This window comes from Schistocerca nitens, chromosome 4 (genome assembly GCF_023898315.1).
Source record: "Schistocerca nitens isolate TAMUIC-IGC-003100 chromosome 4, iqSchNite1.1, whole genome shotgun sequence".
NCBI classification, from domain to species: domain Eukaryota; kingdom Metazoa; phylum Arthropoda; class Insecta; order Orthoptera; family Acrididae; genus Schistocerca; species Schistocerca nitens.
The window spans coordinates 830,818,981-830,963,159 of record NC_064617.1 but is presented as its reverse complement, the minus strand read 5'-3'; the positions used below and the strand labels follow the sequence as shown (position 1 = coordinate 830,963,159).

At 43.7% G+C, this 144,179-nt stretch overlaps 1 protein-coding gene across 1 annotated transcript; it reads right to left on the bottom strand.

The window, feature by feature from the left end:
* Positions 1 to 64,547: 64,547 nt before the first annotated feature.
* Positions 64,548 to 134,104, bottom strand: LOC126252598 (uncharacterized). Its single transcript, XM_049953500.1, has 3 exons — positions 133,975 to 134,104; positions 130,472 to 130,910; positions 64,548 to 64,701 (listed from the first exon to the last, which is right to left on the bottom strand). The coding sequence occupies exons 1-3, from the start codon at positions 134,102 to 134,104 to the stop codon at positions 64,548 to 64,550; spliced, it is 723 nt and encodes a 240-aa protein (XP_049809457.1).
* Between the last annotated feature and the right edge of the window lie 10,075 nt (positions 134,105 to 144,179).

Sequence of the window (144,179 nt, the reverse complement as noted above, 5' to 3'; positions counted from 1 at the left end):
TTTTAACTAATCTGTTGTACCCTGAAAACTTGGCTGATGCTTAATAACCGAAACCAGTAGATGACTAATGGGACAAATAAACAGCTGGTCGTTAAAATGCATTTTATACAATACTTTACGGCTGTAGAACCTCGCCCTAAGGAAACATTAAGGTTTAGTTTTACTTGGAGCTGATCATATAAAAAAAAAGTCTTGAGGAAAAATGTGAGAACAAGTGCAACGCGATACCTCACTGTTAACAAAGGAGATTTAAGCGCCCGTCACTCAAATCGCGCGTGTCAGCAGATGTCACCCGTTGACGTATAGCAGAGCACTCATTTTATCGGTCGTGCACTAATGGCTTTTAACGATGTGCCGCCAAAGCCTGCGACAACGCCTTCAATTAGTCAGGCTGATAACACGGCTATTATTTCTCACTCCCACGCATTACAATTTCTGTATTGCACAAAGGAGAAACTATTGCGAAAAAATTTCGCAAGCTTCGATTCGCCAGACAGAGTGATACAGTGTGCAAAATCCAGGACAGAACTGCTGTTTCCTCTGCTCGCGGACTACGCTTATAATATGGAAGGAGGACAACGAACTAATCATTCAGCTACTGCTTAAAATTATTAATCCAGGCAAATGTGTTTCACTCACTGGTGACAAAATAGAGTTAATTCTCCAGAATATCACAAAAATTATAAATTCTGCAGTATATACAGGTATAAAAGTATTGCCCTGTATTACCGCTATCATAATAATTATTATTTTTCTTTGTGGACATCATGAAGACAAAAATGAATTTCAGATATTTGGCTACGAACTGCTAGGTCGGTGATGCAAGTTTACTTTTCGTTATCGTTTTATTACTCCTGTGGGGCTTATAGTGCAGTTTGACACAATACAGAATATCTGACCCGTAGAAGAGGAACCTGACAAAATTAATGCAAGTGTGCTGACTTTTTCTGTAATTTTTAGTTATTGTTTGTAATTTGGAACGATGCAAAAGTATATATCCTCTATTTCAAACCTTTATATATATATTCTGACTTTAGTACTTACGTTTTATTTATCGCTACTGTGTTACCCTCAGCGTTACAAATCTTCCAATTGCCGGTACGTTGTAAATGACATAATTCTACAAGATTTAGTGTCAGCCTTTGTCAGGATGTCACCGAAATAATTTTTGTTGTGTCACACATACTACACTTTTCAAAGTGAAGCTATTCAAACACTCTAGAAATATTTTTCAATAGGCTGCATAGATCGACTAAGCGAAGTGTATGCCTTAAAGGAGTACAGTTCATTCTGGAATTACGATAAGGGCCTATTCGTTGCCCCATACGAATTACTGTAGTATTCAACTTTTCGTGTGTTCTGAATTCGCAATAGCGTGTTATGTGCAATACGGCGCAGCCCTCTTCGCAAGGTCCATGCAATTAGCCTTTCCAGCTAAATGGAAGGTAGCTTCGTCACGGAGTACCAACCTGGAGGCGAAATGTTCATCCTCAGCTACTTTCTGTACTGCGATGCAATTGTTGGACGAGCTTCAGACGGTACGGCTAGAAACGTAAGCGCCGTCGTAAAATCCACCACACAGTTTGCAGTGGTATTCGTGACTTTCGCGGACAATTGATTTCTTTGTTTAAATACGACACATTCTCTCAACTCTCCACGGCTGAATCTGGCACACTTGGTCGACCAGCACTTTTCTGTTTACAGACAGAACCAGAGTCCTTGTCGGTACCAACGCACAATGCTCTGATTACGTGGTGTTTCTTGTCCATAATTCCTTCTGAAAGGAAACTCTTTTTTTTGCTCAGTCGCTGTTTTATCCATGCACTGCACTCGAAAAGCCGGCCGCGGTGGTCTCGCGGTTCTAGGCGCGCAGTCCGGAGCCGTGCGACTGCTACGGTCGCAGGTTCGAATCCTGCCTCGGGCATGGATGTGTGTGATGTCCTTAGGTTAGTTAGGTTTAAGTAGTTCTAAGTTCTAGGGGACTGATAACCACAGCAGTTGAGTCCCATAGTGCTCAGAGCCATTTGAACCATTTTGATTTTGCACTCGTAATGCCAACTGGTGGACAGAATGCAAACTCTGTCAGCTGACGGTTCTACGAGGTCTGTTCAAAAAATTGTGGAACTTTGTCCACAAAATTTTTCTACGCCCACATGTACTTTTTGTGCATGGTCTCCTTCGAAATACTCTCTTCCACAATTTACACATCACTCCCTACGTCGTTCCCACCTCCGGAAGCAGTCTTGGTACGGCTCTTGCTGGATCGGGCGAAGCGCAGTCTGCGAATTTTCTTTTATCTCGTCTATTGCTGCAAATCTTCGTCCTTTCAGCGGGGTTTTCAACTCTGGAAATAAAGAAATGTCCGCAGGGGCCAGCAGTCGCAACACGTCCCTGTGGCACGAATTTTTTGGCCTTTGAGAACCTTTCTCAAATGGTTCAAATGACTCTGAGCACTATGGGACTTAACAGCTATGGTCATCAGTCCCCTAGAACTTAGGGCTACTTAAACCTAACTAACCTAAGGACATCACACAACACCCAGTCATCACGAGGCAGAGAAAATCCCTGACCCCGCCGGGAATCGAACCCGGGAACCCGGGCGCGGGAAGCGATAACGCTACCGCACGACCACGAGCTGCGGACGAACCTTTCTCGACCCATTGTGAAGACTGAATTTTAGTCTCAACATCAAAACCGAAGACCCACGTCTCGTCGCCAGTTATGATTCTCTTGAGGAACACCTCGTTCTCATTTGAGCGATCCAAAAACTCTTTGACAGATTGCGAGGCGAAGGTCTTTCTGGTCTTGACTCATGAGCCGTGGGAAAAACTTGGTGGGAACATGATGCATTCCAGGATACTGTGACAGTATTCTATAACGTGATCCAACTGAAATTTTACTTTCTTCTGCAATCTATTGCACATCTGTATCTTCGATTGCTGCGCACAATTTCGTTGACGTTCCTGACAGGGACGTCGTCATTAGACGTCGAAGGGCGTCCTCAACGAGGGTCATCTTTTTATTACTTTTTATTTATGTACACGTAAAGTTCCGTAGGACCAAACTGAGGACGAAATCTCCAAGATCATGGAACGTGTCAGTACATGAAATTACAACATAAAAGTAATAACAGATAAAAATAAAATGCTTATGAACCCGAAAAAAAGTCAAGTCATAAGTTTAAGTACCCGCAATCAACAATACAACATGAATCATAATTTTTCAAGGAACTCCTCGACAGAATAGGAGTGACCTATGAGGAAACTTTTCAGTTTCGATTTGAAAGCGCGTGGATTACTGCAAAGATTTTTGAATTCTAGTGGTAGCTTATTGAAAATGTATGCATCAGTATATCACACACCTTTCTGCACAAGAAACTTCCATCCGACCAACTTTAAACCGTGTGAACAATTCCTGACACCGAATACGGGTTAAGCATTCATCACGGTAGTCTTCCTGCATCACTTGTAAAGGTTTTCCCGAGTTACACGCAAAACTGAAGTCGGATGCATTGCTTCTCTAACTCTGTCACATCGAAGTTCCCAAGCTGTGCAACAAAACTTTCTACTCAATTCAGCACTGAACAATAAATAACAGACATACAACAATGAAACTTCCCGCATTTACACACTGGCACAGGCATGTGCAGGGATGCCAACCGCATTTCGCTCCAACACACCACTGGCGCGAATTACGAATGTTACGTATATTTTTGGACAGACTTCGTATTCAAGCCTCAATCATATTTGTACATGTAACACAGGCCTATTCAAAAAGAAGAAACAGATTACAAACATTTACATCTTCCAAATTACTAAAGGTAACATCATAATTGCAACGTTCCTTGACAGACAACAGTTTAAAATTTGAGCTGTCCGGGTAGACGTTCCAATCACGGCCGGATAGGCGCTGTTGCTTTCTTCTTCATGGAGAAATCTGTGACAGTACTAACCTATCTAGACATGCTTCAAAACTGGTTACTTCCTCAACCTGAAAATGATTGAGATGACTTCATCTTCATGCAAAATCGTGCCCCACTTCATTTCTCTAAGCACGGACGACGTCAGCTGAATGACACCATTCCAGGACGCTGGATTGGAAGAGGAGGATATAAAATCACTCAGATATCTTCACTTACTGTTATTTGTATTTTGCCTATACTGAGCCTTTTATACTGAGATGTTTCCCACACCACCTTATGTTGTGGCTTTATACGTATGAGTGATTGTCTGTGTGTGTGTGTTCTGTTGTAGTGAATACATACACTGTTGGTGGATCACAGGGTGATGGGTGAAACTGCTTTCACACTATACGCTTCCGTTGTTAGGGCGATCTGTTCCAGCTGCTGCAGATGCTGTATTGAAGCTGAAAGTGTTAAAGTTGCGGAGAAATATTCGTCGGGGCTCTGTTGCATAGCAATCAGATTTGCCTTCAGTTCTTAGAAACATCGGTGGCAAAAAAAAAGATCCGGGAAATCACTTCTTTTCCGAAGAAAGCATCGAATTATTTCATTAGAACTGAACGCTGCCGTCGGAATTGTTCTCGAGCTGGTATTCATTAATAGATCATACTTGAGTATACGTCGCTTGTGGAAATAACATGTACCTTTTTGAAATAAACGAAGTTTTATTGACCTTAGTGTCAATGAAATTCTTCTCGCAAATGAATTACCGATTCTCTATGATATATATATAGATGTTTATACAATTCTCTTAAATGATCTCGTAATAGTGTCGATTTTGAAAACACAATAAAGAACTCTCTCTCTCTCTCTCTCTCTCTCTCTCTCTCTCTCTCTCGTACTGTCACATTAATGTATAGCAATCATATTAGATGAAACATCATAAAGAGCAGCAGATGAACTCCATCGCCAGACCGCACATATTGTGACTTCTTTTTCCCACTTCAAAAGTTTAGGATTACTTTTATCGAGAGTAATATAGACGCAAAAACAGGCGCAGATAATGTCGGTTAGGCATTGCCTCCAACTTCATACGCATCTGAGTTTCATTTCAAACCGAAACCGCAGACGAGACTTTGTGCTGGCTGCTGCTGTTACGAGGGAAGTCCACGGCTATCCAATTGGCTCCAACTGTCGACCTATCAATGTAATGCGCCGCTATTTATGGACTGTGGTTCCCAGTATACAGCTGTCAACAGGCGGTGTAAAAGCGAATTGTACGTATTTCGGTGAATTTCTCCTCCCTTTCCGCAGCTTGCAATTGTGAAATGACGATGCGTATTTCCCGAACCTAAAAAAGCCGGCAACGATATCGTAGAAGGGGGCCAACGTGATCTGAAATATCAGCTCAAACAATCCTGGATTCCGTATCGTGAGAACTCGAAGAATCGAAATCGGCTATGCAGTGCTGGACGAACCGTGAACAATTAAAATGATAGATTGGTAACCAATTAAGAGAAGAGCGAGTTAAAACGAGATTATCTCGTTCATTTATCACCGGTAACGGAAAACTCATTAGCAGTCCTCTGGGGCCATCATAAAAGTCGAGAGATCACTCACAGTAGGCCGGCGGTGGCTGAAAAGGAAATTTGAGAGGAAATGAAGAAAAAAGACGCGATGACAGTGTAGTGATTTTTCCCGATCTACGTTTTTGGAAACAAAAAAATATATAACACTAATGGTTACATTTACATCACTGGCCTAATGACGGAAAACGTTTAAATGTATAGACTGCATATATGATATTCATCCTCGGAGTGTAATGAAGTAAAAACTGTAGGGCCTCATCAGAGACATTACAGGAGTTGAATAGCCTTTGAATAAGCGGAGAGAAGCCTGTATCTTCCTTGTAAGAACTGTTATAGTAAAGTGTGTAGTACATTGTATCTGAGACGTGTATTTCATGCACAGCGTTCCTCTCACTGAACTGGCTAAATAAGCATGTAACTGGCGACCAGTGGTCGGAAGAACACTGCAGATACGCAGCCGCAAGGAACGAAGGGAGGTTCCAGAAACAATTCTGTCACAAGTGTGCAACTCCTGGAAAATGTTTTGTATCCACGAAAGAGTTCATCAAAACTGTGTCTATTTTAACATCCGTTTTGCACCACTACTTTGGAGATGGTCTGTAAGACGCTATTTTGGCAACTATGGTAATCGCAATGTAGTATGAGAGACTTTCAAACGTATTTCAATAACACGATTCGCAGCAATCTCTCTCTCTCTCTCTCTCTCTCTCTCAGCAATCTCTCTCTCTCTCTCTCTCTCTCTCTCTCTCTCTCTCTCTCTCTCCCCCTCTCCCCTCAAAGTGATGCCGCAGTTAAATGGCGTCACTTCAATCATAACACCTAAGGTAAGTTCATTCCTGGCAGTCGAAATTACGTTTCATTGGAATACAACTGGCACACGTAAGAACTTATTGGCGTAGTGTAATCTTCAATTGAATTTCTTGCTTTTGTTATAATTTGACAAAGTAAAAAACCAACACATTCATTTTGACCGTCCTAAGTTAATAACCGAAAGCAAACTACGCTTGGAAATGAGGCACAGCAGTTCAAAGGTAGTGTGCGATCCAAATAAAATGTCTTTCAGTATCAAGAAGACACGTGTTTCAGAAACAGACGTGCTACACATACACTTTGTTTTTATTTATTTTTGTGTATCTTTCGTTCTTGTTGCTAGTTTCGCGATCGCTGCTCCATGCTCAAGCAATCATTCCTCTCAACCGCCAAGCTGTCAGGCTGGGAATCCGGCATCACCACTGGTCACAACCAAACAACGATAGCGTATTTACCGAAATCTGTTCTCCCTACGAGAGTGTCCGGTAAATTCTTGAGATCTGGCGTTTCCAAATGAAGTTTCTTAAATTGTGAACAGAGTACAGGGTCGTCATAATGCGCAGCAATATTTACCAGAACGTTGTGATAGATGTTCCTACTACTCTTCCACCAACCAGTATTCAGTAAATTACAGGTGACGGTAAGCGTAATGGACGCAGGAGGAGATCGCAAAACAGTAACCGATAGAGACAGTGACGTATCGCACGTGTGTAGAAGACGCCAAATGACTACTACACCCACATCAATGCCTACGTACATATTCCGCGGGCCGCCGTACGCCGTTTGGTGGAATGTACTTTATATCACTAATAGTCATTCCCTTCCCTGCCTCATTCGCAAATGGGGCGACAAACGACTGTTCACATGCTTCCTTTACGTGCCCTAATTTCTCTTGTCATGGTGGTCCTTACCCGCAATGATATGTTGGCGGGAGTGGGACCGTTCTGCAGTCAGCAGCAAATTCCAACTCTCTAAAATTTTCCCAGCAGTATTTCGCGAAAACAACACCACCTTTCCTCCGGGAATTCCCATTGGAGTTCACGGAATACTTCCGTAATACTCGGCTGTTGATCGAACCTAATGGTAACAAATCTAACAGCACGTTTTTAATCGCTTAGATGTCTTCCTTTAATCGGGCTTGGTGAAGACCTCAGACATTCGACCTGTACTTAAGAATTGGTCACACGAGTATCCTGTACACGGTCCCCTTAAATATGAACTATACTTTCCTAAAATTTTCCCAGTAAACCAAAGTCGACCATTCGCCTTACCTACCATTCATCACAGAAAATAAAGATTCCGTCGAGTCGTCTGTTTCCTCGTACGCCCACTCAACACTACAGCGTCATCATCGAACAGTTGCAGATTTAATTTCGTTCTATTTACATTATGAAGTGGCAGATTGCTGCTCACCAGCAGTTTCAGCATTGAAGTAGTTCCTCCGTTTGTTAGTGCAAGACAGAAAGAAATAGAGCGCGGGTGGGCAAATAGCAGGCCGCGGCACATATGCCGCGCGATAAGGGGCAAGACGGTCAAAAAATCTGCCCTGAACCGAGATTTCCTTCCTGTGCGCGACAGAAAATCTTCACTAGGACAACCACATCAATACGCACGCGCGGTGTAGATATTATTTGCGCAAACCAAGTTGACACTTGACGCGGCGGCTGATGGGGTAACCGTAAAAGGCATTTACAATTTATGCTCTCTTCAGCCATCGCGTCGAGTATCAACATGATTTACGCGTACACTAGGACGCGCAGCGGTTTTCCGGTTAATCTGGTCTATTTCCTTGTTGTCTCTGCAACAGCAAATATTTCAATGTCCAACTTTAGTGAAACCACGAACTTCCGAAAAAACGTAAAATCAAATGTGTAGCTATTATTATTTTTGCCGACTGAGAGGTCTAGACAGTGAACGGTATTCTCAAAATGTTCAAATGTGAGTGAAATCTTATGGGACTTGATTGCTAAGGTCATCAGTCCCTATGCTTACATACTAGTTAACCTAAATTATCCTAAGGACAAACACACACACACACCCATGCCCGAGGGAGGACTCGAACCTACGCCGGGACCAGCCACCCAGTCCACGACTGCTGCGCCTGACACCGCTCGGCTAATGGTATTCTCTTTCTCAGTTTCCATCGTGAATTCAATTTTAGGGAGCAATTGGTTTAGTTTTTGGTTGATGTTTTCGATATCTGCGTGGCTGCCATCTACCAGCACGAGGATATCATCTACATACCTAAAATAGTATACAATTTGGTTGAGAGTAGGCCAGTCTGAGTTAAAGAATTTCTCTTCTTGCGAATTTAGGAAAATATCGGCTAATAAGCCTGCCAGACTATTACCAATGGCTACTCCATCTGCTTGGGTATAAATTTTGTTGCTAAATTCAAAATAATTTAGTGATAATGCTATTTCCAAAAGATTTATAATTTCAAGTGTTCCAGCCAGGGATATATTCCTTTGTTAAAACAGGTTATTTTATATTCTTTGGAAAGTTTCCTGTACTGGCACATTGGTGTATAGATCAGTAACATCAAATGAAATAAATTTACCATCAGGTGGTATTTGTACGTCTTTATAGCAAACTGCTATAAAGAAACTTTTTGACAAGTGTTAGAAAATGGTACGCGTTTACATCAAAATTGGTAGCATGTTAATTGTTTTAACATGCTTGGAGTAATTAAATAAATATGTCATGAAAAACCAATGATAGTCGAAATTGTGAATGAGAAGTTGAAGGAGCTGACGACGTAAAGATCGGATGCCACCGAAAGGTGCAATAAAAACATCTGATATCGGAAATGAAGAGTCTCTAGTCCTTGAAAAAGAATCAACGGAACAACAAAAAATATCTCACTGCACAGCTTTCAGTCCGACAGTCTCCAAGGGATACAGAACGTAAAGAAATTAGCCGACTTCTATATGTTCGTTTAAAGTTTCTGAAAATCGTGCGAGAACTAAAAGATAACTGTCATCGATTATAATCAGATACTGCCTGCTTCTGAATACAATCATAAATGAACCAAATGAATTCCAAGACAAGCTGTAGCTGCCAGCCAATGCCCCTTTCAATGCCACGAGTTACCTCAACAGGACAGAACTACCATCTAGACAAACACCAGTTCAACTCACGAACGTACTTCATATCACCGCAATGAGACGGTATTTTAGTTTCGTGTCACAAAATCGTTGGACCTTGGGTTTTCAGAAATTACTTGAGCAACTAGGAAACGAAGGAAGATTAGAGGCGGTGGTCTCGCGGTTCTAGGCGCGCAGTCCGGAACCGTGCGACTGCTACGGTCGCAGGTTCGAATCCTGCCTCGGGCATGGATGTGTGTGATGTCCTTAGGTTAGTTAGGTTTAAGTAGTTCTAAGTTCTAGGGGACTGATAACCACAGCAGTTGAGTCCCACAGTGCTCAGAGCCATTTGAACCATTTGAAGATTAGAGTTTAAGTTCAGGTCGATGAGGCGGCGATTAGAGACGAAGCACGTGCTGTGATACGACAAAGATATAGTAAGAAGTCGGCCATGTCCTTTCTAAAGCAACTACCCCAAAATTCACAGCAAGTGATTTAAGTACTCTTGGGAACACGATCATTTGAACGACTGGACGGGGTTTATCCCCGCACTCTTTTCTTAAGTGCTTTCTGTACCAAAACAGCTGCGCGTGGGTTCAACAGAATTCAGCTAAATCGCACAGTACGAGCAACGACGGAGTGCTGCGGTAAAGAGGACACCTCAGTGTTTAGCGACTATCCGTGGTTTCCAGGATCAGCGGCTTCGTCCGCTGCTTATTCCTGTGGAATCTACACGACACTGTCAAGGACGCTGCGTGAAAGTAAAGAGAAAAATCTAGACGATAATCGCAGTATTCGAACTTCGACGCTATCTCGAGGAATGTGAAAAGAAACAACGTCTTATGCGTCGCAGAGGACATGTCCTTGTTGTTATCTTCAGTCCAAAGACTGGTCTGATGCAGCTTTTCAGACAGCCTATCCTGTGCAAGGCTCTGGATCTCAGCACAACTACTGCAACCCACATCCATTTGAACCTGTTTACTGTATTCGTGTCTTGGCGTCCCTCTATAATTCCCCCCTCCCCATTTCCCTCCATTACGATACTTTCAGTTCCTTGACGTCTCAAGATTGGTCTTACGAACCGATCCCTTCTCTTGGTCAGTATGTGCCATAATTTTTTTTCTCCCCAGTTTGATTCAGAATCTTCTCATTAGCTATCCAATATACCCATCTAATTTTCTATATATTTCTGTAGCTTCAAATGTCAAAAGGTTTTATTCTCTTCATGTTTGAACTGTTGATTGTCCACGTTTCACTTGCAGACAAATACCGTTAGAAAAGACTTCCTAACACTTAAATTAATATTTGATGTTAAGGAATTTATCTCCTTTTAGAAACACTTTTATTGTTAATGACAGTCTGCCAGTGATATTGTTTCTAACTTTGCCATCACCAGTTGTTTTAATGCCCAAAGAGCAAAATTCATCTGTTATTTTTACTGTCTTATTTTCTGAACTAACTCTTCCAACATCGCCTGTTTTAATTCTACTATATTCCATTACCCTCGTTTTACTTTGGTTGGTGTTAATCTTATTATCTCTTTTCAAGACTGTAACCATTTCAAACAAATGTTCTTAGAAGTCCTTTGCAATCACTGGCATTTACAATATCATCGGCAAACAAAATTCTATTTTAACTGTGTATTTATTTATTTGGATAAAATAATTTTGGGTATTGGGCCGCGTCATTGCACACTACTAAAACGACTAAATTGCCGTCGTTTCGACCGACTTGCTGCGGTTCTCTTCAGGGCGGTTCACAGCTGTATACTGGTTAATGTCTTCCTTTACATACTGTCATTTACGGGTATCTGGTGGCTACCGACGTCACATATTTGAGATGTCACTGGACAATTTGAGAAGACTGTTATGGAGGGGTAGCCGTGTGGTACCCTTTGCTTGTGCTACCATGATGGCTGATAGGAAGACAACTCTAGTAGGTGATTGGTAGAAGGTAGCGTATCGGCTGGCTGTTACTTTTACCACTCTTGTAAGTGATTGGTAGGCAAACTCCTGTTGGTGATTGGAAGGCAATAGTAAAGCGGGAGCTTGTATCCAAGGGGTAGTGTTTCCCTGCAGCGAGGCGTTTAGGCCGCACGGCAGTTCTCTCTCGGACGCTGTTTGTACTGACAAAACCGGGTAAAGTGCTGCTAGCTGGCGAACAGACGCGGTCCGTCGAGCTGGAGTCGTTGGCAGCCAGGCCGAAGGTAACTTGCAGCCATCCTCCCTGCTCATGCTCTTAAGGATTTTAATTACTTAAATAGCCTCTCATATTTTCCATTTCTGCATCCACGGCTGCCGAGCATTCACGCGAGGTTCTTGAAGACTGATAGGACAGCCACATTCGTGTGATGTTCTGCTACAGCTGACTTGCTATTCTAGTCCAATCGTACGTATTCTAGTCCAATCGTACGTATTCTAGTCCAATCGTACGTATTCTAGTCCAATCGTACGTATTCTAGTCCAATCGTACGTATTCTAGTCCAATCGTACGTATTCTAGTCCAATCGTACGTATTCTAGTCCAATCGTACGTATTCTAGTCCAATCGTACGTATTCTAGTCCAATCGTACGTATTCTAGTCCAATCGTACGTAACGTTCATGCTCCGTAACGCAGGTGCTAACGGGTCTCCCGGTTTCACCAACACCCAAAATTATTTCATCCAAAATGACACTGGCCGTGGAAGCCTACGAAATTTTAGGAGGTTTTTATTTCTTTTCTCTGGACTAATTTCCTTTCCAAATCTCCTCTAGCTTTCCTTTACTGCTTGATTAATATAATGATTAAATAACATGACTGAGGTGCTACAACTCTGTCTTACTGCCTTCTCACACAAAATAATTTTAAATAATGACAGTTTGATTTTTTTCTTTTAAAAAGAATCACTTAATGCATGTTGGGCTTTTTCTGTTTTCAGGCTTCCTTTTTTTACCGCAGTCGTAGTTATACAAGCAATTTATGTTCAGTTTCGTCTTTTACAACAGCAGTGAAACTTTTATTTAGTCCTAACCTCCTCCTACCCATAGGTGCTCGAGTTTAGATCATCGCACTTCACTGACAATGGATATAATTTCGTTTTCTACTGCGTAGAGGCAGCCAACGTCGGTGAAGTAAATTGTTCTAAAATCGGGCACCTCAGTGTGGAACAACATTAGCAACGAAGTAGGAAGCAAAAAATCTGACACTGAAGATGTTCTAAAGTTATGCGAAAAGCGTGTGTTTTCAAAAAATGGTTCAAATGGCTCTGACAAGGGAACCTCCTCATCGCAGCCCCATCAGATTTAGTTATAAGTTGGCACAGTGGATAGGCCTTGAAAAACTGATCACAGATCAATCGAGGAAACAGGAAGAAGTTGTGTGGAACTATGAAAAAAATAAGCAAAATGTACAAACTGAGTAGTCCATGTGCAAGATATGCAATATAAAGGACAGAGCGAGTTCAGGAGCGCCGTGGTCGCGTGGTTAGCGTGAGCAACTGTGGAGTGAGAGGTCCTTGGTTCAAGTCTTCCCTCGAGTGAAAAGTTTATCTTCTTTTTTTTCGCAAAGTTATGATCTGTCCGTTCGTTCATTGACGGCTCTGTTCACTGTAATAAGTTTAGTGTCTGTGTTTTGCGACCGCACCGCAAAACTTTGCTATTATTAGACGAAAGGACGTGCCTCTCCAATGGGAACCGAAAACATTTGATCGCAAGGTCATAGGTCAACCGATTCCTCCACAAGAAAACACGTCTGATATATTCTATACGACACTGGTGACGGCATGTGCGTCACATGGCAGGAATATGTTGTCGATCCACCTAACTTGTACACTTGGCGAACGGGTAAAAAGATTCTTCTACCTTGCCCAATTTAGGTTTTCTTGTGGATGTGATAATCACTCCAAAAAGACGGACAGATAGTAATTATCTGAAAATAAAAAATTAAAATTTTCGCCCGAGGGAAGACTTGATCCAAGGACCTCTCACGCCGCAGGTGCTCACGCTAACCACGGGACCATGGCGTTCCTGACCTCAGATCGTCCTAGATGTTGCCTATCATAAACATGGACTACTCAGATTGTATATTTTGCTTATTTTTATCATAGTTCCACACAACTTCTTCCTGTTTTCTCGATTGATCTGTGTTCAGTTTTTCAAGGCCTATCCACTGTGCCAACTTATAACTAAATCTCAGGGAGGTGCGATGGGGAGGTTCCCTTGTGAGCACTATGGGACTCAACTTCTGAGGTCATCAGTCCCCTAGAACTTAGAACTACTTAAACCTAACTAATCTAAGGACATCACAAACATCCATGCCCGAGGCAGGATTCGAACCTGTGACCGTAGCGGTCTCGCGGTTCCAGACTGTAGCGCCTAGAACCGCACAGCCACTACGGCCGGCTGCGTGTATTTTAAATAAGACTTGTTACAGTCACAAAATCCGGTAAATAATCTACAGGGGATAGGCAAAATGTGAACAGTGGTAGTAATGGGATGGTTGTGCTTCAGGTTCGACAACGCAGGTAAGGCACGTTTCGCGCTCGACTGTGCGTGTTCAGTACGGACTAGGCATCAGTGCAGGTTGTTTACGAGTAGTCCACACTTCGTAATTGGATTCAGAGGCCGAGGTTGACGTGCAATGAAAGACCTAAAAGAGCTACAGAGAGGAGAGAGAGTGGGTGCCCGATTAGCTAGAGCATTAGTAACCAAGACAGCCAACTTATTGCATGTTTGAAGAGCAACTGTTTCAAGAGTCATGACAGCCTACACAAAACATGGAAAGACGTTATCGTGTAAACGTAATAGTGGGCGCAAATAAAAACTAAATGACAGAGATCGTCGTACGCTAACACGAATTGTGTCAAAACAGCACAAAACTACGGCGCTAAAGTAATTTCATAGCTCAATAGCCATATTCGAGACCCCACATCCATCGACACTGTCCGGCGAGAACTCTATAAAGCGAATATTCATTGATGAGCTGCTATACCGAAACCATTAGTGACGTTAATCAACGTAAATAAGCATAAAATATGGTGTCAGGAGCATAAATCCTGGACGGCTGATCAGTGGAAACACGTCTTATAGTCCGACGAGTCAACGTTTTCGTTGTTTCCAACATCTGGAGAGTGTCAAAAGAAGCCTACAATCCTGACTGCTTTATTCCAACGGTTAAGCATGGGGGTAGAAGTGTGATGGTGTGGGCAACCACATCATGATGTTCTGCTGGTCCCATCATTACTCTCAAAGGTCGTATTACAGCCAACGATTATGTTAACATTTTAGTTGGTCAGGTGCAGCCCATGATTCAAATGTTGTTCCCAACAATGATGCGATACTTCAGGACGATAATGCACCCATACACACATCCAGGACAGTACAGTCGTGGTATAAGGAGCATGCAGCTGAACTGCAGCGTCTTCCCTGGCAAGCACAGTCTCCGGATTTGAACATTATTGAACCCTTGTGGGCGGTATTGAGGCGCGGACTCCGGAGCAGATTTCCGCCTCCCTCGTCACTACTGGAGTTAGAAGAGCTTCTGATCGGAGAGTGGTATAACATTCATTATATGCCAGTATTCCAAGAAGAATCGCAGCTGCATTACGAGTAAATGGGGCGTCCAACCCGTTATTAATAAACCATTCCCGGGTAAGTACAGGTGTTCACATTATTTTGCGTATCCCCAGTATGTTACTTATAATGTTTTAATGGTTTGTTTGCTGCCAATAGCATGATTTTGTTTGATTTCTTTGGTGGTGTTGTTGCGTTGTTGTGTTCAGACGTTTCCGTTGTTTGTGTAGCACAATATCATATGATAATCAGTGCTGGATATCTGCTCTTACTCTTTCAAGTCCCCCCCCCCCCCCCTCCGCCTCACACACACTGTTCGTTCTTGGGAGTTCAGTATTGCAGGTAACCAACGCCCGCTCTCTTCCCATCCTCAACTACAATCTGCAGAATCCACTTCACATCTCCGACACCGAGCGCAGAAACTCAGATGTTTTCAGACAAATTACAGGCTGCCGACGCGTGAAGAATAACAGTAATTAGCAGGAAAAGCCAATTAGATTGTGTCTGCGATGTTTCCGCCACCTCTCTCTCTTTCAGACACTTTCGCTGAATCTGCACGCCAGACAGTAGCGGAAAAGCGCTCCTGTTTCACGCGTTGACGCCAGGCGCAGTCTTTCGCTTGGAAGAGCAGGGCTCGGTAGCATCCTTCGATGGTCATGAATACATCTCTACGGACCTACAAGCATGGTTGCACGTTTAAAGACATTGACACACTAACATTCGCGCGTCCACCCGAATATTTATCATCAGTGCTGAAACAAATTTTCGAATTAAAGGAAAAGAAAGGAAAAAAATGAAAACGAAGGCTGAAATGGCTTCACTGGAATATAACAGAGTCATCTTTGTTTTGTTGTTTGCCTCTAGCGCGTATCAACAACAACAACTAATGTAATAGCTTAACAAAGCTAGTCTGAAACTAGGTATGAAATTCATGTACAACAACATTAAAATAAAGTACAGGATGAGCGTGAAGTCCTCCCCTGATAGCAAAATTTTATTTCTAAGGAACTGTGCTAAATGTAGCTTTGAGGTTTGTTGCAAATGGTAGCTTTATTCGCAAAGTTTTCATGGCTACAGCTGCACATACGCTCTTACATCGTCTGATTTATCTTCTCTCTCTTGGTACAGGTAACGTAATTTATCACTGCTGCTGACAATGGTTTCTGTGCTGAAGAAAGCGCAGTGCTTTTTGTGCTTCCCTAAACTACAGCGACCTATTACATTCGCAGTTCAGCGTCAATTTCGAAGTGCCTATCGCCGAGATCAGCTAGATGTGAAGAGCACCAAAGGATGACATGAAAAGCTTAGAGAGACTGGCAGTGATGGTAACAAGGCAAGAAAACTGGACCTGGAGTGGGCGACGAGACTGTCGATAACGTACGTACAGGATTTCAACGCAGTCCGCGGAAATAGAAGCGTCGCGTTTCCAGACATACAAGATACCTTAATGCATGGTAGTAAATGCTTTACACAATATTTTAACGGCTGGATTTCAGTGCACGTGAAGTGCAACTCCTGCAAGCTTCGCACCCAGATGATAGGCCCAGAACTGCTGAGTTTTCTACGAAAGATAAGATAAAGTTAGTTTTACCGATGACGCGACTTTTCACATCTCCGGGAAAAGTAAACAAGCATAATATCCGGATATGGGGGTTGGAGAACCCACGTATCATGGTACAGTAGATAACAACGGGCAATGAACGTGTGGTGTGGGGAACTGGACAACGCCATTATTGGGCCGTTCTTTATCACTGCAACAGTTTATCTGGAGATGTTGGAACTTTTCGTTGCACCTCGGTTACAGGAAATTAAGATACGAGTAATGTTTCAGCAAGATGGGGCTCTGCCATAGTGGGGCTTGTACGATCATCAGTTCTTGGATGAAACCTTTCCAAGACAGATGGATCGGTTGAGACGATCCAACATCGTGGCCATCGCATACAACTAACGTAACCCCTCTTGCCCTTTTTTTGTGGAGTTAATTTATCAAGAGATTGTTCAGCTCACCATTTCGTGATGTGCATTCTCTTACGGTGAGACGTTGGCAAAGACATGGAGATAAATTGAGTATCGCCTAGGCGTTCTACGGGCGATAAACGGAACACATGTGGAACTGAATCCATAAATAACTTTGTAAGTTAAGCTACTATTTGCAACATACCGCACAGCAGTATCTTGCGCTGTTCCTTAGAAAAAATTTTCTAATCAGTGGAAGACTTTATGCCTTCCCTGTACAACTTTATGAGGACATCAGTAAGTATATTTTTCAATACATCTCCCTAACTATACTTGTAAATCAGTGAGGATTGTGTAGGCATGCAAGATGATCATAAGTTTCCTCACTTTCAGGATAATTTTATCCTTCATTGGTTTTACATGTCTTCCACATTTTTCTTCTCCTAGTTTCCTATACTGAGGTCTCATTTGTGCAATACTTACTCCACTCTCGATTTTTTTGTCCCCCGTCTTCTGAGATGTAATCGTCTCTCCTCCATTACAGCACGCTGGCTACGTAGCGCGTTGTCACATTGAGAATCCCTGCTCCAAGACAATATCGGCGGCCAGGTTCTACTTTCTCCATCATCTAACAAGAACAGCAGGGCATCCCAGCGCCGTGAGTCAATTACTTATATTTGCTGTGTGTGACTCTGCCGTCAACTGTGTTGTAATTCGCTCCATTCTGAAGCTGTCCCCAGAAAGTTCCACGCTCGGTTACAGTCTTTCGTGGCCAGGAAAAACACGCCGATATTTCCACAGGCTGCCCCTCTTCTAGCCCACTCGAGGATAAGCCGCAAGGATGTGGTGAGGGGGGAGACGACCAAAGAGAGGAAGGTGCCCGCTACTCGGGCCGCGCTATTGTAAGCCGTAAGCCAACGCTGAACACAGGTGTTCAGCCAGCTGAACAAATCTATGCACAACAAAACACGTCCCGTAAAACCTGGCAGAGGGCCACACTCGAGCACCCAGAAAACACAATGTCCCGTCGAAAGCTTTGTAGGGTCAGACAACTGAAGTCTGCTGTTCCGAAAGCAAGGATTTTCCTCAATGCCTCTTCAACGTCGGTTCAAATAGCGTTAGCGGAAGGAATTATCTGTTCACGGAGTATAAAGCTTATATTCCTTAAGAAAGCACAGAGAAAGCTAATTTGTTCCTGGCTTAACATAGCATCCCCTGCGAAAATAGAAGTGCTCTGTTTTCACGAAGACTACAGGGGAAACTGGCTGCCGTCTGGCGTAAATAGTCGTTGCCGCGTGCTGCAACGAAATCATTTCACAAAATTAAATCTTCGGTTTACTTTTAAGCTATATGGTGGGATGGAAACAGAAGTGAGATTTGCGTATCTCTGCCAGTGTGGTAGCCGACTTCAAGAGTCTGCGGTTTCGGAGCAACAATTTATTATTGTGGAAGCAGTCTATTGCAATCAGCCACTACTGCGCATAACCCAAGCATAGTTAACATCAGAGCAGCCGTCTTTCCATAGCGCATCAGCTGCTAAATGTCATCTCATCTCAGATTATTCAACACAACCAGAGAAAGCCACAGACACGCCTTCGAACACTGGTACAGCATATAATTCGGAATGAAGGCTCATCCCTGCGTCACCAGGTGTTATTTACACGTAAAAAATCATTCTAATATTCCTGCACGTATACCTCTGCCTTGCTTCCGTCGATAGGGACAGCTGCGAATAATATTCAACAGAAGAAAGTATGTGTTTTCATAATATTCAGATATAGATCCATTATCCTATTTTCATCGCAGATGTGACGTTTTGGATCCATTTGAAAAGGTCTGAGGTTGAACGGATGTTACGTGTAGCTACACGTCCTCTTGCACTCGCGTACTACCGAATGCCTCATAACAACATGCTGGGTGCCGGAATAACAGTACAGCTGGTGACGACTTTGTGAGAGGAAACAGCCTGTTTGATATTGCTAGTGCCTGACCTTGGTGTGTACGCAATAATTACTGTACGAGAAGGTTAACGTAAGGTTAGTTGGTTGATTTGTGGGAGGGGGAAAAAACAGTGAGGTCATCAGTCCCATCGGGTTAGGGAAGTATGGGGAAGGAAGTCGGCCGTGCCCTTTCAAAGGAACCATCCCGACATTTGCCTCAAATTGGTTCAAATGGCTCTGAGCACTATGGGACTCAACTGCTGTGGTCATAAGTCCCCTAGAACTTAGAACTACTTAAACCTAACTAACCTAAGGACATCACACACATCCATGCCCGAGGCAGGATTCGAACCTGCGACCGTAGCGGTCGTGCGGTTCCAGACTGTAGCGCCTTTAACCGCTCGGCCACTCCGGCCGGAGACTTTTGCCTGAAGCGATTAAGAGAAATCACGGAAAAATTTAATCAGGATGGCCGGACGCGGGCTTGAATCGCCGTCCTCCCGAATGCGAGTCCAGTGTTCTAACCACTGCGCCACCTCGCTCGGTTTGACGTACGAACTGGATGTCCTTGAGAAAGTATGAATGCAAGATGACGCTCCCCCTCAAGCGAACTCTTACGCAAGTAGATAATAATGACAAACAAAAATTTGGATACGTTCTGTCACTACTGTAGATACCCTTATGGAGCAAAAAATGATGGATCTCTGGTGAACAAGAACGGAAAATTTCTACAGGGAGAGGTAAATAAAAGTGGGCCGGAGAACAGAGTTCCAGGGTACGAACAAACACAGCAGAGGAAAGGGTACGCAGCACTATCTTGCAGATTTTGAAAGTGACCACCATTCATCTCTTGGTATGTTTGGTCCCTACTCAACAAGTTGCTGAAGTCATATCGAAGTTCGACAGACGGAACTGCTGCAGTCTCACCCGAAATGTTCCGCTGCGTTCTTGAAGACTATGAGGGTTGCTGCGATAGTCCTTAGACATGAGGGCTCCGCACACCTAGTAATCGCACACTGACAGCTGACTGGATGACCAGCTAGGGCCACGATCAACTGGCCTTTGCTAACAACTCTGTGAAGATTCCATAAATGTGTTCCAAAGTCCGTCCGGCTGTATGGGCCCTTGCTTCATTGTATTGGAAGTAACTGTAGGTCTTTTCTTCCTCCGTTAATGTTGCCACAAATCGTATCCACTCGTTTGGGCCAGTTTTACTTGACCCATCCCGTATAAACTTGACAGATCACTCTCAGAAAGGCAAAAAGAAAAGAAAACGTGAAAAACACATGTTAAATGTGATGCAATAGAGCGGAAACCAGGAAAAGATAAGATAGAGTAAGAGTTTGTAAAAAGTACAGAGAAAAGAGCAGAACAAAATGTTTAAGAAACAAGGGCGAGAAGAAAAGAATAAGAAACAACAGTGGACAAAAGACAAAATAGGAAACGAGAATAGAAAAAAAAACAAGGAAATAAGAAAAAACGGTATGGAAAAATGACACGAAACGAATTAACCAAAGGAAAGAACAACGAAGAAAAAGTGGAAAATCAAGAATGTGGAAAAGAAACAAGCAATAAAGAAGAATCCTAGTGTACTTTAATTCATAGAAATAAAAGGTAGTTCGTAACTTCACGAGATTATTGGATGTACTGCCGGCCGTGGTGGCCGACCGGTTCTAGGCGCTTGAACCGCGCGACTGCTACGGTCGCAGGTTCGAATCCTGCCTCAGGCATGGATGTGTGTGATGTTCTTAGGTTAGTTAGGTTTAAGTAGTTCTAAGTTCTAGGGGACTGTTGACCTCACATGTTAAGTCCCATAGTGCTCAGAGCAATTTGAACCATTTTATTGGATGTACTGTTTCATGTTGTGTTGAAGATTTTGAGTAGTGAACGCACATTTCAGTCATTTGCAAACGTTGGTGAAGAACGAACAACAAAACGAAATACAGATAAAGACAGGAGGAAGAGAAAGAATGTAGCAGTTCCAGGACAAGACAGGAGCGCGGCACGATAGAGATGTTGACAGCCTCTCGCTGTACTGGTATGGTATGCGCCGCGTGGGCCGCCTTCTACTCTCTGAGCTGCGCATTTGCATGCTTACGTTATGGCACTGCGCTGTACCATTGCAGACCGTATGTGCTACCAGACAGGGCGACACGTAGCGTTCCGGGCTGCTAGCAGTGCTCTAGCTTCGACATTTTTGCTTTCACGTTCGCAAGCGCGCTTGCAAGGCACAGGGACGATACGCTGAAATACTTAACTCCGGAGCCGTGCGCTTTGCCCCAAGGATCAAACATTAACGTCCGCCCTAGCTGGAGTGTTCCTTATACTCTATTGTCCACTGATGTAACGGTGCTTGCGAATACGTCCGAAGGAACGCAGCTCCATAGTTTCGCCTGTTGAGTAGACGACATCGCCTCAGAATTATTGGGATACTTGGGAGAGTTAGCTACGACAAAATTACTTCACTTGGTGTGGAAAATATATGAGAGAGACGAAATACCCTCTTACTTCAGGAAAAATGTAAAATTCCGGTTCCAAAGAAGGCAGGTGTTGACAGGTGTGAACAGTACCGAACCATCAGTTTAACACATCATGGCTGCAAAATATTGACACGAATTATTTATAGAAGAATGTAAAAACTGGTAGAGGTTGATCTACGTAGAAATGTGGGAACACGTGAGGTAATACTGACCATACGAATTACCTGACAAGATAGGTTTAAAAAAGGCAAATCTACGTTTATAGATCATTTTCTTGTGTGTGGGCTTCACAGCTTCAATAAATTTGAGGGGACTTATGACCTAAGATGTTGAGTCCCATAGTGCTCAGAGCCATTCAATAAATTTGAAGGAGGACATTATTCCACCAGGTTGTGTTTTAAATTATTTTATTTGCACTACTAGTTTCTGCCACTGTCCATTTCCTAGTGCGTCTATAGTAACAGATGGGGATACGTTGTCCTCATTTCATCAAAACATTACGTTCCATGCATATTTTTGTACGGCATTTGTAGACTTAGAGAAAACTTTTGATTAAGAGGCGTGGACTACACTCTTTGAAATTTGAAGGCAGCAGGGATAAGGCACTCGGAGCGAAAGGTTATTTACAACTTCTACAGAAACCAGACTGAAGTTATACGAATCCAAGGGCATGAAAGAGAAACAACAGGTGAGAAGGGACTGAGCCTATCCAGTCTGTACACTGAGCAAGCTGTGAAGGAAACCAAGGAGAATTTTGGAAAGAGATTTAAAGTTAAGGAAAGAGAAAGAGAGACTCTGTGGTGTATCCTGGAGACACGGGGGCATCAATAAAAGCCAAAGAAAGGTAATGGAATGTATTCGAAGTAAATAAGGCCTTACTGGGTGAATTATATTAGAAAATGGGCCAATAAAAGTAGTGGATAAATTTTTGTTATTTTGGCAGCAAGAAAAATGGCTCAAATGGCTGAGCACTATAGCACTTAACATCTGAGGTCATCAGTCCCCTAGAACTTAGAACTACTTAAACGTAACTAACCTAAGGACATCACACACATCGATGCCCGAGGCAGGATTCGAACCTGCAACCGTAGCGGGCGCGAGGGTCAAGACTGAAGCGCCTAGAGTCGCTCGTCCACAGCGGCCGGCGGGCAGCAAGGTAACTGTTGATGGCCAAAATGGGAAAAATATGCAATGCAGACTGGCAATAGCCAGGAAAACGTTCTTAAAGAGGAGAAATTTGTTAATATTCAACATAAATTAAAATGTTTGGAAGTCGCTTCTGAAGGGATTTGTCTGGAGTGCAGCTTTGTATGGATGTGAAACGTGGACGATAGGCATTTCAGACAAGGAGGTCGTGGAAATTTTGAAATGTGGTGCTACAGAAGAACGCTGAAGATTAGATGGGTGGATTGAATAACAAATGAGGTGGTACTGAGTATAACTGGGAGAAAAAAAGAGATCTGCGGCACAACTTAGCTTATAGAAGGTATTCAAAATGTTCAAATGTGTGTGAAATCTTATGGGACTTAACTGCTAAGGTCATCAGTCCCTAAGCTTACACACTACTTAACCTAAATTATCCTAAGGACAAACACACACATCCATGCCCGAGGGAGGACTCGAACCTCCGCCGGGACCAACCGCACAGCGCCCAGACCGCTCGGCTAATCCCGCGCGGCAAAGAAGGTATTGGTAACTACTGAATATTCTGAGGCACCGCGGCATCATTAGTTTGGTAGTTCAAGGAAGTGTGTGTATGTGTGTGAGTGAGGAAGGGAGGGGGGGGGGATGGCAGAAACTGCTGTGGCCGGAGACTAAGGCTTGAGTACAGTACATAAATATGAAGAGGCTTGCACAGGCTATATTAGCATGGAGAGCTGCATCTAACCAGACTGTGGACTGAAGACAACAACAGTTTCACTCCCGCTCCAGCGTATTTGTATTGAGTAGTGCTCCTGCAGTATCACTGAGGGTACTGTCAAATCCTAGTAAGCTGTCGTAACTGCTTACACAAGTTAAACAAATAATGCACCATCGATGCTTAAATTTTTACGTTTAGAATGAATGTCATCATCAACTCACTTTTTTTCTTTCTTCACTCTTGTTAAAGTTGATGATATTAGTAGATCCAGAGAAATTTCACTGCAACCGTATCTGAAACGTGGTTTTTATCCCCTTAGTAATGTCTATTTTACAACACGTCGCTGCTTTAGACCCAGAAAACTTTTATATTAAGTGGTTATTTCACTAGGCATGGTTCTGTTGCAGATGTTATCCGATGCCTTCCTCCATTCCGAGAACATGGTAACCGACACGCGTAGCCCACTGCTTTCTACTAATTACTTCTTTGCGGTTCAGTATCTTTACTTCTCAATCAGTGGTTCCGAAGACTTCGGGTGAACTGTGTAACAGATAAGCAACCACCAGCTTTCTAGTAAAATAACATTACAAGGCATGATCAGCCTCATTGCCACTACTCTGTCTGTGTTTTATGTGAAGTCTGGTAGTTGCTAATATCGGCATACAAGGTCAAAGGAAACAAAGGACTGCTAGTATTACTGCGGAACTATTTTCGTCGCGTGTTAATGCTTTTCGATCTAACTTGAGTTTTTATGTGGTGGCACGTTTCAGCAACACAACTCTAATCAGTGGAACAGGACGAACAGTTGATTGCAATAATTGTCTAGCACTCTGCCGGGTGGCGAAGCAACAGCGGAGCTTCACGGAAAACTATACACAGAAATGTTTTGAGCAGTGGATGGAAGGAACGCCGACAAGTTACGAAGTCAAAACGAGATAAAGGAAACCGTCACTAATTGAACATACGAGGGTCGGTCAAAAAGTAATGCCTCCCATTTTTTTTCTACTTAAAGAAATTAAGTTAAGTGAAAAATTTGAATTTGGCGCCATTCCTCACACCTTCTTCTGCAATCCACTGCAGTAGTAACTTTCTGTGTCAACAGGTGGCAGCACAGCAGAAGTTTGTAAGATGGCCGACATCGATGTTCGTTTGAGACAGCGTTGTGTGATTGAATTCTTGAATGCAGAAGGTGAAACGCCCATACGCATTCATGAAAGACTGAAGAAGGTGTATGGTGTTGTGACAGTGGATGTCAGCACTGTTAGACGATGGGTTCGTCGTTGTAAGGAAGCTGAAGGGCAAACACCGTTGACTGACGAAAAGCGGAGCGGCAGGCCGGTGAGTGCAGTGACTCCACACAACATTCAGCAAGTTGATGACATCATTCGTGGTGACCGTCGGGTGACTGCAGATGAAGTGTGTCGCATTATTTCTCTTAGTAAAGGCAGTGTGATCACGATTATTAAACAATTGGGGTACTCAAAAGTTTGTGCACGGTGGGTTCCAAGAATGTTAACCGATCAGAATAAAGAGGCAAGGAAAACAATAGCCTCCCAACACTTGCAGCGCTTCCGTTTGGAGGGAGATGAGTTTCTGAAAAAAATTGTGACCGGGGACGAAACATGGGTGCATTTTTTTGAACCCGAATCAAAGAGGCAGTCAATGGAGTGGTGTCACACAAGCTCGCCGAGGAAGAAAAAATTCAAAACTGTGCGATCGGCAGGGAAAGTTATGGCAACAGTTTTCTGGGATACAGAGGGTGTGATTCTGGTTGATTTTTTGGAGCAGGGATGCACAATAAATTCTGTTCAATACGTCACAACCCTCAAAAAACTTAAAGCACGTCTTCAGCGAGTTCGCCCAACAAAATCAATGGCAGATGTTCTTCTTTTGCATGACAATGCAAGACCACACACCAGTCGTCACACCTCTGACGAGATTGTCAAAATTGGATGGGAAGTTTTGCCTCATCCCCCATACAGCCCTGACATGGCACCATCAGACTTCCATCTGTTCGGGCCACTAAAAGAAGCTCATCGTGGGATTCATTTTGAAGATGAGGAGGCCGTCAAAACATCCGTGCGTCAATGGCTTAGGAAGCAGAGCTGTGATTTTTACCGTGCTGGGATACATGCCCTTGTTCAAAGATGGACCAAAACTGTAGAGATGGGCGGAGATTACATTGAAAAATGACAAAATGATCCTCAATGTTGTGGTTTTCAACCTATGTAATTGCATTTAAATTTCCTGACAATTAAACGTAGAAAAAAAAATAGGAGGCATTACTTTTTGACTGACCCTCGTATTTACAAAGTACACAGATATTACATCACCAACCTCGTTCCTTGTGGGTCTGACTTCGTGCATAGCGTACTTCGCCGGAAAGCAACGTTACGTCTGTCTGCTCGCACACAGCCACTGAGCTTGCACATTTTGTTATAGCTTGTCACGGAGCAAGGAAACAGTTCAAGGTCGAAGAAAAGTCCTCCACTACATTGCAGGCAGCTTCCTTTTTCGTCATTTGTTGTCAAGTACTTCATAAAAACGCCTTCACTGTGATTGCAAGAAACCTTTAAATATACGGGGAACTATACCGAAATATACGGGGTGTTTCAAAAACTTCACATCGAACGTGCAGGGGTTTTGGGGAACAACTGTTGTTAGATAAAATGTTCGCCGACGCTTTTCGGGGACATTAGGCGTCGTTTAGTATTCGCCGGCCCTGGGAAGATGAAGTTTCACCGAACTAGCAGGGTCTACTAACGAGGTGTGCAGTGTACGGTCTGCCCACTCTTCTCTTTACAGGGTGCCTAAAGGATGCTGCCTTCTCGGATAGCTATACAACCATTCAAGCAAATCACATTAATAGTTTTTATTACAATAAAGAAGATTCATAATACTGAACTGTAGATTTGCAAAGAGTTGTCGCAATCGATGGGCGACGTGCAATCAGTGTCCTTCACTATATACAATGTCCGTGTAAGCATTCATACTCGCTCGTGGTCACTGCTATCGTTAATATTACTGTTCATCTAGGCCTCTCTGCTAGTTGTGGTCCGGCCGAGGTTGGCAGGAGCCGCGTTTATATTCTCTTCTTGTAGAGGCCGCTATTGGCTGACGTCGTCTCACAGCCTTTTATGCTCTTGCGTTCTTCAACTTTACGCCGGAACATGCAGCATACTACCTATCCCAGTAAACTGATAAGTGATTTTGAACAAGAAAACCTTAAGAATGAACGTCTGTTAGCAGAGATAGGTGTTTTAGAAGCGAATCAGAAACTTTAATTGGCTCGGCCTCTCCTGTTTCAAGTGGAGCAGCTGAATGTGTTACAGGCAATACACATCGCAGGGTGCTTACACCCCGCCGCATCTCGGTTAATCCGTGGATAATTTGACTAGAAATAATACTACAGCGTGTAACGGTATTATATTTAGATTTATGTGCACCACAGTGGAATTTGTTGGTGGTTGACACCGGCGTACGTGAAAATCTCTCGTTAAATATGGCTGACAAAGCGTATTTCGGTAGCACGTATTCTGCTACTGACGGAGGAGTGATTGAATCCCGCCCGCATCTCGTGGTCGTGCGGTAGCGTTCTCGCTTCCCACGCCCGGGTTCCCGGGTTCGATTCCCGGCGGGGTCAGGGATTTTCTCTGCCTCGTGATGGCTGGGTGTTGTGTGCTGTCCTTAGGTTAGTTAGGTTTAAGTAGTTCTTAGTTCTAGGGGACTTATGACCACAGCAGTTGAGTCCCATAGTGCTCAGAGCCATTTGAACCATTTTTGATTGAATCCCTGGCGGCCATCTGAAAGCGACAGCGTCATGCCAGACTACACTTGTTAACGGAAAGCGAATTCTGGTGCGGTATTGTGAAGCAGCTACGATAAAGTCCCAGGTAACCTCAGTGTATCATCTGCTGACAAAGTAGCCCAAAACGAGTGTTCATTACGAACGTACTTACTAGGAAGCTACTTGGCCAGAAAAGCCACCTCAGTTTATTTCTGTTAATTATAGCTATTACAGATCGCATGTTTTTAGGTTGGTTAGTACTTCAAAGTTCATGTGCCAAGAAGAAGCCATTAATGGTTCTTTTCTCCTGGGCAGCAGGCCAGGTGTTGAAGTATGGACGCGCGGAAGCAAAACGGGTAGTCCACTTAGTGGTGCAGTTACGGCAATGCAGGAAAGTTCTGGTCGTACAGTTTATGACGTATTTCTGGGAAGACTGTTCGACCCAAAGAAAACAACCAATGCACTGGTTTATGTACATATTAAGATACCACACATAAAAATACCTGAACTTGTGAATTTTTTTTCACTCCATTAGGCCGACTGGTACAGCAACCCTATGTAGAATGTTTGCATTAGAAACCGTCTTGGTTACAATTAATTCTTTTATTAACAATGCATTTTCCTTCACGGGGCATCTTCAGATTATCTTAAAATTCTCGTTTTACAACATAACAGAAGCTATAAAACGGCTCTGTGTTAGACTGAAGCATGCTGGTTTATCTGATTATATGCGTGCTTCAGTCTAGCACGGAGCTGTTTTATGGTTTTTATTATGTTGTAAAAGGAAAATTTTAAGATAATCTGAAGATGCCCACGAAAGTAAAACACCTTGTTAAGAAAAATAAGTTGATAACAAGACCGTTTTTAATTCAAATATTTGCACTTTACCCTACAAATCCCTTAAAAAAATCGATTCCAAAATTCGAAATTTTTAGATTTGATATTATTTTGAATGGTAGTTTTTACAGTTGAAAGTGTCATTCTTGCTTATAACATATAGATTAATTGTATATTCATGTGGAGAAGTCGTACTAACCCCTTCCTTTCACCCCCTCTCTCCCTGTGTGCTGCTTAGTTTGACGTTTGGCGCCTAATGCTTACACAGTTGTCTTAGTTCCTTGGACACTTTCTCGCTCCTTTTGTTAATATCAACAGAGCCAGTAGCAGCGACGACTGCGATATGTTACAATGTTCCAACGAATCGACATATTACTTTTACACAAAGTGAATTTTCGATGCGTATCGGAAACCAATGGGATACAGTTAATGCTAAAATGAATCAACTAAGTAATGTACCACATTTTACACAAATCAATGTTTACTAAGCAGTCGGTAAGTTTCTGTAGCTGACAAATCGGAAAAAACAGAACTGATTCGTAAATGAAGTACTCACGTTATACACATTTCGTGAAGTTGCCTTGTCGAAACGAAGCACTTGGCTCGTAAAATGTAAGAACAGTTTCAGCCGTGAATCAAGCGAAAGACATCAGAAACACACTGTATCTTCTCCGAGCTAGACCGAGAGCGTTACTTCGCAAATGTTGTCGAACTAATGTGACTTCCTTTCCCTGAAACGCGTGTGGCGCATACTTTCAACACGAACCAGTCAGGCTCCTACGCGGCGGACTGTTTCGGCTACTGCTGACAGCTGCCTACCTCAGCCAGAGGCGGTTTCCGAACGTTGTTCCTACAAAGAAAAAACTCGCGATCATTACTGATTAAACCGCCAGACAAAGAAAAAATACGGAAGAGTAATTTTCATCAGCAATTGTTTCTGCAGAAAACGTTTCTGCACGCAGCGATGCGTCGTATGTATCTAATCACACAGTCGACACTATCGCTTTTTCTTTTTTTTCCCATGTTTTATGGATCTGAAGATGGCCTCTAATGTTCGAAACGGGTCTGATAACATATCTTCTGGCAGCTGTGACTGAAATAAATGGGCAGTTCTGAACAGTGGCCTTATCTCTCGCGGACAATACGTTTCCACCTATCAAACTCCGTTCTAAAGTTAGAATTTCAGACACAGAGAGATCCCCTTTGGACGTTTCGGCCGGGTTGACACGATATGTCTTCGGTAGTAAGCTTTGCAGCTGCTGGAGCACTCGCGGCCCTGTCGTGCGGCGCGCTGCTCGGCTGTCACTGATAAGATAGAGGTCACACACACACACACACACACACACACACACACACACACACACACACACACACACACACACACACACATGCGTCGCTCCCGACACACAGCAGCATCGCTTGCCGCCGCCTGGGCACGCCCGCTTCCTTATCTTTCCATCGTCAGCGAAAATCGCAGTCTTACTGTACGTGACATCCAACACACGTTATCGACCTTTGCCCTCACAAGCGCCGCAGTCGTCCTACATTACAATGTTAACAGAACCTGTACTCGACAATGGATGGACGTCCAAAGCTACTGCTGGCTGCCAGAATGGAAAAGCAACCCCGTTTGTGTGTGACATTTATTGGTCTGTCCTTCAGTGTTTCATACTGAAATAACTCAACAAATTGTAACGAAATTTGCGTAACAAAGATCTCACGCTGGCAGGCAATTGAGATTTCCCAAAAAGAAATAAAAAACATAAATACAATTAAAATTAAAAAATACAAATTCATATCATCAGTTACTAATAGTCCTAGTGACGCTTTGGGGATCCGAGAAACAAAATATGTTCTTTTTGTTTCTAGAGATATCCTTCACTGTCCGCTTTTACACTTCGGCTCGTAACTTTGTGTTTAGAGGTATTTCTATCACACAGTATGTCATTTATCATGAAGATGAAGTCGAATGAGGTGGGGGGGGAGGGGGTGGCACGCCAAGAATATTTTCCATAGTCTCACATCACACCATTTAACTTAGCGTTTTTGTAGCTTCTTCGACTTCCTTCTCTGCATTTTTCAATTAAGTGAAAGTTGGTCGCCGGCCGCGGTGGCCGAGCGTTTCTAGGCGCTTCAGTCCGGAATCGCGCTGCTGCTACGGTCGCGGGTTCGAATCCTGCATCGGGCATGGATGTGTGTGATGTCCTTAGGTTAGTTAGGTTTAAGTAGTTCTAAGTTCTCGGGGACTGATGACCTCAGATGTTAAGTCCCATAGTGCTCAGAGTCATTTGAACCATTTTGAAAGTTGGTCAATGACTTTTCCACGTGTCAGTCTGAAATCAGTTCTGGCCATCTAATAGATAGACAGCGGTTGCTATAAAAATACGTCAGCAGTGAAATAATCTTCCTCAGGAATATAAGCTATAGAAGAAATCGTGTCAGCTCAAAGGAAGCTGAGTCACTTCCACGACTGGGCTTGCCCTGGCTAGAGAACATTAGAAGTACTGGTAAGATCATAAGCGAGAAACATTGCGCACGACAGACAGTCGAAACGGACAACGTTAAGAGAGATGAAATGCAAGTCACAGGTATAATTTGGTAGTTTCACATACCCAAAGTATTTCCAACGAAGAAAATGATAAGCGTATGGAAAACAGCTAATCTTCATGTCTCACATTTACGCGAGAAAACAACATGGCCACCTACTTAACAGTGTGTTGGTTCCTCTTTAAACGCAAAACAACAAAGGTTCTGCATGGAACGGATTTGACTAGGCCTTGATGGATTTTCAGAGGTGTATGGTCTACGCAGTCACGCAATTCCCGTAAACTACGGATCGGTGGTTCATGAGCCCCGACCTGGCACCGGATAGCGTCTCAGATGTGTTCCAAAGGATTGAGATCAGGCTAATTTGGTGGCCAAGATACCAGCGTGAGATCACTATCCTCTAATCATGCTCCATATACCACTGTTGCCCGCATCTCGTGGTCGTGCGGTAGCGTTCTCGCTTCCCACGCCCGGGTTCCCGGGTTCGATTCCCGGCGGGGTCAGGGATTTTCTCTGCCTCGTGATGGCTGGGTGTTGTGTGCTGTCCATAGGTTAGTTAGGTTTAAGTAGTTCTAAGTTCTAGGGGACTTATGACCACAGCAGTTGAGTCCCATAGTGCTCAGAGCCATTTGAACCATTTTTTATACCACTGCAGCACCATTCAGGTCTTGTGACACGGACAGTTACCTTCCGGAAGTTGCCATCGCATCGGGAAAGGCCTCAAGCATTATGGGATGAAGATGGTCCAGAAAAATGGTGCTGTAGTCCACAGATGTATAAATGAAGTACAGATCGAAGTACCAGGAAGTTTTTTCTGGAGGTATTTGCATGGAGTGTAGCCATGTACAGAAAGTGAAACACGGACGACAAACAGTTTACACAAGAAGAAAATAGAAGATTTTGAACGGTGGTGCCACTAATGAAGTTCTGAACAGAACTGGGGAGCAAAGAAAGAAGAAGGGATCGGTTGGTAAGATATCAAGGGATCACCAGTTTAGTACTGGAAGAAAGTGTGTGTGTGTGTGCGCGTGCGCAGGGGGGAGGGGAGGGGGTAAAAATCAGAGATGAAGACCAAGAGATTTGTACAGTAAGCTGGTTCAGAAGGATGTAAGCTGCAGTAGTTACTCGGACATGAAAAGGCTTGCACAGAATAGAGTAGCGTGGAGACCTGCATGAAGCTAGTCTCTGGATTAGAGACCACCACGACAACAACAGTCTACAGATGTCGTGGTGCCTTCGATTACTGCCAGTGGTCCTATAGAAGCCCTGATGAGTACCCCCTATGGCATAATACCGTCTCCTGCTTGCCCCCCCCCCCCCCCCCCCCCACATCCAGCGTCCGTGACGCGGTATACATTCCGAGCAACCATCTACATGGCTGGATGACGGCGAAACAGGAAACCACCATGGACCTAATATAAAAAGAAACCCGATTCATTCTAGCAGTCGACACATTTCAGCTGACCTACGGTCCAGTCTCAATGATCGCGTGCCCCATGTCGACTGAAATAATATGGGAGAATGTATGACTCGTCTGCCGTGGAGCCGCGAGTTCAACAATGTGCGGTGAACGGTGTGCTCCGAATCACCTGTGCCTATACCAAGACTGCACTCTGCCAACAGATCTGCCACATACGAGGGGCGTTTGAAAAGTCCGTGCAAAAATAAAAACTACTTACATATTTGGGGTAAACCTGTTTTATTTTTCGACATAGTCTCCTTTTAGACTTATACACTTCGTAGAACGCTGTTCTAATTTGTTGATCCCTTCCGAATAATAGGAATTGTCCAAGTCTGCAAAATAGCTATTAGTTGCTGCAATCACCTCCTCGTTTGAATAAAATCTTTGTCCCGCCAGCCATTTCTTCAAATTGGGGAACAAATAGTAGTCGAAGGGAGTCAAGTCTGGAGAATAGGGTGGATGTGAACAAGTTGGAATCCTATTTCCATTAATTTTGCGACCACAACTGCAGAGGTGTGTGCTGGTGCATTGTCGTGATGGAAAAGGACATTTTTGCGGTCCAATCGTCGGCGTTTATCTTGCAGGTCGGTTTTCGAACGGTCAAATAACGATGAATAATGTTCACCTGTAATAGTTTTACCCTTTTCCAGACAGTCGATGAGGATTATACCTTGCGAATCCCAAAAGACAGTCGCCATAACCTTTCCGGCCAAAGGAATGGTCTTCGCCTTTTTTGGTGCAGATTCTCCTTGGTAACCCATTGTTTAGATTGTTGTTTGGTCTCAGGAGTGTAGTAATGTATTCATGTTTCATCCACAGTGACGAAACGACGCTTAAAAGTCCTGCGGATTATTCCTGAACAGCTGAAAACCGTTCTTGCAATACTTCACGAGATTCCGTTTTTGGTCAAGCATGAGCAATCGCGGAACCCATCTTGCGGATAGCTTTCTCATGTCCAAATGTTTATGCAAAATATTATGTACCCGTTCATTCGAGATGCCCACAGCACTAGCAATCTCACGCACCTTAACTCTTCTGTCATCCATCACCATATCATGGATTTTATCAATGATTTCTGGAGGCGTAACCTCCACAGAGCGTCCAGAACGTTCAGCATCACTTGTGTCCATATGGCCACTCCGAAAAGTTTTTGAAACCACTGATAAACTGTTCTGATCGAAGGTGCAGAGTCACCGTAATGTTTATCAAGCTTCTCTTTATTCTCCTGAGGCATTTTGCCTTTCATAAAGTAATGTTTAATCACCACAGGAAATTTTTTTCGTCAATTTTTGGACAATCACTCTACTTCCTTGATTCACACGAATGCTAAACACAAAGAAATAGACCAATATGGCTGAAACGTGGTGTGCGTTGTTTCCAAAGATGCTACTAACTAAACATGACCTCGATACGCGCAGGTGGTGCCCTCTCTCGGACTTTTCAAACGTCCCTCGTACCATCGTCTATCCTGCTTTACTTAGTGTGCAAGCCTTCCACTTCCACGTTTTGTCACTTGTGATTTCATTGTCCTTCAAGCACTTTTCTTAGATGGTCTTGAAAGCAACACGACAACAGCCTATCGGCTTCGTCGCTTAGGAAAAACTCGTTCCCACGTGCAGGGGCCACACCAAACTGCCCTTCGTTTTGAATAAAACGCCAGCACCAATCGCACTTCTCTTTATATCTTAAAAACGACCGGTTTATGACTCCAATGTCATTGTCCTGTGGTATATATCTGGGTTCTCTCAGGACGCCTCATATGCAACACTGGGATCTTGGGGGCGAAACCAATCGTGGTTTTTGAAATAGAGAAATTGCAACTGACGTTGGAATTTACTATAAAACAAGACCACAGTTGTGGAACCTGCATCAACACCCTCCACCTGCCGACTAGAAATCTGTCCTTTGTGTAAGACGCTTATACCAGTGCAGTTCGCGTCCCGCATCGTCACTAGAATTAGAGATGGGTCGTTCGCGAACCAACGGGTGCAAAGGCACGGTTCAGCAATTTGAACGGAACGAGCGAGGAACGAATTCTAAGGAACGGTCTGTCATAGTTCACTTCGGTAGCGGATTTCTACTTATTGTTCCCGGGAACGGGAAACGGTCGGTCTCGTTCGCGAACGGCACGTCGGCCGGTCTCGTTCCAGCCTCGGTCCCGTTCCCGTCTGTCTCGGTCGGCCGGACTCATCCTTTTTCAAATGGTTCTGAGCACTATGGGACTTAACATCTGAGGTTAGCAGTCCCCTAGAACTTAGAACTACTTAAACCTAACGAACCTAAGGACATCACACACATCCATGCCCGAGGCAGGATTCGAACCTGCGACCGTAACTGTCGCGCGGTTCCGGACTGAAGCGCCTAGAACCGCTCGGCCACCGTGGCCGGCCGTCCTTCTTCGCGTGGCCACTCGTCGCAGTTCCACTGCCGACTGCTCATAGTTCAGTATAGAGTTGTTCGTTTCGTTCGCTGCGCATGCCCATTCTAGATCAGTTTCGAACCCTTTTTTATCTCTGAACTTCTGGTTCTTTTCGTATTCTATTCAGCGTCCATGACCGGTAATTAAAAAGTATTTTATAATTATGTACTCGTAAATTTATAAAAATTACGTGGTATGTTTTACATACATTTTTTCAGGTAAAAAAACGGCATATCAGCTTACTTCACTATTTCGATAAATAGCAGAAGAAATACTTGTAAAAAGGCAAGATTTTTTTGTTTTTACACATGCAAAGGAAGTTGACACGGCACACACGAGTGGCCATTTTCCGTCTTTTTTTGATCCAAGATAAAAGGGAATGTTCATTGTTATGGCAGGCAGACCGACTTACAACCAAATCAAGCCCGCGCTCCATAGTCGAATGTCTGGTGTCACATTTTGTAAAGAGAATATGATAATTTCTACAATATTATTTCAGTGGTACAGGGTGGCCCACGAAAAATCGGCCCCGAGTACTAGACTGCTCATTGTTTCTAAGTTGTTGTTTGCATTAGCTTTTTTGTTATTTCTTTAATGCCTAATTAATGTATGTTTATTTTGCTCGTAGCGGTCAACAAATCGTGCGTAACTGGCGAGCAGTCTGTACTCGGGGCCGGTTTTTCGTGCGCCACCTTATATTATTTCACTGCGATCAGCCACATATCGCTACAGTTGGCTAAACGAGAGGTTTTGCAGAATCACGAAAATTGCAAGTGTGTGAGAATTCTGTTGTGAATGAAAACTCTGTACTCCAGGTGGGAGCTAAGTGCCACCTCTAGGCGCTTTCCGTCTTCAGTCACCTATGCTACTAATTTATCATGAGAACCCAATAACATGAACAAATGAACGGCAAACGACTAAAAATGAACGGTTCCCAAAAAAGAGCGATTACCAGTTAACTAGTTACCAAGGATGAACGAGTGTGCCCATCTCTAGATAGAATGACTGTCCATTCGTCTCTGGTCCGCTGATACACTTTCCTTACGGCGCCCAAGTCTCCGGGAGACATTCAGTCTGGCGGTGGGCAGTGGTTATAATGTTTTGGCTCATCAGTATACATTGACTAGTATGAAAGGTGGAGCCAAGAACGCAGGAAGACATCGGCATCTGCAGGATGACCACAGTGGTAGGCGCGGAGTGTAACAAACTGCTGTTGCCAGCAACCAAGAGCGTCAAGGTCCCGCCGTCGCGCTCCGCTACAAGGACACACTTCTGCTCCGAGGCCGGCAGGATGCGTCAGCTGTAAAACGCGCTGATCCCCTGCCGCTCGCATTGTCTGCCCTCTGCGCGACGTGCTGTGGAGTCGCCAGTGCACCCGAGTCACTACACAGCGAACCCACAGCGTGGTATCTGCTCCAAAGATGTTGCAGTAGTCTTAGTAGTAGTATCAATACGAATTATTGCAACAGTCATCCAACATTGACCGACTGGATTGTCAGTAACAGAAAACCGACCTCCTCGAAAAACAGTCTGTCCTTTCAACACGTCAACCAAAACGGACGAACTGACGTTCATGTTATACTCAGTCTCCACATCCAAAATAGACTTGTAAATCGCAGGCTTCCATCGGAAGACACAATGTCATACTGACCAAACAGGAACTTCAGACATGGTTACCATGAACGTCTGATAACCGAGAAGTCGGTCAGTGTTGGATGACTGTTGCAATAATTCGTATTGATACTACTACTAAGTCTACTGCAACGTCTTTGGAGCAGATACCTCCTCGTGATGTTCTCGGTTATCGGAGGTTCATGGTAACCATGTCTCAAGTTCGTGGTGTTGGTGAAACATCGACTAATTTTTTTACTGATAAACCATTGTGTCTTAGAACGCGTAGGTCTTGTAAATTGTCTCGTGATGATAATATTTGTGTCTTTGTCCGTGGAAGAGGTGATGATGTGAAATGTAAAATAGTTGGCGATATGACTGTATATAATAGTATGTAATAAAGTGGTGGTACATCCTCTGAACTGTAGAAATAGAGCTGTATCCTTTATTTTAATAATTCACATGACAGCAAAAAAGAAACCTGTTTCTCCCCCCCCCCCCCCCCCCCCCGTCGGTGGTTCGAGTCCTCCCTCCCTCTGGCATAGGAGTATAGGAGTTAGTTAGTTTAAGTTAGATTAAGTAATGCGTAAGCTTAGAGGACCGATGACCTAAGTAGTTTGGTCCCATAAAGATCTTACCACAAAATTATTAACACCACAAGTTCCTATAGTAACGCAAAGAAACCGTAGCGAAATGCTGAAGACCTGCAGGCGCTCGTCCATTGGCGCAAGGACTGACCGTCGAACCTGAACGTAAATAAATGTAACGTATTGTGCATAAATGAACGGAAAGATTCTTAAATGTTGTTTGACTACACTACTGCCGGCAACTTACTGGCAACAGCAACTACCGTAAATTACCTAGGAGTAACCATCCGGAGCGACCTAAAGTGGAACGGCACATAAAAAAAAGTAGGAAAAACAGATGTGACTCCGTAGGCTTTCCCGGCGTAATAAGTCTTTAAAGTCTCTTCGGATTTGCTGCCGGATACTAAAATCAACTCGATTCAATATTTCTGATGAGTCCCACTGAGAAGAGTTCTCAGCGGGACTCAGCGGCATCAGCAGCGTTCTCCTGAAGTTGGCGAACAGTTGGATCGCTGAAATATTGGATGAAGTTGATTTTAGCATCCGGCAACAAATTCGAAGATGATGGTTTGGATTGTGGGGCACTCAACTGCGCGGTTATCAGCGCCCAGCGCCCGTACAAATTCCCAACCTCTTCTCAGTCCAATCTTCAACTTGCATGAATGATGATGAAATGATGAGGACAAAAACACCCAGTCATCTCGAGGCAGGTGAAAATCCCTGACCACGCCGGGAATCGAACTCGGGACCCCGTGCTCGGGAAGCGAGAACGCGAACGCGACCGCGAGACCACGATCTGCGACCAAACCCGAAGAGACTTTCAAGAAAAACAGATGCCAGACAGATTAATTGGAACAAGCTGAAGAAGAAAGAAATGGCATACAGAATACTAGTTCGAACGATTCTTGAGTACTGGTCATCAATCTCGAACCCTTACCGAGTAGCGTTAATAGAAAAGATACAGAAACTCCAACAGAGAGCGGCGCGCTTCGTCACGGGATCGTTTACTCGGTGCGAGAGCGTTATGAAGATGCTCAGGAAGTCCGGTGGTACAAGCTGTAAGGGAGGCGCCGTACATCAAGTAGCTTACTATTGATATTACCAGACTGCGCGTTCCAGTCAGCATCAGGAAAAATATATTTCTTCACTCCACATACGTTTCGCGAAATGATCAATCCGAGAAATTAGAGGCCATACGGAGCCTTATTCACAATCATTCTCCCCACGCACTATTCGTGAATTGTAAAGGAAAAAGCCGTTGGGGAGGAGATAGTAGTACCATAAATTTCGTCCGCTACACACCGTAAGGCGGCTTGCGGAGTATAGATGTAGATGTAGGTGCAGGTGGAGATGTAGATTAGGAAAAGAAAGAGCAGCAAAGCTACAGCGCTCTTTAAAAAATTGCGTCATTTGTCGGAAGTACTCTAGAAAAACAAGCACGGGGATGTGTGTCCCATCTCGCGGGAGTACGAGTTCACTTCCTTAACCATTACACAAACTTACTAGGCACCTTCTTTGCCGGATAGTATACGGAATCACTGTAACGCAATGTACGAGAAATTTAATGCTTGACCATGTTCACCGTGCATATCGAAGTGGCAGTAGCTACGTGGGACAGCCTACTTCGTTTCCCAGCACTGTAGCAAATATCAGTGGCACATCAAGACCAGAAATCTAAAATAACAGATGTGCTGTTGCCGAACACAACATTATGAACAAGCACGATGTTTTGTTTCAGCAGACACGTATTCTAGCCCGCTTTTCAGACTACTGATACTAAGTCATTAAAGAGGCTGTGGAGATGAGAATAGTTGTGAACATCTTTAACAGAGATACAGGATTCGCACTCACCAACGTGTGGAAAGCGACACTTCTCACCGCCAGACTGCATGTCCTATATCTGACATTGTGGAAGAAACAAAGACGCTGCGAGTGACGTTTCATCGTTGGCGTCAATGCAATCTTTGGTCGCAGTTGCGTCTACTACATCGGTTACATCTGTGTAGCTCCTTTATTTCTTCGACAGTCAATTGCTTTACTGACGAAGGAAAGTGAACCGAGAACATCTGTCGTTAAAGGCTTCGTAACCCCACAGCCTAACATCCGCACATCTACACGTTAACAGTTAGCAAAAGCCTTGGTTAGGTACCTCGAATAGTTTATGAAGTATTAGGGGGCGTGAGTGTCTCGTTATGTGGAATACGTAGCATATTCATCAATCGCGACGAAAATATTATCGAGATAGGGTGCACGAATAAATAATGTACTTGGTAATCAAACATTGTAGTGTGTTTTTTGTAAGCATGCAATATAAGGTAGCTCCAAGATTCCCAACGTTATTTGATTTTTAATGTTTCACAATAAGCCTCACACACAATTTTGTGTTGTTTTACAAAGATAAATATAGGAATACTTTATTGTTTATACTTTTTAACGTCCAAATAAAATCACTACGTTAATGACCAGGCATTGATATAAATGAGGTTAACTTTTTAAGTCATCCAGATTTTTAGATATAATTGTAGACCAAACTATAAATCGCGAGAAATCTACATTAACAAGTTAAACGGAGCTCTCATTTCGAATACGACAAAAGTGTTTGAATCGGTTCACTACGCTGATGTGGCAGGTATAAAGAGAAACAAATCCAGAAAACCAGGTTATTTTAGAGAAGCAACATTCCAGAGTGTTAAGCTAATTTGTATGCAAAGTTAATCAGACCTTTACTGCAATCTTAAGTCTAGTCTACTGAACAGAAGTAGTCGCTATATGACGAGTATCACGTCATAGGAAGCTTTCGCTGCTTTACAACGACTTGCCACTGTCAGCTGGGTTTGCGGCGAACTGTTTTGATGACAAAGCGACGCGAGGTGCTACATGTCAACAAGCGAGTTTCGTTTGGCTTTCACCCACCAGACAGTGGTAGCAAGAAGTCACGTTGGATGCACATCACTTATGTACGACAAGTTTCAGTATCGATAGCCATCTGTATTAACGCATTAGCTGGCAGTGTAAGAAGCGGTTGACAGCTGACGATTGACTCCTATAGCAACGGTAAAGTACTATCAAAATAGTAAGACGTACCAGGCGGCCGAGTAACACCAAATGGGGTCTCCCGACCAATGATGCCATACCATCATTCCACAAAGCAACAGCACTGACGTATAACTGTCTCCAGAATACAGCGCTAGCTGACGCCAAGTAACAGCTCTTCTGTCGGAAAAATACGATGCAGTTCACAGCTCTCACGCACAGTTTAACATGCGACTGAAACTACTAACTTGAGCGTATCAATATTCTCCTACAAAGCTGCCCGAACGCACTCCATTCTGATTTGGAAATCGAGTGCTTTCACACTTGATAGCCCCCCCGCCCCCCCCCCCCCCCCCCCGTTCTAGAACGGAAAGTGAACATACTTGATTAGTCACGACAGTTCATGATATCTAAACAATACCGTCATTAAGTGATAATATGAAAAACTTCAAGTAATTTCTATGTAGTAAGTACGTATATTTACCTAACTCTATATAAATACCGAAGAAACTATTTCTCTTCAAATTTAAGAATATGCTTTTCTTCGCTTCATTCGACGATTGTTGACAAGTGGGCTCTATAGTGGTTGCAAATACAGCGCACTTCCACATCCAGTGCCAGGTAAACTAGGAGTAACTGCACTGAAATTGCTTTGCGCCAACAAACTGGACTCTTAAGCAGCTATTAACTATAAAAAAACGTCAATCCTTCTTGCATACAGCAAACTGCCTATGTTTTTGAATACCGTCATTTCATACGAGTTCGAACCACTTGTGAAAATACTTGCTGTACGTGTGCACGTTACGTCAAAAGCTATTTTCTCTCTGTAAAAAAGTACTCTGATACATTCTAGCAATAGTTTTCCAATGAAACACGGCGTTAGATTTCATAGACTAAACACAAATATACATGCTATACTCGTACATTCCCATCCTCTAAGATCATTTCTTTCTTAAATTAGTGTGAATATTCAATCCTGAGACAACAGTTATGTCATTACGGACGAGAGAAGAAATTGACAGAGGTTTTACATAATGAATCACCCAGAAATTTTCATCCTATTTAGTTTCCAAATACGTGTCGGAACGCGATATTTTTAAAGGTATTTACTTCAGTATATTCTCCGCTGTATAATGAGTTGCGCCCATGTATCTCACCTTTCAACGTCCAAGTAGACGAAACATTAAAAACTCAAATACAGGCATGTTATCGCGCACTAAGAAAGGTGAAGCTTTTTGCGTTTTTTCAATAATATGCCGATGCTAACCGAACTCATCGAAAGTTGTAAAACACGTAATGGCCAACTTTAGATAGGCACTTTGCAGTATCAGACAGTCGGTACTGTTATTAGGTTTAGCTCGTAGTACTTGACTTGGACGTAAAATTTCAGATACTTGAAAAAATAACGAGTTTGTTTGCCTGATCTTTCTTGAAGGTATAAGGCGTCTCATTTTTCCACCAAAGGCCTTTTTCTTCATACTTCCTCCTGGGAGTTACCTGCCATGTTATTACAAGTGGTGTTTCCCTTTGCCTTTTCTTCAAACATGTGGTGTTATTTGACGAGCCAGCTGTAGCCTTGTGGAGGTGACGTGATGGGCTGCCGAACACCTGCGTGCCACGCACTTCCGGTACGTCGCCACACTCTCGTGCGGAAAAGCACTCTTTACGCACACTGAGAACGCCGTATTTTCAGACTGAAGCCTGTGGCGCTATTTCGTATACGGGCCGGAATGCTGTAGCACACGCCCCAAAGGTCACGGTGCTATTATTTTTCAGTGTGAGGAAGGAAACTGTGGAAATATTGGCGCCATTTAATTAACGTAGAGTGCAGAAGAATAACGAGAGAGCTGATACCGACTGCGCCGCAAAACAACAGAAATAGCTAAAATACATGCAGGACTGTAGCCCGAAGTGTTTTACCTCCGGTTCTGTACGAGGTGTAGCGTTTAATTAGCCTCCTCTGTGAATGTTGGTAGGGAAATGAAAGTAAAATCATAACCATACACAACAAGAGCAGCAGAAGCGCCACAAAGCTACAATCACGACGCACTACAGCTGTCTGGCGCAAAATTCCAAAAGTTTACGTCGACTTCCTGAAATTTTCGTAACGGTTGCAGGTACCTGGGTACCAGGATTTCGTGGAGTCGATTATTTTGTAATACGCTTAATACTCTTAAATTTTATTTACTTTGCTGTAGTTGCTTTCACATTTCTTTGCAAATGTAAAATACTTTTCATATGGCATCCGACAGCCCCACAAAGAAGTATTATGTTAATGTTGGCAGACAGATATTTCGCAAGAAAAACCGGAAGCTGTTTAAATGACAGCTCTTTGTCTGCTAATGCAATTCTTCTTCAGCCCCACAATCTTATAATTTGGTCCTAATAGGGTTGCAAAAACTATGTTCCGCCGGAAGACTTCCTCTCGCGTTCATCAAATCTTTCATCTTTCTTTACGGCAAAGTTTGGCTGTTGACAGACAAAGTATGAAATAAAGCACCAAAAATAACAGATGGGAGAAGTCTATTTCAGACGCTTACCATGAAATGGGAGATATTAGTGGGAGACTTCCCATTACCATCTAGGATAGTCAGCCTCATTGTATTCTTTACGTGCTATCGAACATCGTTTTAGTACGCTGGTCTATGAAAATAAATATATAGTGAAAGAAAAAAAGAAACAAACAAAAATCTTATATTAGACGACGTGCAAAACATGTGTTATACGGATAAAATGTTTACAATAGTGAGAGCGTCTTCCGACGCACAAAACATGTATTATACAAAAAAAGTTTACAATACTGAGAATGTCTTTCGAGCGAGAAAATACTAGATGCGGAAGAGAAATCTTTCTCTCTTTATACAGTACAGGACAGCTACAAGAAACGAATTAACGCAATTAACAGTAACAGTTATACTACGTCTCGAGCTTCATAAGAAATCACTTGGTACCGGTGCAGATGGAGAGAAAATTGGTGGAAGCATTATCTCTAGAAAAAGAGAGAGAGCAGTAAGAGCTACGAGCAGCATTTGATCTCTCTAAGAAAATCTGCGATTGTTTCCCTATATGCGGCTTCTTCTGTTTGTAACTGAACACAAAAGAATCAAATGAAGCAACAAATTTACCGTTACCAGTCACTGTTTAATTATCTCCACGACGCGTTTCGAAGGTTTAAACCTCGATCTCCAGGTGTATTTTCATTCGTCAGTGTGTGTGTGTGTGTGTGTGTGTGTGTGTGTGTGTGTGTGCGCGCGCGTGTGTGTGCGTGTCGATTTTTGGAGGAACTTGTGGCACTGTCTAGTTGAGAAACAAAAGGCTATTTCAGAACATAGTTTTGCGTTCTTTTTACTAAAAACTAAACATATATCTAACAGTGAAAATAGAATACCTCCAGTGGTCACAGGTTGCTTTCACTGTCTTAACACATCACATGTAAACTATGATGCTTTGTAAACAAATATGTCGCCTGGAAACTATTGGGTGCAAAGAACATATAGCGAAAGAGAAACATTATCACAAAGTACAAAGAACATGCAACGTATCAACATTTTTGTTTTAGAATAAGTTTTAAACGATTGTAGAGATCTTTGCTTGAGGTGCTGGATACATGCTTTGGAACAAATCTTGAGGTGGCATAGAAATCAGTAAAGTTTATACAGCTTAAATTTCATACTCGTTTATATAATCAGGTGACGTGTGGAAACTATTATTATGTTGCCAAAAGTGGTAAAATGATACATAAATAACCATTTTCGTTGTGGTTCAGGGATAGGGATGAAAGGCTGAAGGAAAGAAAGAGAAAGAGGAAAGATCGGCAAAATAGAAACAGTTCTGATCGAAACATACGAAAGATCTATCGCTATAAATATAATTCTACTATAAACGTAAGATAACGTTTACAGGAAATCCAATTCCAGATACACTAAGAATCGTTTCTACGCCACTAAACACGTGTATACAGTAACTATGATACTTCAAGCGCCTGCCACTGTCTGACACTAGACACTGGCATAGCCCAATTCTCTGGGAAAGCTCTTGCTTACACTACTTACAGAGAAATTAGTTTTGTAGTCTTCAGGGGCGCCATCTTGTCGGCAAGAACTCTCAACACGTTTATGGCAGCGTATAGGCCGCTGGTATGCCTATAGTGGCCTGCTGCAAGTATACATGCGCGGTGGATTTGGGAGACTGTGCTATGACAACATCTTTTGCGCGTACATCTGGCCGACACGCGCCACATGAGAAGGTCAGAGATAGTGAAGCGTGCAACAGCGCCACGCTTCGGAGAGCTGATCAAACTGAGGCCGCGTCATACGGCACTCAACGTAAGCTATAGCAAGTAATAAAAAAAAAAAATTGTGCAGTTCAGTGTATTAATAAGGAAATGAGGTATTACTGTGGCGAAATGTAGACAGAATTCTATTTATATTTTCCTGCCACCCGTTTTGCGAAGCTACCACAATACAACGAAGTTAGCTTGTTACACAATCCAAGCAGCTTACGAGCAGGCGGTCCTTCCGTTCCGACTTACCTGTAGATAACACTTCAAACACTACTTTTTCCGAAAGTGATAGGTAGCGCGTCGGAGTATTACAAATCGGATCCGGTGTACATTTGAGCTGCAAATTGAGCAGGAGGTGAACGCCTTCCTAAACTGCGGAAGCGATCCAACAGGACTAGGAAACTTTTACGCGATCATATACGATAAATATTCTATACACTTAGAAGGCCTACAGCATACAATATCAGTACTATAATCGATTTTATACCTACAAATCAATGTTTTAATCTTTGCTCTGTTGAGAACCTTTTAAGTACTTGCACTTTCCTTATATATTTCAAAAGTTCTCGTCACCCGAAATCTTTATTGGACACCTTGATGGTCTGTGGGTGTGCTCAAAGTGACGAAAAGAGCAGTTTTCGTACGTGAAGTATATATTAAGCTCTGCATCTGCCGATAGTGACGGCTTCAACGTCTCATGAATAAAATGCTCTATACAGAGCGGGGTGGCGGAGTGGTTAGGTTCAAATGGCTCTGAGCACTATGGGACTTAACATCTATGGTCATCAGTCCCCTAGAACTTAGAACTACTTAAACCTAACTAACCTAAGGACATTACACAACACGGAGTGGTTAGCATACTGGACTCGCATTCTGGAGGACGACGGTTCAAACCCACGTCCAGCCATCCTGATTTAAGTTTTCCGTGATTTCTCTAAATCGCTTCAGGCAAATGCTGGGATGGTTCCATTGAAAGGACACTACCGACTTCTTTCCCCAATTCGATGGGACCGATGACCTCGCTGTTTGGTCCCTTCTCCCAAATCACCCAACCAACCAGCCAACCAAAATGCGCTATGGATATTCATAAGTTCCAAAGAGTTCTTTAGACGTAGGCCTAATGAAATTCACATTAAGAGAAAAAAATATATACAGACGTATTCTAAGTGACGGACTGGTCTAACAAGATTGAAGCCGCAGACAGATTGGTGTACCAAATCTTGTACAGCAGAAAAGCATAGCTGAACTACGTGTTCAAGTAGAAAACACGCCGTACACAGTTCTTGCAAAGTTGTAGTTTTCCTGTAATTCCGGCAGGAATTAGACACAGATACGATTTGTAAACATCTTATAGGAGGTAGCCTGTTCGATGCAGAACTGATATATTCTGTCCTTGCTGAAATGAGTCGTCCGTTACCAGTAACTTGGAAATAATTTATTGTAGTCTTGTTACCGTGGATGGGCAGGTTAATAGTAGCTCACACTTATTGCCCGTCGGCAACGATTTTAGTGAAATAATATCAGTAAAGATCTCACAGCCTTTAATATATTGAGTACAATTAATGATAGCCTTGTAGCACAAATAAGCTGCCCTACTCATACTCCTGTACTAACATCCTCTCCCTCTAAAGCCGAATGTGCCAGGCGTTACTGTTTTTCGAAGCGCGACGTTTTTTACCACTGGGCAGCCGCACAATAATTTGGTTCTCTACTAGAAATGCTGATCTGGTTCGGCTATAATGTCATATGTATTTGAACGTACTATAATTTGTCAGTATACCGCCATGACTGAACGTGATTGCTGCGACAATTATTTGTAATACAAAATTGTTGAGGCTTTCGTGGCCACTTGTTGACAAACTGCCTATTGGCTTCTGTCTCGGGTTCTTCGGCCGACGTTCATCTAATGATTTTTCTGACGTTTCGCCAGCACGAGTGGCTGGCATTGTCAAAGCTTCACCCTCCATTGCCGGGAGGGTGAAGCTTTGACAATGCCAGCCACTCGTGCTGGCGAAACGTCAGAAAAATCATTAGATTGTAACGCCGGAAATGCATATCCTCCTATTTCCATCTATTGTACTGTAAGTTTTTTTCCTTAATTTGTTACCTGAATATATGACATTTCTGTGCCTTTATATATTGTAATTGTTTTACTATTTGTATATATATATATATATATATATATATATATATATATATATATATGTATGTATGCATTTATGTCGGTGTATAATTGGTTTGTTTCGTAAATATTATTTGTATTTTTACGCTGGGTCTTGCCTAGGGAAAACTGCTATCGAACGATTACATCGATAGGTCGTGTGAAGAATCAAAGTGTGTAGGATCTTTGGTAGTGTTAACGCTTCCGCGTGGAGCGCGGGCAGGGCAGTTGGGGTCTGGCTGGAGTAGCGAGTGGAGCAGGTGTGTGGTGTGACGCTCCCGCGAGTTGCCGCGCTTTCGGGGTTTAGCAGCATGTAATTGCGCTCGACTTGCTATGTTAGTTTCTGACATGGTGTCGCGGACGGGAAGCATTAGCTGGCGCACGTCAAGAGCCTGGTGACCGTGTCGAGAAGAAGGCCCGCCAACATCCAGCTTCTGCAACAGCGACGGCCGACAATGAGTGACTGTCGCCACCTCCTCGATCGACGGCTTCAAACCTTCAATCAACTAACAAGGAAGACCAAAAGCACGTAAAGTTTCAGAACTGTATGGCAGACCTCAGCTTTTCAAATTGTTCCATTTGCCTCGCAAAATTACAGCAACTCAGCATGAACCTTTGTTGCTCATTGTCCCAATTGCATTACCAAGCAGGGTCCCTTCCTTTTCCGAAATGAAACCGAGTGTCGTTGAAATTCAGACGCCAGCATTAAAGTACTATCATTGCATTTCATTACTTTAGTTTCCAAGTGCAGTTAAAGCATAGCTGGCTACAATAGTTAGATTACACAAGCACAAATGCGAGTTTTGTTAGCATATTTTAGCTTACCTGTGACTGCAGCTCAGCTTGGTATGTACTAAATTTTATTATTGTTAATTATTCAGAGTCATTTAATTCAAGTTCAAAGTTAAATCTCTTGTTTCTAAATTGCGTAGAGTCAAGTTACTTTTGAAATGATTGTTGAGGTAGTCCAAGACTAACCGTATTCTGCTGGATTTCGATGTGCTTCAGAAAGAAAGCTCACTATTAACTTCAGTCATTAAATTAACTTTCGATTTTCCGGTTTTATTAATTCTTTTGCTAAATTAAGTCAGAGTGTAGCGAAATTTATTACTTCTGACAAACTTTCAGTTTTCACACTACACGTGTCAACCTTCAGTTGCCACGCTTCTAGTGCTAATTATATGTGTAATAACCTTTCTTTTTCAGTTACTATAGTAATTGTCCTTAGGACTGGCGACCGTGATTCCCCCCAAATCTCAAATATCTAATTACCGTTAGTTAATTGTTGACGTAACGGCCGCACATTTACTTTCTTTATTAACTTTACCCCTTTTCAAAATTAATTTCCACCAGTTTCATTTGCATTTTTCCTTTCATTTAGATGTAACCCTTTCCTCCCTCTTTACCGACAGATTAACTTCGGTGACGATTGCTTTTCCAAAATTCCCATTAGGTACACGCGGTTTAATTTTTCACTGTCATTAAGGTCGATAAGTGAGAGGGAGGTTACACGTGGCGACCTGGTGACAGGACAATCTTCAAATTTGAGGTTGTTCTGGACACGAATTTTGCATTGTGCAAATCTCGTAACAAAGTACTGGTTACGAAATGGTCGATACGTCAGCGAGAATATTAGTCTGAGGAATCCTAATTAGATTTGAGATTTGTTATTTATATTGAAAATTATTAAAATGAGTGAAGGCAACAATTACCAAAATTTGGTAGACTTGGGTACGGAACAATCGGTCGAACAGTGGGAAACACGCACCGCGGTACCCATTGTTCAGGGGCAGGCGGCTAGCATGAAAGACGCGACCGCCGAGACGCAACAAAGAGCAGAAATGGAATTCCAAACATTAGAAAATGTTTCGGAATCGGAAGTGAAAATCAAATCGGAATCCCTTGATGACGAATACGGGGGGACAATTAAAGAGGAAGCCGCTACGGAAGTAAAACCGGTAGTTTCCGGGAATTTAACTGATTTATTGAATGTTTTGATTAACGAAATCAAGGCTCAGTCTAGCAAGATAGAAACTCAATCGGCAGAAATTAAAGCTCAGTCTGGAAAAATTGACAGGAAGCTAGACAATCAGAACAAAGCTATTAATGTTGTTAACAACAATGTTGGAGTTGTTAACACAAAAGTTGATAAAATCAAAGAAGATATTGTTGTGATTAATACCGAAATCGGTAATCTTAAACAGGAAATGATAGGCGTTCAGGCGGAAATTGCGAGCATAAATACGCGTTTTAATTCCGAAATTAGCAGAATCGAGAAAAGTGTAGGAGACGCAGTTGCTCCGATCATCGAGAATAAGGTGACGGAACAAATTCAATTAGTGAGAAAAGACGATCAACAGAAGGTGGAAACTTTAAAGGTTTTAGTATCCAAAGTAGATACCAAAGTGAGGAAGCAGGCTAATACCTGCGAAGAGAAAAAGAGGGAAGTGGAAACGCTTGCGACGACCACTTGCCAAGTGATTACGAGAGTGTCGGAATTAGAAAAGAAACTTGAAGAAAAACAGAGCTATGTGCCAATCTGTGCACATAGTTCGGAATTGTTGACGAAAGAGGAGCGGTTCGACCCCTTGAAAAAAGGCGGTATACACGCGACGGATTTCATTAAAAACTGTGAAAGAGTTTTACCCAGATCATGGACTAATGAGAGAAAAATTAATGCGGTTATTGATGTGTTGGCTGGTGATGCCAAGCGCTGGGGCTTAAACCTCAACATTACGAACCTGACCTTTGACGAGTTTAAAAATTTGTTTCTGGCTGAATACTGGTCAGAGCAAAAACAGCAAAGTGTCTGGCGCGAATTTGTCGTATCGAGGCCTTTCGATGCGAATTCGCGCGGCTCGATGAAGGAGTTTTGTGAGGGCTGGATCCGCAAGTTGGAATATTTGCGTGATCGCCGCACGGAATCCGAAATAGTCTGGGAACTCTACAAGAAGCTTCCAGATGATACAAAACGCTACGTAGGAAGCAATTACAGGACAATCAATCATTTCCTGGAAAGAGTTGAGGACGAGGACAATTGGCGCAATAATCGCGATACTGGTAGAGGCCGTGGTAACAACAACGGGTACCACAGCAACCACAACAATCATAACTATGGGAATAATGCATACCGCAATCTTGGCAGCAATAACAATAGTGGTTCGGGCCGTAATGACAATCGATATACACTGCAAATAATAACAGGAATGACGGAAACCAGTATCATACTAGCGTGATACGGGCTTCGCAGAATAGTAACAACGCCAGAGTGTGTGATCAGCCGCCTCAGCAGCATCCGGGGAGCGTATCTGCTGGGACGAGACAGGGAAACCATTAGCCGCGCCGGTGAGGGGCCGACCGGGCGTGGAGAAATTTTGGCGGCCCAATAACAGTAGAAAACCCAGGTGTCGTCGTTATGAAAATTCCGTGTGGAATAATCAACGGCGGGAGAGTGTGCCAGTGTTAGGAGAAAGGAGTGCGCCCACAGGTAGTAAATCAGCTGTATACACAGCAGTAGGAAGTACATTCACTGTCAGTGAGAACAATTTAAGTAGTGTTCCGGAAATCGATTATAAAGTGGCAGCTGTAATACCCACAGCGGAACTGGAGATTGAGTTTAAGAATGATTCGCAAGTGTTGAGAGAAGATCAGATGTCGGATAAAACGTCCGTCATCGAGCGAGGGGATGCAGAGAGGGATGAGGTCTGGTTAAGGCAGTTCGGTCGCTTATACGACGAACTAAGAGATTATAGGGGTCTGTATGGGAGAAGCGTTTATGGGGAGCGCGGGCAGGATTTGCCGCGTCTCGTCCCGCAGGTAGATAGTGTTTGTGAAGTGATAGAAAGTTCTGGCCCTAACCGGCAGACTTTACCAGAAATAGTTGATGTTAATGGGGAGCACGACCAAGATTCGTCGTGTTTCGTCCCGCAGGAGTTGGATGTTGAAGCAGTAACGGAAAGTTCTGGCCCTGACCGGCAGACTTTACCGAAAGTTATAGTGTTAGAAGTGACCGACCCATCCGACGCAAAACTCCAGTTTAAACATTGCGAAAGTATTGAGGAGAAAGATTACGAGAATTTTAGTGATAGCCGGACACGATTGGTAGAAAAGCACGTAGATTACAGCGTGTATGAGGTTAGAGCTGACGTTATACGGTCGGACGGTAGCAATGTGGGTTGCGCGGATCCAGAGGAAGTAATTTCAGATGCTACTGGGCACATTTCTCCAGGTAGATTGGCAGATAAGATCAATCTGACCAAAGAGGAATCAACGAAGGTGACAATTAGTGAATTGATAGCAAAGCAACACTCACTAGTTGACGAGTTACATGATAAGGTTTCGGTATTGGAGGCGAAGCTACAGACTAAGCCTCAGGACAAACGTATTGAAATTAAAACTGTATGTGAACAGAGGATGAAAAAGCCGCCAGATAAACCGGATTTAGGATCAAAGCCGGATGGTTTATTCTGGAATGACCTGGATATAGACGAGGATTTACTGTGGGAAAATAAAGAAACAGTCGAGGACAAGTGTAGACAGATAGTAGTGTCTGTTAATATGCACGACCTACAACTAAACGTGTTGATTGACACCGGTGCAGAATTGAGTGCTGTATCTGGGAAAATATTTGAGTTACTGAAAGACAGACCTGGCATCGTAGTTATGCCAGTAGCAGGAGTGAAAATTATCGGTGTTACTGGGAAGGCCAGTAAACCGGTCACAAAACAGATTTTTATCCACTTCGAGATATGTGGGGCACGATTTGAACAAGAGTTTGTCGTCGTGCCAGACTTAACTACGGAAGTAATTATTGGGTTAGATTGGCTATTGAAGTACCGTGCAGTGATTAATTGCGAAAGCAAAACTTTGACATGTACGTCACAAGATAAAACAATAGTAGTTAGTTTTGACGAGACAGGAGACGGTGTGCATAGGCAATACCAGCCTATACACATTGTTAACTGGCCGGATGGTATTGATGTAGGTATTAATTTGAACTACTGTAATGTGAGGAAATCCTGTTGGATGACAGAAGTAAAAGTTTAGTGGAAGAGATAATCAAATTCCCTCCACGGATTGACATTAGTATTGGTGTGAAAAAAGATCGTTTGCGAGAAGTAATGAAGCTGAAAGCTGATGCTCGCATACGTCGTCATGACGCTAAAGCGCGTTTTGCTAAGTTTGCAATCGGAGACTTAGTTCTTGTAAAAGATCACGAGAAATCGAGCGAGATAGACAATGAAATCTCTAAATTTAAGTTTGTGTATAATGGACCATATAAAGTCATTGGTATACCTCACACAAATGCTTATTGCTTAGAGTATCCAAGCTCTGGAAAACGATTAGGTATACGGAATATTGTAGACTTGAAATTGTACCAACCTAGAATTGATTAATACCACAGAATGGGTAATTTGTACAGTATGTAATATAGAGTGTAAGATTTAAGGATGTGCCATGTTGCGATGCTTTTGCCTGACCTAGAGGTCATTAAAGAACTTGTAATTAACAAGTAATTAATTTTTGATTAGACGTTTTAACCAATTGAAAAATCCAAGCTGCTAGTTTAAGTTTTCAGCTGAGTCACAGTAGATTAAGGAATGTAAATATGCTTTTGTAACTAGCTGTCAGATTTCATGAATGTGTGTTTTACTAGTCATTGCCGATGTACTTAGACGCTGTTTTAAGTTTCAGGCTAGTACATGCGTGTGATGATGGACAGTGTTGAGTCATCCACTGTGATAGTATTAAGGGACTCCTTGAGATTACTCGGGAGTGAGTTTTCCTAAAGAATTCAGTGAAACGGACGTTCTGGAAATGCCGCTACACAGGCGAGTGAGATCAAGCGTGCCGCACAGGCGGGCGCAACAATACTGGCAAGGTGGAGCCGCTGTCGGCTCTCGGGTCGCTGTCGGCTCTTGTGCCGCTGTCGGCATTCTTTGTATTTGCAAGTACGGAAGGCGGAGTTATTTTTCTTCCCAGACAGCTGATATGAAAGAATTCTGTTGTCAACATTTATGTTTTTGTCGATCTGCTGTATATTATTTTCTTGTTTAGCGTCAAGTGCACACTCATGACGAGAATATTAATTATGAAAAGTTTATATAAAATACGTATTCTATGTAATTAATTATTAATTTGCGTATTTTGATATACCTGTTTTCTATGACCATGTAATCTAATTAATTTTGCAAATGGTATTCCATTTCTTATGTTGTTGTTGTGGTCTTCAGTCCTGAGACTGGTTTGATGCAGCTCTCCATGCTACTCTATCCTGTGCAAGCTTCTTCATCTCCCAGTACCTACTGCAACCTACATCCTTCTGAATCTGCTTAGTGTATTGATCTCTTGGTCTCCCTCTACGATTTTTACCCTCCACGCTGCCCTCCAATGCTAAATTTGTGATCCCTTGATGCCTCAAAACATGTCCTACCAACCGATCCCTTCTTCTAGTCAAGTTGTGCCACAAACTTCTCTTCTCCCCAATCCTATTCAATACCTCCTCATTAGTTACGTGATCTACCCACCTTATCTTCAGCATTCTTCTGTAGCACCACATTTCGAAAGCTTCTATTCTCTTCTTGTCAAAACTGGTTATCGTCCATGTTTCACTTCCATACATGGCTACACTCCATACAAATACTTTCAGAAACGACTTCCTGACACTTAAATCTATACTCGATGTTAACAAATTTCTCTTCTTCAGAAACGATTTCCTTGCCATTGCCAGTCTACATTTTATATCCTCTCTACTTCGACCATCATCAGTTATTTTACTCCCTAAATAGCAAAACTCCTTTACTACTTTAAGTGTCTCATTTCCTAATCTAATCCCCTCAGCATCACCCGATTTACTCTGACTACATTCCATTATCCTCGTTTTGCTTTTGTTGATGTTCATCTTATATCCTACTTTCAAGACACTGTCCATTCCGTTCAACTGCTCTTCCAAGTCCTTTGCTGTCTCTGACAGAATTACAACGTCATCGGCGAACCTCAAAGTTTTTACTTCTTCTCCATGAATTTTAATACCTACTCCGAATTTTTCTTTTGTTTCCTTTAGTGCTTGCTCAATATACAGATTGAATAACATCGGGGAGAGGCTACAACCCTGTCTCACTCCTTTCCCAACCACTGCTTCCCTTTCATGCCCCTCGACTCTCATAACTGCCATCTGGTTTCTGTACAAATTGTAAATAGCCTTTCGCTCCCTGTATTTTACCCCTGCCACCTTCAGAATTTGAAAGAGAGTATTCCAGTTAACGTTGTCAAAAGCTTTCTCTAAGTCTACAAATGCTAGAAACGTAGGTTTGCCTTTTCTTAATCTTTCATCTAAGATAAGTCGTAAGGTTAGTATTGCCTCACGTGTTCCAACATTTCTACGGAATCCAAACTGATCTTCCCCGAGGTCCGCTTCTACCAGTTTTTCCATTCGTCTGTAAAGAATTCGCGTTAGTATTTTGCAGCTGTGACTTATTAAACTGATAGTTCGGTAATTTTCACATCTGTCAACACCTGCTTTCTTTGGGATTGGAATTATTATATTCTTCTTGAAGTCTGTGGGTATTTCGCCTGTCTCATACATCTTGCTCACCAGATGGTAGAGTTTTGTCATGACTGGCTCTCCCAAGGCCATCAGTAGTTCTAATGGAATGTTGTCTACTCCCGGGGCCTTGTTTCGACTCAGGTCTTTCAGTGCTCTGTCAAACTCTTCACGCAGTATCTTATCTCCCATTTCATCTTCATCTACATCCTCTTCCATTTCCATAATACTGTCCTTAAGTACATCGCCCTTGTATAAACCCTCTATATACTCCTTCCACCTTTCTGCCTTCCCTTCTTTGCTTAGAACTGGGTTGCCATCTGAGCTCTTGATATTCATACAAATGGTTCTCTTATCTCCAAAGGTCTCTTTAATTTTCCTGTAGGCAGTATCTATCTTACCCCTAGTGAGACAAGCCTCTACATCCTTACATTTGTCCTCTAGCCATGCCTGCTTAGCCATTTTGCACTTCCTGTCGATCTCATTTTTGAGACGTTTGTATTCCCTTTTGCCTGCTTCATTTACTGCATTTTTATATTTTCTCCTTTCATCAATTAAATTCAATATTTCTTCTGTTACCCAAGGATTTCTATTAGCCCTCGTCTTTTTACCTACTTGATCCTCTGCTGCCTTCACTACTTCATCCCTCAGAGCTACCCATTCTTCTTCTACTGTATTTCTTTCCCCCATTCCTGTCAATTGTTCCCTTATGCTCTCCCTGAAACTCTCTACAACCTCTGGTTCTTTCAGTTTATCCAGGTCCCATCTCCTTAAATTCCCAACTTTTTGCAGCTTCTTCAGTTTCAATCTGCAGTTCATAACCAATAGATTGTGGTCAGAATCCACATCTGCCCCTGGAAATGTCTTACAATTTAAAACCTGGTTCCTAAATCTCTGTCTTACCATTATATAATCTATCTGATACCTTCTAGTATCTCCAGGATTCTTCCATGTATACAATCTTCTTTCATGATTCTTGAACCAAGTGTTAGCTGTGATTAAGTTATGCTCTGTGCAAAACTCTACCAGGCAGCTTCCTCTTTCATTTCTTAGCCCCAATCCATATTCACCTACTATGTTTCCTTCTCTCCCTTTTCCTACTGACGAATTCCAGTCACCCATGACTATTAAATTTTCGTCTCCCTTCACTACCTGAATAATTTCTTTTATCTCGTCATACATTTCATCAATTTCTTCATCATCTGCAGAGCTAGTTGGCATATAAACTTGTACTACTGTAGTAGGCATGGGCTTTGTGTCTATCTTGGCCACAATAATGCGTTCACTATGCTGTTTGTAGTAGCTAACCCGCACTCCTATTTTTTTATTCATTATTAAACCCACTCCTGCATTACCCCTATTTGATTTTGTATTTATAACCCTGTAATCACCTGACCAAAAGTGTTGTTCCTCCTGCCACCGAACTTCACTAATTCCCACTATATCTAACTTTAACCTATCCATTTCCCTTTTCAAATTTTCTAACCTACCTGCCCGATTAAGGGATCTGACATTCCACGCTCCGATCCGTAGAATGCCAGTTTTCTTTCTCCTGATAACGACGTCCTCTTGAGTAGTCCCCGCCCGGAGATCCGAATGGGGGACTATTTTACCTCCGGAATATTTTACCCAAGAGGACGCCATCATCATTTAATCATACAGTAAAGCTGCATGTCCTCGGGAAAAATTACGGCTGTAGTTTCCCCTTGCTTTCAGCCGTTCGCAGTACCAGCACAGCAAGGCCGTTTTGGTTAATGTTACAAGGCCAGATCAGTCAATCATCCAGACTGTTGCCCCTGCAACTACTGAAAAGTATTACGAATTTTAATGATTTTGGAATAGCTGAACCATTTTCTATGCTTTCTATGAATTTTAATATGTCGTCAACCTGTTTTATTTTGTGCAAGATGACAGAGTGGAATAAGATTAGGACTGTCTCCACTCAATTTTTATGGTCTAAAAAATTGATTTATGCTTAATTAGACGAATGCTAAATTTTGATGATGTTTTGAGCATATGCATTTCCGCTGTTTATTTTTTGGGACATTTTCTGAGTCTGTTTAGGTTACACGAACATCCTCAGACAATGTGGGGCACGTGTAACGCCGGAAATGCATATCCTCCTATTTCCATCTATTGTACTGTAAGTTTTTTTCCTTAATTTGTTACCTGAATATATGACATTTCTGTGCCTTTATATATTGTAATTGTTTTACTATTTGTATATATATATATATATATATATATATATATATGTATATGTATGCATTTATGTCGGTGTATAATTGGTTTGTTTCGTAAATATTATTTGTATTTTTACGCTGGGTCTTGCCTAGGGAAAACTGCTATCGAACGATTACATCGATAGGTCGTGTGAAGAATCAAAGTGTGTAGGATCTTTGGTAGTGTTAACTCTGCCGCGTGGAGCGCGGGCAGGGCAGTTGGGGTCTGGCTGGAGTAGCGAGTGGAGCAGGTGTGTGGTGTGACGCTCCCGCGAGTTGCCGCGCTTTCGGGGTTTAGCAGCATGTAATTGCGCTCGACTTGCTATGTTAGTTTCTGACATGGTGTCGCGGACGGGAAGCATTAGCTGGCGCACGTCAAGAGCCTGGTGACCGTGTCGAGAAGAAGGCCCGCCAACATCCAGCTTCTGCAACAGCGACGGCCGACAATGAGTGACTGTCGCCACCTCCTCGATCGACGGCTTCAAACCTTCAATCAACTAACAAGGAAGACCAAAAGCACGTAAAGTTTCAGAACTGTATGGCAGACCTCAGCTTTTCAAATTGTTCCATTTGCCTCGCAAAATTACAGCAACTCAGCATGAACCTTTGTTGCTCATTGTCCCAATTGCATTACCAAGCAGGGTCCCTTCCTTTTCCGAAATGAAACCGAGTGTCGTTGAAATTCAGACGCCAGCATTAAAGTACTATCATTGCATTTCATTACTTTAGTTTCCAAGTGCAGTTAAAGCATAGCTGGCTACAATAGTTAGATTACACAAGCACAAATTAAGAGTGCGAGTTTTGTTAGCATATTTTAGCTTACCTGTGACTGCAGCTCAGCTTGGTACGTACTAAATTTTATTATTGTTAATTATTCAGAGTCATTTAATTCAAGTTCAAAGTTAAATCTCTTGTTTCTAAATTGCGTAGAGTCAAGTTGCTTTTGAAATGATTGTTGAGGTAGTCCAAGACTAACCGTATTCTGCTGGATTTCGATGTGCTTCAGAAAGAAAGCTCACTATTAACTTCAGTCATTAAATTAACTTTCGATTTTCCGGTTTTATTAATTCTTTTGCTAAATTCAGTCAGAGTGTAGCGAAATTTATTACTTCTGACAAACTTTCAGTTTTCACACTACACGTGTCAACCTTCAGTTGCCACGCTTCTAGTGCTAATTATATGTGTAATAACCTTTCTTTTTCAGTTACTATAGTAATTGTCCTTAGGACTGGCGACCGTGATTCCCCCCAAATCTCAAATATCTAATTACCGTTAGTTAATTGTTGACGTAACGGCCGCACATTTACTTTCTTTATTAACTTTACCCCTTTTCAAAATTAATTTCCACCAGTTTCATTTGCATTTTTCCTTTCATTTAGATGTAACCCTTTCCTCCCTCTTTACCGACAGATTAACTTCGGTGACGATTGCTTTCCCAAATTTCCCATTAGGTACACGCGGTTTAATTTTTCACTGTCATTAAGGTCGATAAGTGAGGGGGAGGTTACAAGATGAACGTCGGCCGAAGAACCCGAGACAGAAGCCAATAGGCAGTTTGTCAATTATTTGTAATTTGGGTATTTTACGCATATTTGAAAAAAGAAAGGTTTCACTGCGATTATTTGCCAAGTTTCGCGTTAAACACTCGTCGCGAAAAACCATTTTGACATGGAACGAGACAGCACACACAAAGATAACAGAATTTTGGTTTAAAAAAATGGATACGAGAGATTCGCTGAAGAAGTACGAGGGACTCTGACAAAACAAAATGTGTGCGTGCTACCAGTAAGTTTTTTCAATATATAATATTTTTTACTTAGTTCTTAAATAGTTCTTTCGTTCCTGTTGCAAGATTATTTAAATGATGCCTTTCGAACAACACACATTTCTCTGTGAAAAGGTTTAAGATTTTCATCCAAGAGAAATTTTTGTAGTTTTTTTTAATGTATCCAAATTATTTAAACCAAGCCGTAATAGGAAGTGTATATATACACAGATGGTAGTGTAAAGATTCATAGACACTTGAAGGGCAGCTGGTTATGAGAACACTTTGGTGACTGATGGCCGTCCTTTGTGACTAGATAGTTACTCAAGACTATAACACGGTACGCAATGACAGGCTAAGAAATCTTGAGGAAGATTCATGTTTCAGTGTCCGTGGAGAGTGGCCATTGTTAATGAAGATAGCAGAAGTTCCAGAATAATATTTTTCTTGAAAAGTTTTTACACGCCTTAAGCCAATAGCAAACTGACGCAAATGATCACATAGCAAATATTTGTGTGTGAGCGAGCGCGTGCGTTTTACGATGGTACGTATTCTTCTTTAGCTGAATATACTACCACTCCCTGCAATTCCTCTTAAAGTACAGGGCGAGCCTAAAGTATTTCCCTGTATAAAAAAAATTATCTCTAAGGAACAGCTATGCGGTTAGTTGCAAACGTTAGCTTAACTCGTATAGACTTTGCGGATACATTTCTGCATGTGCTCAGCTACCTCAGTTACAGGAATTTCAAGTAGAGGTAGCTCTTTAACATAATGGTGCACCGTCAGCATTGGGGTCAATTATTTGCCAGTTCTTGGGTGAAATCTTTCGTGTCAGGTGGATCGGTAGAGACGATCCACTTACACAATTAGCATACATCGGTGACAGGACAACTGACTGGTTTTAACAGTCGACTGTTTTCTCATTCAGTTTTTTTTAACTAGTTTCTGTGGCCGCGTCAGCTGTATCAGTGTTTTTCACTTAATGAAAGTCAACCGACTAACAAGTGTTTGACTGTTTAGTCAGTTATATGAATGTTGTCACCCAGTCAACGAGCTTGATTTCATTCACATACTGCCTGGTCTTTTCGGTTATACGTGAACTATGACTATGGTTGCCAATTTTTGTTTAAAGACAAGTACCGTATCTTATTCAAGGACAGGTGAATAAAAAATGTATGTTTCTGAAAACGACGTATTTTCAAAGTTTATGTAGTTATTTACTTACCAAATACCAACTTTTCGTACGTTTGGAATTAAATACGGGTTTTTGATTGGTTATAAAAGGTAAAGAACTGGTTCTGCACTATAAAATTATGTTCAAATAAATGAACAGTTTTTATTTAATGTATGCCTGTTCGCTTCTGGCTGGGGCCCTTCGCCTGACGTTTTTTGATGATTTTTCTGACGTTTCGAAAGCATGAGTGACTGGTACTGACAAAGCTTTGTCCCACACAACGGGTGGCGGATTGAGGGTGAATCTTTGACAGTGCCAGCCACTCTTACTTACAACAGAAAAATCGTCAAAAAATTCGAGACAACCCCGTCTGCCGGAAAAATCATGATGACAGTCTTCTGGGATTGTGATGGCGTCAATCTCGTGATGTCAAGAGGGTCAACCATCAATTGAGAGGCATATCTGAAGACTCTGAACAAACTCAAGAATCGTTTCCGACGTGTTCGATCGGACAAGCGTCCATCAGAAATCTTGCTCCAACACGATAATGCACGCCCACACACAAGTCTGAGAACCCCGAAACACATCGCCAAATTGGGTTGGATGTCATTGCCTCATCCAGCCTACAGCCCCGACCTGCCTCATCCAGCCTACAGCCCCGACCTGGCACCCTCGGACTTCTATCTCTTTGGGCAGGTTAAAGATTCTCTACGGGGAACGCACTTTGAAGATGACGAGAGAGTCAGTCACGCAGTGAAAACATGGCTGCGCCTGCAGGACAAGAACTTTTACCAGCAAGGAATACATGCTCTACCAAAACGTTGGCGTACGGCCATAGAACGTAATGGAGACTATGTAGAAAAATAGGACATGGACAAGACGGCCATAGAACGAGATGGAGACTACGAAGAAAAACAAGGCATGGACAAGACATGTTGATGTATATTGTAACCAAATTCTGACTCTTAATAATAAATATCTTCTGAGAAAAAAAGTGGGACATTACTTATTGAACAACCGCCGTATAATGCAACCGATACGTAAAATTACAACAGAATGAGTTGATTGTTTTCCAGCAACAGACTGAATCAATTGTTTCTCATCACAGACATAGCCCTTCTTGGCATCGTTTGTGGCGTTACGTTAAGGATAAAGTGTTCGTTTCACCAGTTCTTGATGTGCGAATTCGTGTGCTACGAATACGAAATGATGTAGAGGCGGTGACGTAAGACATGTTGGCAAAGACGTGGAGAAAAAACTTAATGAGCTAAGCTACCATTTGCATAAAAGCGCATAGTTATATCTAGCACAATTCGTTAGAAATAAATTTCTGTATTCAGGGGAAGACTATGTCCGTCCTGTGCGGCCTGTAAGGTAAGCCATGTGAAGAGCCTCGGAATAAATGGATGGAACGAATAAATATTAGACTGCTTGTATTGTTGTTCCGGAGTCGTCCACCATTTCATTAGTGTACGGACAATCAAGGAGGAGGTCCCAGTCGAGGACAGGTGACGAACGGTTCTGTCGATACCCTCTTGTCAACAAGGATGCGATCGAGCATCGATTAGTGATCACATTTTCCGCGGAACTTCCGCCGAGCCGAGCGAGGGGGACGTCAGAAATCGGGCGCGGGAATAAAATCCCGCCGGCTTGGGGAAGGTGATGGATATCGACCACTAGCGACTCTCGACGGCGCTCGTCGGCTGTCACGTCACGTCAGCACCTAATAGCGGCAGACGCGCGTCGCCGCACTCGGCCTTTCTAGACGTCAGTCAAACTTCATCTCGCGTAACGGAGCAGCCCCTCCCGCCATTAGGTAGGTGTCTCCTCACCAGAATATCGTAAGTAGACAGAAATTACAGGAACTAGTTGACTGCAGCGTAGTGTTCAGTTCTTTGCCGACAAACGAGGTGCATAGTGGCTGTGAAGAGAAATGTGGGAGCATGCAGTGCAGAATGAAACTTATTGCCTGAGCAGGAGTTGAATCTGGATTTCCTACTTTTCACGTGCAGTCGCCTGAGTCATTGAGATGTCTGACCACGCCTCCGGACCTGCCGTGTGCTCAAATTACGTAAATAAGGCTATGTAATAGAAGTGAGATAAATTCCTATTACGAAGCCCCTTCTCTCCCCCTCCCCCCAACCATTCCGCCCTACTATTTATTCTCACTTGCCCCGTGGAAGAACCTCATGTTGCAGTTTTCCTAAAGCTTCTGGTGGCCTGAATAGATAATGTATAGGCTCGTGAAAAGCAGGATAGTTTGGCTTTAGAAGAGGTGTGGGTACAGGAGAAACAATACTCCGCTTACGATTCATTCTTGAGGAAAGACTAAAGAAGGCTAATGACACATATAATGTCTTCTTCTGTTGAAAAATATCGGCAGTCAGATGCACAAAAGAAATACTATTTCTTTGTCGATTTCAGGCACCTAGTTCCCTTCGTCTGAATATTGGAATTATAGCATATCAGCCAGCGTCAAAAGTAAGCATGTGTAGGCAGCATAGTACTGTTGTTATCTGGATCATGGTTCATGTGCAAATACGGCGTATTTTTGACGCTCGATAATAATGCTATAATTCTTGTCTTCTGAAGAAGTGCCTACCTAGGTGCCTGAAACCGGTAAAAAAAAAAAAATTCTTTTGTGCAACTGGTTGCTGACTTTTTCAACAAATATACTTACAGTTTTTGAAGAAAGATAAAGTACTAACTATATAATGCCTACGCCAAGTTAGAAAAAGCACTCGAAAGGGTAAACTCGCGACAGCTTTTTTGAAACTCTGACAGACAGTGGCAAAGAGTATGAGGATTGAAGAGTAGTCTAGAGGCTATACATGGAACAGGTGGCTGTCATAAGATGTGGATAACAAAGAAAAAGCTACTATTAAGCAGGGTGCACGACGGGTGTGCTCACTATCTGCTGTCGTGCCCAATGGATACATTTAGAGTACAATAAATGAAGTCAGAGGAAACCCAGGAGCTACGGCAAGAATTAAAGTCCACAGTAATACACTAGAAAAGCTATGGTTTGCTGATGATATCGCAGCGTAAGTCAAGATGCGGAACAGTTACAAGCGATGCTGACCCAAGTGGAAACCACCCTCAGCTCTTCCTATGACATGAAAATCAATAAAGCTAAAACAAAAATCTAAGAGATGAGCAAACAAAACACCGTTGCTCAATGCTCACTTAACAATAAGCAACTGGAGACAGACGAATCCCTCACCTGCCTAGGGAGTAAAATTAGATAAGATGTAAGATCAAAGAAGGATACTGAAAACCGAATCTACCATGCAAAGGTTGCTTTTTAACAAGAAAAAAAAAAACCGTTTCACATGGAGCTGCATAGACAAACATTTCAGGAAAGACCTCAGGAAGACTTTTGTCTGGTGTGTGCTGCTGTGCGGAGGTTTAAACATGGACGATCGGAGAAGCAGAAAACCACATAATAGTCTTCGAGATGTGATGCTACCGCAGAGTGATATAGACTGCCTGGATGGACAAGGTTTCGAATTAAAAGGTGCTCCACAAAGTGGAGGAAGTGAAGCCATTTCTTAATTAGGAGCTTGTCTCCCAACACAGAAGGGACACGGGTCGGCCATCTGCTGAGACGTGACGTGCCATTAAAAGTCCCACAAAGGACAATAGACGTGAAGAGCGTGAGAGGCGGGCCGAGACTGGAATACATCAACCAGATCATGGATAGTACCAGCTGCGTCACCTACACTGCATTCAAGACGAAGACAGAAATGCATGACAAGCTGTTGCCAACCAACTTGATCGTTGAAGACCTAAGAAGAAGAAGAAGACGTTCATGTCTTTGCATCTTCATTAATTTCAATAGAACTAACACCATTTCATTTCAACCAGTTCAGTTGAGAAATGTGACTATTACTCATCATTTTTACAGTCCGTTTTTCGCTATTACAAAAGCGTTCAATAAAACAACAATTTCTTGTAAATACCCACTGGAAAATATGCCTATATGTCACTGAGAATTTATCATGAATAAGAGAGAATGCAATGATAGCTCCAGGGATAGCTGGTGAAATTGTAAGCGATGTTTTTCAGGAAATCATTAAGTCGTTCTCTGCAAAAGGGCTCTCATTTAACTTTGACAAAACACAGTACTTACAGTTCCACACAGTAAATGGAATGACACCATTAATAAATAGAGACTTCGATCAGAAATCGGTAGCTAAGGCAGAATATTCAAAATTTCTGGGGGTATGCATTGATGAGGGGTTGAACTGGAAAAAAACATACTGAGGTTCTGCTGAAACGTTTGAGTTCAGCTACTTATGCTATTAGGGTCATTACAAATTTTGGCGATATACATCTCAGTAAATTAGCCTACCACGCCTATTTTCATTCTCTGCTTTCGTATGGCATCATATTCTGGGGTAACTCATCATTGAGTAAAAGTGTGTTCATTGCACAAAAGCGTGTAATAAGAATAATTGGAGGGGCTCATCCAAGATCATCCTGCAGACACTTATTTAAAGAGCTAGAAATCTTCACTGTAGCCTCGCAATATATATATTCACTCATGAAATTTGTTATTAACAATCCGAACGAATTCAAAAGTAATAGCAGTATACATGGCTACAACACTAGGAGAAAGGATGATCTTCACTACTCAAGGTTAAATCTAACTTTGGCTCAGAAGGGGGTAAATTATGCTGCCACAAGTCTTTGGTCACTAACCTAACAGCATCAAAAGCCTGACAGATAGCCATATAGCATTTAAAAGAAAATTAAAAGAATTTCTTAATGGCAACTCCTTCTACTCATTACATGAATTTTTGGATATAGTAAGTGTGTAATTTCACCAGCCCCCACAAAAAAAATTAAAAATATTAAGTGTCATGTAATATTTTGTGTAATGTAATATCTTGTATAGACTCCTTTTATTAACCTGACACGCTTCACATCATTACGAAGTGTCGTTTTCATGATCTACGGAACAAGTACTAATCTAATCTAAAACCTTGTTCCACGGTTGACATTTATCCATCTCCGATAACTGGTCTTTTCACATCTGACTGTCATAGTAATACCACCTGCGTGACTTCTTACTGACACAGTGCTTTTGACAACACAAACATAATTTCAATCCCTCCATCGCAGACAGTGATCATGAAAGCAATTTCATCAGTCCGTAAGTGTCCCAATCGGCACATGTCACTACGAGCATGCGGCGAATGTGAAACTAGTCACCTCCAAGAGAGAGTTTAAAGTCACTAAAACGTCACATATACATCATATTTCTATAAGCAGTAATGTACTATAGGTCGGTGTTCCATGGGTCCACATACTGACTGCATTTATGAAATAGTTTCTTTGCCAGTAGAGACACCCGATTTCCACGTGGATGGAAGTGGGGACAAACGCTTTTAGAAATAAATGTAGAACTTAAATGACAATTTTTGAGAGCAGTCAGAGGGGATAAATTCTGACAGAATTTGTCTCTTATGAGGTAGATAAAACGAGCTTAGTACTTTTACACCTCACGTGTTACTGCTTATCTGTTTTGAAAGACAGATTTAAGCTTTGTTATCACCATTGACCTCGTGTTTCTGAACACTACTTTTCCACGAGTAAATACAGCCTGCATTACATCCGCTGATCCTTCTATCAACCTTTCGCTTCTTCTTTTTGCACTGGATCATTCACGCTCACTTTTACAGTGCGATCCAAGGAACGACGCCCTTTGACATGCCAGCATAGCAGTGTACGAAGGCTATTAACACGCGGAGGGACACTGAAGCGACACGGTGTACGGACATAGCTAGTAATTTGGCGAGAAACTGCCGCTACAGAAAGCGTGGCCGGCGTTGTCAGGCGGCACATCCGCTCCAGACATGCGCCACCTGTGTTTGTTGACGGAACCCAGTCACGTGACAAGTGCCCGCTACAAGTACATGTGATAGCCAGTAACGGCTTTTTACCTGTAGGACGATGGCGACGGGCTGCCAGATGGAGGCGAGATGCGGACGAATCGCTCAGCTGGATGGCTGTGCAGCGGCGGCAGTGGGACAGTGGAGTGCGCCACGGGTCGCGACTGACAGCGCGCTGCTCGCAGAGACTGTCGACGCGTCCTGCCCGCACAACGGCCTCACGCGCACTGACTCCCGCTCGCCTCGCCGGCTATTGGCGCCTCCGTCGATGCGGCGGCGCGACGCATGCGCACTAGGTCCGTTGTCCAGCGTGCCCGCACTCCAGCCGGCCCAGCGCGGCAATCAAGTGCCGATTGGAGAATCCGCAAGGACAACGACCTGGAAACGCTTCACAGCCGCCGCAACGTGCCAAGCTGACGATTCGCATTGTCGATTTCTGTCATAAACGTCACGCACCGTACATACTACTGATTACCTTATATTAACCAAAGTATCGCCTGGTTATTTCTCGTAAGCCAAAATATTATATTAAGAAATAGACTAAGCAGCCTAGTTTTTTATGTATTTGCCCGCATCTCGTGGTCGTGCGGTAGCGTTCTCGCTTCCCACGCCCGGGTTCCCGGGTTCGATTCCCGGCGGGGTCAGGGATTTTCTCTGCCTCGTGATGGCTGGGTGTTGTGTGCTGTCCTTAGGTTAGTTAGGTTTAAGTAGTTCTAAGTTCTAGGGGACTTATGACCACAGAAGTTGAGTCCCATAGTGCTCAGAGCCATTTGAACCATTTTTTTATGTATTTTTTTATGCATTCGCCCGTCTTCAGTTGGCGTAATACGTTTTTAATCTCCAGTTAGCACATCGTTAAAAACGTCGACTGCAATTTGGATCCTGCAGCTACCCAGTGCAAAATTATTTCTTTTTGACTGCCGGACTTCGCGAGTTATATATTTACGATATATTACGTGTTTGATGTTGTTACTTTCTATTCTGCTTGTTGTTGCTCCATTTTTTCGCATTTTAAATACCTACTGGCCATTAAAATTGCTACACCAAGAAGAAATGCAGATGATAAACGGGTATTCGTTGGACTAACATGTGATTACATTTTCACGCAATTTGGGTGCATAGATCCTGGGAAATCAGTACCCAGAACAACCACCTCTGGCCGTAATAACGGCCTTGATGCGCCTGGGCATTGACTCAAACAGAGCTTGGATGGGGTGAACAGGTACAGCTGCCCATGCAGCTTTAACACGATACCACAGTTCATCAGGAGTAGTGACTGGCGAATTGTGACGAGCCAGTTGCTCGGCCACCATTGACCAGACGTTTTCAGTTGGTGAGATATCTGGAGAATGTACTGGCCAGGGCAGCAGTCGAACATTTTCTGTATCCAGAAAGGCCCGTACAGGATCTGCAACAGGCGGTCTTGCATTATCCTGCTCAAATGTAGGGTTTCGCAGGGATCGAATGAAGGGTAGAGCCCCACGGGTCTTAACATATCTAAAATGTAACTTCCACTGTTCAAAGTGCCGTCAATGCGAACAGGAGGTGACCGAGACGTGTAACCAATGGCACCCCATACCATCACGCCGGGTGATACGCCAGTATGGCGACGACGAATACACGCTTCCAATGCGCGTTCACCGCGATGTCGCCAAACACGGATGTGACCATCATGATGCTGTAAACAAAACCTGGATTCACCCGAAAAAATAACGTATTGCCATTCGTGCACCAAGTTTCGTCGTTGAGTACACCATCGCAGGCGCTCCTGTCTGTGATGCAGCGTCAAGGGTAACCGCAGCCACGGTCTCAGAGCTGATAGTCCATGCTGCTGCAAACGTCGTCGAACTGTTCGTGCACGTGGTTGTTGTCTTGCAAACGTCCCCGTCTGTTGACTCAGGGATCGAGAGGTGGCTGCACGATCCGTTACAGCCATGCGGATAAGATGCCTGTCATCTCGACTGCTAGTGATACGAGGCCGTTGGGATCCAGCACGGCGTTCCGTATTACCCTCCTGAGTCCACCGATTCCATATTCTGCTAACAGTCATTGGATCTCGACCAACGCGAGCAGCAATGTCGCGATAGGCTACTATCCGATCTTTATGAAAGTCGGAAACGTGATGGTACGCATTTCTCCTCCTTACACGAGGCACCACAACAACGTTTCACCAGGCAACGCCGGTCAACTGCTGTTTGTGTATGAGAAATCGGTTGGAAACTTTCCTCATGTCAGCACGTTGTAGGTGTCGCTACCAGCGCCAACCTTGTGCGAATGCTCTGAAAAGCTAATCGTTTGCATATCATAGCATCTTCTTCCTGTGGGTTAAATTTCGCTTCTGCAGTAGGTCATCTTCGTGTTGTAGCAATTTTAATGGCCAGTAATGTAGTTAAACACATCTACGTTTTATATTGCAAAAAAACAACGTACTACCCGCCATGTTGCCGACTGGCGTGTTTGTTTAATTCGGAAAATTTTGTCTGTGGTCAAAGTTACACTTACAGATTCTGAAGTCAGTACTGAAGTCAGTTCAGTGTACACAATAAATAATTTTAATTTCAGCATGTGCATAACTAAAAAATTAAAATTACTCATCATGAATGTACAATGCTCTACGTGTGATTATTTGGAAGTTCACCAGTGACTGGTTATATATTGCTCATCACAAAAATATAGATGTTTTAATATAAATTGCGGGGTTTGTCATACCACATCTAGCGCGTCCCCAGTTGGCGTATGGGGGAATGCCCGGCAGATATGCAGGGTAGATGGGAAATAAAATACGATCCGTGGATCAAATTGACAACAAAAATATGTGCCGCGTCTGACTTGGAGCAAGCGGAAGTATCATCAGTGTTTGTTCAACAGGAGAGAAGCGGCTGTAAGCATGCTCCAGGAAGTCACAATCACTGGTTCTACATCGCTAGCTAAAGCTAGAAAATTGATGGAAGCAAACGTGACTAGGACAAGTAAAGACAGAATTAACCCAGGCGGACGATCCACCTACATCAACGTGGCAACCAAGCATTTGGATCCTGAGGAGCTTGGACTTACACGAGATAGCAAGTCGGAGACCTCTGGTAAACTGCCGCGAAAGCACTCTCCTACACTGGCACTTTCAACATGCAGACACTCATTCGAGCAGGAAAACTACACAATCTCACAACAGAACTCTCGAAGCAGAAAATCAAAATTCTCGCCCTGCAGGAAACACGCTAAACAGATTCAGAAGCGATAGACTACAATAATTACAGAATCTTGAAAAATGGTACAAAACAAGAAAATTGACAAAGAAGCAATACTATTTGGCATGGCCTTCGTTGTAGACAAAAAGGCTACGAATTCAGTGGAAGATGTGAAACCCATCACAAACCGACTTATAACGTTAAGAATGACACACACAAACAAAAACAATAAAAGAAGAGTCCGAAGTAACAAAGGTTCTGGGAAAAACTTCAAACAGAGATGGTCAAAACTCCAAAAGATGATGTGAAAATTCTACTTGGTGATTTTCATGCCCAAAGTAGCAGGAAACGCATGTATAAGAGCGCAGGGGGAGACTATCCTGCTTACAAGTTCACCAGTAAGAATGGGGACACGACTCGTTGAGTTATGACAACAAAATAATCTAAACATTACGTCGATCTCATTTCGGAAAAAAACTAAAACAAACCACACAGAGATTTAGGAGAACTTCAAACAGGTCCATGTGTATGACTACCAAAAATAAATTCACGATGTCCAAGTACGCAGATCAATATGTAACCGCAATCGAAATTCAATTCACATCCAAAAGAAAATTCAACAGAAAAGTAGGTGACCCCCAGAATTTGATCTACACAAAATCAAAGACTAAAATATCAGAAAAATGGGAAGTACAACCTGCAGATGACTGGAAGTAATTTCAGACTAAAATCAGCTAAACAGCGAGAGATCTGATCCCCCTTCACAAACATGGAAACACTCTTGGTAGTATCACGATTGTGAAAACGTACTAGAAGAAAGAAAAAAGGCATTTCAAAATTTTGATTGCAACGCATCAGAAGCAACAAAGAAGAAATTACTCTAAGTTCTCAAACAAACATTCAAGATTACAACACAAAATAAACGAAACTATGTCAGTGATCAACTGGAATCAATTGAAGACAACTTCAAATATTACAACACACACGACTTCTACAAGACCTCTGCGAACCAAATCAAACAGTACTCATAATCAATTATTTAAAATGACAGTCACGACCTCATTTTTTTTTTTGCCGCCAACCGGTTTCAACCCGCGATGGGGTCATCTTCAGGGCAATTTACACCATTTGGTCGCTCTCTGGAGTCGTCACCCTGCCTGTGTATGGTAGATACACTATTGGTCATTAAAGTTGCTACACCACGAAGATAACGTGCTACAGACGCGAAATTTAACCGACAGGAAGAAGATGCTGTGGTATCCAAATGATTAGTGAAAGGTGGCTACACTGAGCCACAGCGCCAGAGATCGCTAGAGAGCATTGTTCCGCCGCCTCCACGGAAAGTGATTATTGGGATGTCGTAGTAGTCAGTGCTTGTCGAGGACTCGTAGTAGTCAGTTCGTGTTGAGATGTGCTAGTAGGGTGTGCTTTCTGAGATGTGATACTGAAAAATTCTTGTTGAGATGTTGTAATAGCGAGTCGGTGTGGAGATATATTGTAATAATTTGAGTGCTTGTCATCAATATATGAAGGTAACGAAACTTGATTTATTTTTCATTATTTCCATGTTTTAAATAATGCGTCATTACAGGTTCAGTCAACAAAGCATCTGGCTTGTGTTCTTGGATTAGAGTGTAATTGTGGTTCTCTTGAGTAATTATGGTATTTTTATTTCCTTTAATTAATTCAGTATAAATGTTATTTAAAAATTCTTGTGTTGTTGAAGAAGAACCGTGCCAGATGCGTACGTTGAGTCACACTCCCACACACAGAACAGTTATACTTGTGCTTTGGTTTCGTAGGTTTTATAGTTGCTGGGGACTTAATTAATTAATTAATTGTGTTAATGAAAATTTCCATTTCATTCTTTGTTGTTGTTCTAAGCAGTCAGATTGCGTAATAATAACAGTCAGGGCCAACCGTTACGAGACTTCGTAATCGGACAGACAGCTACTAAACCGAAAAACTAAAAATATTTGCATTACATATAATTAAGCCCCCATGCACGTGGCGACCACTGCTTCGGATCGTCCCTTGGAATCTTCTGATTGTAAAAATAGTAGACAGTAGTATTGTTGTAGTAATTTGTAGTTTAGTAATTGAAGTCTATATTGCATGTGTAGATTTGGTAATTGGCATTCTTCTAATGGTATTTTTCAAAATTTTTGTTGTTGTCTTGTCTATGGGTTTGACAATTTAGTGCAATTATTTCAATTGTTCGATTAATCGTGTTTGAGGGAAACATTTCGTGTGAATGGTATTGTTGGAGATAAAGTGTCATTGTGTGTAATTTCATATAGTGACGAGTTTTGTATATTTTGTAAATGATTACGCGATCAATGAAAAAGGCAAAAATGATGGATAGTCAGAATGACGAAATTGTTGACATGGCGAACTCGCCAACACAAGAGAACAGTATGTTGAATAATGAAGTGGAAAACAATGTAATAAGTCGGGAAAATAGTCCGGAACCATTTCAAAATTTTTCTCAATCAGAAAATTCACAGAATCCGAGATTAACGACAGAAGATTCTGGAATAGTATCGAATTCAGATAGCTTTACAGCTATGATGAAGGAAACTGGTTTCGCGGGAAATGTTAGGAGCGAAAGGAATTTCGAACAAGTTAATATGGAGCAGTTGATGAGTGTAATATTAAATTTTCGATCTGAATTTAAAACTGAGATGGGAACAATGGGAACACGGTTAGACTCACAGGGATCACAAATAGGAACAATTAAAACTGAGATAGGAACAATTAGAACTGAGATGGGAACAATGGAAACACGGTTAGATTCACGAATAGGGACTTGTTTCAAAAACATGAAAGATGAATTAAAGAAAGAAATGAGAGAAGAAGTACAACCGATTTTGAATGCTCACAATAATAGATTAATTGCAGTAGAGATTAGACAAAGGGAACAGGATAGAGAACAGGAAGAAAGAGATCGCGTGATAGTACAAAAATTTTCAGAATTAAATTTACAACGTGCACACGATAAGGAAGAAATATTTGAGAGAATCGAGGAATCCGTACCAAATGACAGAATAAATAATCTAACACAACAATATGAACAGTTAACTACCAAATGTGTCAACACTGAAACCCGAGTCGCGACACTTACGGAAGACGTAAATAAACAGAAAGAAAAAATAGGTGACTTATCGGAAAGAGTTGAGGAGATTTCAGATAAATTGACAAGTCTTAGTTTAAATGGGGATAGAGATTCAGATGATACAGCTCCATTACCATTTGCAGAAACCGAAGAGTACCAGAACATAAATAAGCATGTTGAAAATCAGGGAAAATTTAATGAACGCGTTAAAAGGGAAGTTGAGGCATTACGAAAGCAAGTCAAACAAATTGAAGGCGAAATCGTAGGAAAAGACAGCAGAAGAAATTTAGAGTCACAGATAGCAGAGGGGTTTGAAGAAAGTAATTTATTTCATTTACGGGACACAACAAGAGAGCGCCAGGCGCGCGAACTTGACAATAATCGACATTCAAACTGGGACAGACGCGGTGGGTCTTTGTCGCCACGAGGCGAAAACTTTGACTATAAACACTTTTTGACTGTTCGGAAATTTAAGATCTTCCGCAATTCTAAGAATGACATACATCCATGTGCATGGTTAGATCAATTTACGTACGCACTTCCACCAAATTTGCCTCTAAATCACAAACTGAAATTTATGTGCAGCTATTAAAGCCCTCAGGGGATTCACTACACTAAGTGAATATGTGTCGTAGCGCTCACAGGGCCCCGAGCTGTAGTGGTGCTATTTCCCTTTTAGTTTTCTGCACCGCTGCCTACTCTTTCACTATTCTTTGCATCTATAAAAACAACTCTTCTACTATCAATCTATCTAGACAATAAGTAAAGAATAACCGGATTTGACTATTTTACCCAAAAGTGACTTTGGAAATTACCGTTTGGACTTACTATATTTTCTGCAGCATTCATTCGTAGTTTAAACAAAATTTTTACTGTTTATCTTCGTGACAATATTACTTCATATGTTGACGATATTCTTATTGCTAAACGTTCCTGGAGTGAGCATAACAAAATTTTGGATTCATTATTACGTATCTTTGCAAGAGTTGGCATTACAGTGAACTTAAAAAAATCTGAATTTGGTCGTTCTCAGGTGAAATTTCTCGGTCACATTATTTCTACAGAAGGTATTCTTCCTGATCCAGAGAAACTAGACGCTATTCGTAATTATGCTGTTCCTACCACAAAACGTGATATTCGTAGTTTCCTTGGTGTCTGTAATTTTCTTAGACGCTTTGTTAGATTGGATGATTTGGCCACACCTCATTTACACATTTCAGTTATGCGCACTTTGGTCCCAGAAAATGCTTTTATAAATTACGAGAAAATTGCTACTTCATTAATATGGAAAAACGTATTCGATCTGTTCTTGCCAAATGCAAATTATGTCAACAGGCTAAGCCGCCAACTGTTTCTCACAGAGCACCGTTGTTTCCTATCATTCCAGCGAAATTAAAGGAGATGGCTGCAGTCGATTTGTTCGGTCCAGTGGTTCGTTCTACTAATGGTTTTGCGTACATTTTCGTAGCAGTGGAGTTGACATCAAAATATGTGTGTTTTACACCTTTACGCAAAGCAACAGCTCGTTCAGTATCTAATGCTTTCATCAAACATTTTCTTAAGGAAGTTGGTCATGTTGATAAGGTTATATCAGATAATGGATCACAGTTTCGCTCTAAAATTTGGCTTCGTACTCTACGGCGTCGTAAGATTAAACCAATTTTCATTTCACTTTTTCACCCTCAGTCTAACGCTTCAGAGAGATGGATGAAGGAAATCAATAAATTGTGTCGTCTTTATTGTCATCAGAATCACAGAACGTGGGATCAGTATCTTCATCTTTTTCAAAACATTCTGAATGAACTTCCTAATGATTCAACTTCTTTACCGCCTATACTGATATTAAAAAATAAAGCACCGATAAATCGCATTTCTGAAATCGTTTCTTTTCCGCCTTCACGGAAACTGCGGCATTCTGAAGTTGTCAACCTGGCTCTACAAAATATTGCATCTGCGGCTGCTAGAAGAGAGAAATCAGCTAAACGTCCTGGTCGTTTAAAAATCTTGTCAGTTGGTCAAAAGGTGTTAATTAAGTCCCACCGTTTGTCTCATAAAGGAAAAGGCTTGTGTCGCAAATTTTTTCTGCTTTATAACGGTCCATATAGAGTTCGCAAAATTATTCATGATAACACTGTTGAAGTAGAAACTCTTAAAACTCGGCGCTCTAAGGGAATACATCACATATCTAACGTAAAAATTTTTGTGGAATGACATACTTGTGAGAAACTAATAGCTATACGTAAACATAGAGAGAGTACAAGGATACCGCGCTGTCTTTGTCGGCGGCACATACTCAAAGCAACAGTCAGTCTGCGCGCCGCACAAGGCAGTCGTTGACCGCAAACAATCACTTCCTACGTCACGCGCCTACAGCTGATCGAGCGCTCAGTGCGAATGCACTGACAGACGTAAATAAATACACAGTTTAATTTCTCCGAATAAATTCTGTATAAAGCTATGGTGACTTCATAAATTATGTTATTAACGTTCAGTATTTTTCAGGATACGGTTGTATAAAATATTTAAGACCTTCAGGTAAATTCTGTGCGTGTCCGACGTTAAGACGACTTGCTTTGGAGAAAATTTTCAGGAAGAATGTCATTCCGAAAAAGAAGTAATAAATTAAAAATGGTAACTATTAATTGAGTTTATTTTTCAGGTAACATAATTCCACTTAGGTACGTACTTTAGACATAATTTGCTGCTTGCGATTACGTGATTCATACTTTGTGCTAATTTCATGTTCTATGAATTTACTTGTGAAGCGACGTGCTTGCGCACATTAACTGATTTTGACAATGATTGACTAATGAACAGGGTTGTTATTTGTATATATTATGCATCGCTTGGCTGCTATGCTTTTTCACTAATGATATATTTTTTTATTATGTGCCTGCTGTGCCTATTTATTTAAATTATAATTGTCACCTGATTAATTGTGCTAATGTGGTTAGATATGTAAGTTATACTTTATGATTTATCTGCTTGCGCCTTTATGGGTACTTATTAAGATTACATATGAGCATTTATTTGCTTATGTCGATGTGATGCTAATGACCTGTTTATTGTGTAAGGCATGTTTGCTGCTGTGCGTATGGATTGCATATTTACACATTTCTGTTTTGTTGTCATAACTACTCTTCAATTTAGTATATAGAAATGCTGATATACTGTGTACGAACATAGAGTTTAGGTTACACTGTGGTATTAATTATAGATTGTTCGCTTGGCATAGCCTCGTTGTAGGAATTGTGCTGCATCCACTTGTTGACATTCTGTTGTCTACTGGTATATTTACTCGCTATTGCATGTTTTGCATACGCTCAGTGCCTTATATTTTTAAGATAAGAAAATGAACTGCAGTAATTCGACGAACGACATTAGTACAAGAAAGTCATAGAAGTCACATGAGCTGAGGTTTTATGGAAGCTGTATAAATTTATGCCAACAGGAAGGAAGCTAACGACATGACATACCAAAACTAGGTTTAGACCATTGACAGTATTACACTGCATTTTTCGTGAGCAATTGAAATAGGAAGTGACACTTGACACAAAAAATACTCCACATGTTTGCTTCTGCTATGATTCTTGAAGTGGTGTACACACTGTGAAATGTTATGATCATTCACACTCCGTAATCGTACTTAATTACTGAGAGTTATTCGAACTAAGGTCTGTTAGAGGTCATGTATGCATTTCTTTTATTTAATGATGGACAAGGAACCAAAATGTATCTTATAATTTATAATGAGTAGAAAATTTGGGTCAGATGGATTACACAGAGGTTGTGTGTGGACACTGTGTCTTCGGATTGTATGGGATGATGAATTGAAGTTGCACTAGGATTTTGTCTGTACTTGTTCGAGGAGACTGACTAGAGGAAAGAGTTGTTATGGAAGTGAAATGATATTGGTGCTGAGGTTTATATGTATCGACGTATTATTGAGGTATTGAGATTAGGTGAAGTTGATGATTATTGGAGTTTTGGTGGATAAGAGGTAAAGTAAATGAGGAGCATATTGTTTTGTTGGTTTATATGGAACAAGGAGGATGAAGATGGCAGACTAGAACACTCAAGTAGAAGGAAGATAGTCTATACACACACTTTGTTAAATCACTAAGCAGTATACATTTTTTTTTTGAAGAGAGGAAGTATTTGCATATCTTGGCTTACTGACAGTTGTTCAGCAACAGTACATTTTGATCTTGCTTGGCAAACATTGGTCTTGACATGATGACTATGACGTTGACTAACTATTATTGACTGTTATACATTGCTGCCACTACTACTTGATACACATAATGAACATAAAATTTCGACAGAATTGCATTTACACAGTTAACACTATTCAATTACACAGTAGCACTAATGTGGATGAAAGATGAGTGGATGTGTTTTGTGTGTTTTCCTTTTCTAATCCTACCCACCTATCTCCTAAATATTATTTTATTTGTTGGTAGTGGCTTGCACTGACACCCATAAATATTATAGGTTAACTGTTATTGTGTACTGTAATAGTTAATGTGACAATTACCTGATATCATTTGTGTGTTTATTATGATTTGTATGTTTAGTGTAAGAGCATTGATAATAATTTGTTAAAGAAATTGTATGTGCATTCAAACTATTGTTCATGACTGAACTGTCTCAGTAGTTATGGTGAATAGTATGGACTGTTACTGGCACTTTTTCTACATGATTGGTGCCACAAGGACATGTTTAATTTCTGCTGATGAACTGTGTGATCAGTGATTGTAAAAAAATTATGGACTGTTACTTGTACCTTTTCTACATGATTGGTGCCACTAGGACATGTTTAATTTCTGCTTATAAACTCTGATGAACAGTGTGATCAGTGCTAGTGAATTTTATGGAACTGCTTCTGCTGAGAAATGTGACTTGTTGCTGTGTGCACCTGATCAACATTGCTGGTGCCACTAATGGACTGCTTCTACTGAAATGGTGTTACTTGTTGCTGTCTGCACCTGCTCAACATTGCTGGGTGCCACTGATGGATTGCTTCCACTGAAATGAAGTCACCTGTTGCTGTGTGCACCTGATCAACATTGCTGGTGCCACAAATGGACTGCTTCTACTGAAATGGTGTTACTTGTTGGTGTCTGCACCTACTCAACATTGCTGGGTGCCACTGATGGACTGTTTCTACTGAAAAGATGTCACCAGTTGATGTCTGCACCTGCTCAACATTGCTGGGTGCCACTGATGGATTGCTTCTACTGAAATGAAGTCACCTGTTGCTGTGTGCACCTGATCAACATTGCTGGTGCCACTAATGGACTGCTTCTACTGAAATGGTGTTACTTGTTGGTGTCTGCACCTAATCAACATTGCGGGTGCCACTGATGGACTGCTTCTATTGAAAAAATGTTACTTATTGGTATTTGCACCTGTTGACCATTGCTGGGTGCTACTGCTGGAACTGTCAACTGCTTATTCTTGGGCTATGGAAAGCGTTTATGTGAATATTTGTATAAACTGATTTTTTGTGTATTACTGTTTGTGGAAAGTTATGAACCTCTTACCTGCACATATTCGTCATTGCTGACGCTATTGATTGAACTGTTTAACCACATAATACTTGTGTAAACTATTATGTAAAGTCACATGCATGAAAGAATTTGTATTGCTTACTGTATTCTATATAATAGGTTATTGAAAGGTCAGTGCAAAGCCAAAATTTTATCTAGTTATATGATATTTACGTATTAATATTATCTTTTATTTTTGTCTGTATTTTTTTGACGAATTTGGTGGTATTTTCACCACCAATGCTGGCAAAAATACCATCAAATTCTAGCCGTGGAGGAAGGGCATATGAAAGGTGGCTACACTGAGCCACAGCGCCAGAGATCGCTAGAGAGCATTGTTCCGCCGCCTCCACGGAAAGTGATTATTGGGATGTCGTAGTAGTCAGTGCTTGTCGAGGACTCGTAGTAGTCAGTTCGTGTTGAGATGTGCTAGTAGGGTGTGCTTTCTGAGATGTGATACTGAAAAATTCTTGTTGAGATGTTGTAATAGCGAGTCGGTGTGGAGATATATTGTAATAATTTGAGTGCTTGTCATCAATATATGAAGGTAACGAAACTTGATTTATTTTTCATTATTTCCATGTTTTAAATAATGCGTCATTACAGGTTCAGTCAACAAAGCATCTGGCTTGTGTTCTTGGATTAGAGTGTAATTGTGGTTCTCTTGAGTAATTATGGTATTTTTATTTCCTTTAATTAATTCAGTATAAATGTTATTTAAAAATTCTTGTGTTGTTGAAGAAGAACCGTGCCAGATGCGTACGTTGAGTCACACTCCCACACACAGAACAGTTATACTTGTGCTTTGGTTTCGTAGGTTTTATAGTTGCTGGGGACTTAATTAATTAATTAATTGTGTTAATGAAAATTTCCATTTCATTCTTTGTTGTTGTTCTAAGCAGTCAGATTGCGTAATAATAACAGTCAGGGCCAACCGTTACGAGACTTCGTAATCGGACAGACAGCTACTAAACCGAAAAACTAAAAATATTTGCATTACATATAATTAAGCCCCCATGCATTAGCTTTTCAGAGCATTCACACAAGGTTGGCGCCGGTGGCGATACCTACACTGCGCTGACATGAGGAAAGTTTCCAACCAATTTCTCATACACAAAGAGCAGTTGAGCGGCGTTGCCTGGTGAAACGTTGTTGTGATGCCTCGTGTAAGAAGGAGAAATGCCTACCATCACGTTTCCGACTTTGATAAAGGTCGGATTGTAGCCTATCGCGATTGCGGCTTATCGTATCGCGACACTGCTGCTCGCGTTGGTCGAGATCCAATGACTGTAACCAGAATATGGAATCGGTGGGTTCAGGAGGGTAATACGGAACGCCGTGCTGGATCCCAACGGCCTCGTATCACTAGCAGTCGAGATGACAGGCATCTTATCCGCATGGCTGTAACGGATCGTGCAGCCACGTCTCGCTCCCTGAGTCTACAGATGGGGACATTTGCAAGACAACAACCATCTGCACGAACAGTTCGACGACGTTTGCAGCAGCATGGACTATCATCTCGGAGACTGTGGCTGCGGTTACCCTTGACGGTGCATCACAGACAGGAGCGCCTGAGATGGTGTACTCAACGACGAACCTGGGTGCACGGATGGCAAAACGTCATTTTTTCGGATGAATCCAGGTTCTGTTTACAGCATCATGATGGGCGCATCTGTGTTTGGCGACATACGTTACTTTTCCCTCCGAAACCCTACGTTTCAGCAGAATAATGCACGACCGCATGTTGAAGGTCCTGTACGGACCTGTCTGCATACAGAAAATGTTGGACTGCTGTTCTGGCCAGCACATTCTGCAGATATCTCAACAATTGAAAACGTCTGGTCAATGGTGGCCGAGCAACTGGCTCGTCACAGTACGACAGTCGCTACTCCTGATGAACTGTGGTATCATGTTGAAGCTGCATGGGCAGCTGTACCTGTACACGCCATCCAAGCTCTGTTTGATTCAATGCCCAGGCGTATCAAGGCCGTTATTACGGCCAGAGTTGGTTGTTCTGGGTACTGATTTCTCAGGATCTATGCACCCAAATTGCGTGAAAATGTAATCACATGTCAGTTCTAGTATAATATATTTGTCCAAAGAATACCCGTTTATGATCTGCATTTCTTCTTGGTGTGGCAATTTTAATGGCCAGTAGTGTAGTTACCAACCGTGCACAGGCAGGGTGACGACTCCAGCGAGCGACGAAATGGTTTAAATTGCCCTGAAGATAACCCTATTGCGGGTTGAAACCGGTTGGCGGCAAAATAAACAATGCGATTGTGACTGTCATTTTTATTAATTGATTATAAGTAAATTAATCGATGTTTATCTCCATACAACTATGTTGTCTGAAAATTCAAACTGTACTCACCACAGAAACTCTGCTTTCGAAAACAAGGTGGTAATTTAGTCTTAATAAACAAGGAAAATTTCCAGGAACTAGCTATATATTTTTCACAGCGTTTAAATTGTCCAGAATCCAAAGAGAGATTCCCGAAAATACTCGTACGTCCAGAAATTACAACAGAAACTTCGTCACGACCAACACAAGAAGTTAATTCACATACCGAGAAACTTAAAAATACCAAAGCATCTGGGAAGGACGGAATTGTAGCTGACCACTTAAAAAATTTAGGCTTAAACTCACACACAGAAATTGGGCAAATTATTAGAAACATTTCCCAAACCGAAAAAATACCGGATGACTGGAAGAGTGCTCTAATCTATCCATTATATAAAAAAGACAACAAATCAAATTTAAACAACTATACAGGCATTTTAACTGTTACAGGTCACGTACAAAATCCCTTCAGCTTTTCTTTTGAATAGAGCGCAAAAGCAATTAGCATCCAAATTAGCAGAATGTCAAGCAGGATTCAGACCGAACAAGTCATGCCGAGAACAAAATTTTAACCTCAAAGCCATACTCAAAATGAGAGCGCTCAGACAAAAACCTTTAGTATGCACGTTCGTAGATTTCAAAAAGGCGTACGATACGGTAGACAGGCAGTCACTATTTCAAATTTCAGAAGAGATGGGACCATATCCGAGAACATGAGAACTCATAAAACAAACACCAATTGGCACGAAATCTAAAGTAAAACGTATGGGGGAAACCTCGGAAACCTTCGACATTCAAACAGTTGTGAGATAAGGAGTTGGACTCTGTTCTATTCTGTTCAGTGTCGTACTGTACAAGGTTACGGAAGAATGTGACAAAGAACTCAAGAAACGTGGGTTTTGAACGCCAATCCTACTGTGCTTTCCCAAAATCAACCTCTACATACCAATTTTAGGGACAAAACATACCAAAGACGTTTACAGGGTACCATCAATCAAAAGAACAGAAAAGTTTTTAAACGCCGAAATCGGCAGTAAGAAAAGGCGAATGGAAATTCGTCATCTCAATAAATTGCCAAAGAAAGCGACTGGCAAAGAGGACAACAGACTATAAGGTCTGTACAAAAAATTCCAGAGCTTTTTTCACAAAAGTTTTCAACGCTTACCTTTTATTTATTGTGCATGGTCTCCTTCGAAATACTCTCTTCCACAATTGGTACACCGCTCCCAAAGCCGTCTCTACTTCCGGAAGCAGTCTTGGTACACCTGTTACTGGATCGCGCGAAGCGCCGTCTGCAAATTTTCTTTTATCTCGTCTACCGTTGCCAACCTTCGTGCCTCAATCGGGTTTTCAGCATTGGAAATAAAAAAAGTATGGAGGGGCTATGTCTGGAGAGTACGGAGGATGAGGCAAAGCAGTGATTTCGTTTTTTGTGCTCTTCACAGATTGCTTGGCGAGTGTCTTTCTGGTCTTGACATGGCAGCAGCATGATGCTGTGTCAGGATTTCATGACAGAATCCAACTCAAACGTTACATTCTTCTGCGATCTCTCGGACACGCACAGTTTCGTTGACGCTCGTGACGTTAGCGTCGTCGGTAGACGTCGAAGGGCGTCCTGAAGGGCGGTCATCTTTATCTTCCGTCCGGCCATTTTTAAAGCGTGTGAACAGTGATCTCTATACTACATGGATGTTGGACTTCAGCTGTCTGATCGTGCTCATTGCTCATATTTAGTTTCTTGCCAGACTGCAACATGTCTACTAGTACAACGCAACAAGACGACAAGAAAATACGTTTCGATTCCGCTCCCACATCAGCCAATTACATCACTTATTGGCATGAAGTTCAAAACAAGAAATCAGTCTGCAATTCTTTGTCACGTACAGACCGATGGAAATTTGTGTGCCAAACTATAACATGGCGGACGACTTGTGAGACTCAACTCGCTTTATTTGTTCATGAGACCCAGAAAATATTAGATACAGGCTCCCAGGTAGATGCTATTTTTCTTGACTTCCGGAAGGCATTCGATACAGTTCCACACCGTCGCCTGATAAACAAAGTAAGAGCCTACGGAATATCAGACCAGCTGTGTGGCTGGATTGAAGAGTTTTTAGCAGACAGAACACAGCATGTTGTTATCAATGGAGAGACGTCTACAGACGTTAAAGTAACCTCTGGCGTGCCACAGGGGAGTGTTATGGGACCATTGCTTTTCACAATATACACTCCTGGAAATGGAAAAAAGAACACATTGACACCGGTGTGTCAGACCCACCATACTTGCTCCGGACACTGCAAGAGGGCTGTACAAGCAATGATCACACGCACGGCACAGCGGACACATCAGGAACCGCGGTGTTGGCCGTCGAATGGCGCTAGCTGCGCAGCATTTGTGCACCGCCGCCGTCAGTGTCAGCCAGTTTGCCGTGGCATACGGAGCTCCATCGCAGTCTTTAACACTGGTAGCATGCCGCGACAGCGTGGACGTGAACCGTATGTGCAGTTGACGGACTTTGAGCGAGGGCGTATAGTGGGCATGCGGGAGGCCGGGTGGACGTACCGCCGAATTGCTCAACACGTGGGGCGTGAGGTCTCCACAGTACATCGATGTTGTCGCCAGTGGTCGGCGGAAGGTGCACGTGCCCGTCGACCTGGGACCGGACCGCAGCGACGCACGATTGCACGCCAAGACCGTAGGATCCTACGCAGTGCCGTAGGGGACCGCACCGCCACTTCCCAGCAAATTAGGGACACCGTTGCTCCTGGGGTATCGGCGAGGACCATTCGCAACCGTCTCCATGAAGCTGGGCTACGGTCCCGCACACCGTTAGGCCGTCTTCCGCTCACGCCCCAACATCGTGCAGCCCGCCTCCAGTGGTGTCGCGACAGGCGTGAATGGAGGGACGAATGGAGACGTGTCGTCTTCAGCGATGAGAGTCGCTTCTGCCTTGGTGCCAATGATGGTCGTATGCGTGTTTGGCGCCGTGCAGGTGAGCGCCACAATCAGGACTGCATACGACCGAGGCACACAGGGCCAACACCCGGCATCATGGTGTGGGGAGCGATCTCCTACACTGGCCGTACACCACTGGTGATCGTCGAGGGGACACTTAATAGTGCACGGTACATCAAAACCGTCATCGAACCCATCGTTCTACCATTCCTAGACCGGCAAGGGAACTTGCTGTTCCAACAGGACAATGCACGTCCGCATGTATCCCGTGCCACCCAACGTGCTCTAGAAGGTGTAAGTCAACTACCCTGGCCAGCAAGATCTCCGGATCTGTCCCCCATTGAGCATGTTTGGGACTGGATGAAGCGTCGTCTCACGCGGTCTGCACGTCCAGCACGAACGCTGGTCCAACTGAGGCGCCAGGTGGAAATGGCATGGCAAGCCGTTCCACAGGACTACATCCAGCATCTCTACGATCGTCTCCATGGGAGAATAGCAGCCTGCATTGCTGCGAAAGGTGGATATACACTGTACTAGTGCCGACATTGTGCATGCTCTGTTGCCTGTGTCTATGTGCCTGTGGTTCTGTCAGTGTGATTATGTGATGTATCTGACCCCAGGAATGTGTCAATAAAGTTTCCCCTTCCTGGGACAATGAATTCACGGTGTTCTTATTTCAATTTCCAGGAGTGTATATAAATGACCTAGCAGATAGTGTCGGAAGTTCCATGCGGCTTTTCGCGGATGATGCTGTAGTATACAGAGAAGTTGCAGCATTAGAAAATTGTAGCGAAATGCAGGAAGATCTGCAGCGGATAGGCACTTGGTGCAGGGAGTGGCAACTGTCCCTTAACATAGACAAATGTAATGTATTGCGAATACATAGAAAGAAGGAGCCTTTATTGTATGATTATATGATAGCGGAACAAACACTGGTAGCAGTTACTTCTGTAAAATATCTGGGAGTATGCGTGCGGAACGATTTGAAGTGGAATGATCATATAAAATTAATTGTTGGTAAGGCGGGTGCAGGTTGAGATTCATTGGGAGAGTCCTTAGAAAATGTAGTCCATCAACAAAGGAGGTGGCTTACAAAACACTCGTTCGACCTATACTTGAGTATTGCTCATCAGTGTGGGATCCGTACCAGGTCGGGTTGACAGAGGAGATAGAGAAGATCTAAAGAAGAGCGGCGCGTTTCGTCACAGGGTTATTTGGTAAGCGTGATAGCGTTACGGAGATGTTTAGCAAACTCGAGTGGCAGACTCTGCAAGAGAGGCGCTCTGCATCGCGGTGTAACTTGCTGTCCAGGTTTCGAAGAGCGTGCGTTTCTGGATGAGGTATCGAATATATTGCTTCCCCCTACTTATACCTCCCGAGGAGATCACGAATGTAAAATTAGAGAGATTCGAGCGCGTACGGAGGCTTTACGGCAGTCGTTCTTCCCGCAAAACATACGCCACTGGAACAAGAAAGGGAGGTAATGACAGTGGCACATAAAGTGCCCTCCGCCACGCACAGTTGGGTGGCTTGCGGAATATAAATGTAGATGTAGATGTAGAGATCACTGCGTGTGATCCATTCGTAACACTGAGCACGGCTTATGCATTTATCGCCGTAGTCTTCTTGAATCATTTGGTGTGTCTCTGTTAAGGTTTTCTTGAGTTTCACGCAACATTTACTGGAGACGCATTGTTCCTCTAACTATGTGCGACACAATGTTCTACTCAATACGTCACTGAACTGTAACTAACAGTCGTACAACAATGACACTTCCAGCAGTTACACATTAAACATAAGTGTGAGCAGAGTGTCAACCGATATTCGCCCCAACACAACATTGGCGCGAAATTATGAATATTCCGGAATTGTTTGGATAGAACTCGTGTGTAACGTCACTTAAGACTCATCGTCTTGGCTGAACAAAATTCGAAAGGGGTTCAAAAGCATAAGACTAACCGACATTTTAGAAAGAGACACCTTCAGACTCGAAGTAGACAAATGGGAAGTTAGATGAGAGCAACCAAAACAAACACAGTGCAGAACAAGGTGCCCGGAAGAAGGTAAACAAGCCTTCACAGAAAGAATGAAAACCTACTGCAAAAAGAGGAAGAAACTAAAGAAAAGTTGTCTGAGCTATTTCTTTAACGCCTTCCATTTATTGGGAGAATTCGCTAATGCTAATAATAATAATAAACTGCTTAGCATTAAAGTACAATGGTTATTTATTAAGTGCACTAGTGACTCGTTATATATTGAATATCACAAAAATATAGTTGGTTTAACGAAAAGGAATGTCCACATCTGTAGCTAAGCGGTCAATACGGCTGACTGCCATGTGTGGGACCCAGGTTCGAGTCCAGGTACTGCCAGGGATTTTTCCTTGGTGGGAGGATTAGTACGGAGCGTACTCAGCGTCGTCATGCCAACTGAGGATCTAATTGACCGATTAGCGGCGGTTACAAAGTCAAGAAGCCTGGCAACGAGCGGAAGAGCTATGTGTGACCACATGCCCTTCCATAGAACATGGCCGGCCGTTGTGGCCGAGCGGTTCTAGGCGCTACAGTCTGGATCCGCGCGACCGCTACGGTCGCAGGTTCGAATCCTGCCACGAGCATGGATGTGTGTGATGTCCTTAGCTTAGTTAGGTTTAAGTAGTTCTAAGTTCTAGGGAACTGAAGACCTCAGAAGTTAAGTCCCATAGTGCTCAGAGCCATTTGAACCATACAATATGTATATGCAGTATTACCTTCAGGACCTGTAAGTAAGTGTAACTTTGAGTACAGAAATAAATTTCCGATGTAAACAAACATGTCAGTCGCCAACATGACAACATGATGGGTTCTGCGTAGTTTTTGTGCAATATGCAAAGTAAAAGTTTTTGCGTCGCGGTTCTAGACGCGAAAAACTGGAGTAAAAACAAGCAGAACAGAAAGAAAGAACATATAACACGTAATACATTTCAATATACTACTCGGCGAAGGTAGTAGTTAAACAAAACTGTTATTTTGCTTGGGGCATCTGCAGCGTTCGACTTGCCGTCACTGTTTTTAACGATGTGCTAACTCGAGATTAAAAAATGTATTTGAACAACTGAAGAGCGATGAAAGCACGAAATGCGTACCGGCATAAATAAAAGTACAAAAAAGTTCGCTGGTTGCTGTACTTCTTAAAATATACACATCAGAAAAAGTTTTGCATCACCCCGGTTCCCAGAACTACTGAAGATATACGTTAACTGTGGAGACGTCGACAGAGGATATTGTATCACACACACAGTCCCTTTGACTGTTCAGAGATGTCACTCAACCCCCCCCCCCCCCCCCCCCGTCCAAAGATGTAAGCAACCATGAATGAGCAGCGCCTAGTAGACGGAGGGGGTCCGACAGCCGATCAGTTCCAATTAGTCCACCAGGAAGGAGATACACGGCTCGTGTTGTCCGTAGTTCAACCATGTCTAGACGGTCAATACCGCGGTTCCATCGCGTCCGCATCGTTACTTTGTGCCAGGAAGGGCTCTCAACAAGGGAAGTGTCCAGGCGTCTCGGAGTGAACCAAAGCGATGTTGTTCGGACTTGGAGGAGATACAGATAGACAGGAACTGTCGATGACATGCCTCGCTCAGGCCGCCCAAGGGCTACTACTGAAGTGGATGACCACTACCTACGGATTACGCCTCGGAAGAACCCTGACAGCAACGCCACTTTGTTGAATAAGGCTTTTCGTGCATCCACAGGACGTCTTGTTACGACTCAAACTGTGCGCAGTAGGTTGCATGATGTGCAACTTCACACTCCCGACGTCCAAGGCAAGGTCCATCTTTGCAACCACGACACCATGCAGCGCGGTACATAAGGGCCCAACAACATGACGAATGGACCGACCAGGATTGGCATCAGGGTCTCTTCACCGACGTGTGTCGCATATGCCTTCAACCAGACAATCATCGGAGACAGTTGGTTGGTTGATTCTGGGGAGGGGACCAAACAGCGAGGTCATCAGTCTCAATGGATTAGGGACGGATGGGGAAGGAAGTAGGCCCTGCCCTTTCAAAGGAATCACCCGGCATTTGCCTGAAGCGATTTAGGGAAATCACGGAAAACCTAAATCAGGATGTCCGGACGCGGGATTGAACCGTCATCCTCCCGAATACCACTACACCATCTCGCTCGGTGATGGAGACTTGTTTGGAGGCAACCCAGTCAGGCTGAACGCCTTAGACACACTGTCCAGCGAGTGCAGGAAGGTGGGGCTTCCCTGCTATTTTGGGATGGCAGTATGTGGGGCCGACGTACGCCGCTGGTGGTCATGGAAGGCACCGTAACGGCTGTACGATACATGAATCCCATCCTCCGACCGATAGTGGAACCATATCGGCGCCATATTGGCGAGACATTCGTCCTCATGGTCGACAATTCGCGCCCCCATCGCGCACATATTGTGAATGACTTCCTTCAGGATAACGACATCGCTCGACTAGTGACCAGCATGTTCTCCAGACATGAACCCTATCGAACATGCCTGGCATAGATTGAAAAGGGCTGTTTATGGACGACGTGAGCCACCAACCACTCTGAGGGATCTACGCCGAATCGCCGTTGATGAGGGGGACAATCTGGACTAACAGTGCCTTGATGAACTTATGGGGAGTATGCCACTAGGAATACAGGCATGCATCAGTGCAAGAGGACATGCTACTCGGTATTAGAGGTACCGTTGTGTACAGCAGTCTGGACCACCACCTCTGAAAGTCTCGCTGTATGGTGGTGCAACATGGAATGTGTGGCTTTCATGAGCAATAAAAAGGGCGAAAATGGTATTTATGTTGATCTCTAGTCCAATTTTCTGTACAGGTTCCAGTACTCTCAGAATTGAGGTGATGTAAACCTTTTTTTTAAAAATGTGTGTATATAATTTACAGCAACGAAACTCAAAAAGCAGTAAAATGGAAAAATTAATGTAATCCGAAGTAATATGTTGCCATTTTGGCGGTAGTGACCTCGAGAAAGTACGTAGGAGAAACATTTTATCAGTGCAGGAACCAGTCCAAAAGAAACTAATTGATGAAATGTGAATTTTTTACCGACTTAATAAAACGGGTAAAAATCTGTCACTCCCAGAAGACAATAACTTAATGCTGTGTAACACCTCAATAGCCTTGATAATGGCCTTAGTTCGGCGAGAAAAGGTGTCCAAATGTTTTTTCGGGCATGTCGTATCCAACTGAAGCCATTCACTGATGACTAGATTCTGTAGAGGTACAAATTGCGGGGTTTGTTGATGGCTACTTTTCACCCACTGTTCCATATAGCCCCACGTATTTTCTAAGGGATTCAGATCCGGTGGTTTAGCGGCTCAGTCGAGGTGCTGTAAATTGGGTGAGTGTTCGCCACACAACGAACGTATGCGTGCAGACGGCTGTTGTCAACTTACGAATGTTCACAGAATACTCGTCAAGAAGACGTAGAAGGAAAGGCAATACTTGGTTAGGGAAAACGTGTGTGATTCTTGAAGCTTCCGGTGTACTGAACGTTAGTAGATTACACGTCTCTAACAGAGACAGCCTTGCACAGGAGATGGGACACCTGTAATCTGTTTTCAAAGATAACAGCTATTCTCTTCAGATCAGTACAGCTTTCGGGACAAAGAAACGTAACCACTAACGCGATTAACCGCAGAAGGAGCTTTTGAAGTCCAGGGCGTTCCTCCTATATTTCGACAATATCTCGTCGAAATCACACAGACTTCTGAACGAACGTTATGTTAAAATAAACTTCCAGAGTCACTTACAAAGATTTCTGCTCTCCTCAGACTATCTGGGTTTGCGGACAATTGGAGGCTGTAGAATAACTTACAGTGTAGTTGCTCAGACTACAGGCACGGTACGTGGAAGGTGAGTGGAACATGATTGCCACATTCGCGTTTCTCTGCTCAGTAAATCATCAATTGCCGTGTATTGTATCTTCGCAGATCATTGTATGGTAAGTTCCGTCAAGGAAATTTTGTCCACGACTTCTAAGATTCAATTATTAAGGAATCAGTCGACATGCTTCTGGCGGAAGATTTTATTAACAAGGGTGGCTATGGATAAGAAGCCGAGGTAGAAAGGATATAAAATGTAGACTGGCTATGGGAAGAGAATCATTTGTGGAGAATAGAAATTTATTAATATCGAACATATATTTCAGTGTTAGGAAGTCTCTTCTGAACGTGTTTCTTCGGAGTGTAGCCATGGTTGAAAGTGAAACGCGGTCGATAAATAGCACAGGTAAGAAGATAATAGAAACTTTTTAAATGTGGCGCTAGAGAAGAATGATGAAGATTAGATGGAAAGACCTCCTAAGTAGTGGCTAGGTGAACAGAATCTGGGAGAAAAGAAATTTGTGACGGAAGGCATCTGGCCCAGACGGTATCACCGTAACATTTTATGTTGACTATGCTACAAATATAGCATAATTCCTATCCGCAATCTATCGGAGATCATTGGAACGGCGGAAAGTTCCACGGGAGTGGAAGAAGGCCCAGGTCATGGCAATCTATAAAAAGGGTAGAAAATCGGATGCACATAAATACCGGCCAATTTCACTGACATCAATTTGTTGTAAAATCATGGAACATATTTTGATTTCAGACATAAAAACAGAAGCCAGCATGGTTTTAGGAAACAGCGGTCATGCGAGACACAGCTGGCCCTCTTTGTGCATGATATACAACAGGCTCTAGATACCGACTCCCAGGTTGATGCCATATTTCTCGACTTTCGAAAGGCGTTCGACTCAGTTCCGCACTGTCGCTTGCTACAAAAAGTGCGCGCTTACGGTCTATCCGATGACATATGCGGTTGGAGAGAAAGTTTTCTAACAGACAGGGAGCAGCATGTCGTCCTGAACGGGGCGACTTTAACAGAAACAAGCATAACTTCAGGTGTGCCCCAGGGAAGCGTAATAGGTCCTCTGCTTTTTACGATTTACGTGAACGATATGGTTGATGGTATTGACAGCGCCATTAGACTGTTTGCCGATCATGTTGTAATCTACAGGAAAGTAGTATCACACGAAAATAAATGCGTGGTGTAATGAGTGACAGTTACCTCTCAATATTAGTAAGTGTAACCTACTGCGTATAACAAGGCGAAAATCCCCATTAATGTACGAGTACAAAATAAATGCCCAGTCTTTGGAAGCGATAACGTCCGTCAAGTATCTGGGTGTGACTATTCGAAATGACCTCAAATGGAATGATCTGATTGCACAAGTAACGGGTAATGCGAACTCTAGATTGCGGTTTATTGGTAGAATTCTGAAGCGATGCAGTCCCTCAACAAAGGAAATAGCTTGCAACAAGTTAGTTCGTCCAGTCCTGAAGTATTGTTCGTCTGTATGGAACCCTTACCAGTTGGGTCGGATTCAAGAGATTGAGAAGGTCCAAAGAAGAGCGGCAAGATTCGTGACTGGTACATTCAGCCATCGCGAGAGCGTTACAAATCTCATAGAAAGTTTGAAGTGGCACACACTTGCAGATAGACGGCGCGCTAAATAGAAGGGGCTGCTCACTAAATTCCGAAATCCGATCTTCACCGAGGATGTAGAGCATATATTATTAACACCAACTTTCAAATCGCGCAATGATCACCATTCAAAGATAAGGGAAATTAGAGCTCGTACTGAGGCGTTCAGACAGTCGTTTTTCCCCCCTGCGATCCCCGAGTGGAACAGAGGGGGGGGGGAGGGGGGAAATATGACTGGCGCGAATTGTGCCCTCTGCTAGTGGAGTATATATGTAGATGTAGATGATTATTACGCATTCGCCTAAGCGTCTCAGATGGAGCAATATTCGACAGAGGGCTCTAAACTCGACAGAGCGCTCATGTAGCGGTTACCTATGCGTCAGTTTTTTTATTTTGAAATTTAGCGACGCGTACCAGAAAGCTCCAGTGATAAACCCTCACCTGAGTGGTTGTCTGCCGAAATATGGCGTTGTCGGCATCATTCGGCTGCAGTATCGAAACCTCATGGAGTATTCCGGTGAACGTTCACGATAACCTGAACGAGTACTCCCAAGTCATTCTCCGAAAAACAGCACCAAAACATCACAGAATGGCCTCATTTCTAAGCTACAGGCTCCAAACACCTCATTTTCCTGTCGGTTCACTCAGCACCGTGTATAATTTGATAAGATGTAAAATGATGAGTCGTCAGACCACACAGCACACTTCCAGCCAGTCGCTGACCAATGTTGAGCCGTCTGACCTATTGAAGAGTACAGTTTTATGTGCCGCTGTAGAAAAAGGCCTTTTAAGAGGTACCAGTTTTCAAATGTCCACCGCATGCACTTGCCTTCCCTACGTTCTCTTGGAAACCGGCTGAGATGTACGTGCAATCACTGACAGCACCAATCGCTGGATATGAAACCGTTTGTCGTAGACTGATATTTGTATCTGGTCCTGTTGTTTAGGATCATTTTACGTACACTGTTCTTACACCGCGATACATGGGTCCGAGTGTCACACCACCTCTTCTAGATACGCTGGACAGTGGCGTTGATACGTCAACAAATCGGGCATTTTCTTTCGTGGTATGGTGATGGGAAAGTCCAGACATGATAGCTGCTCTCTGCCGTTCTCTCACGTCGACCAGTCTTACTGCGCTTATTTCCATGCAACTGACTGATACATACATACCACTTCAGTACCATCACCTAGAACGTCAGCGGTGGTGGTTTACACTATCTATAACGCTCTAAAGGGAATAGTCTGCTCTTTTAGAGGAGTCACTAATATTTTGTACATGGAGAGCATGTCGATACGAGCTTAGTGTCGTACCTCATCGTATGCGCATAACTTATAAATCCAGGATGGAACAGTGGAGATACTGAACATCCTGTTCCTCCACATACACAATGATAATGTATGGTTGAAATGCTGTGGTGAAACCAAGCCGTAGTTTCCCTATCTTAAATCCTTTTTAAAGACTCACCTACATGGTCTGAAAACATGTATCTTCATCCGTGCTTTTATTTACAGTTGACGTGAACACACAGAATGCATGGTTGTTTTTTTTTCTACGGTACAACATTTTTAACGTGGTGGAGAACGTTCGTCGTGACCTTTCTCGTGAACAGGTGCTGATTTTTATGTTGAATTTGTGGCAGCTTCCCTCTTATCACTTACGTCTTCTGTGACTGAGTCGTCAGGGTCGTTCTCGTCAAGGACAGTTTCGGGCGAGTCATGCAGGGTTCAAAAGAGAAGAGGAAGAAAAAGGAATAATAGCAATTCACAACTATTACTATAAAAAAAATATAAGCCACTAGGGGTATATGTAGTCCTGGTGGCTTATATTTTTTATATTTTTTAGCAGTTATAGTGTTTTAGCGTGTGTTGAAATCTCGAACTAAAAAAATACATATTTTTGTATTTTTTTTGCTTGTACAATAATTTATCGAAAGTACCGTACATTTTAGGTACCAACAATGGGAGAGAATGTGATGATGTTGCCAAAGAATTTTAATCCAAATAGCACTATCCGAATTGCATCGGCGCACGTGATGGAAAGCGTATTGTTCTCCAACCTGCAATAAACAGTGGTAGTTTATACCACAGCTATAAATGAACATCCAGTATTGTGCTCATGGCATTGTGTGACGCAGGGTACAGTTTTTGGTATGTAGACGTACGTGTGCAAGGACGTGTGTTCGATGCACAGGACACAGACTTACATGCTACTGTTGAGCAAAACACGCTGCAAGTACCACCTAAACGGCCTTTACCAGAAACAGATGTAGACATGGCCTTTGTAATAGTTGCTGACGATGCATTTGCTATGTCAGAACGTTTTATGAGATCTTTTGTGGGAAGATTAGTAAAGGTTCAATTGAAAGAGCTTTTAATAACAGACATTCAAAAACTGGGAGGGTAATTGAAGACGTTTTCGCAATGATAAGCAGCGTATTTGGACTTCTCCGGAAACCAATGTTATTGCAAAGCGAAACAGTAAGATGTATTACGTTAAGCTGTGCTTATTTGCATAAATCTTTAAGAAAGGATTCTTCTGCAGGGGCCTACTATTCTGCTCATGTGTTTGATTTAGAGAATGACTACGAAAATGTTATCAAAGGAACTTCGAGAAATGAAGGACCAAAGTTTCTTGGCCTTCATTGCTGTAAGCAAAGAGGAGAAAATTCTGGCACATTTGTTCGTCAAGAATTTGCTCACTTTTTTCACAGTGAGAAACTGACGTAGCAGCATTGATATGAATAGTTACTACAATTACATGTTAGCGTCACACTTTAATCAACCTTTAATTAAAGCTTGAATAATGAGTCAGAAAAATAATTTGTGTTCAAAATATGATCCCTGAATAATTAACAGCATTTTCGTTTGCACCTGATCATGTATATAAATAAAATTCCACGAAACATAACAAAATTGTTATTTACTCACCAGGTTTAGTGATCTTGTATGTATAGCTCGTTCAGTGGTTTCTGACAGAAAACTCAATAAACTAAAAAACTACCATTTAGTCGTGGCCGGCCGGGGTGGCCGAGCGGTTCTAGTCGCTACAGTCTGGAACCGCGCGACCGCTGCGGTCGCAGGTTCGAATCCTGCCTCGGGCATGGGTGTTTGTGATGTCCTTAGGTTAGTTAGGTTTAAGTAGTTCTAAGTTCTAGGGGACTGATGACCACAGCAGTTAAGTCCTATAGTGCTCAGAGCCATTTGAACCATTTAGTCGTGTAAACAGGCTTAGCGCCAGCACCACTTGTCTTGTCCTTTTGTATTTTATTCTTTTTCTCTCTAGAATTGAGATCTTAGGGAACGAAGTTTCTTCTCATCTTCTTCAGTAGTGCATTCCACAACGTTAGAAATATGTTACAGAGCATTGTCTCTATTGTTCGAATTCTTATGGCTTGGTTAAAATGGCTTTCAGCACTATGGGACTTAACATCTGACGTCATCAGTCTGATAGAATTAGAACTACTTAAACCTAACTTAACCTAAGAACAACACACACATCCATACCCTAGGCAGGATTCGAACCTGCGATCGTAGCAGCAGCGCGGTTCCCGACTGAGACGCCTAGAATGCCGGCACGGTAGCTCAGCATGTTCGGTCAGAGGGTTAGCTGCTCTATGTAATAAAAAAACTGAGCTAATCGATCAACAACGAACTTACAAGGGTGTCTTATGACGTCCGCCCCGAGCAGATACGACGAACAAAAGAGAATAAAATGAAATAAAAAAAAACAACAGCTCGGAGTTCATTAAGTTTCGCCACTTTACATTTAGAGCACTCCATGACACAACAAACACTATCACTAACACAAGACTGAGATAATACTATCGCAAACAAGGGAGCACGTTTCAGGTCATACTCACAGGGTCTGCACTACGATTACAGGCTTTATTACTGCGCATGCGCAACTCACGGCACATGCTGAAGTCTGTTTGCATTGCTTGTGGCTCAATGTGCGACACCTGTTGTGTGCCGCAGTCGCTTGGGACATTTTTGTTCCTGGCACTTGTGTCGCAACATGTTGCACACTGTTTCCATTTCAGTAAATTTCCGGCACATCTGCCTACATTTTGCGAGACTGAACTGTAGTAATGGAAGCGTACCTTAATCAGTAGTATTACTGAAGGAAACATGACAGAAGTTACTTCTCAGATTACCCAACGTAAAAAGAAGCACACACCTAATAAAGCCGAGGCTCTTTTTGGTAAAGAGTATTGTCTTACGATATTCTGCTTGTACGGTTCTTTTTAATTTATGCTGACTGCTATTATTTAAAGACGCCGTGATACAATACTAGCACGGGGCGCATCGTGTCCCGTTCACAGTTCGTCTGGCGCCCTAATTATCGAGTAGCAGGATCAGCGTTCGCCACTTGTAAAGCATCAATTTCACCGAGAAATCCTGAGTAATCACAAATTTTTAAAGTTTTTTGTTTTGATTTTGGTTTTACGGTAACACTCATTATAGAAAGTAAGATGTAACAGTATACACTGTATGCAGACAACTATTAGTGGACACTTATATGGGGTCTGTTCTCCCTTCACTTTTCGACAACTTCAGCTTGTAACTTCTTTTAAAAAAAATTGAATCAACTTTACGATTACGTTGAATGAATGTCTGATCTGTGGAATGGGTACAGAACTCGAATTATCGTGTAGCGTGTTGTGACTGCAAGTGGTGTGCTTACTCTGTGTTATTATTAGCAAAACTTTACACGAATTGATTGGGCAATGCAACTCCCAATACCAATACAGAAATACAGTCACTGCAAAATACATTCAGCCCCTTAGGCACTGAATCATCTGGCCCTGTTCAAAAGTGATTACTCTGGTCTCTTTGCACATAACAAATAAATTGTCTTACCTCTAAAGCAGCAACGGAGTAGAACGATATATTCTGGTCTCTCATGAAAAACAAAATATATGCTAGCTACAGACTCAGCGGTGTGCAATGGTGGCTGTAATACTTTGAAATGCACATGAAATTGTTTTGGCTGATAAATGAAAACATTTACGAAAATCCAACTTCTTTAAAAAATATATGACCTGGACCGGGAGGCGTTAGGTGAATTACTAACACTGAGTTCTTCTTTAGCAAAATTATATCGCAAGTTAAGTTTGTCTTTTCAAAAACATCTGACAGTTGAAGTTACACACAACTGAATCACAAACAGTGAGATTTAAACAGTAAGTATAATTTAACTTCACTAATCCAATATAAATGCAAATCATCAAATTACATATATCTCTGTTAACAAATCTTTAAAAACATTAGAAAAGCGAAATATCTAACTAGTCTTTTTATCAAAACGGTTTACGTACGTTCTGGGATATTCAACAATTTCAAATTAAGAGACAACTCATCTATACTAACACGCTGGGAAAAAACAGGAGTCATAATTATTTAAACTAAATGATAATTAATTGAAACCGTCAGCTGCCGCCAGTGGTTGTTGATATACCTCGATGGCGAGAGCTGAAAATGTATGCCCCGACCGGGAATGGAACCCTGGACCTCCTGCTTACATGGCAGATGCTCTATCCAGCTGAGCCACCGAGGACACAGCTGAATAGTGCGACTGCAGGGACTTATCCCTTGCACACTCCCCGTGAGACCCATATTCCCACCTGTCCACAATCTATATACGTAATGTTTCTGATAGATATTTGCCCATCTACTCATTACTCGCGCCAACTAAGGTGACGATTCCCGTAAGACTTTGGGCAACCTGTGCGCATTCGCGCAGACGAAGGTCAATGGACGAGTAGCCTTTAACTATATATGATGATAGTAACTGTTCTCGAGAACAGATACAATTCATGACCGTGCAGCTTCTCTAGAATAAATGATAATTAATTGAAACCCTCATCTGCCGACAGATGTTGTTGATATACCTCGATGGGGACAGCGCACAGGTTGCCCGAATTCTTACGGGAATCGTCATCTTAGTTGGTGCGAGTAATGAGTAGATAGGCAAACATCTATTACAAACAATACGTATGTATATTGTGGACAATTGGGAATGTGGGTCTCACGGGAAGCGTGCAAGAGATAAATGCCTGCAGTCGAGCTGTTCATCTCAGATGGATAGAGCGTCGGCCCTGTGAGCAGAGGATCCCGGGTTCGAGTCGGTGTCGGGGCACACATTTTCATCTCTCCCCATCGAGGTATATCAACAACACCTGTCGGCAGCTGAGGGTTTCAATTAATTATCATTTATTCTAGAGAAGCTGCACGGTCATGAATGGTATCTGTTCTTTCGAGAACAGTTACTATATTCATATTATTTAACCTCTTTACCTTGCTTGCATGAAGACTTCTGCTTCCTTGTTCAACAATACTGACATACCTACATTAATGTAACTCTCGGTGGCTTCACACAGCACACCACAAAAACTGCCTACACCATTGTCTTTCCCTCACATACAGCTATCTACAACTGTGCGCCAAGCTCTCTCATACAGCGACACTATAATAATCTCAGACCAGAAGCAGTATCTCTGGGTCTGCGGTCTTACACAGTCAGCGATATAAAGCCTATCAAATACATACATAGTTTATAAAATCATATTCGGGTACCGCATGCAAATGTGTCCCAGTAGACAGCTTTTAAGCTCTGTTGGTGGCACTTTCAGTGAGGTGACTGAATGTCTGTGGAGGAATGGCAGGCCTTGATTTCTAAAGAACCGATAGCAAACAAGATAGTGATGTTCGAAACTGGAGTCCGGAGCGAAGACTACGTTGTAACTCATCCCAGAGGAGTTCCACTGGGTTCACGTCAGGACTCTGGCCAGGCCAATACATTTCAGGAACGTCATTTTGCACAAACCATTGCTTCACACATGCTGCTTTATGACAGGGTGCATTGTCATGACGTGTCTGTATCGCCACAGTCGTTTGTTTTTGTTTGAAACGTGAGTGCCGGTTTAAGATAGCTTAGTTAAGTGGCAGCACCAGAGAAGAGCACAACATTAGTGTGAGCATTACTTTATGAGCTTCTAACTACGAGGGCAGTTCAATAAGTAATGCAACACATTTTTTTTCTCGGACAGTTTTGGTTGAAAAAACCGGAAATTTCTTGTGGAATATTTTCAAACATTCCCGCTTCGTCTCGTATAGTTTCATTGACTTCCGACAGGTGGCAGCGCTGTACGGAGCTGTTAAAATGGCGTCTGTAACGGATGTGCGTTGCAAACAACGGGCAGTGATCGAGTTTCTTTTGGCGGAAAACTAGGGCATCTCAGATATTCATAGGCGCTTGCAGAATGTCTACGGTGATCTGGCAGTGGACAAAAGCACGGTGAGTCGTTGGGCAAAGCGTGTGTCATCATCGCCGCAAGGTCGAGCAAGACTGTCTGATCTCCCGCGTGCGGGCCGGCCGTGCACAGCTGTGACTCCTGCAATGACGGAGCGTGCGAACACACTCGTTCGAGATGATCGACGGATCACCATCAAACAACTCAGTGCTCAACTTGACATCTCTGTTGGTAGTGCTGTCACAATTGTTCACCAGTTGGGATATTCAAAGGTTTGTACCCGCTGGGTCCCTCGTTGTCTAACCGAACACCATAAAGAGCAAAGGAGAACCATCTGTGCGGAATTGCTTGCTCGTCATGTGGCTGAGGGTGACAATTTCTTGTCAAAGATTGTTACAGGCGATGAAACATGGGTTCATCACTTCGAACCTGAAACAAAACGGCAATCAATGGAGTGGCGCCACACCCACTCCCCTACCAAGAAAAAGATTAAAGCCATACCCTCAGCCGGTAAAGTCATGGTTACAGTCTTCTGGGACGCTGAAGGGGTTATTCTGTTCGATGTCCTTCCCCATGGTCAAACGATCAACTCTGAAGTGTATTGTGCTACTCTTCAGAAATTGAAGAAACGACTTCAGCGTGTTCGTAGGCACAAAAATCTGAACGAACTTCTCCTTCTTCATGACAACGCAAGACCTCACACAAGTCTTCACACCCGAGAGGAGCTCACAAAACTTCAGTGGACTGTTCTTCCTCATGCACCCTACAGCCCCGATCTCGCACCGTCGGATTTCCATATGTTTGGCCCAATGAAGGACGCAATCCGTGGGAGGCACTACGCGGATAATGAAGAAGTTATTGATGCAGTACGACGTTGGCTCCGACATCGACCAGTGGAATGGTACCGTGCAGGCATACAGGCCCTCATTTCAAGGTGGCGTAAGGCCGTAGCATTGAATGGAGATTACGTTGAAAAATAGTGTTGTGTAGCTAAAAGATTGGGGAATAACCTGGTGTATTTCAATGCTGAATAAAACAACCCCTGTCTCAGAAAAAAAAAGTGTTGCATTACTTATTGAACTGCCCTCGTAGATGCGACATATTTTGCTTTGCCTGTGCGCTTTATAGACTTAAATATCTTACGTGTTTATGTATTTACAAGGCACAGTCCCCTCTTATAATGGCTGTGGAGTGTTGAGTTCCGTTGTCTGTAGTATGGATAGGAACTGTGATTGGTGTCGTAGACGTAACTGAAAGTCATGGTAGAGGTATGTGACCATTGTAATCACAAGAATAAAAATGGCTGTAATGGTATTTATTCATTACGCCTTTCCGGATCTACCCATCTTCATATGACCTGGTCACAAACACATATTTTTTTTATAGTCTTGCAAAATTACACACGTGTATAAACGGAGACCCTATACTAAACCACCCTATAACGAGAAGATATATAAGATGTAGTACATACCCTTTGATACAAAGTGGACATACAACTTTGACAAAGTTGTCAAAAAAATGGTTCAAATGGCTCTGAGCACTATGGGACTTAACTTCTGAGGTCATCAATCCCCTAGAACTTAGAACTACTTAAACCTAACTAACCTAAGGACATCATACACATCCATGCCCGAGGCAGGATTCGAACCTGCGACCGTAGCGGTTGCGCGGTTCCAGACAGTAACGCCAGCCCGGCCGGTGACAAAGTTGTCAAGCAACGTCAAAAGCGACATAGATTTTACAGTTCTACACAGCAAAATGAGAGTCCACCTGCACATGTGTGCTACTAACAGTCGAATGAACTGGCTGGCGACCGTAACCGCTTAAGAGAACTAGCAGGTGCAGAAGTATGAAACCGGAACTTCCCTGCAGATGGTGTTAGCCACGAGTGTAGGTTTGGTGAGACCGCGTCGTCAGAGCAGTCTGCTTCCTGTAACGGCTGACGACGAATGTCGACACATAGTAACCCAAGTTCCATGCATCGGTATCTGACCGTGCGCGGTAGTCGTGCGGTCCGCGCGGCTCCCCCAAAAAAATGGTTCAAATGGCTCTGAGCACTATGGGACTCAACTGCTGTGGTCATAAGTCCCCTAGAACTTAGAACTACTTAAACCTAACTAACCTAAGGACAGCACACAACACCCAGCCATCACGAGGCAGAGAAAATCCCTGTCCCCGCCGGGAATCGAACCCGGGAACCCGGGCGTGGGAAGCGAGAACGCTACCGCACGACCACGAGATGCGGGCGCGGCTCCCCCAGTCGGAGGTTCGAGTCCTTCCTCGGGCATGGGTGTGTGTGTTGTTCTTAGCGTAAGTTAGTTTAAGTTACATTAAGTAGTGCGTAATCTTAGGCACCGATGACCTTAGCAGATTGGTCCCATAAGACCTTACCACAAATTTCCAATTTTCCTTAATTCTTATAAAAAAAGTTTACTGTTCAAGAAAAATCGTATAAATTTTGTAATTGATAATATTATCTGCTATTTGTAATGACGTATTAACCATGACGTCAGCGCCAAAGGGCGTACGCGACCTAGCACCAACTACCAGGTGTAGAATTATGAAACCGGAATTTGGTCGTAATAATTATTCGCCTGTTGTTTGAAACTGATAAACAATATTTTATTCGAAATAATCTCCATTGCTATTGATACATTTCTCCCACTTCTCCGTCAGGCTATGAATTCCACGCCAAAAAAATAGTTCTTCTTTTGAAGCAAACCAGTCAGCGAGCCATTTTCGTACATTTTCATAGTAACCGAAGCGTTGTTCAGCGAGAGCGTGTGCCAGTGATGCAAATAGATGATAATATCACGGAAACAAGTCTGGAGAATAGGCCGCATGCCCTAGTATTTCCCAGCTGAACGCCTCGACCGTTTCCCTGACCCGTTTTGCTGTGAGTGATGGGACGTTATCATGGACCGATATGACTATGTGTTGCCTTTTTTCATATTCCGGTCGTATTTCATGTAGTGCTCGATTTAAATCGATCATTTGCTGTTGGTAGCAGCTCATAATAGATGACGCCCTTCTGATCCCACCAAACACAGAGCATTGTCTTCTTTCCAAAGCGATTTGGTCTTGCAGTGGATGTCGATGATTTGCCTGGATACATCCATGAATTACGACGCTCAGGATTCTCAAAATACATCCATTTTTCTTCACCTGTCACTATTCGATGGAGAAACGACTTTCTTTTATATCTCGCGAGCAGAATTTCACATGTGGTCTTTCGAGTTGCTTTCTGTCTTTCATTCAGTTCATGCGGATCCAATTTTCCCACTTTCTGCACCTTTCCCATAACTTTCAAACGAACTGAAACGGCTTTCTGCGTCACATTCAATTGTTCCGCGAGTTTCTTTTGAGTTTGAATATCATCTTCATCCAATAAGGCCTGCAATTCGCTGTCTTCGACTTTTTTCCGTAGTTTCCCGCGCTTGTCGTTTCTCACGTCAAAATCACAACTTTTGAATTTTTAGAACCATTCAAAACACTGAGTTTTCCCAAGAGCATGTTCGCCGAAAGCTTCGACAAGCATTCGATGCGATTCTGCAGCAGTTTTCTTCAAACGATAACAGAAAACCAATGCTGTCCGCAAATCGTAGTTCGTCGACACAAAATTCGACATGTTTACGGGTTTGAAACAGATACCGACATTGGAAATTTGTGTTAAGTTCTATGGGACCAAACTGCTAAGGTCATCGGTCACTAGGCTTGCACACTACTTAATGCAACTTAAACTAACTTACGCGAAGGACAACACAACACACGCAACCATGCCCGAGAGAGGGCTCGAACCTCCGACGGCGGGAGCCGCGCGAACCGTGGCAAGGGGCCCAGACCGAACGACTACCCCGCACGGCCAGATACCGATGCATGGAACTCGGGTTACTATGTGCTGACATTCGTCGTCAGCCGTTACAGGAAGCAGATGGCGCTGACGACACGGTCTCGCGAGCCCTACACTGATGGCGAACACCATCCGTAGGGAAATTCCGGTTTCATACTTCTGCTCCTGGTAGTTCTCATGTGCGGGAACGGTCTTCAGCCACTTCACTCGGCTGTTAGTAGCACAAATGTTTAGGTGGAATCTCATTTTGCTGTGCGGAAATGTAAAAGCTATTTCGCTTTTGACGTTGCTTGACAACTTTGTCAAAGTTGTATGTCCACTTTGTATCAAGGTATGTATTACATCTTATATGTCTTCTTGTTATATGGTGGTTTAGGATAGGGGCTATGTTTATACAAGTGTGTAATTTTGCAAGATTGTAAAAAAAATGTATTTCTCACATGGTCATATGAAGATGAGCAGAGCCCGAAAGACGTAATGAATAGAAAAAGTGCCCAAAACATAGTGTTACTGTTATTTCGAGACCAAGCAGTCATTTTAAAGCCATTTTTATTCTTGTGGTTCCTGTGTTCAGATTGAGGCTGAGTTAGCAACCCTTCACTCGCAGCTCCAGGTGGCGCTGGTTTCTGTCATACTGGTTGAGGTCGCTGCCAGAGTGCATCACAGTGGTGGGGAGCGGGTGGGGGGGGGGGGGGGGGGGGTTGGCAGCTCGTGAGGATTCAAGGGGCGTCCATCACGTCCCCGTGTCCGTTGATCGGCCTTCTACTGTAGCCCGCCCGGTCACTGTCCGCATTCAGGTTGACTCCTCACCCGTGGTCAAGGGAGACTTTGTTTGAAGCTGTGGCAGGCGACAGAAGACTTTCCATGATGCAGACGGAAGGGCCTCCCCAGTTTGTGTGACTGACTGATTTCAAGCGCTGTCTGTGGCTGATACAGATGCTGAGCCAGATGAAGTCACTTGTTCTGTTTCAGAGGATGCTTCTCGACCTGCGAGATGGGAGCGTAATGAGCAGATTTAGGGATGACTGTCAAAGAGGGAAAGCAGTCTAGTGAGTATACTGTGCGCATACTGGGGGCAGTCGTCCTAGATGAGAAGCGTGTGCTTCCACATGCCATGAACAGCACAGGCTGCAGCCAACTGCAGATAGTGGGTAATTTTGGTACTAAAGGTGTGCGTCGCATTGGATTAATAGAGATTTTCTCTGTTTTCCAGTGGCTACCTGAAGTGGTAAAGACTGCCAATCTTGCTCCAGAGATGAAGGCAGAGCTGCTCGTACGTAGCGTCGTCGACAGGATCGATTGCGGTTCTTCGGTACAGAGCCGAGGGGAGGATCTGAATCAGAGGCTCAGACGGTTTAGTGGCCATGTACGCTGCAGACTGCGTTAGTTGCGTCATAGGGTGGTGGGTATAGGGTCCCGGTTAATAGGTCAGGGGTCCATTACACACATGACGCGACTATACGTGTAGGGAGTGCTGAGTGGAGTAGAATGGGCGCTTTTAGTTTAGAGGGTCTCGGGAAAATGCAAAGAGGGCTTCAGTCTCAGCTGTAGTAGTTGTGTTGGGAAAGAAGCAGGCCTCCAACCGATATACCAAACCCGGTTAGTCAAATCGTTATAGGTACTGAAAGCTGGCTAAAGCCAGAGATAAGTTCAGCCGAAATTTTTACAGCGGACCTTTCTGTGTTTAGAAAAGATAGATTAAGTACAAATGGTGGTGGTGTGTTTGTTGCTGTTAGAAGTAATTTATCTTGTAGTGATATTGAGTTAATACGGGCAGAGGTTATGCTTGAAAACAGAGTAAATTAACAATTAGTTCCCTTTACTGCCCCCCACCCCCAACCCCTCCGCTTTAAATGGTATAGGTTCTGAAAGGCTGGAATTAAACGTGGGTCCCATTTGAAACAGATATACCACTCACACAAACATGTTGGAGAATACACATGTTCAAAGTCAGTAGTTGGCATAAAATGTCCTAAATTGCAATTAAACACTTTCTGTGAAAATAATTTGGGGCAATTAGTTCAGAAGCCCAGTGGAGGTATTAGGGAAGCGTACCTGAGCTCCCAGCAACAAATAATCCGGATGAAACAGGGAGCACCATAGCGGATACGGAGATTAGTGACTACAAATTCGTTGCAGCGCGACTGAATACTGTAACTTCCAAATCCACCAAAAATAAACGAAAAATATATCTGTTTAGAAATCAGATAAAAATTCGCTAAACGCTTTCGTGAGAGACACTCTACGCTCCTTCCAAATATAACTATGTAAGTGTAGACCAGATGCGGCTTAAATTCTTAGACAGTAATTGAGAGGTCTAGATGAAATAAATCAATAGGAGATTGAACTGATCTTCCATGATAAACAAAACAGGTCAGAGCACTGTTGCAGGAGCATGGAAAAAAGCATGCCAAATTTAAAATAACACAAAATCTGCAAGATTGGTTATCTTTTACAGCAACTTACCGAAAACTTAAATGCCACATACACACATAAAAAAAAAGTTTTGCATCACCTCGGTTCCGAGAGTTCCGGAACATTTACAGAAAACTGGAATAGAAATCAACATAAACATCATTTCCGCTCTCCTTATTGCTCATTAAAACCACACATTGCATGTTGCACCACCATACAGCGAGACCTCCAGAGTATAACATTAAGGGCCGTATAACATTACAGCTCGGGATTGTTCTATGACGTTCAAATGGTTCAAATGGCTCTGAGCACTATGCGACTTAACTTCTCAGGTCATCAGTCGCCTAGAACTTAGAACTAATTAAACCTAACTAACCTAAGGACATCACACACATCCATGCCCGAGGCAGGATTCGAACCTGCGACCGTAGCGGTCGCTCGGCTCCAGAGATCTATGACGTCTTTAATATCTTATTTGTATCTGTCAGTTGGTTTGGAGAGATTGAGATTTGGGGGATTTCTTTATATAGTTTTGTGTGATTAAGTCCCGACGCTATGCAAAGCTGTCATTTAGTTACGTCCGATTTGCAATCTGTTATGTGTTACTTTCCGATAGTAAATCATATATTTTTTCTGATGACCGTCAAAATATAATGACGATAAATATTAGAGATCATTTGGAGTAATATTTTAATAACTATGTAGAGCTGGCCGGTGTGGCCGAGCGGTTCTAGGCGATTCAGTCTGGAACCGCGCGACCGCTACGGTCGCAGGTTCGAATTCTGCCTCAGGCATGGATGTGTGTGATGTCCTTAGATAAGTTAGGTTTAAGTAGTTCTAAGTTTTAGGGGACTGATGACTTCAGATGTTAAGTCTCATAGTGCTCAGAGCCAGTTGAACCATTTGATAACTATGTAGATGATGTGACGTCATTCATTTACTCTTAAAAAAAGTGTTAATTGTGCGTTTATGGACGGTCAGTGTCGGGATCAGTGATTACGATTCCGGAAATAATTGATTGGATGAGGTTCAATTGCACACAATCGTGGAGGGCGAATTATGACCTTGAAATTGGTTGTACATGTGTGCAGGTCAATTTCGTGACAGGATAGTAAGCGTCGCGACTGTGTCGCGGTATCAAGACTGCTTTCGCGCCGCCGATGGTTTGCTTTAAACTCGCAAAAATACAATTTACGCGATCGAGAAAGGGTAGAATATTTGATGAGCCATTGTGGAGGACGTAAGTTTGGATGTTGTTGTTGTTGTGGTCTTCAGTCCTGAGACTGGTTTGATGCAGCTCTCCACGCTACTCTATCCTGTTCAAGCTTCTTCATCTTCCAGTACCTACTGCAACCTACATCCTTCTGAATCTGCTTAGTGTATTCATCTCTTGGTCTCCCTCTACGATTTTTACCCTCCACGCTGCCCTCCAATGCTAAATTTGTGATCCCTTGATGCCTCAAAACGTGTCCTACCAACCGATCCCTTCTTCTAGTCAAGTTGTGCCACAAACTTCTCTTCTCCCCAATCCTATTCAACACCTCCGCATTAGTTATGTGATCTACCCATCTAATCTTCAGCATTCTTCTGTAGCACCACATTTCGAAAGCTTCTATTCTCTTCTTGTCCAAACTAGTTATCGTCCATGTTTCACTTCCATACATGGCTACACTCCATACAAATACTTTCAGAAACGACTTCCTGACACTTAAGTCTATACTCGACCTTAACAAATTTCTCTTCTTCAGAAACGATTTCCTTGCCATTGCCGGAAGTTATTTTACTCCCTAAATAGCAAAACTCCTTTACTACTTTAAGTGTCTCATTTCCTAATCTAATTCCCTCAGCATCACCCGATTTAATTTGACTACATTCCATTATCCTCGTTTTGCTGTTGTTGATGTTCATCTTATATCCTCCTTTCAAGACACTGTCCATTCCGTTCAACTGCTCTTCCAAGTCCTTTGCTGTCTCTGACAGAATTACAGTGTCATGAATTTTAATACCTACTCCGAATTTTTCTTTTGCTTCCTTTACTGCTTGCTCAATATACAGATTGAATAACATCGGGGAGAGGCTACAACCCTGTCTTACTCCCTTCCCAACCACTGCTTCCCTGTCATATCCCTCTACTCTTATAATTGCCATCTGGTTTCTGTACAAATTGCAAATAGCCTTTCGCTCCCTGTATTTTACCCCTTCCACCTTTAGAATTTGAAAGAGAGTATTCCAGTTAACATTGTCAAAAGCTTTCTCTAAGTCTACAAATGCTAGAAACGTAGGTTTGCCTTTTCTTAATCTTTCTTCTAAGATAAGTCGTAAGGTTAGTATTGCCTCACGTGTTCCAACATTTCTACAGAATCCAAACTGATCTTCCCCGAGGTCTGCTTCTACCAGTTTTTCCATTCGTCTGTAAAGAATTCGCGTTAGTATTTTGCAGCTGTGACTTATTAAACTGATAGTTCGGTAATTTTCACATCTGTCAACACCTGCTTTCTTTGGGATTGGAGTTATTATATTCTTCTTGAAGTCTGAGGGTATTTCGCCTGTCTCATACATCTTGCTCACCAGATGGTAGAGTTTTGTCATGACTGGCTCTCCCAAGGCCGTCAGTAGTTCTAATGGAATGTTGTCTACTCCCGGGGCCTTGTTTCGACTCAGGTCTTTCAGTGCTCTGTCAAACTCTTCACGCAGTATCATATCTCCCATTTCGTCTTCATCTACATCCTCTTACATTTCCATAATATTGTCCTCAAGCACATCGCCCTTGTATAAGCCCTCTATATACTCCTTCCACCTTTCTGCCTTCCCTTCTTTGCTTAGAACTGGGTTTCCATCTGAGTTCTTGATATTCATACAAGTCGTTCTCTTCTCTCCAAAGGTCTCTTTAATTTTTCTGTAGGCAGTATCTATCTTACCCCTAGTGAGACAAGCCTCTGCATCCTTACATTTGTCCTCTAGCCATCCCTGCTTAGCCATTTTGCACTTCCTGTCGATCTCATTTTTGAGACGTTTGTATTCCTTTTTGCCTGCTTCATTTACTGCATTTTTATATTTTCTCCTTTCATCAATTAAATTCAATATTTCTTCTGTTACCCAAGGATTTCTATTAGCCCTCGTCTTTTTACCTACTTGATCCTCTGCTGCCTTCACTACTTCATCCCTCAGAGCTACACATTCTTCTTCTACTGTATTTCTTTGCCCCATTCCTGTCAATTGTTCCCTTATGCTCTCCCTGAAACTCTCTACAACCTCTGGTTCTTTCAGTTTATCCAGGTCCCATCTCCTTAAATTCCCACCTTTTTGCAGTTACTTCAGTTTCAATCTGCAGTTCATAACCAATAGATTGTGGTCAGAATCCACATCTGCCCCTGGAAATGTCTTACAATTTAAAACCTGGTTCCTAAATCTCTGTCTTACCATTATATAATCTATCTATACCTTTTAGTATCTCCAGGATAGATAGATCATTTTCAAAATCCAATATAAATCCTGTTGATCGAAGTAGCCTAGCAACTCAAAAGCTCATAAGTGGTTATCAGCAGAAACAGTGTACTATTTTTCATGCACACGTTTACACTGTACATCGAGGTGTGTATGATTTGTGGGCGCGAAATAAACTTTTCAAAGCATTTGATTAAATAAAAAAGGAAAAAATATAAAGAAGTTTAATCGTATATTTTGTTATTTTATGAACAGTGATATTTTCTTATAGTGGTGTAGAGCCTTATTAATATTGTGACAGACTGATCCTAAGTGCTCTCGTTACAAGTCGAGTTTTTGGCCTGATTAAGAGTAGCTGGTTCTTAAAGTCTCAAAGGTTAAGTGAAGAATAATATCACACTTAAATATCGCTGCATCGAAACCCACTATCTGTATACTATATTAAGCTAGCTATTCCGGAAATCAGGTGATACCGTGGCCGTGTAGTTGTGTGTTGTCGACAACAAATAGGTAAACACAAACATACACATTTATCACGCTGTGATATCGAAGAGGGAAAGAAGAGACGACATACACCTATACATATACAAACGGTAGCGCCTTACAATACAATAACACAACGGACGTCACGGTATAAGAGGTGGTAGTACAGATGGCTGTACACTCCGGTACCTCTAACACCCAGTAGCACGTCCTCTTGCATTGATGCATGCCTGTATTCGTCGTAGCATACTATCCACAAAAGTCATCAAGGCACTGTTGCTCCAGATTGTTCCACTCCTCAACGGCGATTCGGCGTAGATCCCTCAGAGTGACTGCTGCTTCACGTCGTCCATAAACAGCCCTTTCCAATCTATCCCAGGCGTGTTCGATAGGGTTCATGTCTCGCGAACGTGCTGGCCACTCTAGTCGAACGATGCCGTTATCCTGAAGGAAGTCATTCACGAGGTTTGCACGATGGGGGCGCGAATTGACGGCCATGAAGGCAAATGTCTCGCCAATATGGTGCCGATATGGTTGCACTGTCGGTTGGAGGATGGCATTCACTTATCGTACATCCGTTACAGCACCTTCCATGACCACCAGCGGCGTACTTCGGCCCCGCATAATGTCACCCCAAAACAGGAGGGAAACCTCTTCTTGCTGCACTCGTTGGAGAGTGTGTCTAAGGCGTTCAGCCTCACCGGGTTGCCTCCAGACACGTCTCCGACAATTGTCTGGTTGAAGGCATATGCGACACTCATCGATGAAGAGAACGTGATGCCAATCCTGGGCGCTCCATTTGGCATGTTGTTGGGCCCATCTGTATCGCGCTGCACGGTGTCGTGATTGCAAATATTCAAAAATGTTCAAATGTGTGTGAAATCTTATGGGACTTAACTGCTAAGGTCATCAGTCCCTAAGCTTACACACTACTTAACCTAAATTATCCTAAGGACAAACACACACACCCATGCCCGAGGGAGGACTCGAACCTCCGCCGGGACCAGCCGCACAGTACATGGCCGCAGCGTCTAAGACCGCTCGGCTAATCCTGCGCGGCTGTCGTGGTTGCAAAGAAGGATCTCGCCATGAACGTGGGGATTGAAGTTGCGCATCATGCAGCCTATTGCGCGCAGTTTGAGTCGTAACACGACGTCCTGTGGCTGCACGAAAAGCATTATTCAACATGGTGGCGATGCTATCGGGGTTCCTCCGAGCCATAATCCGTAGGTAGCGGTCATCCACTGCAGTAGTAGCCCTTGGTGGCCTGAGCGAGGCATGTCATCGACAGTTCCTGTCTCTCTGTATGTCCTCCATGTCCGAACAACATCGCTTTGGTTCACTCCGAGACGCCTGGAGGCTTTCTTTGTTGAGGGACCTTCCTGGCACAAAGTAACAATGCGGACGAGATGGATCCGCGGTATTGACCGTCCAGCCATCGTTGAACTACAGACAACACGAGCCGTGTACCTCCTTCCTGGTGGAAGGACTGGAACTGATCGGCTGTCGGATCCCCTCCGTACAATAGGCGCTGTTCTTGCATCGTTGTTCACATCTTTGGGCGGGGTTAGTAACATCTCTGAACACTCAAAGGGACTGTGTCTGTGATACAATATCCACAATCACCGTCTATCTTCAGGAGTTCTGGTAACCGGGGTGATGTAAAAGTTTTTTTGGTGTGTGTACTTTCAATGGTTTCCACAATCAAACTCTGTCTCGAAATCTGACAGAAAATCCAAAGACCTTCTGGTCGCATGTAAAGTATGCTAGCGGAAAGACAAAATCAGTATCCTCTCTGGGAGATAGCAATCGTAATATTATCGATGAAAGTGCCACTAAGGCGGAGTTATTGAACAGGGTTTGCCGAAATTTCCTCACGAAAGAAGACGCACTAGGCGCTCTTAGATTGTTTGCTGATCATGCTGTTGTTTACTGTCTAGTGAAGTCATCAGAAGCTCAAAACTCAATCACAAAATTATTTAGGCAATGTATCTCTATGGTGCTAAAAGTGGTAACTGAATGTAAATAATCAAAATTGCGATGTCATATGCTTGAGTTCTGAAAAGAATCAGTTGAATTTCGGTTATACGGTAAATCACACAAATCTAAAGGCTTTCAGTTGAATTAAACACCTAAGGATTACAATTACGAACAACAAATTGGAACGATCACATAGAAAATGTTGTGCAGAAGGCGAACCGAAGACTGCGTTTTATTGGCCGAACACAAACAAGATGCAATAAACTGAAACTGGCTACACTTATTCGAGCTCTTCTGAAGTATATGCTATTTTCCTATGTTAAAAATATGGTTCGGATTGTTGTTACTCGTATTGATTATAACATGTACATAGCATTTACCGCCAATATTCTCAATATTTGTTATTTTTATGTAATTAAAGCTTAAAAATTATTAAATATCACGATATCGTCATGTGCTCTAAAACTCTGTTGGCTGATGTTCTGGTGACGTCAAAGAGTAGCAGTAAGACTAAGCTATACGTGTGTTACAGGAGCGTTAGCCAAAGTTACGAGATTTTTACGTATTTTTTCCGCAAACAGTTTAGCTTTTTAGTGATGGAAAACGCAATTATAGCTTTTGAGTGACAGTAGAAACGAATTTTGTGAACCTTGATAGTGGAAGCCTTACGAAACGTGATGCGCTTATGCTCCATCCACTTAGAGCGGCGATGTGTGCAACGAAGGGCATTCTTTGCCCTGCTCCCTGAAACATCACTAAACACGCTCAAAACTAAGGAATTTTAGAACGTTTGCATTTGAGTCTAGGGTATTATAACTAGATTGTCGACTTCAGTCATGAGCTACGACACAAACCACAGTAAAATTATTCTTGGAAAGACTTCATACAGACTTCGTCTGTCGAAGATAGTCAGCAGTGATACTCCATCCAGCAGGCGTTCAGTGGCGCATCCGACTACGGATAAAGGAGTTGCATGTTCGAATCCTGGAGGGATCATATGTTTTTACTAGTTTTACACGAAATACGAAAAAAGCGTAAGCAAGAACTGATTGCAGCAGTTGTTTCGATTGTGGGGTGTGTTATATATAGCTTCACAGTAGTCTTAGTCTGAGAAACTGACAAGAGAGGATAAATGCGTTTACTTTGGGAACAAACAGTAACTTTTTTTTGAAAGTACTGCTAGTAGCGAAAATATCACCATAGGCACACAGCACAACGAGGTGTAGGACGACGAGGCTATACGGAGAGTTGTAAAGCGTGTACAACATGAAGGTGACATAAACGTACGGACTATGATGTCTGCGAGTGAAAACTGACTCTAGCGTCTGAAGCAGTCTTACTACATCTTTACGCAAGATGATGAAATCACAAAAGTTTAAACAATAAGTACAGTACGAAGATGAAAACATTGTTCCTAATAAAGTAAAAAGTGTGTGGTCACATTAACTAGAAAATATCTTTTTGAACGTGAGGTGTGTGAACAGCGATTGCAAATGTAAGCGCATGTAAACAGCAAGGAAAACACAATAATATTCTGTTTATGGTGAAGTTTTGTAATTGTGATTTGGTTTTCATATGAGAGGACTGTCGAGTCGTTTTACAAATAAGTTAAGATGTTCTTTCGGTTTAGATTCGAATCAGCGATCTATGGATATCATATTATAAAATTCGAGCGCCTACCGCTGTAAGAACTTTTTTTCTTTTTTTCCACTTTGTTCGCTATTGTTCGTTGTATTTGATAGTAACGGACGTCACATGACAACCGCTGAAGTTCGTTGTTGATCCTTTCACTCAGTTTTTTTATTACTGAGGGCAGCTAGCTCTCTGACCGAACACGCTGAGCTATCGTGCCGGCGTGAGCTACTGAATAATTGGGGTGTACATGGGTAGAACGGCAATTTTCACTGGGAGTTTAATTTCGTTGGAACAGATGGAGAGCATATCTCGCAGGTATGTTAATGTTAACTTCACACTGCAACACATTTTTAATTAAGTTAGTGAGCTTGTGCGTCGACGTGGTGCCATTTGCCGGTAGGGTGCAACCACATTTTTACGCTTCTTCTCTTTCACTGGAACACCCACATACCGTGACACCACCTGCCCCGTTCTTCACTGTTCGCGCTACACATTATGGCAAGTAACGTTCCACAGGCATTACCCAAATCCAAACCCTCACATCGGATTGTCGCAGAATACAGCGTGATTCGTCACTCCAAATTAGACTTTCCGAATCATCCACCGTCGAGTGACGGCGCTCTTACGACCACCTCGAGCGTCCCTTATCACTAACCGAGAATCATCTGTCAGATAATGCCGGCGTCCCCCGGAAACGTTGCAATAAAAGGCAACGGCCAATCCTTCCAACACCGGAAAGCAAAAAGAATGGGCCCTTCTCAGAGCCAACTCTGACGATTGCAAGCCTAAACGTAGAGGGTATCACCAAAAACAAACAACAAATCATATCACAACTTTGCCGCACGCACAAATGGGACACAACTGTGTATACAAGAAACACACAAGAAAGAAGGGGCAATAAGACCAGAAATAGAAGGAATGAAATTAGCCATAGAAAATCCACATCCTAAATATGGCAGCGCTGTTTTCACAAAACCTGAGATGGCCATAATATCAACTAACAGAACTACATAAAATAACATAGAATTACTGACTGTCGAGTGTAGCACCTTCACCATAACGTCAGTATACAAGCCGCCCGGAGAGAAGTTCAACTTGACTTTGCCGCCAAACTTCAACAACCAGAAAACACAGTTCATCTTAGGAGACTTCAACTGCCACAGCACATCATGGGGCTACAAACATACAGACGACAACGGACATAAATTAGAGCAGTGGGCGGAAATAAATAACTTATCCCTGACCCATGATCCCAAGCTACCATGCTCGTTCAGCAGCAAAATCTGGAAGCGCGAATACAACCCTGATATTTGTTTTGTCAGCGCAAACGTGGAAGACCGATGCTTAAAAACTGCATACGCACCTCTTCCTAAAACACAACACCGACCCATCGGAATCCAAATATACGCTTCCTTGAGAACAACGAAAATACCATTCCGCAGACGCTTCAACTTTAAAAAAGCTAAATGGACAGAATATGCTGTGGAACTGGATGCAGAAATAAAGAATCTACACCCAATTCCAGAAAATTATCAAACTTTCGTAGAGACCCTCCAAAAGATTTCTCGAAGACTCATACCCCGAGGCTGCAGAGAAAATTTCATCCCAGGTCTCTCTGATGAATCAAAGAACATCCTGAGGGAGTACGAAATGCTTTACGAACAGGACCCCTTTAGTGAAGAAGTAGTCCAATGTGGAGAAACTCTAATGGAAATGATTAGTGAATCAAGACAAAGGAAATGGGTAGAAACTCTGGAAAGAATGGATATGACCACAGTAGCAAAGTCGCTTGGAACTTAATAAAAAAACTTAATTGTGACTTTGGGACAGCTAAACAATGCTCTTCAGTAACACCCAATCAAATTGCCCATCAGCTCCTACTAAATGGAAAACCCAACAAGAAATGTCAGAAAATAAAAATCAGCAGAATTCAGAGTCAAGAGTCAAGCATGTTCGAAATACCATTTACCATGAAAGACATGAAAGATCTTAATCATGGAATGAACTCAATGAAAAACGGGAAAGCAGCGGGAGTCGACGATATATGCGTGGAACAGATCAAACAGCTCGGACCTAGTGCCAAGCAATGGATCCTGCAGCTCTTTAATCATTGCTTAAAAACGTGTAAGATCCCAAAGATGTAGAGGAAATCAAACAAAGGTAGTGGCGCTACTAAAACCTGGGAAAGACGCAGGTCAACCGAAGAACTACCGCCCAATAGCACTCCTGTGCCGCCGGCCGCGGTGGTCTCGCGGTTCTAGGCGCGCAGTCCGGAACCGTGTGACTACTACGGTCGCAGGTTCGAATCCTGCCTCGGGCATGGATGTGTGTGATGTCCTTAGGTTAGTTAGGTTTAAGTAGTTCTAAGTTCTAGGGGACTAATGACCACAGCAGTTGAGTCCCATAGTGCTCAGAGCCATTTGAACCATTTGAACTCCTGTGCCATCTGTGCAAACTGTACGAACGAATAATCCTAAACCGCACAGCAAATATCGCAGACCAAAAGCTCATTCCCCAACAGGCTGGATTCAGACCCGGGAAATCATGCACCAGTCAAATCCTAGCACTCAGAGAACACGTAGAGGAAGGGTTTGAAAACAAACAAATAACAGGTGTAGCATTGGTGGACTTAAGTTCTGCATACGACACCGTCAACCACAGAAAGCTCATGGAAAAACTGTACTGTACATTTAAGGATCATCAGTTAACAAAAATCATTGAATCTCTGCTGCAAAACAGACAGTTCTATGAAATGCTGGACGGAAAAAAAAGCCGATGGCGTCGACAAAAGAACGGTGTCGCCCAGGGCAGTGTGCTGGCCCCCCTACTATTTAACCTATACACCAATGATCAACCTACACCGGAACGTACTACCCATTTCTTGTATGCCGATGATCTGGCCATTACAGCGCAAGGAAATAGCTTCAAGGAAGTAGAAGGGAAACTAGAAAACTCGCTACACGTAATGTCTGAATACTATAAAGAGAACTCCCTCAAACCAAATCCATCTAAGACACAGGTTAGCGCTTCCCACCTCCGCACAAAACAAGCAAACAGGAAGCTGAACGTCACCTGGAATGGCAACAAACTGGACCATACGGACAAACCAACGTACCGTGGTGTCGTGCTGGATAGACCACTGACGTACAGATATCTCTGTGAAAAAACCTGCCAAAAAGTTGCTGCCAGGAACAATATTTTAAGAAAACTGACGAATAGTAAATGCGGAGCTAGTTCGACAGTATTACGAACAACTGCTCAAGCACTTTGCTTCTCCACGGCAGAATATGCATGCCCTTTATGGTATCGATCCACACATGCCAAAAAAGTCACTACAGTCCTTGATGAAACATGTAGGCTAACAACAGGATGCATGAAACCCACTCCACTTGGGAAAATATACAAAGCAGCTGGATTCTCATCTCCTGAATCCCGAAGAATTACGCACGAACATACATAAAAATTTAAACAGATTTTCGACGAGCGCTACCCGCTGCATGGTTCTTCATGTGGACGTAGCAGACTTAAATCCCGCTAGAGATTTCTCACTAGTGAATTGAACGAGCCTCCGAAGGACTACCCTGCCTCACGAGAAATACCCAGCGGCAGTACATCAAGCTGGAAGATTTGGAGAACACTGAACCGCATCAGAACAGGCGTAGCACCAGTTAAAGCAAACCTAGTCAAATGGGGCTTCAAGGATGAAGGAGACAACAAATGCGACTGTGGTGAAGTTCAGGATATGGAACACCTTCTACAGTGTTCCATCTGCCCCACAAGCTGTACCCTTGACGAACTACGGCTTGAGAAGAGAGAAACATTGGACTTGGCCCGACATTGGGCTGAAAGGCTTTGAAACAAATCTCCGGACACGAAAAAGTAAAGTAAAGTATCACTAACTGCAGAAATGTGTGGCTTAGGTAGACAGGCTCGATACCCCGTTCTTTTTAACTCCGTACGCACAGTCTTTGCGTTAGTTGAACTGCTAGCAGCCCTCTGGAACTTATTGATTTCATACAATTTGTTACAACAACTCTCTGCAGTGTTCGATGGTCCCTTTCCGTCAGTATGTGGGATCTGTCTCGACTTGGTTAAGCTCTGGTCGTTCCTATGCGCTTCCATTTCACAGTCACATCATCAACAGTCGAATGAGTAACCTTTACAAGGGTAGAAATGTCCCTGAGGAATCTGTTACTCAGGTGATATCCACATTCGAAGTCACTGAGCTCTCCTGAGCCAGACATTCCCCTGTTAGTGCTTTTCTACTGACAACACAGTGTTTTACGTCCCTTTTTACATTGGCGGGTCCGTCTCTCGAGATATCTAATGCTAAATTTTGAACTGTTTAGTGGTGCCCGAATACTTTCGATCAGGCAGTGTAGCTTATAAAATCAATACAACTTTCGTTGTGGTACATACGCCGCTGGAGGGAGTGGTAGGACTGTGTTGAGCTATGAGTGGTTCTTGTTCCTTGCTTAAAACAACTTTTGTAAGCTCTGGAATTTATTTTATCATAAAAGATAATACAATTTAGAAATTTAAAAGACAATTACTTTTTCCAGACCAAAACGGTTACAGTAGGGCTTGTAGAGCTTTGTAGCTCTCGACAAGAAGAATTTACTCAACACCAAAATGCTCACGAACTTTATGAAATTCCACTACGGTGAAAAAACATGAAGTATCAACACCGCTTCGCACAAAAAAAACATGCATATTAAAAGAAACATGTAAAACTATTACGCAAGGAACAAATTCTACTTCAAATCTTTAACAGAATTTTTGCAATAAAAATACAATCCAAATAAGCGTCACCTGCAACGTGACAGTTAAATAAGGAGTGGGTTGAGTGCAAAGAACATTACGAAGAATCAAATTACATCGAAACCACTGGCCAAAAGTATACGCATCTGAAAAACTTAGCGAAACGAGAACTTGTAACCTCCCCCTTCCCAATCGGTCTACTGGATTACTATATAAACTACTGGCCATTTAAACTGCTACACCACGAAGATGACGTGCTACAGACGCGACATTTAACCGAAAGGAAGAAGATGCTGTGATATGCAAATGATTAGCTTTTCAGAGCATTCACACAAGGATGGAGCCGGTGGCGACAACTACAACGTACTGACATGAGGAACGTTTCCAACCGCTTTCTCATACACAAAGAGCAGTTGACCGGCGTTGCCTGGTGAAACGTTGTTGTGATGCCTCGTGTAAGGAGGAGAAATGCGTACCATCAAGTTTCCGACTTTGATAAAGGTCGGATTGTAGCCTACCGCGATTGCGGTTTATCGTATCGCGACATTGCTGCTCGCGTTGGTCGAGATCCAATAACTGTTAGCAGAATATAGAATCGGTGGGTTCCGGAGGGTAATATGCAACGCCGTACTGGATCCCAACGGCCTCGTATCACTAGCAGTTGAGATGACAGGCATGCAGCTCGTGGTTGTGCGGTAGCGTTCTCGCTTCCCAAGCCCGGGTTCCCGGGTTCGATTCCCGGCGGGGTCAGGGATTTTCTCTGCCTCGTGATGACTGGGTGTTGTGTGCTGTCCTTAGGTTAGTTGGGTTTAAGTAGTTCTAAGTTCTAGGGGACTGATGACCATAGATGTTCAGTTGGTTGGTTGGTTGGTTGTTGGGGAAGGAGACCAGACAGCGAGGTCATCGGTCTCATCGGATTAGGGAAGGACGGGGAAGGAAGTCGGCCGTGCCCTTTGAAAGGAACCATCCCGGAATTTGCCTGGAGCGATTTAGGGAAATCACGGAAAACCTAAATCAGGATGGCCGGACGCGGGATTGAACCGTCGTCCTCCCGAATGCGAGTCCAGTGTCTAACCACTGCGCCACTGCGCCTTAAGTCCCATAGTGCTCAGAGCCATTTGAACCATTTGAACCATGACAGGCATCTTATCCGCATGGCTGTAACGGATCGTGCAGCCACGTCTCGATCCCTGATTCAACAGATGGGGACGTTTGCAAGACACAAACATCATCGACGACGTTTGCAGCAGCATGGACCATCAGCTTCGGAGACCATGGCTACGGTTACCCTTGACGGTGCATCACAGACAGGAGCGCCTGCGATGGTGTAATCAACGACGAACCTGGGTGCACGAATGGCAAAACGTCATTTTTTTCAGATGAATCCGGGTTCTATTTACAGCATCGTGAAGGTCGCATCCGTGTTTGGCAACATTGCGGTGGAAGTACATTGGAAGCGTGAATTCGTCATCGCCATACTGGCGTATCACCCGGCGTGATGGTATGGGGTGCCATTGGTTACACGTCTCGGTCACCTGTTGTTCGCATTGACGGCACTTTGAACAGTGGACGTTACATTTCAGATGTGTTACGACCCGTGGTTCCACCCTTCATTCGATCCCTGCGAAACCCTACATTTCAGCAGGATAATGCACGACCGCATGTTGCAGGTCTTGTACGGGCCTTTCTGGATACAGAAAATGTTCGACTGCTGCCCTGGCCAGCACATTCTCCAGATCTCTCACCAATTGAAAACGTGTGGTAAATGGTGGCCGAGCAACTGGCTCGCCACAATATGCCAGTCACTATCTTGATGAACTGTGGTATATTGTTGAAGCTGCGTGGGCAGCTGTACCTGTTCACGCCATCCAAGCTCTGTTTGAGTCAATGCCCAGGTTTATCAAGGCCGTTATTACGGCCGGAGATGGTTGTTCTGGGTAGTGATTTCTCAGGATCTATGCACCCAAATTGCGTGAAAATGTAATCACATGTCAGTTCTAGTATAATATATTTGTCCAATGAATACCCATTTATCATCTGCATTTCTTCTTGGTGTAGTAATTTTAATGGCCATTAGTGTAACTGGCCGTGGTCGCATATGCCCAATGAAATTTTACAGTGGGTAAGGCTATCGCCACCGAAGGTAAGTAACGCCGGTTAGTTGGAGGAAAAATCTATTCCACACTTAAGCTAAATACTGATAATAATTCTGAAATGGGTGGAGTATTGTGCAATCGCTGATAATACAAAGAAAACAGTGATTAACTAAAAAGGGGATAATTAAACTGTCGCCAGCCCTTTAAGGCAATGAATGTGCATCATATTGAGAAAGGTAATGGCTAAGAAATTTCAGAAAATAATTACTGGCGTGGCAACAGAAGGTTGTCACGCCTTTGCACAGCCAAATACTTCACGTGACAATAAATGAATCAGAAAGCATTGATTTTGTAGGTACTTATTCTGAAATACTAAATTTTAAAAGTAAAATTAAATGGAGTTACTGGTTAAATGAATGACTGGCTTAATTTGAACTCTGTTATATAAAAAAATTACTTTCAGTAACATCAGTCTAACGTAGTGCACAATTTAGAAAAAGTCAAGTAATTTACTTTTGTTTAATGAAAGATTGAATTGAATTTACTTTGAGCAAATGAGCAGTTAGTTTTACTTTTAAAATAACAACAATAAAATGCATACCAAGCCAGAAGATGTCACTCGCTAAGCTAAATACAAAATAAAGTAAATATCCACTCTTAATTTGTGCTGTAGCTTTAGTTATTGGTTTAGCCAGTGAAATTTTACTTTACTTTACGTAGCGTCTGTCACGCGATACAAGACTGAACAGTTACTGTGGCAGAAAATTTAGACTGAAACTGGACTTTAGCAAACACACTAACTAGCAGTAAATAGTTAATCACTTTTCATATTCTTACGACACTCGCTGATTGCATGAAAAGGAAAGGGAACCAGCTAAGTAATAATATCAGAGGACAATGACAACACAGGTGCCCTACAAGTTTTAAATATTGCAAGTTATTATTCAGGTTATTCATACTTTGTGAAAGAGATGTTTCTGGGCAATGTCAACGTAAGCTTATAATTTTTCGTTTAACACTCTCGTAGCTGTGCGGATGACGAAGAATGTAGCCCACGCCAGTGCTGAGCTGCTGCTGCTGCTGGTTTAGAACCCCGAGTCGTTTCCAGAGCCACGGGTAGTTATGAGGCAGGCAGTAGCTGGAATTGCAGCGGCAGTAGTTGGAATTGCAGCTTCCTCCGCCAGTCCATTCCTATCGTGCTCTCGATGCTCGCGGGTTAACAAATCAGGCGCGGCTACATCGGCTCGAGCATAGCTGCACACCGTGTCGGCGGGAGCGCCCAACAAACACTTCCGCACTCTTTCATGACCCAAGCTGCTGTGCTTCCTCTCTGCTCGCAACGCGACAGAGACTCTCCATACGCAAAGATAAACAACTGCACAGCTACTGCCATTTCGTCTTTGCTATCGATACATTTCAGTAAATTCCCTTGGCTATTACCCAGCAATTTACAATATTTTCATTATAATTACATTCAATTATGTACATTCAAAAATAAGTACATTAGTATATCGATTACGTATTAAATATAGTTTCTGTAATACTGCTTACAGCTTCAGAATCAAAAGTACAGTGCAAGTTATCAACGGATATTAAACGGCGAAAGTTTTGGATGGTGTAGAAGGTATTTCATCTGCATTTTCGGTGCTACAAACTGACAGATATGAAGCACAGTTATAACGCAAGTACTGGTTTTACAATGTGTACCTATTAGGCTGAACTCATCCAGTACAGACAGCAGCGCGCACCACTTAACAACATCTGCACCCCTCCAACACACGAGAATGGTCCTTTCTACTAACACACACAGGCAATTCCGCTGTCTCCAGTTTCCGCTTCCGTAAAATGGAAGTGAGCGTTTGGCGTCATTGGCCGAGAGGCCCCTTCCGGAGCAGGTCTGGCCGCCTTGGTGCAGGTCTCACTACATTCGACGCCACATTGGGCGACCTGCGCGCCGTATGAGGATGAAGTGATGATGAAGGCAGCACAAAACTCAGTCCCTGAGCGGAGAAAATCCCCAACCCCGCCGGGAATCGAACCCGGGCCCGAAGGACGGCAATCCGTCACGCTGACCACTTTTTTTTTTTTAATCTCATTTTGTTCGCTATTGTTCGTTTCATCTGCTCGGGGCGGACGTCGTAAGACATCCATTTAAGTTCTTTGTTGATCGATTAACTCAGTTTTTTTTTTATTACAGAGGGCAACTGACTCTCTGACCGAACACGCTGAGCTACCGTGCTGGCATATCACTCAGCTATCGGGGCGGACTCCGCTTCGGTAACAGCCTACCAGACAGCGCCGTATCGTGTCTCCGGTCAACACCCTCTTCCTTGTAGTTGCCCTCTACCACGGCAGGCAGGGCGTGCAGTTAAATCCAATGGCCGCTTCCACTACTGAGCTCTGGCCCTGGTAGATCGCACGCCGTCTAAAACTCGACTCCTCGTCTCTTGCTGCTAGCTGTTTTGCGAAGGTTCGCTCGTTGGCACCTGCTGCTCAGAGATGTACGCCGCACAATGACGTAGGTTTTAACGTGTGGCGGCTGCGTCATGTCTTGTGACGGCACAGTACACAAACGAGCCATCTGCGTATAAATACCTTATATGCGTTTCTGAAGTTCCTATTCTCACATATTCCTGTGTTGTTCGTCAAAGCTAGTCATGTCTTAAAGCGTATCCATCACTGACAGTACCACAGCGCTAACATTTTAAAAATACTGTTTCTCGATTCCACATGAAAAACAATATGATGGCTTGTAGCTGGAGAAATTGTCAGGTCCTACTCTATAATAAATACTACTGTCAGTGGCGTTGAGAAAAAGCTAAAATCTCGAAAATTAAACAACGCAACATGGCCTGAAGAGACCCCAGTCACACTTTACGCAGAATTTGCAGGCGAATTAGCTCCCATTTTAACCATAATATACCAGAGATCCTTGGAACAGAAAACTGTGCCCGGTGGTTGGAAAGAAGATCAGTACAGCTGTCTACAAGAAGGATATCAGAAGGATCTACAAAATTACCGTGCAATCGTACTGACGTCCACTCGTTGAAGAATCCTAGAAAACTTTCTGATCTCAAACATAACAACGTATGTCGAACACAATGACCTCCTTCATTTCTACCACCATGGATTCAGAAAACATCGATAATGTGAAACCCAACTTGTGCCTTTCTCACACGACATGCTAACAGCCATGGGTCAAGGAAATTAGGCAGATAAAACACAGGGCTACTACAAATGCTCTAATAGTTTTCATAGTTCTATGGTTTCCAAAGTGTTACATGTACAAACAAGATCGATGCATGAATAGAAGCGTAAACTCACCGAGTTTTCTGTGTGCCCACTAGTTGCCGTTTTGTGTCCAGTGCTTCACAAAATGGCGAAAAAACAATAAAAGGGTATTTGCTACTAATATGCGAGATATTTATCTGTTACAACGGTGCAGCATGTATTCAGAAGGAATTATGGAAAAGAACCGCTGTGTAAGCAGAGCATTGTGCGTTGGTGTCGATAATTTAAGAAAAATGGTTGTCTCTGTAACCATAAAAGTACTGGTCGACCAAGTATGCCAGAAGCAACCTTGGAGAGGTCTCATACTAAGACCAAAAAATCAAACCACGAATTTGGAACACCGTAGTAAACTGAATGGACGATTTACCGTCGGCGCTTACTTTTCAAACTATACCGTCTGCAGCTCCTGGAACAATTAAAACCGGTGCCTTCAAAAGTTTGGGGCCCCTCCACGCCCACATCAACGTGGTGACCAAAAGAAAATTTCTACTGTCACCTCCGTATAACATGTTAGTTTTTGAATCAGGAGACACAGGATCCATGCGTCTGGGTAAGATTACTCATTAACATGGTCCATGAGGGGATAGAAAGTGGACGAAAGCGATCGAAGGGTAGCAGTTGTAAGGGCAGCGGAAAAAAAGTGCCAAGGCAAGGGCCAAGGGAAAGAAACCTCTGCGACAGTAGGACAGGTAGTAAGGGCAGTAGCGGCTTGCTAGCTGCGACAGTGCATGCAAGGTGTGGTTATGTTAGTGCGAGGTATCGTGCATCGTTACCTTTGTAGTTGCGGAAGCTCGTAGTGGGGCTTGCTGCAGTTGCTGCGTCCCTGTAACAGTTCAAGGTCGTCTTACATTAGTGGGCGATCGGTCATAGATCGGCTCACAGTGTAGTGTGTGTGTGTGGCTGGTTTGCGTGCTGTGTACAGTACGGTTTCCCTGCGGTTGCCGCGGTGGTCTCGCGGTTCTAGGCGCGCAGTTCGGAACCGTGAGACTGCTACGGTTGCAGGTTCGAATCCTGCCTCGGGCATGGATGTGTGTGATGTCCTTAGGTTAGTTAGGTTTAAGTAGTTCTAAGTTCTAGGGGACTGATGACCACAGCAGTTGAGTCCCATAGTGCTCAGAGCCATTTGAACCATTTGAACCCTGCGGTTGCCTTTCGGCGGCTCGAGCATCTGGGGTTACCAGTGGTAGCTGTGTTGCGGGGGCTCGCCAGTACGGTCGTGTTAGCGAGCTATGGACCATAGATGTTTGGTTCCTTGCCAATAGTGTCTTTGGTCTATTATGTTTCCATCTATGGTTGTGGTCGTAGTTACCCAGAGAAAGGATAAACGGGTTGCGCGAGTGTCTCGTGTTATTGTACAGTCGTGTGGAGAGTTTTTGGAATACGTGCAAGATGGTATCTAGCCGATATTCCCAGTGAAAGTCCGCAGTGCGTGTGTAGCGCGGAGCGTTGCTTGTGATTCTGAATACTTTGTTCTGTATGAACTGCAGACGGCGCAGGCGTGTGGACGCAGCGTATCTCCAGACAGGGGCTGCGTACGTCATCAGGGGTCGAATAAGTGTCATGTATATGGATCTAGACACCCTCCTAACCAGTGTGCTACGCCTGTTAAGCATAGGGTAGAGTTGTTTGGGCCTCGCGTCTGCTTTGTTGGTTACGCGTTTCTCACGGAAACGTACTGGGCGTGCATGTAGTGTTATTGGGTTGCAGTGCTGATGTTTGCGCAGTAGTTTTGGTATTCTAGTGAACAGAACGGCTTTGCACTTGTCGACGTTTACTCTAACACGCCATTTCACCAGCCAAGGCTCTGCCGCTCTGAGTGCAGTCTGTAGTTGTGAGTTAATGTTAGACGGCTTCCAATCTTGCGCAAGGATGGCAGTGTCATCCGCGTAGATTGCCGCCGTCTTGTTGTGTGTAGCTGGGTGGTCGTTAATGTAGAGGTTAAACAGTAAGGTCCCTAGGATGCTTCCTTGGGGTACTACTGCCTGGATACCATGTCGTGTTGATTGATTGCCCTGTACGTCGGTGTTGAAACTCCTGTCCGTGAGATATGAATGTATGAGACGTACGAGCCCGTCGGGGAACCCTCCGTCGCTGAGTTTGCGTATAAGGCCGTAGTGCCATAGACGATCGAAAGCCTTTTCGATGTCCAGGAGCCGGCCGCGGTGGTCTAGCGGTTCTAGGCGCTCAGTTCGGAACCGCGCGACTGCTACGGTCGCAGGTTCGAATCCTGCCTCGGGCATGGATGTGTGTGATGTCCTTAGGTTAGTTAGGTTTAAGTAGTTCTAAGTTCTAGGGGACTGATGTCCACAGATGTTAAGGCCCATAGTGCTCAGAGCCATTTGAACCATTTTGATGTCCAGGAACACCGCCCCAGTTGCTTTGTTTCTGTTGTATCCGTGTGTTATGTATTCAAAGACGCGGAGGAGTTTTTGTGTTGTCAAGTGGTGACTCCTGAATCCGAATTTCCCCGGCCTCAGGGTATCGTTTGTAATGCAGTGCCTGGTGAGTCGTTTTAGTATTACCGTCTCAACGATCTTGCTGAGCGCGCTCAGCAGACTGATGGGTCGGTAATTTTGTGGGAGGCAGTGGTCTTTCCCCGGCTTCCTGAACATCAGGACCTTGGCCATCTTCGAAAAGGCGGGGAAGTGTTGGTGTTTAAGTATGGCATTCGTGATGTTTGTGAGGTAGTCTACTGCTTTGTCCGTGAACTCCTGGAAGACACGGTTTTGAATGCCATCGTGACCGGGGGCCTTCCTAGCGGTGGTATGCATGATGGCCCATTTGACTTCAGCTGTGCTAGCCTGTCGGATGAAAATTACCGGTGCCTTCAATTTTGTCTCCCAATTTTGGAAGCACTTGCGGATGAACATATCTCCTCCAAGCTCATAATTAGCAAATGGAGCAACCTTCCATTTATCTGGAAAGCCTAATCACCACATTGTGAGAGTGTGGGGCACTGAACAATCTCATTAAATTGCGGTACATAAACGAGGTTCAAATGGTTCAAATGGCTCTAAGCACTATCGGACTTAGCATCTGAGGTCATCAGTCCCCTAGACTTAGAACTGCTTAAACGTAACTAACCTAAGGGCATCACACACATCCATACCCGAGACAGGATGCGAACCTGCGACCGTAGCAGCAGCGCGGTTCCGGACTGAAGCGCCTAGAACCACTCGACTCGGTCACAGCGGCCGGCGCGTAAACGACATTCTCCGAATGTTTTCTGAGCAGTTTCACTGACGAATCCGTATGGGCCATTCTTCTTTTGTGAGAAGAGTGTGACGGTACCCTGAATGTTGCAGTTATGAGTGTTTCACAACTAATTGCTGATTCCGAGACTTTCATCTCGCAAGCCGCGCGGGATTAGCCGAACGGTCTAGGCGCTGCAGTCATGGACTGTGCGGCTGGTCCCGGAGGAGGTTCGGGCATCGGTGTACGTATTTGTCCTTAGGATAATTTTTGTTAAGTAGGGTGTAAGTTTAGGGACTGATGACCTTAGCAGTTAAGTCCCATAAGATTTCAGGCACATTTTAACATGTTCATCTCGCAAGAACATAAGGCTCCCCCTCGCTGGATGATCGAGGTTCGTCGCAACCGAAACGACGAACATCCGCGGGATCGAGCTCAAAGGCGTAATCAAAGGGAGGGTCCAGTGGGTCCGGATGTCCTCCCCCCCCCCTTCCCCCGCCCCACCCTCCAATCACCTAAATGAAATTTCACATGACCTATTTGCCGTGTACTGAAAATGAAAGATATTTTCATTTTCAGTCATACGACGAAAAACGGATATGCACTATCGGTAGTCGGCAAGGTAACGACAGATTTAAACTAGCTATACATACATAGCACCATCGGCTATCGCCCTTTCCTATTTTAGCCAAGACCTGTTGTGCTGTTGATCAGTTCAGTTCTTATTTGCAGGTGAATTTAATGTAGCTGCCACCGTTTATTGCTTTTGCACTGTCTGCTGTTGTGATAAGCTTCTAATTTTGGATATGTTTGTAAAAAAAAGAAGAGGAAAACCGATTTTCAAAAAAAAAATGGTTCAAATGGCTCTGAGCACTATGGGACTCAACTGCTGTGGTCATAAGTCCCCTAGAACTTAGAACTACTTAAAGCTAACTAACCTAAGGACAGCACACAACACCCAGCCATCACCAGGCAGAGAAAATCCCTGACCCCGCCGGGCATCGAACCCGGGAACCCGGGCGTGGGAAGCGAGAACGCTACCGCACGACCACGAGATGCGGGCAAAACCGATTTTCGTACATCCGCTAGCGTTACGGCAAGTTAAACATACAGTATGTATGCACTACTCTAGCAGCCTAATTACCTCTCTATAGCAGTTTAATGTTAGCACTGGAGTCGTTATTTGGATAGTTGTGGAACTTTGGGGTTGCAATATTTCACTATTTCACAAGGCTGCAGAGCAATAAATATCATTATAAACAACATTAAATTAAAATAGGCACATAAAAATTCATTTGGGTCTGTCTGCGTCGCCCAAAAATCGCGCTGATCAATAATAATGGAGTTGGTTGTATTTCTTTAAAAAAAGTCGCTTAATATTCTATCATTAGTAGCAAAGCTGAAAGCAAGGGGAAACTACAGCCGTAATTTTTCCCGAGGGCATGCAGCTTTACTGTATCATTAAATGATGATGGCGTCCTCTTGGATAAAATATTCCGGAGGTAAAATAGTCCCCCACTCGGATCTCCGGGCGGGTACTGCTCAAGAGGACGTCGTTGTCAGGAGAAAGAAAACTGGGATTCTACGGATCGGAGCGTGGAATGTCAGATCCCTTAATCGGCCAGGTAGCTTAGAAAATTTAAAAAGGGAAATGGATAGGTTTAATAAGTTAGATATAGTGGGAATTAGTGAAGTTCGGTGGCAGGAGGAACAAGACTTTTGGTCAGGTGAAGACAGGGTTATAAATACAAAATCAAATAGGGGTAATGCAGGAGTAGGTTTAATAATGAATAAAAAAATAGGAGTTCGGGTAAGCTACTACAAACAACATAGTGAACGCATTATTGTGGCCAAGATAGACACGAAGCCCTCGCCTACTACAGTAGTACAAGTTTATATGCCAACTAGCTCTGCAGATGATGAAGAAATTGATGAAATGTATGATGAGATAAAAGAAATTATTCAGGTAGTGAGGGGGACGAAAATTTAATAGTCATGAGTGACTGGAATTCGGTAGTAGGAAAAGGGAGAGAAGGAAACATAGTAGGTGAATATGGATTGGGGCTAAGAAATGAAAGAGGAAGCCATCTGGTAGAATTTTGTGCAGAGCATAGCTTAATCATAGCTAACACTTGGTTCAAGAATCATGAAAGAAGGTTGTATACATGGAAGAACCCTGGAGATACTAAAAGGCATCAGATAGATTATATAATGGTAACACAGAGATTTGGGAACCAGGTTTTAAGTTGTAAGACATTTCCAGGTGCAGATATGGACTCTGACCACAATCTATTGGTTATGAACTGTAGATTAATACTGAAGAAACTACAAAAAGGTGGGAATTTAAGGAGATGGGACCTGGATAAACTGAAAGAACCAGAGGTTGTAGAGAGTTTCAGGGAGTCCATAAGGGAACAATTCACAGGAACGGGGGAAAGAAATGCAGTAGAAGAAGAATAGGTAGCTTTGAGGAATGGAATAGTGAAGGCAGCAGAGGATCAAATAGGTAAAAAGACGAGGGCTAGTAGAAACCCTTGGGTAACGGAAGAAATATTGAATTTGATTGATGAAAGGAGAAAATATAAAAATGCAGTAAATGAAACAGGTAAAAAGGAATACAAACGTCCCAAAAACGATATCGACAGGAAGTGCAAAATGGCTAAGCAGGGATGACTAGAGGACAAATGTAAGGATGTAGAGGCCTGTCTCACTAGGGGCAAGATAGATACTGCCTACAGGAAAATTAAAGAGACCTTTGGAGAGAAGAGAACCACTTGTATGAATATCAAGAGCTCAGATGGCAACCCAGTTCTAAGCAAAGAAGGGAAGGCAGAAAGGTGGAAGGAGTATATAGAGGGTTTATACAAGGGCGATGTGCTTGAGGACAATATTATGGAAATGGAAGAGGATGTAGATGAAGATGAAATGGGAGATGCGATACTGTGTGAGGTGTTTGACAAAGCACTGTAAGACCTGAGTCGAAACAAGGCCCCCGGAGAAGACAACATTCCATTAGAACTACTGACAGCCTTGGGAGAGCCAGTCCTGACAAAACTCTACCGTCTGGTGAACAAGATGTATTAGACAGGCGAAATACCCTCAGGCTTCAAGAAGAATATAAAAATTCCAATCCCAAAGAAAGCAGGTGTTGACAGATGTGAAAATTATCGAACTATCAGTTTAATAAGTCACAGCTGCAAAATACGAACGCGAATTCTTTACAGACGAATGGAAAAACTGGTAGAAGCCGACCTCGGGGAAGATCAGTTTAGATTCCGTAGAAATGTTGGAACACGTGAGGCAATACTGATCCTACGACTTATCTTAGAAGAAAGATTAAGGAAAGGCAAACCTACATTTCTAGCATTTGTAGACTTAGAGAAAGCTTTTGACAATGTTGATTAGAATACTCTCTTTCAAATTCTGAAGGTGGCAGGGGTAAAATACAGGGAGTGAAAGGCTATTTACAATTTGTACAGAAAGCAGATGGCAGTTATAAGAGTCGAGGATTATGAAAGGGAAGCAGTGGTTGGGAAGGAAGTGAGACAGGGTTGTAGCCTATACCCGATGTTATTCAATCTGTATATTGAGCAAGCAATAAAAGAAACAAAAGAAAAGTTCGGATTAGGTGTTAAAATCCATGGAGAAGAAATAAAAATTTTGAGGTTTGCTGATGACATTGTAATTCTGTCAGAGGCAGCAAGGGACTTGGAAGATCATGGACAGTGTCTTGAAAGGAGGGTATAAGATGAACATCAACAAAAGCAAAACGAGGAGAATGAAATGTAGTCGAATTAAGTCGGGTGATGCTGAGGGAATTAGATAAGGAAATTAGACACTTAAGGAGTTTTGCTATTTTGGGAGCAAAATAACTGATCATGGTCGAAGTAGAGAGGATATAAATTGCAGACTCGCAATGGCACGGAAAGCGTTTCTGAAGAAGAAAAATTTGTTAACATCGAGTATAGATTTAAATGTCAGGAATACGTTTCTTAAAGTATTTGAATGAAGTGTAGCGATGTATGGAAGTGAAACGTGGACGATAAATAGTTTAGACAAGAAGAGAAGAGAAGCTTTCGAAATGTGGTGCTACAGAAGAATTATGAAGATTAGATGGGTAGATCACATAACTAATGAGGAGGTATTGAATAGAATTGGGGAGAAGAGGAGCTTGTGGCACTACTTGACTAGAAGAAGGGATCGGTTGGTAGGACATGTTGTGAGACATCGAGGGATCACCAATTTAGTATTGGAGGGCAGCGGCCGACCTTGGTGGCCACGTGGTTCTAGGCGCTGTAGTCCGGAACCGCGCGACTGCTACGGTCGCAGGTTCGAATCCTGCCTCGGGCATGGATGTGTGTGATGTCCTTAGGTTAGTTAGGTTTAAGTAGTTCTAAGTTCTAGAGGACTGGTGACCTTAGATGTTAAGTCCCATAGTGCTCAGAGCCATTTGAACCATTTTTGAGGGCAGTGTGGAGGGTAAAAATCATAGAGGGAGACCAAGAGATGAATACACTAAGCAGATTCAGAAGGATGTAAGCTGCAGTAGGTACTGGGAGATGAAGAAGCTTGTACAGGATAGAGTAGCATGGAGAGCTGCATCAAACCAGTCTCAGGACTGAAGACCACAACAACAACAACAACATTAGCAAAAACGTCAAAATATCACCCAGTCTGGTCATCTTGGCTGCATCCGAGCGTGGAAACCAGTTCCGATACGGAAGGATTGGGAGGGTTTTGAGGAAATTGGAAGGGGCATATGATGAGAGCATTTTTTATAGTTCGTACATTTCTAATAGTTTTTTTTTAGCGGGCTACTTAAATTCATCCGAACCGATTACGCCGTGCATCCGTCTCTCCACCTTTCATAAAAAATCTATTTACGCTCTTATAATGCTATAATAACGGAAGCCAGCAATACGATGAGAAATTAAATCTTAATATATAAATGCATTCACGCGCTATCAAATGACTGAACACGCACAATCAAAGGAAAGACACGCAATGTCAGAATTCAGTTTTTTGCTGTGATGCATTTTATTTTATTTAAAAAGAAATGTTCGCATGGCATTGCTGGCCGGGAGGCCCCATCCGGGGAAGTTGGGTCGTCGAGTGCGAGTCTCATTGCAGTCGACGCCACATGAGGCGACTCGCGTGCTGCTGATGAGGATGAAATGATGAAGAGGACAACACAACACCCAGTCCACGAATTGAGAAAATCTTCACACCAGCCTGGAATCGAACCCGGTCCCGCTGCATAGGAGGCAAGCATGTTACCATTCAGCTAAGCAGGCGGGCATTGTATTGTAAAACAATGTACCCCACAAACGTCGGGTAGCTCTGCGTGCCGAGCCGCTGAGCTAGCAATCCCTGGATTCGGGAGGCAAGGTGATTTCTATCCATCCGCTGGCAACCTGTAAATTTTTTTCTGTGGATTCCCATTTTCAAATTAGACAATTGCCTGGGTTGTTTCCTTACTATAGGCTACAGCCAATTCCTACCGAATTCCTTTCTTTCCTGACAAATTTCAGTTCCCTTAAAGATGCAGCCCTCTGCTTAAATGGAAAGAGCTGTATCGAAGATGAGTCGAGAATCTCTTGGAGACTCCCGGTACTAAAAGTCATATGAGAAATAAATAATAATCCAAATTCTACTCATTTAGGCTCATGCATTTGTCTGCCGGGACATTCTTTAATGCAGAAAATGGTCTTTCCTCCATTGCAAAAAGTGACAGATGCATACTTAAAGGAAGAAACTTGGGGAAGTGTGAGTTTGAATAATACCGGTACTTTGCATTTTTGCCACGAAAATTGTTCTAGCTTCTCCGCCGAACAGAGATTTCTTTATTCCAAACGCGCTGTCGGCAATAGTGTCGGCGTCCTAAAAACGCTCGTCCACTCTTGATCACCTTCTCAGCTCAGATCCAGATTGAAGGAAAAACAGTATAAAAGAAGGGTTAAGGTTGTCCGCCCTGGTAGCTGAGTGGTCAGCGCGACGGAATGTTATGCCTAACGAGCAGGGTTCGATTCCCGCCCTCCCCATCGACACGCAAGTCGCCACAGTTGAGTCAACTCGAAAGACTTGCACCAGGCGAACGGTCTATCCGACGGGAGACCCTAGCGTCACGGCATTTCCATTTTACCTTGGAGGGTGACGGGAGATTGGAGCATGACTGCTTCTTAGTCGTTTGCCAGAATATAGCACTGGTAAGTAACGAGATTTTTGTGACGGCCTTCGTAGCGACAACACTTCGCTGTAGAAACGGCCTACGAAGTCACCGCCACACTTTTAATAGCGGGCCGACCGGTCCGCTGGAACAGTGAACAGAAAGATGAAAACCCAAACACTCGGATTAAATGAAAGTCGGTACTTATCTTTATTAACGACGATACAGAACACAGTGGTGAACATGGTCTACAGAAATCTGTCTAGTTCGAGTCGGTGCGGCTAGGTCAGCGTCGGCTGACGACAAACAACAACTCTGCTGCGATGTACCCACAACTGACTAGCAGGTACACAATTCGGTGGCGAGTATACAACTGAGCGGCGAATCCAGAACTGTCCTAGCGCTCGCGACTCCAGCGCTTAAGAAGCCAGAAGCCAGCGGTGGCGCGCGCAGACTTGCGGCGATTTCCTGTATCGCTGGCGCTGCTTATGCGGGCGGCGTCCGGACTTTGATGCTGCCAACCTTTTTGGCAGCGGGCTCGGTTGGCATTACTGGCTAGGATATAACACTCCTCCCCCCCAAATCGCCGCACCGTCGTTGAATAATGACGTGGCGAGCGTCGACGGCGGGGGAGGGGTCTGGCCGCAGACGTAGCAGAAGAGACCGGGGCGGAGACTGTTGTCGGTGGCAGTCCCCGGTCCGCACCCCAGCATTGGCTGCGCGGGGCCTCGGGAAACACCGACTGAAAACCGAGGTCAGGGTGCACGCCTGTGACCACGGGCGCAGCTTCTGGTACTGGACGCGACGGGGCGTCGGGACCCACGAAGAGAGGCAGCGTCTCCTGACGCTGCGTCGACGGCTGCTGAGTGGGCGCCGGACAAGGCGCTGCGGTGTCAGACTCCTTGGGGGTGCCCAAGGAAAGCGGCTGCAGTACAGGCTGCACAGCCACCGCTGGGGAAGGCGGCCCGGCTGAGGGGTCGACGTCCATCAGCTCCGAAGGCGGTGGCGACCGAAGAGGGACCGCAGGCGCCGGAGCGACCACCCGGGGCGCTCCCGTATGAAGCTGCGCGGGAGGCATTAACGGGACGGGCTGTCGGCGTGGTAGCGGCGACGGCTGCTGCTGCTGCCCTGGGGGCGGCAGCGAAGTCGGAAGGCGCGGCTGAAACCCGCCGCGGACCAAATCTGTGGACAAAGAACGAGCGGCAGAATCCGGGCGGCCAGCGCGGCGCAACTGGTTCTGATGCCTCCTGTGCACCCCAGTAGCACCTTGAACAGTATAAAAACCGCGACCCTGGACACTTATCACGGAACCACGTTCCCAACGACGGCGACCGTGATAAACTCTGAAAAAAACGGCGTCGTTGCGCTGAAAACGCGTGCGATGCTCAGAAGCGGCGGGTCGATCCGGGGGGTGCAACAACCGTAGTAGGGTGCGATGACGACGGCCGTGGAGAAGCTGCGCAGGCGAAGGGCCGTCGCGTGGCGTGGTCCGGTACGATGACAGGAACGTGATGAGGGCCTGCTGACGAGAGTGCGTAGCACGAAGGCGGTCCATATGATCCTTGAATGTGCGTACAAAACGTTCCGCTGCACCATTCGATTGAGGGTGGAACGGCGGAGTAAGAACATGGCGAATGCCATTGGCAGAACAAAAACTTTCAAATTCAGCAGAGGTAAATTGTGGACCATTGTCAGACACTAAAACTTCTGGAAGACCCTCAATACAAAAAAATTGAAGACAACGCCTGTATAGTTTGTGCAGACGTTGTAGACTGCATGGGCACAACAAACGGAAAATTACTAAATGCATCTATCACGATGAGCCAACGAGAATGCCAATATGGACCAGCGAAATCAATATGTACTCGCTGCCAGGGACCGGCAGGGCGTGCCCACTCAAAATAGCGTTGAGGCGGAGCAGCTTGGTGTTCGGCACACGTCGAACAATCTGTAGACATCTGCGTAATCTGCTTATCAATGCCGATCCATGTACAATGACGGCGGGCAAGCTGCTTGGTGCGGACCACTCCCCAATGACCTTGATGCAACAAGTCGGGGACCTTGGATTGGAGCACTTGGGGAACCACTACACGAAGCTGGTCATTCTCGGTGCGTAACAGCAAAACTCCGTGCGAAACAGACAACAGATGACGTTGCGGATAATAGCGACGAACCACAGGATCCGATATGTCCTTTGCCTTGGACGGCCAACCACGTTGAACAAAACGTAATAGTAAACTCAGATGAGGATCCGTAGCTGTCTCACGTGCCACCTGACGATAATCAATTGGAAAATCCCGGAGGGATTGATGCTCATCGGCGTCAATCTGATGGCAAGAGTCGTCAGAGGAATCGAAGACCTCATCCGCAGCAATCGGCAATCGAGAAAGCGCGTCAGCGTTTGCATGCTGAGCTGTAGGGCGATACAGTATCTCATACTGGTATTGTGATAACAAAAGAGCCCAACGTTGTAGTCTCTGAGCTGTCCGCTGAGGAACTGGTTTAGACGGATGAAACAGCGACGTCAGGGGCTTGTGATCTGTGACTAAATAGAATGGTCTACCATAGAGGTAGTGATGGAATTTTGTGACACCGAACACAATAGCCAACGCTTCCTTGTCCAATTGGCTATAATTACACTGAGCTTTGTTTAGCAATTTAGATGCGAACGCAATAGGACATTCGGTGTTACCGACTCGGTGAGACAACTCAGCACCGAGGCCGAAAGAAGAGGCATCACAAGCCAACACCAGAGGCTTGTTAGGGTCGTAATGGACCAGACAACGATCATTCAATAAAGCCTCTTTAAGCTGCTGAAAGGCTGATTGGCAATCAGCTGACCACACAAACGGAACATTCTTACGGCGGAGACGATGCAACGGTGCAGCAATCTGTGATGCATTAGGTATAAACCTAATATAATATGTCAATTTGCCAAGAACTGCTTGCAATTCATGCAGATTGCGAGGGGCGGGCAAATCACGAATAGCTGCTAAATGTGACTGGGAGGGATGAATGCCTTGAGCATTAATAACATGTCCCAGATACTCCAACTCCGTAAGGAAAAATGAACATTTATCGATGTTGCAACGTAGGCCTGCCTGAGACAACACTGTAAACAAACACTCCAAATTACGGAAATGTTCAGCAGGCGTCCGACCGGACACAACAATATCGTCTAAATAGTTGCAACACGATGGCACATTAGCCAAAAGTTGGGACAAAAAACGCTGAAAAACAGCTGGAGCTGACGCACAACCAAAAGGCAAAAGCAGAAAACGGAACAACCCCAACGACGTGTTTATGACAAAATACTGTTGTGATTGCTCGTCGAGGGGCAATTGCAAATATGCTTCACGGAGATCAATTTTGGAAAAGAAACGAGCTTCCCCTAACTTATCCATCAGCTCGTCCGGTCTAGGCAAAGGAAAAGAATCAATGACAGTCTGAGGATTAACTGTCGACTTAAAATCAGCACACAAACGTAACTTGCCAGACGGTTTCTTTATAATAACTAAGGGAGAAGCCCACTGGCTCGCTGAAACGGGTTGAATAACACCGTTGTTTTGCCAACGACGAAGTTCATCTTCTACAGGTGCCCGGAGGGCGTGAGGCACTGGACGAGCACGAAAAAATCGAGGCTGAGCATTATCTTTTAACGTAATATGAGCGGCAAAGTTCGCAGCACAACCGAGTTCGTCTTTAAATATGTCACTGTATCGTTTACACAAATCGGTTATGCTGTCTTGAGGAACAACAACAGAATTAAGTTGCAACACATTGTCTTGGATAGACGGGCCAAACAAGTCAAAACAGTCTAATCCGAAAATGTTTACACTGTCTGTAGCGCGGAGCACAGTGAATGAAACTGTTTTTGTATTGCCACGGAATGTGGCTGGCACGCTACATACACCTAACACAGGAATTTGTTCTCCACTATAAGCAGCCAAAGAATGTTTTGCCGCTGAAAGTTTAGGGCGGCCGATAGCCGCATACGTAGCACTATTTATGAGAGTCACAGACGCACCAGTGTCTAATTGAAAATTGAAGGTCTTATCCTGGATACGTAGCTTCACAAATAGTTTATTACACTGTCTCTGGATCGGTGCAGCGGAGGCGGAAGACACAAAATCAGCGCGTTTAGCGCGTGTTCGCTGCTTACGACAACTCGTGGGTTGGGCGGGTGGAACAACAACTCCCGCTTCACTTGCAGTCTGTACATTACTTTTTACAGCGTTTGAATTACGCTTGGGTCGCATAGCAGAGGGCTGGGTGGGTGGCTTATTGCGAACAAGTTTATTACCCACACGAACCGTGGAAGAGTCTTTAAACGCGACCTTCTGGGCGGGCTGGCTTTGAAGAACATGAATATCCATGGGCTGGGCAGCACTAGAATTGTTCTTGCGTTTACGCAAACAAACAGTCTGGATGTGTCCTTTCCTTTGACAAAAGTGACAAACCGCGTTTCTTAACTGGCAACGTTCACGAGGATGAGCAAGAACACACTTAGGGCAAGACTTAACTCTATCATTTTGCACACGCGGCTGACGAATGTGTTTAACATGACGCGGCCGGCTAGTGTTTACAGTCTGACTCTGCCGGTGGGGCCGCGGGCGTGACATAACTTGCTTAGCACAGGCAATTTGAGAAATACGTGGCTGATCTAACTCACACTCAGAATAGTCAAAAGTATCTTGGGCTTCAATAATGTTCATCACAGTCTCTAATGACGGGTCAGGCAACTTTAAGATAGCAGCACGAATACGAGAATCGGCAATGTTTTGAGTAATAGCGTCCCGTAACATGACATCACTGTAGGAAGCTCCACACACACAATTAAATCGGCACTGCCGGGTGAGGCCCCGTAAATCTGTTAACCACTGTTTATTAGATTGATGAGGCAGTTTCTTTAATCTGAAGAACTTGAATCTGGCCGCTGCCACATGAACTCGCGACTCGAAATACTCAGCAAGCTTGGTAACAACAAGGTCATAGTCTAAAGCTTCTGGCTTGGATTCCGGGAACAACTTACAAAGTAGTCGATAGACTTCCACGCCTGCAGTGGAAATTAAATAAAGCTGCCGCTCATTACCTGTGATTTTGTAGACTGACATGTGCGCCTGCAACTGCGCGAAATATTCTTGCCATTCCTCTCGTGATGCCTCAAAAGCACGAAAAGGCGGTGCTGCCTGTGCTTGTTCCTTGTGTGGTGGTGGATTAGCCGCTTGTTTGGCGATTGCTTCCACCAGACTTTGTATTTGCTGACTCTGTAACAAGATCAACTGTTGTAATTCGGCAGACATAGTGAACACAAATTAAACCAGCCCCCAAAATTTTATCGCTATAATTAGTATAACCAGAAACAAGTTGAACCAGCCCTGCACACGAGTTCGGAAGCCCTCGTCGCCAGTTTTGTGACGGCCTTCGTAGCGACAACACTTCGCTGTAGAAACGGCCTACGAAGTCACCGCCACACTTTTAATAGCGGGCCGACCGGTCCGCTGGAACAGTGAACAGAAAGATGAAAACCCAAACACTCGGATTAAATGAAAGTCGGTACTTATCTTTATTAACGACGATACAGAACACAGTGGTGAACATGGTCTACAGAAATCTGTCTAGTTCGAGTCGGTGCGGCTAGGTCAGCGTCGGCTGACGACAAACAACAACTCTGCTGCGATGTACCCACAACTGACTAGCAGGTACACAATTCGGTGGCGAATATACAACTGAGCGGCGAATCCAGAACTGTCCTAGCGCTCGCGACTCCAGCGCTTAAGAAGCCAGAAGCCAGCGGTGGCGCGCGCAGACTTGCGGCGATTTCCTGTATCGCTGGCGCTGCTTATGCGGGCGGCGTCCGGACTTTGATGCTGCCAACCTTTTTGGCAGCGGGCTCGGTTGGCATTACTGGCTAGGATATAACAGAGATGATATCTCTGCATGGTGAAAACTCGGAGGTCATTGTCAAATAAAGCGGTTTATCATCATTTATGGAAATATTCAGAATAAATGAAAATGAGTCTTCTTGAGGTCCTCTTTGACAAATCCTGGTTACGTCCTTGTTGGGCGTAGTGGTGAAGATGGTGTGGCTCTTTTCACTCGGCCGCCTAGGTCGCCTGATCTAACGCCTTCTGACTTTTTTCCTTTGAGGGTACGTATCCCCACTGCTAAGAACACTGAACAGCTTCGAGAACACGTTAATGATCTTTGACAGGGCGTTGCTACAAAAGGTATAGAACGAACTTACTACCTATTGGACGTGTGTCGTGTGACATGAGAGAGCGCATATTGCGAACTTGGTGGGTTGACGGTTTCCTTCATGCATCAATCATATTAGAACATGTAATGCTTTGCAAAATATACAGCTGTGAAAAGCAATGTATGATTTGTAGTAGCCCTATATTTCGCGACTTAGAGTGTTATTTTACGGGGTATAAAACAAAATATGGTCTGGGTGGATGGTTTTTCGCAGGCAGCAAACAGTCTGTTCCCTAGGATGGAGAGTCTTCGGCAGAAAAAGAAGTAACTTAGGCCCCAACGAAATGTGCATTCACGAAATTATAGATTTCACAAAACCAAAAACGTAGTATCTTACGTCTACAGCACAGTGAGGTGACAAAAGTCATGGAATAACGATATGCACATGTACAGATGGTAGTAGTGTGGTGTCACCGCCAGACACCACACTTGCTAGGTGGTAGCTTAAATCGGCCGCGGTCCATTAGTACATGTCGGACCCGCGTGTCGCCACTGTCAGGATCGCAGACCGAGCGCCACCACACGGCAGGTCTCGAGAGACGTACTAGCACTCGCCCCAGTTGTACGGACGACATTGCTAGCGACTACACGTACGAAGCCTTTCTCTCAATTGCCGAGAGACAGTTAGAATAGCCTTCAGCTAAGTCCATGGCTACGACCTAGCAAGGCGCCATTAACCATATCTGGAGAGAGTCTCACTTGTCTTATCAAGAGAAATGTACCACAATGAATTAAAGTTAAGTATACGAGAAGCTCCGTTCTTTTCTTTATAGCTTTCATCACGTATCCTGTTTCAGACTTAACGCCAGTCGGCGTGTGTGTACGCGTGCCTTTCGGTTACCCGTCACTGTGGACTGGCTGCCTTGTCAGTCCACTACATTGGCGACGAGTGTAAACGTGTTCTTTCTACTTCGCACTAATTTGCTTGTGTCATGGCTTCGCCACATTCTCCAGATGTACTGTCCGAATTTTATCGCTTGCAGAATCAGCAGACGCAGGCGTTATTGGATGCCCTTGGACAGCTCGTCCAGGGTCAACGTGCAAACCGATGCGGCCGCGGCCGCTTCATCGCTACCGCAGCCACAACACGCAGTTGCACCACCGTTTCGTCCATATAAAGCGGACGAGGAGTCTTGGACGGAATGGTCACGACAATTTGGATTTCATCTCGCCGCCTATAAAATTCAAGGTAATGAGCGGCAGCCATTTTTGCTTTCGTGTGTAGGTGTGTCCACCTACCGTGTGATAGTGAAATTGTTTCCCCGGCGCGACGTAGCAACTCTGTCATACGAAGACATTTTGTCTGCTTTAGATGCCTATTTCAAAGAAACAGTAAATGTCGTTGCAAAACGGTATATGTTCTTTCGTACGAAACGTACGGCCGGTCAGACTAATAGGGAGTGGGTTGCAACATTGCAAGGCCTTACAAGGGATTGTGCGTTTGAGTGTGAATGTGGACTCCCTTATTCAGATACAATGGTACGTGATGCAATTGCACAGAACGTTTCTGATGTTCGTATAAGGGAACAGATTTTGAAACTAGTAAATCCCTCCCTTCAGCAAGTGATAGACATATTAGATAGGCAAGACACACTTGACTTTGCTCAGGAATCATTTGAAACTTCGCCAGCCGTGTGTCACACTAACCGGCCCGCCGGGCGCGCTGCACGGGCCGCTAAACAGCCCTCGCGCACGTCCGCGCAGCTGCGGCCTAGCTCTCACACACGTGTGCCACGTAGGCAAGCAAATGCAGTGAAATCATGCCCGCGGTGTGCAACTAGACATTCGCGTGACAATTGCCCGTCACGCCAAGCTATTTGCTTTTACTGTCATAAGAAAGGACATGTTCAAAGTGTTTGCCAGAAAAAGCTCAGATCAGACAATCACAACCGTTCCAGGCCCTTTGCTTCGCGCCGGACTCGAACCCAGAACAATCAGGCTCGTGAACCTTCGCCCATGGACATTCATGTAGTTCATTCCACCCCGTCCAGTGCCACTATCTCAAACAGTGACTGTGTTCGTCCCACAAAAAGTGTGCGTCGACGTCGATGGAAGTCCCGTCACGTCGCGCGTGATTCTGTTCCAGTGTCTGTTCAAGTTGCACGAGACAGTCGCTCTTGTCCTCAGCAGGACAATAAACTTTTTGTAGATTTGGACTTTGCCGGACAAGTGATACCGTTCCAGCTCGATACCGGAGCTGCAGTTTCATTGCTCAATCACGCCACGTACAAACAACTGGGCGCACCTCCGTTGCGTGCCGCAAATGTTCAGCTCACGAGTTATTCAGGACAGAATATCCCTGTGTTAGGACAGTGCAGCCTTCTTGCAACATACAAGGGACAAACAAAACTTGTGTCTTTTTATGTTCTTCGTCCTTCTTCGGCAGTGAACTTGTTTGGTTTAGATTTATTTCAGTTGTTTAACATGTCTATAGTAAATCAGGTCCTATGAGTGAACGAGACTGTGCCTTCAGACAGTGTTTCTCGTCTATGTGAAGAATTTGCAGACATTTTTGCACCGGGTCTTGGTTGCGCTAAGAACTATGAAGCTCATTTGGAACTGAAAGTAAACGCGCAACCGAAATTTTTCAGAGTGCGCAATGTTCCCCACGCATTGCGTGATGAGGTCGCCAGAACATTCAACGATTTAGAATCACAAGGTGTCATTGAACGTGTGCAGGCTTCTCTCTGGGCCTCACCCTTAGTAATTTTGAAAAAACCTTCCGGAAAATTGAGACTTTGCGTGGACTTCAAGGCAACTGTGAATCCACAACTTGTGACTGCTACTTTTCCTTTGCCCCGCCCGGAAGATCTTTTTGACAAACTGTGCCCGGGAACATATTTTTCCAAGTTGGACCTAGCAGATGCGTACTTGCAAATACCGGTGGACGACGAATCCCAGCGCGTATTGGTGGTTAACACGCATCTTGGATTGTACCGATTCAAAAGACTGCCATTCGGGTTTGCATCCGCCCCTGCTTTGTTTCAGCAATATTTACAAACTGTTTGTGCGTCGGTCCCTACTGCTGCGAACTATCTGGACGATATTGTGCTCTCCGGAAGGACAGCAGTCGAACATTTAGAAAATCTAAGAACATTATTTCAGGTCTTGCGACAGAATGGTCTTCGCTTGAGGAAGGACAAATGTGTGTTTTTTGCTCGTGACTTACCGTATCTGGGACATGTCATCAATACCCAAGGCATCCACCCCAGTCCAGAGCACCTCCGTGCCATACAGGACTTACCTTCGCCGCAGACTTTGAAGCAGCTGCAGAGTGTGTTGGGAAAAATCAACTATTATCATCGCTTTCTGCGCAATGCCTCTTTCATTTCAGCTCCGCTTCATCGCTTACGCCGTAAAGGTGTTCCGTTCGTCTGGACGACGGAATGCGAACGCGCCTTTCGTCAGTTGAAATCGGCGTTGCTTTCCCATACTTGCCTTACGCCATTCGATCCCCAGAAACCCCTTTTGTTGATGGTAGATGCATCGGATTTCGGGATCGGTGCTGTGCTTGCGCACAAAGATGGATCGCACGATCGCCCTATCGCCTTTGCGTCAAAATTGCTCTCATCTGCGCAAAGAAATTATTCACACATAGAGAAAGAAGCTTTGGCTCTCGTGTTTGGTGTTACTAAGTTCCATGATTTCTTGTATGGTCGTCACTTTACCATCATCACAGACCACAAACCTTTGACATCGCTTTTTCATCCGAACAAGCCTGTACCTCCACGTACAGCGCAGAAATTTATTCGCTGGTCAATTTTCCTCTCGCAGTACCGCTACGATATCTTGTATTGGTCCACTGCTAAGCACGGAAACGCCGATGCGTTGTCCCGTTTGCCTGTTGCTGAGGATCGAGCATTCGATTCTTCCGAACTTGCTTGCATGTTCATTGATTCAGAAACCGATGACGTGGTCGAATCGTTTCCGATTGATTTTCGTCATGTAGCTACAGCCACAGCTGCTGACCCTGTCCTTGCTACTGTTTTGCGTTTTGTTGCTACGCAATGGCCCTTGTCAAAGTCACGGATCGAGGATCCGCTGGTTCGCCGATTTTTTGCTCACAAGGAGAGACTTTTTGTACGACGTGGTGTTTTGTTGTTGCGTTCTGATAATGATCAGTCCAGAGTCGTGGTCCCACGTTCGTTACAGTCCTCTGTCTTACGGCTTCTTCACCCAGGACATTGGGGTATAGTGCGAACGAAACAACTTGCTCGTCAGCACTGTACTTGGTTCGGAATCGATGCTGCGATTACGAATATGTGCTCTTCTTGCATGGCAGGGGCCGAACAATAATCCGCACCGCCGCAGACATTCTTTGCATGGCCGAAAGCCACTTCCCCTTGGCAACGCTTGCACATAGATTTTGCTGGTCCATTCTGGAATGCTCGATGGTTGGTTGTGGTCGATTCTTTCAGTAATTTTCCTTTTGTTGTCCGGATGTCTTCCACGACGTCGTCTGCCACCATCCAAGCGTTATCTGCTATTTTTTGCATTGAAGGTCTTCTGCAGTCTATTGTTTCCGACAATGGCCCACAATTCATGTCCGCAGAATTTCAGTCATTCTGCAAGGCCAGTGGTATTCACCATCTGACATCCGCGCCGTTTTCGCCTCAGTCAAACGGTGCCGCTGACCGATTGGTCCGGACTTTCAAGTCACAGATGTTGAAGTTGAAAGAGTCGCATTCTCGGGAGGACGCGTTGTTGCTCTTTTTGTCTTCGTATCGCTCTCAGCCCCGAGATGGTCGCTCGCCGGCTGAGTTGCTCCACGGTCGTCCTCATCGAACCTTGATGTCTTTGCTGCATCCGCCGCATCAGGTTCCTGTGCAGCGGCAGACTCCTGTTTTTGCTCCAGGCGACGTTGTATTCTATCGCAACTATCGCGGTTCATGGCGTTGGCTCGCAGGGAGCATTCTTTGCTGCCTCGGCCGCGCTATGTATTTGGTTTTGGGGGCCTCTGGTGAGGTGCGTCGGCATCTCAATCAGCTGCGCCTCTGTCGTCGCCCGGGTTCTGCCGCTCCCCGTCTGCTTTCAGCGACGATGCCGTCCGGTCAGCACCCTGGGGACCCATCTACTGGCTCGCCTCATCCCCAGGTGTTACCGACGCTGCCTTCCATTTTGCCTCATGGCGACGCGCCGCCGCCGCCGCCGCCTGTTCTCCCGCCGGCGCCGCCCTCAGTGGATGCATCGCTGCAACCGCCTGGCGCCTCCCTGGGTCACGCGCCGCCGATCGCTTCCCGTGACCAGATGTCCTCCGCCATGGAACTCTTGCCCGCTCCGGACCACATGGCGTCTTCGGGCGTCGGGTGCCCCGACGCAATGGAGGTCGACCCTTCGGCCCCTCCTGTCTCTCTACGGGCGCGTACACCGCATGTTGACGTGCACCCTGGACTAGGTTTTCAGGCGTTTCCTAGCTCCCCTCGGACCGAATGGCCGGGTGCGGGTGGCACAGCCTCGCCTGTTGTTAGGCTCCCCACCTCATCGCATACGTCAACATGGGGTCCTCCCCACGGCGGGCGGAAGCCTTATAACACGACCGTTCGCCGATTTGCGGGGGAGGAATGTGGTGTCACCGCCAGACACCACACTTGCTAGGTGGTAGCTTAAATCGGCCGCGGTCCATTAGTACATGTCGGACCCGCGTGTCGCCACTGTCAGGATCGCAGACCGAGCGCCACCACACGGCAGGTCTCGAGAGACGTACTAGCACTCGCCCCAGCTGTACGGACGACATTGCTAGCGACTACACGTACGAAGCCTTTCTCTCAATTGCCGAGAGACAGTTAGAATAGCCTTCAGCTAAGTCCATGGCTACGACCTAGCAAGGCGCCATTAACCATATCTGGAGAGAGTCTCACTTGTCTTATCAAGAGAAATGTACCACAATGAATTAAAGTTAAGTATACGAGAAGCTCCGTTCTTTTCTTTATAGCTTTCATCACGTATCCTGTTTCAGACTTAACGCCAGTCGGCGTGTGTGTACGCGTGCCTTTCGGTTACCCGTCACTGTGGACTGGCTGCCTTGTCAGTCCACTACAAGTAGTATCGCGCATATGGAGCTAAACACAAGAAGCATTCCATTTCGAAAATCGTTAGAGAATTCAATATTATGAGATCCACAGTGTCAAGAGTATGCAGAGTATCAAATTTCAGGCATTACCTCTCACCACTGACAACGCAGTGGCCGACGGCTTTAAGTAAAAGACCGAGAACAGCGGAATTTGCAAAGAGTTGTCAGCGCTAACATATAAGCGACACTGCGTGAACTAATCATAAAAATCAATATAGGATGTAGGACGAAAGTACCCGTTAGGATAGTGAGGCGAAATTTGGCGTTAGTGGCCAGCAGGCGACCTATGTGAGTCACTTTGTTAACAGCACGAAACCGTCTGCAGCGCCTCTCCTGGCCATATCGGTTGGACGCTAGCCGACTGGAAAACCGTGGGTTAATCACATGAGTCTCGATTTCAGTCGGTAAGAGCTGATGCTGCCGGGTTCGAGAGGGTCGAAACCCAACGGAGCCATGGACCCACGATTGTCAGCAGCGCACTGTGCAAGATCGTGGCGATTCCATAATGGTGGGGGCGGTGTTTACATGGAATGGACTGGGTCCTGTGGTTCAACTGAACCGATCATTCACTAGAAATGGTTCTGTTAGGTTAATTGAAGACTATCTGCAGCCATTCATGGACTTCACGTTCCCAAACAGTGATGCAATTTTTATGGATGAGAATGCGCCATGTTAAAATTGTTAGTGAATGAGTGAGCGAATGATCTGACCACCCAGTTCGCCCGACATGAATTCCATAGAACATAATGGAGAGACCAGTTCGTGCAGAAAAACATGCACCGGCAATACTTTTGCAATTATGGTTGGCTAGAGGGGGAGCATGACTCACTATTTATAGAGGAGACTTCCAACGACTTGTTGAGTTCATGTCACGTCGAGTTACTGCACTCCGTCGGGTAAAAGGAGGTCCGACGCTTTTTAGGGTGGTTCCCATGACTTTTGTCACCTCAGTGTATCAATTAGTCACAGAATCATTCAACTAATACAATTACTGGGGTAAGACAATTTTGTGGATGGCATGATCACACAGGCTCAGTCATAAGTAAGGCGGGTGATAGTCTTAGATTCATTGGCAGAATGCTGGTAAAATGCAGCCCACAAAGGAGACTGTTAACAAATCACTAGTGCATCCCATCTGAGAATACTACTCAGTAAGGGGCACACATTTCAAATAAGACTAACAGGGGTGTCGAACGTATTCCAAGAAGGGCGCCACGAATAGTCACAGGTTTTTTTGACTCAGAGGAGAGCGCCAGGGAAAAAGTGATGAACCTGAACTACTAGATTCTTGTAGACGCAAATTATCTCGTCTAAGTGTACTTACAAAATTTTAAGAACCTGTATTAACTGAAGACTTGAGAGATATCCTTCACCCCCCACGCGTCGCTCCCGTAAAGACCATTAAGAAAAAATTATACTAATTACAGCACGCACAGAGGTAGTTAAGAATTCTTCCAGCACTCCTTACAAAGTGCTCTCTGCCATGCGCTTCACAGAAGGTTACAGAGTATATATGTAAATTTAGATGTAGATGTAGAGTCACCTTTTCGTGCTGACTGTAGAGCAGGGAACGGGAAGGGTACAAAAACACTGAGGTCACTAGATCGTGCTACCCCGGTGCTAAAGAAGGACTTCTCGGTCGTTTTTACTCAGCTGCCGCTTCAAAGCTTATGAGTTGTTGGCAATAAATGCCAGCGTTTATGGTTACATTTCTGGAAGGTAATTCGTAAAACGTGATATCTTCTTTAACCTCCCAGACGTATACATCAGCTTTTGTGAATGGAAGGACGATTTCATGGGAGGCGTTACTATTTTGTTAGGCCTCAACCATTGCGTTCCTTATTGTGTTGACGCAAAGGTCTTTCATCACAAAGGAACCTTTTTGCCGAGAATGAGCGACACTGTTCACGAACAAACTGATGACCTTTGAGGGGTTTACGAATGCAGTGATTTTTATGGCTACACTGGATATTTAAAATTTTCTCATGCAGTGAGTATTTCCCGAAAGATATAGCTCATCTCGTTTGCTGATTCTCGAAATAAGTGACTCGTCTCATTATGGATTAAATATTTTCGGAAGTCTTAATCAAGGATATGCAGGTCTTGAACGTGGTAAATCGTTC

Excerpts from the sequence above, each read along its gene's own strand:
- LOC126252598 (XM_049953500.1), bottom strand. The coding sequence starts at position 134,104 with ATGGATATTCATGTTCTTCAAAGCCAGCCCGCCCAGAAGGTCGCGTTT. Across the intron at positions 130,911-133,974 it reads CTCTGCTATGCGACCCAAGC|ATTTGGTCCGCGGCGGGTTT; the intron begins GTAATTCAAACG and ends CTTTGTCCACAG. Across the intron at positions 64,702-130,471 it reads CACCCTGACCTCGGTTTTCA|GACGCGTCGACAGTCTCTGC; the intron begins GTCGGTGTTTCC and ends TTGTGCGGGCAG.